At 37.2% G+C, this 144179-nt stretch overlaps 1 long non-coding RNA gene across 2 annotated transcripts; it reads left to right on the top strand.

The window, feature by feature from the left end:
* The first annotated feature begins 24229 nt into the window (after window positions 1-24229).
* LOC141511042 (uncharacterized) lies at window positions 24230-142083 on the top strand. 2 transcript variants are annotated; one of them, XR_012475254.1, is made up of 3 exons: window positions 24230-24292; window positions 105795-105896; window positions 141905-142083. It is a non-coding gene; the product is annotated as an uncharacterized LOC141511042 (long non-coding RNA). The 2 variants fall into 2 exon arrangements; XR_012475253.1 differs by lacking the exon at window positions 24230-24292 and adding an exon at window positions 95004-95078.
* Window positions 142084-144179: the final 2096 nt, after the last annotated feature.

The raw sequence follows: 144179 nt of genomic DNA, 5'->3' as shown, positions 1-144179 counted from the left end.
CAATCTCCATGCTTCACCTGAGTCCTGCATCTGAAGATCAAACCTTCTGTTCAGCTCTGGCCATTCCAAAAGGAACATTTGAAATTCCCCTGGTTCATTGAAAGTCCATTTTTTCCCTGGAAGAGGATATTCAGCCTTGCTGGGTAGTTGATTCTTGGTTGCATTCTAAGCTCTTTTGCCTTCTGGTATATTATATTCCAAGCCCTATGAGCTTCCAATGTAGTTGCTGCTAAGTCCTGTGTGATCCTGACTGCAGCTCCATGATATTTGGACTATGTCCATCTGGCTGCTTGTAATATTTTCTCTTTGACTCAGGAGTTCTGGAACTTGACTATAATATTCCTAGGGGTTGGTTTTTTGGGATCTCTTTCTCTGGGGGATTGGTGGATTCTCTCCATTTCTATTTTGCCCTCTGCTTCTAGAATATCAGGACAATTTTCCTGTAGTAATTCTTTGAAAGTGATGTCAAGGCTCTTTTCCTGATCATGACTTTCAGGTATTCCAATAATTTTTAAATTATCTTTCCTAAGCCTGTTTTCCATATCAGTTGTTTTTTCAATGAGATATTTAACATTTTCTTCTAATTTTTCATTTTTTTGGTTTTGAAGTATTGATTCCTGATTTCTGGTAGATTCATCAATCTCCCTGAATTCTATTCTTTGATTGAAGGATTTGTTTTCCTCAGGTTTTCTTATCTCTTTTTCCATCTGGCCAATTTTGCTTTTTAAGGCATTCTTCTCCTCCATAACTTTTTGAACTGTTTTATCCATTTGACCTAAGCTGGCTTTTAGCATGCTATTTTCTTCAGCACTTTTTTTTTTGGATTTCCTTGATTAAGCTGCTGACTTCATTTTCATGTTTTCCCTGCATCTCTCTCCTTTCTTTTCCCAGTTTTTCTTCCAACGCCCTCATTTGATATTCAAAGTCTTTTTTGAGCTCTGTCATAGCCTGAACCCAATTTCTATTTTACTTGGAGTCTTTAGATACAGGGACTTGTGCTTCCTCATCTTCAGACTGAGTGTTTTGATCCTTCTTGGGCTCATATGCAAAATATTTCTCAATGGTCTTCCTCTTGTTTCTCTGCTTGCTCGTTTTCCCAGCCTGGGCCTGGTTTTGGGGTGCTTCCTGAGCTTTTGGGATACTCCCACAAGGGTCTCAGTGTGTGAGGCTCTGTCCGCCCTCCTGGTCTGTGAATTACCATAAGTGACCCCCCCTGCCATGGGCCTGAGGTGGGGGGGGCTGCTGTTCTATGAGGGGGCCTAGACTGCGATCAGGATCTGAATGTGGTCAGAGCCCCAGAGTCTTGTTCTAGGGGCAGAGGAAAGAGCTCTGCAGTCTCTCTCTCTCTTCACTCCCCTCCCTCTGCTCAATGCGCTCATGCCCTGGAGACTCTTGCTTACCAGCTCCACCTGCTTCTGTTTCCTGGATCTGGGCTGAAAGACCAAGCTGCTGGCTGTGTGCCCTGAGGGCTGGGCTCATGTGCTCACTCTGGCAGAGGTCCCCCAGCTGTTCCCCCACTTTGTGCCCAGTACTCCCCGGGGTGCAGCTCAGGAGACTCCCCCGCTGCTGTGAGCCGCAGCTCCCAGCGCCCTGGGGCTGCCTCCGGGAGGCTGAAGTTCTTTCGCTCTGGCTGGCCACCTCTCTGGCGGCCACCCCTCCGACCCCAGGGAGCAGAGCCTTTCTGCTCTTTTCCAGGTTACCTTGAGTAGGAGAACTGCCTCTCTGGGTCCCTTTGTGGGTTCTGTCTCTGGAAAGTTTAGTTAGAGTCCTTAGTTTCAAGTTTTATCAGAGAACACCTTAGACTGGATCCCTTCTTGTTGCCATCTTGGCTCCGCCCTGCAAATCACTTTAAATCCATTATCTCATTTGAGCCTCACAACAAGTCTGATAGATACAGCCATCTATAATTTTGCAGATGATGAATTTGAGGTATAAAGATGTTAAGTAATTTACCTAGACTAACACAGCTAGTAAGTACCTGACTCCAAGTGACATGCTATCCATCCAGTTGTTTATAGTTAAAGATTAAAGATTTCTAGAAATGAAATAATCAATGAGAATAACACAGTGGGTAAATGCTCAAATACTAAGTTATGTGACCTTAAATGGGGGGGGGGTAGAACTTCAGAGAAAGGAGATATATCTCTGTGGGCTGAAAAAAAATCGAAGGGCCTTCATGGAAAAGATGACCCTTGAGTTGAACCCTGAAAGATGAGAAAGGTTCAAAGAGACAGAAAGAACATAAGGGATTGTACACTGTTTTAAGAATGAAAAAGAAAAAGAAAAAAAAAACTCAACCAACAAAATGAGACCCTGATTATAAAGAAAAAAACAGTCTGAATAAACTGACAACTAGAAATATACAATGAATTAATGTATGGGTTACAAATTGAATGAAGATAAAAATGTAAACAGATGGTCAGGGTTCCTAAATTATCAACCAATTCCTAGATATTGGCATTCTGGACCTCAAAACAAAGGGTTCTCTGAATTAAAATTAACAGCATCCCCCACACACATACTTTTATATAAAAAATAGGACCTCAGAAAAGGGACTTGTTCTAACTCTCTGACTGTAACTTGGTGAAACACTAAAAACACTTGCTATTTCAGAAAATACTAAGCTCTTGGCAAAAGCATTTAAATCCTTAATAAATGCACATTCCTTCATCAAACTTTCTTTACTAGCTATTTTAAATTAAATGTTGCCATGTATCACACTCATTCCATTTCTATTTAGATTAAATACATAAGCCAGCATTTGAATATCTTTAAAAAGTCTACACCATTAAATCTAACAATACCAAGTTCAGAAAATAGTCTTAGGCCTTTAAAAATACAACTCCTATACTTCCTGGGTAGTCTACTCCCCCAATAGTAGCAATACTATTAGAGTCATCCTCTAATCTTTCAATTTACAAGTCTTTCAAAACAGATTTTTTTTTTGCTTCTGCATATTTTACTATAGGGAGTTTGTGTTTACTTTAGATTTGAAGTTATTTAAATTTCCTTATAATTTATTAGTGTTACTGGGGAAAATTATCAAATTGATCAATAGGTTTTTCCTATAGGTATGCAGAAGGCAAAGGTGTTGTGCTCTCTGTTCATATTTAAGATTCTCTCTAATTTTAACTTAAGAAAAAAAAGACATAATTTTTTGTTTTGGTTTTTGTTTTTTAGGTTTTTGCAAGGCAAACGGGGTTAAGTGGCTTGCCCAAGGCCACACAGCTAAAGACATAATTTTTTTAAAAGAAGCATATAATCAATCCACAGGAATTAGCTGTATTAAAATAAATCTATTTTATAGCATTCATCATATTTTTAAAAGCACCAAGATGTCTTGATTTGCATGTGAATTAGATATAAATGAGGCAGGGCTGTGCAAAGTTAACACTCACTCTCTCTCCTCCTGAGCCATTGAGGTCCCGTGGTAGGACCATTTTCAAATCATTGGTGGTACAGTGATCTTGGTGTCTTAAAAGTCTAATCAAACTCTAAGTATTTCCCAGCATCTGCTTCACCTGCCACTCTGGCCACTGGAACAAATTGTTCTCATGTACCCATTCCTTCAAGGGAGGCTTCAAATGCTTGGAGTAGATACCCCATCTTACCAATGGACTGAAGTCATGGTCGTCACTCTTATCCTGCTTTAGCTTGTCTGCGAGACAGTTTTAGAAGCATGTGACTGTTGCTCATGCCACAATGTCTTTGGGCCACATACATATCATGGCATATAAATTGGTACATATTGGTATATAAAATCCTTGATAACAGACACTGTTCTGCCTTACTTTGTATCCCAAGAGTTTCATAAGTTCTTGTTCATGAATTCACTGGATCATGAGAGACTTGAGGAGGAAGTGACCCATGCTGAGATGTGAGGGAAGTAGATAATAAGGGGCAGATGTGAGTAAAGAACATATCTTAAGCAATTAGGGAAAGCCTGAGGAAAGGTATGAATATGGGGGATGCAATGCTACTTATGGAATATAACAGCAGTTTGATTGGAATGTAGACCATAATGAAAGAAACTAAATTTCAGTTAAGTCTGAAAAGGTAAGCTGGAGCCAGAGTATGAAGGCTCCAACCTCCACACCCGTGACCTTAAATGTCAAACACTAATTTGTCATTGATTTTATAGATATATGAAGAAACCACTGGAGTTTCTTGAATATGGAGTGCTATGGTGAGAACTGTACTTTAAGATTATTAATTTGCCATTGGTACAAAGGCTGGATCATAGAAGTGAGAAAGGGACTAGATCCAAGGAAATCAATTAGGAGTCCATTGGAATAGAAATTAGAAGTATATGGTGGCCATACTCATTTGAGTATGGTGAGCTGCAGAAGGAGGTGGATATGAGTGATATGGTGGAAGAAAAACTGGCAAGACTAAATTGACTGGCTACCTGAAAAGATCTGAGAGGGCAAGGAAGCTTTGAGGAGGTGGTTAGACTTTTTTTTAACTTTTCCTTCTATTTTCTTATCAATAAATTCCTAGATATTGGCCACAAAAATATATGCATACATTCTGTGAATCTAGGTATTCATGATGATAAAGAATTGAATTTAAATGTGGGATGATGGCGCTAGTTATATAGACATATTTTTGATATTTTGAGCAATGATCCATGTTCCTACTTGACCAGCATTGATTTTTTTAATCAAAGGTGAATTGATGTGTGGGTTGCAAGTTGAAGGAAGATAAAAATGTGGGATGCAATTCCATGAATCCGAGCTATTCCATGAATCCATGCCATAACAATGAGGATACAACCTAGCATTTCTAGCTGAAGGCCCTCTTTTGAACTTAGAGGGCACTATAGCCTTTTGTGAGGTTGTGCCATACATTTGTGACAGAAAACTCAAGTGCTACAGACCTGGTGGTTCAAGGAAGATCATCAGCTAGGGGACAACTCAGCTATTTCATTCTGGATAATTCATACAGTGACATGCTGTCATCCTGTAAGTTTAAGTATATCGAATACCTGCCAGTTTGACAGCACCCCAAGTTTCATAGTAGGATGCACATGTGACATATTACTATTTATTTAGTTATATTCTTTATTTGGAGTTCTAAATTTTTACTTCATCTTTTTAATTCCAAATCTTTTCTACCTCCTCTACCATTTGAAAAGATAAGCAATGAGACAACAATGATATATATATATATATATATATATATATATATATATATATATATATATGAAGTCATACAAAGTATATTAGTCTTGACTTTTCATTTACTTAGCTGAATCCTTTTAAAAGAATTTAAGCTTTTGACGTTAGAGAATATCTTATTTTTATTTTTCTATACTTATAACCTAGCTATTCCTTGAATCTATGCCATAATTATGATAATTGTTGCACAACATAGACATTTAATGTTTATCAAACAGAATTGAAGCAGGAGCAATGGGTAGAAGTTATAAAAAGGTAAAATTATAGTTGATGTAAAGGAAAATTTCCTAATCACTAGGCTTCTCCAAAAATGGCATGGGAAATGTGACAATAAGAAGCATTTAACAAAAGAGTCAGGTACTATGCTAAGCCCTGGAGATAAAAAAATACAAGGAAAAAGAAATGATCAGATCCAGGAGAAGAATAAAGATTGCCTAGCTTGTAATTTTCCTCAAATCAAGTCTCTGGGGAACTAAGAAATGGCAAAAGAAGTCATCCTGGTTGAGGGATTTTTCAGGGTCATAAGGCAATAGTGGCAGATGAATATTTCACATTGATGAGTCTCAAGGCTCTGAGGGAAATTCTAGGGTGAGAATAGAGTTGAGATGTGGTGGTAAATGAAGGTTAGGATTTCAACAACAAAAATGGGGTTATCCCGGGTATAAGAAATTGAAGCAAAGTCCAATACGGGAATGAAGGGAATAAGCTTTTATATAGTGTTTATTGAGGGCCAGGCACTATAATTACCCCATTTAATCCTCACAACAAATGTACAAGGTAGGTACTATAGGTTGGATTCATGAAATCCCTATGCTGAGCAGTTTAGTTTGTCTATAGTCAAGTGTTCTTGACAGGGATTAATAGGAGAGAAGACTAGAAATATTGTTGGAATCAGATTGTGGAAATTCTTAAATGACATCCTAAGTAATTTGTACCTTATGTGAGAGACAATAGGGAGCCTTTGAAGGATTTTGAGAATAGGTGTAACATAATTAGATCAGTACATAAAAAATTAATATTTCAAGGGCATGAAAGATGGCTGGTGAAGCTAAGAGAGACTGGTTATTGTGTAATTCCTGGAGAATAATAGTGCCTATCTGAATTAGAGTGATTAGAGTGAGAATGGAAAGGATGTGAGATACATTAAAAAGGTAGACTCAATAGGACTTCACAACTAATTGGATCATAGGATCATAGAGCTAGACCTGAAAGGGAGCTCAGAGCACAAAGAGTCTAACTCTCTCGTTTCTTAGATGAGGAAACCAAGGTCAAGAGAGCTTAAGTCACTTTCCCAGGCTAACACAAATAGTTATGGCAAAGGCAGGGTTTGAATCCAGCTTCTCTGATTCTAGAACCACAACTTTTTCTATTGTACTACACTGGAGATGGAAGAAAAGTAATGGTTAAAGGTTTGGGGTTTGGGTGAATGGGGAGTATCTTTCAGTAGCAAGAATCAGTGACAGAAATAGATGAGACAGAAAACAAATCCCAGTTTAAGTCCCACATACTCTGTGCAGACTTCCTCATCTTTCCCAGACCCCAAACATCATTCTCTCCTTCTGTTGTATGTCCTGACTATACTATTCTTTCAAGACTCAGCCTCTTTTACCTTAGGGTTGGTAATCTGTATATGGATAGGTCCTATTTCTTCACCTAAAGAATAAGGTCCTTAATAGATGCTATTATACCATCTATAAAAGTGGGCAGGATACCTGTCTTTATGTATTTTGAGAACTGTCATATGAAAGTGAATTTACACTTGATCTATTCTAGAGGGCAGAAGTAAGAAGAGTGAATGGAGTGGCAAAGGGGCAAGTAGAAGGAAAACTTCCTAACATTTTGCATCATGGAAGTAATGGGTTTCCTCTCATTGCAAATCTTCAAGAAAAGATCAAATAACCACTTGTCAGTCATATGGTAGAGGCAATTAATTTGCAGATACAGATTGGTCCCTTCCAGCTCTGAAATATTATGATTCCCCACAATGCCTTGTATATAATAGCAAGGTGGTGAATGTCTGGGCATAATAAGAGTCCAGATTATGGTTCTTCATCTGGCTCAATGGATCACTCAAAGCTTGGGGCTTCAAATAGCCCAATCCCTAGAAAAAAGCAATAATAAACATTCCCTAGGAAAGTAAAAAGCAGAAAAATAAAAACATCTTTGTTCAAGAATTCAATTGGAAATACTTCTCTTAATACTCTCCAGGAGGTTGAGTCCAGAAACTGCTCCAATGAGTAGTTCTTTTTCTAGGAACACTTTTACTACTCAACCACTCCTTTCTCATCCAATCAAGAAGAGATTAAAGTTGCAACAAAGACCTTTCCAACTCTCATATCTATCAGGTTCACCAGACCTCTTCTGACACTTTCTGGATCATAAGTTCTTGACTTTTTATGAGCCATGAACCCTTTTGGAAGTCTGGTAAAGCTCATGGATTACTTCTCATAAAAATGGTTTAGATGCATAAAACAAAATATATGTTTACAAAGAAAATCAATTATATTGAAATATATTCATCTCTATCTATCTATGTCTATCTATCTCCACAAATGAAAAACTATAGCAGAAAAACCAGGGCCTTTTCTGGTTTTACTTTATTGTCTGGATTGCATGAGCTAAGGTGGGAAGGCCAGGCTTGAGAAAATGATTGTGAGAGAGTAAAGCATTTGTATTTATCTGCAAAGCAGCACTAGGCCAGAGACTCATTTTTATTTGACTATTTGTTTATGAGATCTTTCCACAGCATGAAAAATCATGTTGACGTAATATGGGCTTTGTAGAGGAATATGTCTTCAGTATTCAGTTGTAAAATAAATGTCAGAATAGAATGTTTGGGAAAATAAAGAGCTGTATATGAAATAGCTTCAGACAGAGCTAGAGAATACTGATGAACTATTGTTGGTGTTTTATTATTTAAAGAAAATTTGGTGCATAAAAAAGAAGCTGTCCTACCTAAACTGCTTTTGATGTACAGAAGAGTAGTCACCAAGCGTTGAACAACAGTGAAAATTTTCCACATTGCCCCAGTCACACATTCCAGTCCATTTCACAGGATCATTTACGTTTTGAATTGAGAACATTTCTCTAGTGTCTGTGAATCTGGAAGTCTTTTGTCTGAATCAGAGAATGCCAGAGCTGGAAGGAGCTTTGGAACCCAGACAGTCCAACTTGTCTGTGAACAGTAATCCTCTTTTTGACATATACAATAAATGGTCAATAAACCTTCAATCACTTGATCAATGAACAAACATTCCTTAAGCTTTTCTATATACCAGTGTACTAAATACTGGGGATCAAAAGGCAAAAACGTCCCTACTTTCAAAAAGCTTACTTTCTAATTAGGGAGGCAATTCACAAATAATTAGGTAAAGCAAGATATATTCAAAGCAGATGAAGATAGTCTGAAAGGGCATAGCATTAGCAGCTGGAGAGGCCAAAAATGCCTATTGAGAAATGTAATACTTGAATCGAATCATAGGTGAAGGCATGGAAATTAAAAAGAAAAGATGAGGTGGCAGAGCATTCTAATTTGGAAGGTATATATATATTGAAGGACATTCCCATAGTCATAGAACAAAGGCAGAATTTGAACTCAATTCTTCCTGACTCCAAATCCAGTATTCTATCTGTGCACCTAGGAAGGAAAGAAAAGAGAAATAAACCAAAGAAAAATAAATAAGAGGAAAAACAGAGGAGAGAAAGGAAAATTAGAGGTTCATATAGTAGGCCTAGATAATATGGTGATAAATAAATAAGTGCTCTGAAATTAAGTGATCTCCTCATTATTGGAAACATTTAACATGATTCTGTAGGAATGTAAACTCGCATTCTGATTTAAACACCAATCACACAGAAAGAACTTTATGAAGACTTAAAGAGTATTCTAACACAACAGATAGTATAGAAAGAATAGGTAAAAATGTGAGGTAGGGAGCTCCCTATCACTACAAGTATTTAAGCAGAGGACAGATGGTCTCCTTCCAGGGAGTATGATGTTAGGTTTAGATCCTTGAATACCTGAGTTCAAATCCTATATCCAATATATTCTACCTCTGATACTGTTTTCCAACTTGTAAAATAAGGGGGCTAGATTAGATGAAAACTATTCCATTCCTAAATCTGAGATTCCAAAATAGGGGAGACATAATGAGAAAACAGTTTATTGAGAAAGGATTGAAGATTTTAATGGAGTGAAAGTTCAATTTAAGTCAATGGTGTGAGGATATGATAGTCAAAAGGGCTAACCTAATATGGTCTTGGGCTTTATTGAGAGACATGGCTTCTAGGAAGAAGATGATGAATCTGTCATACTTTTCCCTAGTCAGATCACAACTAGAATCCTGTGTTAAGTGCTGGGGGAGCCAGTTTTAGGTAGGATGATAAATTGAAATACTTCTGGATGAAGGTAACTGGAATAATGGAAGTGCATTAAATTTAAACAATTAAGTGGAATAGTAGATAGAGCGTAGGATCTGAGAAAAAAAAGCTCTGAATTCAAATACTTCCTCAGACAATCACCATTTTTACTATTCTATATTGTAGTTTTTCAGTTTATAAAATGGGGATGACAATAACATCTATATTCTAATATTGTTGTAAAGATAAAATGAGATAATAAAGGGTGTTCAAAAATCTTTGTACAGTTTTAAGTTTTAATAGTTAACCTTAAAAATGGAACTAAAATTAAAAATTTTGACATGTTTAAGTGCTTTGTAAATAATAGTTATTATATATAAGACTGAAGGACCTAAAGAAAAGAAGATTCAGAAGTAAATGGATCAAATCTAAACACTCTTTTGACTTTCAAAACCCTTCATTATCTAGTACCTTCTCTACTTTTCCAGTGTTCTTTGATATTAACTCTCCATCACTTATTCTTCAGTCCAGTGACTAATGCCATGATTGTTCCTCAGCTCCATCTCTCAGCTCTGGGCATACCCTTTGCCTATTCTCCATGTCTGGAATACTCTTTTTCATCAGCTCCAACTACTTATTTCCCTAATTTTTTCAAGTCCCAACTAAAATCCAACCTTCCTTAACCCTTCTTAATCACAGTATCTTTTATCTCTTAATTGTTTCATATATATATATATATATATATATATGTATATATATATATATATATATATAAAACATATGTTTTGTTTATACATATTTGCTCATGTCTTTTCCATTTGAATATGAGTTCCTGGAATGTATGGACTATCTTTTGCCTCTTCTTGTATCCTTGGTGGTACATATAATAGGAACATAATAAATGTCTATTGACTGACAAATGATGGATGTTTCCATCTTCATCTGGAAGAGAGATGAAACTTCTGTTTAGCAAATCTAGAAACAATGGATGGAAGATGTAGAGGTAAATTTAGGTTTCATATCATAGATAAACTTCCTGTCAAATAGAACTATCCAAAAATGATGTACCTGAGAGGTAATGGGTTCTTCCACAAGCACAATCCATAAACAATCATTGATAATTTGGTAGAGATGACTTGGAGGTAGGTGAGTCTGATTAGATGGCCTTTGAGGTCCTTTACAACTCTCAGGCTCAACAATGGCTCTTCAGAGGCACTACTGGCAATATTTAGCTTCTGGTTGTGTAAAATTTGGCAAAACACTTTAAACGAGACATTGCAATATGGCTTTATCTGGAGGAGTGGAAAACTTGGAAATCATCTCCCTGAAGGGCCAGGATGTAGCTGAGGTTAATCTAGAAGTATATTCAGGAGAGGGCTCAGAGGATTCTCCCCCTAGGTTAGTTGCAAACTATCAACTCAAACAGGTATCACAAATAAATAATCAGGAGTTCAGTATTTTGTGTCAGAAAATGAGCATAGAATGTTGAGTAACTAGAGTTGGAGATGGAAAAATACTTAGTCTGAAGAAGGGGGTAGGATTGAGATTAAGAAATACAAACTGAGGGCAAGATTGATGTTCCTGTTGGGAACAACAATATATCTCTATCTCTATCTCTATCTCTATCTCTATCTCTATCTCTATCTCTATCTCTATCTCTATCTCTATCTCTATCTCTATCTCTATCTCTGTATCTATATATGTATATATACACATATACATATATATATACATATATATATGCATATATATATGTATATATATATATGTATATATGGATAAGGCAGCCAGGATAGAAGAAGAGTATAAGTAAGAACTAAAATCAGTTAATAGTGAAACAGATGTGTGCATTGTAAAGAGATCTTGATGGACCTCAGAGAAGTTGAACATGTCACGGCAGAGATTAGATCAAGATCAGTTACAGTTATGAAGGAATGTTACTAGAAGGGTGAGTTTTAACAACACAATTTCCATTGCACAATGTGACCATGTAATGGTTTGGTAAGAACTTCTAGGGCACTCTTGCCCTGGGGCAGTCTATCCAGGTCCCAAAGTTCTTTGTTTTTTCCAGGGGTTCCAGATCCAAGGCAAAGTCTTCATTTTCTGCTCAGGATATTTCCAAACATTTCTATAACTTATGTTCTCAAAGTTGACAAGACAATCTACTGGGATTCAGATGGACTCAGACTCCCCTGAGTATTTTATGTTGTTTGCTGATTGGGGTCAGGGTTCTAATCATAGTCTTTTTCTATAGTCTTTGACTATAATCTTTGTCTAATACTATAGGAGGAAATGATGAAAGAACTGATGGCATTTCTTTCTTCTCCAAGGAGAAGAGACTTGAGAAAGAGGAAAGGGGAGGGAAGCAGAAGGAGGATGACATCACTGTTAGTAAAACTTTGTGATGTAAAACAAAGATTACACAGTTTCTCTCTTGCCATAGAGAGTAACTTGACATTCAGTAGAACAAAGTGGTGGAAGTTAAAAAAGAGGCAATCAACTGATGATAAATGGAATTGGTTGTGTTGTGAAGTAAAGAGCTTCCCATCCCTAGAAACAGTTAAGCAAAATCTGGATGACTACTTGTTGGGAGGTCAAAGAGGAGATTCTTGCATTAAGAAGGAGGGACCCTAAAGTCCCTTTCACATCTAGGATTCCCTGGACTGAAGTTGACTGATTTAATGTACAGATAAACTATGCTCTGACTAAGGCTCAGAAATCACTGCCATGATGCTTAGGATAAAGTGAAGGCTATTGAAATATTAGAAGAAGCCTGGCATAGTTTTAAAAAAAGTATACAAGGAGCCAGGCAGTCAGGATTCTGGTTTCAGCTCTGCCACTAGCAATCTGACCTTTAGTAATTCATATAGCAGAGGTTCTAGTCATACAGCTCATCAACCTTTCAGGGGTCTCAGTTTCTTAATGTACAAAAAGACCCCATTGGCTAAGAGCTCTTCCGGTACTAAAATACTATGATTTCATCAGTAATTGGAATACAACATAATCAATTAAGTGGAGGATAAGAAATTTCATTTACATTTTATAGATATATATATTCAACTGTACTAATTAGAACAAGACCCTGAGGCTAAAAGATATTAAACAACATCTAAAAAAAAGACTATAGACAAGCAAGAATATTGCTAACTTTTGAAAAATAAAAATGGAATGCCTAATTCAATAAACCACAGAAGTCTTTTCAGAGCCATCTGTCCATTTGTAATTACATTATTTTTTGTTCAGTCCTGTGATTTTATCCATATCAGGAATTCTGAGTATGAGAGTGGTATCTATCTATAGTTTTAAAAGGCTGATTAGGGGACAGGCAGGTTACTGCCTATAGTTACATAATATGTGAGAACAGGATTTAAATCCAAGTCTTTCTAACTTTAAGAATGAACTTGCTTGCGTCTCACTATACTGCAAACATCTTTAAAGCTGGTAGCACCACCATGTTTTATGGTATGTAGGACACACAATTTATTGGGACATTGTATTTGCCAGTGGTTAGCTTTCCAGGATTGTATGTCCTTCCCATGAGCTATTTCAGCTCCAGAGGAGGCCTTCCTAGCATCTTTGGACTCTAACTTTGGAGAAAGTCAGAATAGATATTAAACCTTATTACACTAGTCTTATTTCATTATCAGGACCCTAGAGATAAAAAGACAAAAGTGAAACAGATGAATTCCTTTAAAGATTTCATTGGGAAAAACATATACATAAACATTTATAGTCATACAATACATATATGTTCATACACATATAAAGGCATCTGTATACACATTTATATATATATATATATATTTGAAAAACATATAGAGACATACTGATATGTATACACACATGTATGTATCCACATATACCAAGTATATGGAAAGAGTTTGCTTCTAGGTGGTGCAGTGGATAGAGTACTGGCCCTGGAGTCAGGAGGACCTGAGTTCAAATCAAAGTTCAGACACTAATTAACTAGCTGTGTGACTTTGGGCAAGTCACTTAACCCCATTGCCTTACAAAAAGAAATAAAAAATACAAAGAGGAAAGATATAAGAAGGTGGCACTTTAACAGAGATTTCAAGAAAATAAGAGATTCTAGGAGTCCAGGGTAAGATGATTAAATACAGAGCTGAAGTTCAGACCATTGGTTCCCAAATGTATGTGATATGAATATTATTTGTTTTACATGTACTTTTTTCCCCATTAGGAATGCAGTTATGATGAGTAGGACTGTTTCATTCTTTGTACTTGAATTTTCATTGCCTAACACAGTATCTATCTAGCACATAAGAGGCATTTTAATAAATGATTATTGATGGATTGACTGGTTTTGGCCAAGGTATTGCTGAGGGATTGTGAATGGATCAGGGAAAACCATTAAATAAATATATACATACATATATATATATATATATGTATATACATGCATACACACACAAGTATCCAGTTGGTAGGAAAGAGAGAGAGAGGGAGGAGACAGAGACAGACAGAGAGAGAGATGATTGAGAATTGATAGATAATTGCTTAACAGGTAATAAAGATAGAGATAAAGAGATGAGAAAGAGTAAAGAGAGATAAATGGGTGATTGATAGTTTTAGAGAGACCTAGATCAATAGAGGACAAAGAGTAGATAGATTATTGAGTGATGATAGATAATATTAATAAGTAAATCAAGAATATAAGCTTTATAGGAGGTTGAGGGATAGAGAAAAAGAAATGATAAGGGATAGATAGACAGATGATAGATAGATAGATAGATAGATAGATAGATAGATAGATAGATATAGATATAGATATAGATAGAGCAAGCTAGGGCACATTTCCAAGAGAATACATTCAATTTAAATCTATTCAAATCAAATTGATTCAAATTAATTCAGTCAACATATAAAGTACCTATATGTCCTCAGGACTGAGGGTACAAAGGTCAGAAAATCACAGAATTTCTGAAGCATTAGGGACCTTGAAAGTCATCAGATTTAACCTATGCTTAAGAATAAATACCATCTATTTGCAATATTCCTAGTAAGAAATCATCTAGTCTCTCCTTGAAGACTTCCACTGAGGGAGAACCCACACTACCTTCTCTTCTAATTATAATGGAAGTCTTTCTATTCATCAAGCCTAAATTTGTTTCTTTGCAATTTTCATCCTTTGCTCCTTATTCTGTCTTCTGGGATGAAACAGAACCAGGGTGATCCCTTTTCAAGTTGAAAATTCTTCAGATACTTGAAGGAAGGTATGAGATCCCTCAGTAAGTCTTTTCTTCTTTAAAGCAAATATTCCCAGTTCTTTCAGTTCTTCTTCATATGGCTGCCTACTTACTTCTGGAACCTCTCTGTACCTGTCTTTTACTGAAGTTGCTCAGTCACTTCAGTCATGTTCAACTCTTTGTGATCCTATTTGGGGTTTTCTTGGCAGAGATTCTATTTTTTTAAGATTTTACTTATTTTTTATTTACACATTACTAAAATATTCTTGTTTAAGAGTAAACATAATACCCCCTCCCCCATAAAAATATAACATCTCATGAGAAATAAAGTAAAAGAAAGAGAAAACTGTGTGTTTCAGTCTGTATTATGATATCAACAGCTCTGTCTTAGGTGGAACATGTTCTTTATCATAAGTCCATCATAGTCCATATTTTTCCACAGTTGCTTTTGCTGCTTGTAACTCCTTCAATCCATTCCTCCCCAGTACCATCTATTATCTTTTCTCTCTCCTTTCACTCTGTCCCTCTTCAAAAATGTACTGTTGGGCAGCTGAGTGGCAAAGCAGACAGAGCACTAGCCCTAGGGCCAAAAGGCCTCAAGCCCACATCCCACTCCAGAGACCGAGCAACCACTTGGCCCCATGGTCCTGCACAGGCCACCCAATCCCAGAACCATGCAAAAAAGTAAAAAAAAAGAAAATGTGTTATATATGACTACCCTCTCCTATGATCTACCTTCCTCTTTATCACCCACATCCCCCCCTCTCTTTGTCCCCCTTCTCTCCTTTTTCCTCTAGATGTCTACACCCTATTGAGTGTGTATACTGTTTCCTCTTTGAGATATTTCTGATCTCCCTTGCCTTCACCACCTTCCATATAATTGCAAAAAAACTACATGAAATATCTTAGCCTATTCTACCTCTCCTTTCTCTTACTTCCAGTACATTTCCCTTTTAGCCATTGACTCCATTTTTACAATATATCTTCAAATTCAGCTCTCTCCTGTGCTTCAACTATAAAAGCCTTCTACCTGTTCTATTACATGAGAACATTCATATGAGTATTATTAGTATCATCTTTCCATGCAGGAATATACACAGTTCATCATCATTAAGTGCCTCATAATTTACCCTTCTCCACTCTCTATGCTTCATCTGAGTCCTGTATTTGAAGGTAAAACTTTCTGTTCAGCTCAGGTCATTTTAATGGGAACATTTGAAATTCTGCTGTTTCATTGAAAGTCCACCATCTGTGCTTCACCTGAGTCTTGTATTTGAAGGTAAAATTTTCTGTTCAGCTCTGGTCATTTCAATAGGAACATTTGAAATTCCCCTGTTTCACTGAAAGTCCATCTTCTCTGCTGGAAGAGGATGTTCAGTTTTTCTGGGTAGTTGATTCTTGGTTGTATTTCGAGCTCTTTTGCCTTCCAGAATATTATATTCCAAGCCTTATGAGTCCTTAATGTAGTTGCTGCTAAGTCCTGTGTGATCCTGACTGCAGCTCCCTGATATTTGAATTGTGTCCTTCTGGCTGCTTGTAACCTTTTCTCTTTGATTTGGGTGTTCTGAAACTTGGCTATAATATTCCTGGAAGTTGTTTTGTTTTGAACCTCTTTTTTTGGGGGTGGAGATCAGTGGATTCTCTCAATTTCTATTTTACCCGCTGCTTCTAGGATATCAGGGCAATTTCCCTATAGGAATTCTTTTAAAATGTGGTCAAGACTCTTTTCCTGACCATGACTTTCAGGTATCTTAATAATTCTTAAATTATCTTTCCTGAATCTGTTTTCTAGATCAGTTGTTTTTTCAATGAGATATTTCACATTTTCTTCTAATTTTTCATTCTTTTGGTGTTGAAGTATTGTGTCTTGATTTCTTGCAAAGTCATCAGCTTCCTTTCATTCCATTCTACATCTGAAGGATTTATTTTCCTCAGAGAGCTTTATCTCCTTTTCCATCTGACCAATTCTCCTTTTTAAAACATTCTTCTCCTCAATAACTTTTTTGAATTGTTTTATCCATTTGACCTAAACTGGTTTTTAACATGATTTTCTTGAGCATTTTTTGGATCTCCTTGACTAAGCCACTGACTTCGTTTTCAAGTTTTTCATGCATCTTTCTCATTTCTTTTCCCAAGTTTTCTTCTATCTCCCTTATTTGATTTTCAAAATCTTTTTTGAGCTCTGTCATAGCCAGAGTGCAACTTCTATACTTCTTGGAGTCTTTAGTTGCAGAAGCTTGGACTTTCTCATCTTCAGACTGAGTATTTTAGTGCTCCATGGGACCAAAGTAATTGTCTATGGTCAGGTTCCTTTTTCTCCTATTTACTCATTTCCTCAGCCTGTGTTTGATTTGGGGGTGCTTCCTGAGCTTTTGAGTATTTTAGGGACACCCCCACAAGGACGCCAGTGAGTGAGGCTCTGACTGCTCTCCTGGTCTGTGAATGACCACAAGCTCATCCCTCTGTCATGGGGCTGGGGGTGGGAATCCCTGCTGTGTTGTGGGGGAGGGCTAGACTGTGACCAGGATCTGAATGTGGTCAGAGCCCCAGAATCCTGTTCCATGGACAGAGGTCAGACCTCAGAAGTCTCCTCCTTCTACTCCCATACCTTACGAGGGCTGAACACTCATGGTGCTGCTGCCTGGAAATTCCTGCTGGGTGACTCCATGGGCCTACTTCTGTTTCCTGGTTCTGGGCTGCCATGACCATGTTGAGGGCCTGGGCTTTGCACTCACTCTGGCAGAGGTCTCCCTGCTGATCTTCCAAGTTGTGCTTGGTGCTCCCTGGGGTGCAAATCAGGAAACTGCTTCTGCTGCCAGGAGCTGCTGCTCCCAGACACCCTGGCACTGTTCCCAGGAGGCTGAACTTCCTTTGCTCTGGCACAGCCACCCCTCCACTCCTGTGGAACAGAGTTTTTCCAATATTTTCCAGGTTACCTTGGCCTGGAGAATTGCTTGACTGGATCTTTCTGTAGGTTCTGTGTCTCAAAAATTTAGAGTCATAATTTTAATGTTTTTGAAATATTTTGGAGAGAGCACCTAAGAAAGCCTCTTCTCTGGCAGCCATCTTGGACTCCATCCCTAAAAAGCTCCTTGATAGAGATTCTAGAGCCATTTGCCATTTCCTTCTTCCTTTCATTTTATAGATGAGAAGAGACAGAGTTTAGTGACTTGCCCAGGATCATATAACTAATAAATGTCTGAGGTCAGATTTGAATTAAGGAAGATAAGTCTTCCTTATTTTAGTCCTGGTACTCTATCTTGGATGCCATCTGGCCACCTCATATCTGTATTTACAACCTAATAAGTGTTAAGACAAGCATTAATAAGCATAATCCAAAATAATATGTGACAAGAGCAAAGAAGAGGATGCTACAAAGGATGCCAGGAAAATTTGAGGTGGATAATAGAAAGAACAATGGAGTAGTGGGGAGATGACAATTAAGGAAGTCTTCAAGGGAAAGGTGACCTCTAGGTCTTGAAAGAAGAAAAGGAATTCAGCAAAACAGACTAGGAGGAATGCATCTGATGCATAGACTATTATCTGATAGCTTTTGTCAAACTTGCCTGGGTAAAAGTAGCCACTCTTTGCCTTTTCCCTTAATTACTGAATGGGTATTGCCTCAGTCAAACTTTGACCTTTTAAAAACTTTAGCTTAAGCTGTGTGGCCTTGGGCAAGCCACTTAGCCCCATTGCCTTGCAAAGACTAAAAAAATAAAAGACTTTAGCTTAAAAAGACCAAGATCTCCCACTGCATCCAGAGCTATCTCAGTTGTTCTGATCCATATCTGGTTTCTGGACCAGATGGCTCTGGAGGGCAAAGTGAGATCAGTGACTTTGCCCAATCCTGCCTCATTTGCTGTCATCGTATCACCTCCATGATGTCATGATCCTCTTCAAAAAGGGATAAACAATGACAATTGACTGGTGTAGGGAAAAGGTAAGAATTTTTACCAATTCACATTCTAAGATAATCAAATTGTGGTATATTTTGAATATGCTATTCATGAATAAGCTGGTTAGGGATACATCTTGAGAGTGACACAATTTCTTTGGTAATGTTGATAACTTACAGATATTTCACACCTATCATGTGTTTATCTTGAATATATCTAACTATTTGCTGGTTGTCTCCTCCACTAGATGATTCCCTTTCTTTCCATCACCATTGCTTAGTGCAATGTTTGCTATCTTCATAAGCACTTAAAAATGTTTGATGACTTTGGTACTCAGGGTTTACATTTATAGATTCATCTCACTCCAGGTACTTCTTCTATGTTTCCCCTCCTTGTTGTAGGGAAAAGGACCTATTCTGTTCAAATTTCCTCATCTGTGAAATAAGGGAATTTGACTAATATTTAATCCCTAAGGTGTCCTGTACCTTTAAAACCTATAATAATGATGAATTCAAGAGACTATGGGGCAAGAATGGGAAAAACTAAGTAATGAATCCATACTCTAGTGTCTATGAACTAGCCTGAAGGACCAGATGACTGTAAAAGTCATACCAAGTAGAGTGTATTTTATTCTACATGCAATAGGAAACACTGAAGTTTTTGATCAAAGAAATGACATGATTGATCAGTTCTGCACATTAGGAAGATTATTTAGGATCAGAAATGACCTCAGAGATCACCTAGTATAACATTCTATTTTTATAACTTAGGAAACTCATCTGCAAACAATTTCCCAAGATCACAGTATTAGTTAATGAACCTAAAACCTCAGTCCCCCAATTCCCAGACCCATGCTTCCTCTGCCATAATACCATGCTGGAAGGATTTCTTGACTTTTTCCACCTGAAACTTTCAGGAAATTGGTTTTAGAGTTGCATTGCTTCTTGAATTTGTTTGATCTAAGAAGTGTCTATCCATCTGTTTATAGCTACTAAAGGCAGCATCTCTGGCTAGCTAAGGACTTGTAATTTATTGCCAACAACCTTCATCTGACTTGCCAACAAATAACTGTTATCAGCTAAGGAAAAAAACTTCAAAGTCTGGATCCTCAGAAGCAAATAGATGAAACCAGTCTTGATGTACCTAGAGAAGTAAGATCACATGACAACCCCTACCCAGACATACACATAAAAATATATACACATACATACATACATACAAGGAAGTGCTTTGTTGTTGAAACAGACAGATGGTGAAACTGGAGAATTCACTGTACTCTTTTGCCTTCTTCCTTCTTTGGATCCCACTGGGAGTAGCTACCTTGCTGGTAGGGGCAGTCTCTTTTGCAAATCACCTAGCTGCCCACAGGAACATGGGAGAATTTTTGTAGATTAGTGTTTGAATCTTTTTTTTTAGGAACTGTCAGGCTCAAGTTTGCTTCATTGAGCTTTTAATTTTAAGAGTTGCACTAACAGGGTGATGATTTGGAAAGCTAAGGGAAAACTTATTTGCCACTGTCCATAACCACTAACTCATTCCCTCATTTAGTTTTCTCATTGATTTCAAAGAAGAGATCGCTAAGAACAAAGAGTTCTCCTTTCTGGAAGTAAGAATACCCATAGCTCCAAAGGTTATGGAGAAAAGATGTTGATCTCAACTGAAAGCTCTTAGATGACTTTCATTTGGAGTTGACTGGCCTATTCTTTGCCCATGGAAATGGGCATTGCTAGCAGGGGGAAATGACCCAGAGTAAATTATTTCCTTTCCTCATCTTTAAACATTTCAAACCTGGTGAAATCAAGGTTATAATAAAGATAAAGGATAAACTTAAAGAGAAAAAGAAGACTCAAAAGGGCAGCCAAAGTATAATGTGTGGAAGGCAGAAAACTAGTCCATGTCATCCTATTTGCCCACTTGATGGCTGGAGAATATGAATAAGGTATAAGGACAATTATAATGATAATAATTAACATTTATATAGTATTCATTATGTTCCAGGAACTGTGTGAAATGCTTTTAAATTATTCTTATTTGATTCTCCCAACAAACCTGTAAAGGAAGTGTTATTATCACAATTTTACAGTTGAAGAAACTGGGATAAATAGGTTAAGTGACTTGCAAAGGATCAAATAACTAAATATAAGAAGTCAAATTTGAACTCAGGTCTTTCTGACTCCAGACCTAGTACTCTAGCCACTGTACCACATAACTTCCTTTAATAATAATAGCTAACATTTATATAACACTTCCTATTCAGTAAAATATATGGCCTAATAAACCATGCAGTTAACAATCATAAAGTAAAGTCAGTTTCCTTCTCTGTTATGCTAGCTCTTTGAAGACATTTTAGAGGTTTCTAAAAACTAGAAGTGAACATAGAAGTCATTAGGTCTAATCACCTCATTTTACAGATGAGGAAACTGAGACCCAGAGAGATAAATTCTCCACCAGGAGAGTGGCAAAATAGTTTTGAGCAACGACAGTGTAACTTCTAACCTTCTCCCATGAATGCTTTGATGGACTGCAACTTCCCTTATACTAACAGCCTAACCTTTTCTGACTTATTATTATAATACATTGCTCTCTTTAATGCACTCTAGTTGAGAAAACTAGACATAGATGCATGAATCATTTAAGTTCCACAGTAACTTGCCAATTTTCCTTTTTGCTTGAACTGGAAGTTTCTTTTCCTTATTCATGAAGCTTTTTCTGGCCTCTTCCCCAATTTCTTGGTTCTCACTCCCTCTTGAAATTATTTTCTATATACCTTTGACCTATTTATTTTTGTACATGTTCTATAAGAAAAGTGAAATGTGAACTCCTTGAGAGCAAAAACAGTTACCTTCTTGTTGTTTCCCAGATGCTTAGCACAATACCTTGAATACAGTGAATGTTTTAATAAATGATATTTTAAGTCCCTTTTCTACCTGCAAATCATGATCTTCCTCCCCTTCCCCCCAATTCTTGGATGCCTTCTCATCAATCTTCCCCAGCCTCATTGTGCCTACTCCTCCTCTTACCTTAGTGCCTGTTGCTGGAATAGGAACAGAGTATATGGGAGAAGGGCTTAGAGCAAAGCATGAATGGTGGTGAAATATGTGAGGGAAGGGCATAAGAAAGGAGAGAAAACTTGCCCTACTGCTCCTGTGACTAAAATGCCTTCCATTTACCTTTTTGCATGAAGAAACAAGATGATTGAAAAAAGAAGGCAGGGGATCTGATCTAATCTGCCTATAAGGTAAATAAACTTTCCTTCAGCCTCCTCATCATGAAATCATTGAAGTTCAATATCCAAGAGAATATGGAGGCCATCTAAACCAACTAGTACATGAGAAAAAATTTCTATTATACCTCCCTCCCTTTAATATCCAGGAGTGAGTGTTAAATTTCTGATGAAAGGCAGAGTCCTTCTAAGACTTCAGTCGGAAGGAAAGGAGGGAAGGAGAAAGAGAGAAAGAGAGAGGGGGAGGGAGACAGACTGACAGACAGACAGAGACAAAAATAAAGAGAGAGAAACAGAGAGAGAGAGAGAGAGAGAGAGAGAGAGAGAGAGAGAGAGAGAGAGAGAGATTGGTTTTATGGCAAAACTTTTCTCAAGTGCAAAATTGTTTGAGTTCTGGCTAGAGAGAAGAGAGAAATTCAGTGACAGTGCAGAAGAAGTAAAGGAAGTTAATTTTGAGGTCAAGAAGACCTGTGGTTAGGTTCTGCCTTTGTTATATACTGCATGAACTGTGATAAGTCTTTTAGTATATTGTCTGCCCAACCCTAAAAGATCTTAAGGTTTAAAGAGAGCATCAACATATATGGGAAGAGAAATTCTCCTCATATTGGCATTCTCTGTTCCAATGAAATCATTTTGTCCAATACCTTTTCCTACATGCTCTATAGTACTGAAGTCCAGGGGAAAGTTATGGAACAGGCTGACCCGAGAACATTAGGAAGAATTTTTATAGTTGTCTACTAGATTGTGAACTGCTTGAGAGAAAACTTCTATGAAGTGATATAAAGTAAAGTGAGTGGAACCAAGAAAATACTGTGCAAAGTAACAGTGATGTTTGTAAGGATGATCAACTTAGCTACTCTGATCAAGGTCATGATCCAAGAAAATCCTGAAGGGCCCATGATAAAAATGCTATCTGATTCCGAAGAAAGAACTGATAAACTGAGTATAAATATTTTTTTTCTGCAAGATAGTGGGGTTAAGTGACTTGCCTAAGAGCACACAACTAGGTAATTATTAAGTGTCTAAGGCTGGATTTGAACTCAGATCCTACTGACTCCAGGGCCCGTGCTCTATCCACTGTTCCACCTAGCTCCCCTTGAGTGTAGATTGAAGCATACTTTTTTAAACTTTATTTTTTTGGAGGCTATTGTTTCTTTTGAAGTATGGAAATAGGTTTGGTATAACTACACACGTATAATCAATGTCTTATTGCTTGTTTTTTCAAGGGATGAGGAAGGGGAAGGAAGGAGAGAATTTGGAACTCAAATTGTTTCAAATTTTTTATTATTAATTTTTTGCCTTTAATTGGGAAGTAAGGAAATAAGTAGAAACAATTTTTAAAACAAATAAAACTACATATCTGGAGATATCTAGATAAGTTTCTAAGTAGGCAACTTGATCAATATCTGTTTCTTCTAGGAAAGGAAGACCTGAGTTCATATCAAGCCTTAGGTACTAGCTATGTGACCTTGGACAAGTCATATAACCTTTCTCTGGATGTTTCCTATTCTGTAAAATAAAGATAAAAATAACCTCTAATTCCTAGTGTTTGTTGTTCTGTCATTTTGGTTATGTCTGACTCTTCATGACTCCACTTAGGAGTTTCTTGACAAAGACACTAGAGTGGTTTACTATTTCCTTTTCTTGCTCATTTTACAGATACAAATTGAGGCAAACAGGTCTTTTTCAGCTAGTAAGTGCTTGAACTCAGGAAGCTAAGTCTTTCTGATTTCAGGCCTGTCACTCTTTATATTGTGCCATTGGATTGTCCAATTCCCAGCATTGTTGTGAGTATAAAATGAGATGATATTGTTAAAGCATTTTGTGAACCTTAAAGTACTATATAAATGCTAGGTAGTGTTATTTAATGCTTTAAATTTTGCACACACATTCTATCATAAATCTTAAAGAAATCTTCTCCTAACCTGCTCCAATTGAATTTGGAAAAATCTCAGCCTTAGGGCTCCCTTCACCTCTCCATTGATGATTCCCTCCCCAGAAAGTTAGAGGACCTGGGTTGTAATCCTAACATCATGTAACCTTAGTAAAATCATTCAAGCTGTCTGGATCTCAGTTTCTTTGACTCTTAAAATGAGGTACTAAAATCAAATGATCTCTAAGTCCCTTCTACTTATATCTAAAGATCTATGATCTTTTCTTCCTGAATCCTTCATTTGGGCATCAAATATGCCCGCTAACATCTTTCCAGAATGGAAGCTGCATATGTCTTTCATAACTACATGTCCTCAGTTAATGGACTTTCAGGCCAACCACATACAACTACTCATCCTGTCTGTCTAGGGGAAATGTGTCAACAGGTCAAAGATGGATTAGTACATCTGACACAGATTCTCTCTCTCTGCAGGTCCTTCCCATCTGGATGGCAATATGCTGGACTTCTGAATGTGTGTCCTGAAGTTGTATCAGGTTAGTACAACCTATGAGATTTTGCCTTGATTGGTCACTACAAAATTATCTGATCATAGGTAGTATGTGGATTGTTGAATATGGAGGTAGGAGGGCTATATACTGTTTCCTAAATTCAGGCATTTGATCACCATTGGCAATATTCATGAACTGATGAAAAAAAATGAGTAGAGGTGGGGAGCCAGCATAGAAAAGTGTCCACTTTCTCTCAGAGTAATATACTGGAAAAAACCCTAGATTTGAAGTCAGAGGATTTAATCTAGAATTCCCATTCTGTTTCTTACTAATTGTGTGACTTTGGGCTATCTATTCATTATCTCTAGGACTTTTCCTTGCCTATAAATTAAAAGGAACTGAACTAGGTGATCTCTAAGATCCCTTCTAGCCACAAGTGTGCTGGTAAAATGTTTAACTGTCTCTCCAAAAAAAAAAAATATATATATATATATACACACACACACATACAAACATACATGTATGTGTGAATACATATTATATGACTTGTATATGTTTATGTGTATATAAATATTATATATATGCATATATATACATGGCATACTTTTAAATTTAATCTGCATTATTTTTATTTTCTCCTATTACTCAACAATCTACAGAACAATAAATCACACTCTGATATTTAGTGCACTTGGTTCCATCTCTAAATCTATGCTCTGTCTCTAATTAATGTCCACGTATGTTGGAAATTCCAGATTCTTGAGACTAAAGAATGATAGGATATCAGACACCTTCAGATAGTGATGCCATGCTTGAATTATCACTTTGATGACTTATGTCTAAATGATATTGTTATATTCTACCACTGAAATCTCTCCTGAAAAATAAGTTCAAGGTCATTGAGAAGAAGGGAAATGGGAATGGAAAGAAAAAGATTCTGACTCATCACCATGGCACCTAAAGTATCTCTTTTTATTACTAGCAGATCCCAATACATCTGTAAAGTGATAAAGTTCAATGAAGGTTTAAACTCCCTAACTGAAGGCACTATAGCAGGTACCTAGCAGATTTCCTAGGGTAGCTATGTTCAACATACCCAGAGTTGAGGAATAACTTAGAAATGCAAATTTAGAGTAGGAAGAGTCTTTAAGGTCTTGCAGTCTTCTTATTTTACAGATAAGGAAACTAGACTCAAAAAGTACAGGCGATATGCCCAAGGTCCTACAAGTAGGAAATGATAGAGTTGAAAATCTAACCTTTGTCCTCTGACTCCAAATTTAGCACTCTTTCTACCATACCACACTAACTCATAAAGGGAAGAGTAAGGAGGTAAAGCAATGATTAAATTCTACGCACAAGTGCATGGTGGTTGTATCATTTTGGCATTACCATTACATTTTTAGGGAGGACAAGTCTGTACCCTACCTCATCCCTATTTTCAATCTGTCATGTGCTAAAGAGTTTTTTTTCCCCCTCATCTTCCTCAACCTGACATTTCTCTAACTTTGCAAAAAGACAATGTTGTGCAGGATCTGGAAGAATGGTGTACCAAAGTGGTATACTGGCTAAGATCCCAAAAGTAAATTAAAATAATGCTGTTGTAGACTATTCTCCCTTAGGACTCTAGCATAGTACAAACCCTAGGATCGCTTTTAGAGTGTTTGTGCACAAAGATTATTGCATGATACCCAAGTTGTTTCCTTGATTAGTCTGAAATATTTTTTCATACATCCCCATGGCTGTGGTTGAGCCTTAGGTCCCTTGAAGATCAAATTTAGTCAAAAAGCCTTGAAAGAACTGTTTTAAGAGGTTGAAGATAGGAGCTAGAATGAATTGATCCTTTGGATCAGATTCCTGAGCCTAAATTCATTTCATAGCATTGGGTATCCCCTCATTATAGAACATGCGTTCCTCTCACTATTTATCCACAAATGAAGGACAGGGCAGTGGAAGAGATTGAGACCAGTTGAATGTTCGTCCAGGAATTTATTTTCTAAGGAATTCCTGTAACACCTCCTTCCTATCATCTTTGTGGCTAGAGGGGATGAGAGCATTAAGACTGAATTGAATCAGATACACATGAGGGTATACAAAATACAACCATTGGATTGCTAATTTTTAATTGTATCATAGATATACATTGGGGAACAAGTGTAAAGCAGGGAGAAATAAAGGGGAATGTTCAATTGCAGTGGTTTTCATTGCTGTGAATACCTCTGAACCACAGACTTTGCATAATTATGAATGGTACTGCTACTTCTAGTCTTCATGATGACTTCTGGCACCTGAGTCCATCCTTCTCTCACCTATATTTCTAATGATAATCAGCAAATATGATACCTGGCCACCCTGCAATTCAAATATTCAGGTTCTAAACTATAGGGATCATAGCAAAGGTGAAATCAAGCTTGTCCTCCTACCTGAACCCACAGTTGTTTGAGCTTTATGAGTTTTTTTTTTAGGTTTTTGCAAGGCAAATGGGGTTAAGTGGCTTGCCCAAGGCCACACAGATAGGTAATTATTAAGTGTCTGAGACCGGATTTGAACCCAGGTACTCCTGACTCCAAGGCTGGTGCTTTATCCACTACGCCACCTAGCCGCCCCATTTTATGAGTTATTGAGCTCAACTATGGGCATCATTCATAAATACCCTCTGTACTTTCAGGGGTCACCAAAGGTTACAGAAGTAGTCCTGCTATCTATTTTATATTCCAAATTCAGAATGTTTTGCCAAGACCATCATGTTCACACAGGTTTTAACTCAGAGAACATGGCTCCTGGAATATTCAAGGTGGGAGATGGGGATGTGTGATAAGAGATGGAACAAGAGTCTGGAAAGAGGAAAAGAAGAAGGAAGCAGAAGAAGAGAGTGGTTGATTCTAAAAAAGGGCAGTTAGCCTTCTCCTGCCTACTGCATATACCTAGATGGGACCAAATTAATCTCACCGATAGTTGAGATCTGGATGCCTGTTTAATGAGGCCAGGTTTGGACTTCTTCTTACTTCCATTCAGGGTAATTCATCTCTCCCTAGGTGCTGTAGTATTCTGACAAATTGTTTGAGCAACACAGTGTGATTCCAATAAGACCTGATCAAGGACCTTGAACATATTCATATACTTTACCAATTCCCCCTTCCTCCATTCTCCTTGTTGGAAGGAGCAGGTCCTCTGGTTGACTGACATTGCATGAAGTAAGCCATCAGAAAATTTCTGTAGTTAGGGGACTCTTTGAAGTTTCTAAGTGGTAAGTTCTTCCTCAAGAGAAAAATTGTGACCAAATCGTCAACCTGCCAAACTGGGGGATATTGGTAAATTTTGAAAAGGTTTCCTTTGCATTCAAAGGTAAAGAAGACTCACAGATCAATAGAATTGTGGATTATTCTCCAGTCCTAGGCAATTAAGGAATTTTATAATGCCTCCTGATTTTGATAATCAGTAGAAAAGATAAATTGGAATAAAGTTGCTGATTGTTCAATCTGAAGTATAGAGAGAAGTTTGACTATTCAGAGTACTGAGTATTGAGTAAATAGAAAGGATTATTCATCAATGTGACTTACAAACTTGAAAAAGTCTGAATTGTTGTGAGTCATTTTATTTGTTGGGCTCTATTCCAATGGGAATTCTTAGTTGATTTTAAAATTATTTTCAGAATTTGAATATAGATCCTTGGAAGTTTGGAGATACTCCCTCTAGGATGGACATCAATTTTAGGGATTCTGTGAATGATTCAAAATTAAGTCAGCATGTGGTGTTGGTGCCTCTGTTCTTTATCCAACTATGGAAATTGAGTGCAGCTACCATCAAATCACTTAGAGATGGTGATATCAAAACCCTGTCAGATGTAAGATGGATGACTGACACAGTTTTGAGTCCTTGGTATTCTTTGTATCAGAAAATAAAATGTTGAGAAGAAAGAGGCCTAGATGTACTGAATCAGAATTAACATAATATATAGGTTTGTCAATAATGAAAAGTCCCTTGGCACTGTCATGATAGAACTTCCAGTGGTGACCAATCAGAAATTGTTTCAGCTGGGTGATCAACTCAGGGAGACTTGGCAAATTGTTCTAGGAAATTTATCATGGTGGCTGGGAGGGGGTGTGCAGCTAGGTGGTACAGTAAATAGAACACCAGCCCTGGAGTCAGGAGGACTTGAATTCAAATTTGACCTCAGACACAATAAGTACCTAGCTGTGTGACCATAACCTAGCTATGTCACTTAACCTCATTGCCTTGCAAAAATAATTCTTTTAAAAATAAGGTGTCTTAGAAATTTATCATGTGGCCAGATCCATCCATATGAATGACCCCAAACCTAAGAGCTTTTCTCTCACAAGGTAGCAACCTTGCCTTTGAAGGTGTGGTCATATTACTTTGATCATTCATATCTTTTCTTCATTTTTTCAGTGTCTTTCCATTGTTTACAAACTAAAGACCAATCTCATTAGCTTTAGAGTCAAGGTCTTCCATAAATTTTCCTCAGCCTACCTTTCTAACCTTATTTCCTAGTAGTTCCATAAACAAATCCTCCTTTCTAATAAAATCCCATGATTCTGTGATCCCATTGATATGGATATTACCAACAATGAGGCAAATAAATGACTCTTCATCCCATGACATGTCCATGCCCTCCCATACATTTGTCACAAAAATGCACCCAATGTTCTAGGGATCTTTGTTGTGTTCTTTGGAAATTACATAGATGCTATTATCTTAATTGTCTTTTTGAAATTATGCCTTGAGTTTTCTTATCTCCATGAACTTTAACTGATATTATTCCTTGTGCTTAGAATGCCCTTTCCCTGAACCCACAGCTCCATTTCTGAAAATGATATCTATTCTTTAAGACCTAGTTCAGATACTACCTCTTCCATGAAGCTTTAATGCATCCTCCCAGCTTATGGTTATCTCTCCATCCTCTAAACTTTAATAGGATTTATTAGCTATACTTACAGAGCACTTACAAATTATTGCAGTTATTTTTATAGTATTCTCTCTTTTACTAAAGTGTAACCATCTTGAGAGCAGGAAGTAGGTCTTATTCATCTTTTTATTCTCCACAACACCCAGTACTATACTCTACTAGTACTATACGTAGTTGTTTCTGTTTGTGGAATGAATGAAAAAAAGAAAAAAAAAATGATTCTCCTCTTGTTTCCTCACTGAATAAATATAGATCTCCTTGGAAGGATTACAAAAATATGACTGAGGTTATATCTCCAGTCATCTTGATTCATATCTGACCACTGAACCCAGATGTCTCAGGAGGAGGCTGGTGACTTAGCAGAGCTTTCCCCTCCTCCAATCCAGTTCATGTGCTAACCATGGCATCACCTTCTTGATATCATGGTCTTCTTTGAAAACAAAGGACAAACATCATCATCATCATCATCATCATCATCATTATCATCATCAACTTGTGAGGGAGGATATCCTGATACTAGTAACTCTCATTATAGAGGCAGAAGTGTAGTAGACAGAGTTGATTCTGGAGCCAGAAAGAGCTGGGTTCACATCCCACCTCTGACACATTTTGGCAAGATGACTCTGGGCAAATCACTTAACCTCTCAGTTCTCTAGACATTCCTCCACAACTGTAAGTTGAAAAGAAGGTACTGACTTGCATTGAAAGCTTTTCCTTATCTGTAATATCCTTATGCCAATAAAATAAAAAATCAAGTATTGTCCCTTTAAAGTTTGTAAAGTATCATATACATACCATCTCACTTGTTCCTCATAATAACTCTGCATGGTGGGCAATTCAATGTACTTTTAAATCTATTTGACAGATGGGGAAAGTGAGTCACAGGGGAGTGATGTGACTTACATGTTGTCACACAGCTAATAATAATCAGAGTCAGAATTTGGAGCCAAATTTTCCTGATTCCAAGTCTAGCACTCTATAATGTCACATAAGTTGAATGACCTGGGGACTATTTGGTCTTTAAAGGTTAATGCTTCTGTCATGATCAGATATGGGGCATGAGGGCATAAGTGGATATTAAATTGACAACAAGAGGAAGAGTAAAGGGGGCCCTTTGGCAGAAAAGGAAATAATCATTGGGAACACCTACCATGGACAGCTTTTTAGGCTTCCTTTGGTATGGGGACTAGCCTGCAGGTTGTCTCTGGGAACTGAGCATTCCTAATCCTTTCTTCCTCACATTCAGTTACCAGATGACACACTAATTGCCATCCTGGCTCTCATTTAAATTCTTCTCATTGGCAAGTGTGGAGAAGGTGACAAAATCCCGACAGGATTTCCGTTTATTTTAATTTTAGCTCAGCTCCAGGGATCTCCTCATTAAGCCACATCACTAGAGCCATGAAGGGACAGATCCCTTTAGCCAGAATCTGTAAACAGAAGGTGTTAGGCAGCTCATCTCCTCCCTGCTCTATGGAGCCTATTTTTCTCTTTTAGATGCTTTATCCATCTACAGTGCCTGCAGCGGCATATTAATCTTCCTCTATTCTTACTGTATCTCGTCTATCTAGGTAATACTTTCTGTCTATCTGCCGATGTCATTTTCATATTCTATCCATTTGCCTATTTACAATGTTTATATTCTTTGCCTACTCTATTATATGGACCTTCCCTATTGCTACATCCATTCTGTTGATTTTCTTGCCTATTTATATTCCCCATCTATGCCTATCTTCCCTCTTCCTTTTTAATCTGTTTATCAATCGTGTTTACTTTCTCCATCAGTCCTTTCATCTTGCCATTATCTAGTTATCTATCTAGCTAAATCACCTTCCTTCTCCCTCTCTGTCTCCAGCCATCCCCTGAATCCCATACAGGTCCCTTTGACAAGGCTGCTTGCCAGTTCATTTTAACAAGCAGTTAACAAGTAGGTATCTGAGCTCTCTCAGGGTTCCACCTCAGTTACATACACATAGAGATTCCACTGTGCCTCTGCAGTCTTGATCGTCTTGATCATCTGAACAGATACATGACTCATATTGATGTTGATTATCCTCAAGAGTCAAATATTTGATTTGGTGATAGACCGTCTGATACTTGGGGCAGGAAATGCTATGGCTCCTATGTTAATAGTAATGAAGAGGGCATCTTCCTGCCACAGGGGAAACCTATGTGGGAGGTAAGTGTTATTTTTGTCCTTTTGCATCATTAATGTATCAGGGAACTTCAATTCTCATTGTCAGAAGAGGGGGATAGGAGAGGGATTATGGGAGACTATTGGACTGAGTTAGCTGGAATCTGCATTCATATCTCATTTGAGAACTTCCTAGATCTGTGGCCTCGGGTAAATCACTTTAGCTCTCTGAACCTCAGTTTTCTCCTCTATAAAATGGGGTTAATCATACATTTAGTTTCTATCTCATAAGGTTATTAAAAAGATCTAATGAGATAATTAATATTCACAAAGCATTTTGCAAACTCTAAGGTGTCATATAAGTGACCAAAGGAAAAGTCAATCTGAACTTTCATTTTTGCAATAGAAAACTAAGAGTGAGAAAACCCTAACTAAATGGATAGCAAAGAGTTGACTATGAAGGTAAGAGATGATAGTCATGAAGATGATTATGATCATGATGATAGCTAAACATTTTATAGTCCTTAACTATGGGCAGCTAGGTGGCCCAGTGTGTAGAGCACTGACCTTGTAGTCAGGAGTACAGGAATTCAAATCCAACCTCAGACACTTGACTCTTCCTGTCTCTGCGACTTTGTGCAAGTCACTTTACTCTGATTCCACTACATTCAGGGCCATCTCCAGTCATTCTGATTCATATTTGGCCAGTGAATCCAGATGGCTCTGGAGGAGCAGGTGGCACTGAGTACTTAGCATAGGCCCCCTCATTCAAATACAACTCAAGTGCTTGTTATGGAATCATCTTCCTGATATCACAGTCTTTTTTTAGAATGAAAGACAAATATCACAAACATCAAGCACAATTTTTATCTCATTTGATCCTTACAACAACCTGAGAAGTAGATGCTATTTCGAAGCCCATTTTACAGATGAAAAAACTGAGGCAAAGTCATACAACTAGTAAGTGTCTGGGGTGGGATTTGAACTCAGGTCTTCTGGAATCTAGACTGAGCACACTAGCCATTTTGCCATCTGGATGCCTACCTCAGTTCCCTGAAGTTGATTAACACAGGATAAAGAGGCCATTTGTATCCTCTGACTGATTGACCAACAGATCATTTTCTTTTTCAGACTTCGAGTGTTATCTTTAAGTGGATGGCCTGTAAGAGAATAAATGGGAAAAAGTTTCTAAAACATGATTTCCCAGGCAAAGAATGAGGAAGTATTAACTGAACCACATGAATAAAGTTAACTTAAATCTTCAGTGCATCCACACTGCCTACAAAACAAAATCCAAACTCCTTAGATATTCAAGGTTCTTTATTATCTCTTCCTACCTACTTCTCTGCCCTTATTCCGTCCCATCCCCCTACAGAAACCGGTGGTACAAATAATTTGACCTACTCAATATTCCTGTGCACACCTTGAGAATTTTGACCTTCACAACTTTACTCTCATTTTTCCTGTCTTAGATGCCTCCTAGTTTCCTCTCTATTTTTCAGTGTCTTCTTCCTTCCAGGCCCAGATCAAGTTTTTCTTTCCTCTTGAAGTCTCCCCCAACTTTCTCCTGCTTCAGTAATCTCTTTTCCTTCTTCTGAATTTATCATTACTTAATGTCCACTCTACCCTTGGACCAAGTTTCCTGATATTTCTATTATCTTTTATGTTTTATTTATTTCATTCTTAATTTATTGACCAAAACAAGCATTTTATAACATAATACAATAAAAAAGATAATTGGATATGAAACTGCAACTCTATTATATGCAACTTGGTATCCCTGGTATTACTATTTATATATTTGTGGTACCCCTCATGACTCCTCCACTAGGGCAACAGTCCCTCAAGGGCAAGGGTAATGTCTTATATATCTTTGTATCTCTCCTCCCACTCCACATACATACTAGCCACGTCCTAAACATGCACAACCAATGTCAGTAGTATGGTTAGGGTCCTAAGCTGAGCAAGGTGAACACCACCCAATCAGAATAAGATTCACCATACCTAGATGCTAAGGTTCAGATCATGGGCATCTAGAGAACAGGACACTGAAGGAAATTTTATATTTTCTCCTCCCTCCTCTAGCTCTTGAATATTTTTTGACTTGCTACACTTATCAGTCTCTTATAGGAAAAATAGTGAGATGTTGTCCGGTTGTCTAAAGCCCCGCCCCCAGCCCAGGGTATAAGATTCTGTCACAGAAAAGTAATTTCTTTTTAAACTTCTCTCTAGTGAAATCACACCATTGTGTGAAACCTGCCAGCCAGTGCCAGAATTGCCATCTTGCCACCGCAGTGCCGGGGAATAAAGGAAAATGCTTAGCATTAAATTTCATGTAAATCAGACTTTATTTGCTTTGGTGACAGGTTATTACCTTCTGCAGGGAAAGAGGGAAAAAAATTGCTGCTGGCTGGAGATGCAATTTACCCAAATGGGGAAGTAACCAATAACAGCATGAGGCAGCATGGGTATAGGCGGCAGGCTCTGGGTGTTATACATCCCACCTTTCTCTCATCCTTTCTTCTCTTTCATGTAGCACAACAACTAAAATCAGTACCCTTTCCCCTTTACTAGTCCCTCCTTACCTTCTCACTTTAAAATAATCATCTTTTATTCTTGCTACATGGTTTTTTAGTCATGCTTGATTTTTTTGTGACCTCATTAGTTTTCTTGGCAAAGACAGTGGAATGGTTTGCCATTCCTTCTCCAGCTCATTTTACAGATAAGGAAACTGAGGCAAACCTCAGCCAAGTGACTTGCTCAGACAGAGAGTTGGTTAGAGTCTGAGACCAGATTTGAGTTCAAGAGGAGGAATCATTATGACTCTCTCCATCATACTACCTGGCTTCCCATGTCTATACACCCTGAATTAAATTGGGTATCTGTAGTCACACAAAGGATATTTCCATCACATCTCTGTAACTTATTACCTGTGTGAGAAAACAATAAATCGCTGGACCCTGAATCAGGAAGATCTGAGTTCAAATCCTGCCTCAGGACATTATCAATTATGAGATCTTGAGCAAGTCACTTACCTCTGTTTGGTTCAGTTTCCTTAGTAAAGTAAGGAATTGAGCTAAGTTCCTCTATGCTTTTGAATGTCATTTGGACTCTTTCATTTATAGCTTTTTCTTCTATAAAGGGAGAGGATTTGTGGAAGATGATCTATAAGTTCTCCATTCACTCTTTATCTATGATCCCACAAAGCACTGAACATAACTCATGCATTCCTGCCTCCATGCTTTTGCTTATGACATGGCCCACCTTGGAAGTTTTTCCCCTCCTTCATTTATAATTCTCTATGATTCTTGAATCCTCCTCAACCTCAAAGCCTCCTTCATGGCACCTTCCTTGACAAGTCTGGTTTGATACTTGTCTCTTTATGTGGATGTCTCCTTCCTCCCCAACAATATTCTTAGCTAACCTATGGCAAAGACCAAGTCTTATCTTTATGTACTCCCACACATCCCCTCCCAATACTTCTCAGAGAGACACAAATTCTCGTAGTTGAAAAAGCCCTCAGAGGGCAAGTCTATATGAATTTCCCCTAAATCATCCCTAAAACATGTTCATCCAGTCTCTATTTGAACCCTTCTGGCATTGATAAACTCACTACTTAACTGAATAGGACATTCAATTTTAAGGCAGCCTTAATTGTTAGAAAATTTTATCTTATATTGAACCAAGATCTAACTTCTATTTCCATCCCTTGGTCTAATCTTTCCATGGAATTAATCATCAAAAGTGTGTAGATTCAGAGCTGGAAAGGTACCTTCAATGTCATCTAGTCCAACTCCCTAATTTGACAGATGACTAGAAAGGTTGAGTGCTTTGTTTGAAGTCATACAGGTTATGAGTGACTGAACCAGGATTCAACTCTATTTCATCTGACACCAAATTTAATGGTTTTTTCCCAAGCTCGTCACATAGCAAGGATATAGTGCCTATAGTGTTGCTCGGTCATTTTCAGTTGAGAATGACTCTTCATGATCCCATTTGGGGTTTTCTTGCAAAAGACACTGGAATGGTTTACCTATAGTGATGTTTGTCCTTCATTCTTGAAGACTATATTGGTGGGGGGGGATGGCTAGGTGGCGTAGTGGATAAAGCACCAGCCTTGGAGTCAGGAATACCTGGGTTTAAATTTGGTCTCAGGCACTTAATAATTACCTAACTGTGTGGCCTTTGGCAAGCCAAGTAACCCCATTTGCCTTGCAAAAACCTAAAAAAAAAGACTATATGGGGGAGGTAGAGCCATGATATGCTCATGAATTGGATTTGAGTGAGGAGGGCTGTGCTAAATCACCAGCCTCACTTTTTCCTCCAGAGCCATTTGGGTACAGTGAACAGATATGAATCAGGACGAATGACGATGGCCCTGAATGCGAAGCAGAGCTAAGTGACTTGCCCAACAAGGTCACACAGCTAATAAGTGTCAAGAGTCTGAGGCCAAATCTGAACTCAGAGGTCCTGACTTCAGGTCAGAGTGTTTTAACCACTATGCCACTTATATTAAGTACTAGTTGAAAATCTCTTCAGCTAACAAAGCTAGAAAGGACATTAGGGTTCAATTAGTCTAACCTGCAGTCTTATAGTTGAAGAACCTGAGGTCCAAAACGATTGCACAAGCTCTCATAGAAATAGTGAAAGGAGTGAAACTATAATGTACCTCTTCTGATGATGCCTATTCCCTCTCTATTAAAACACACTTATTTTCTGTTAATTCAAGTTTGCTCAAATATGAAGAGTTGAGTAACAAATAGGCATTGTACGCTAAGTACTAAGAAACTGGAGAAAAGACGAAACGTTCATTCAAAAGGAGGGAGAATGATTAAAGTTGGATTGATGATTCATCATCATGGATTCATGTCTGGGGGACAGAACTGAGGTTTGGGGCAATCTGATTAGGCTGGTAGTATGAACGCATAATTGACAGCATGATCAGGGTTTGCGGAATGATACTAGAAAGTGTGGTCAGATTAAAAAACATGGCAAGAGGGGCACAGTCAAAATTTAGGGGGTATCAGAATTGATAATGAATAACATTGGGATTTTAGTCAGGATTTGGAGACTCAGGATATAAGAACTGAGATCAAAGTTTAAGTGAATGGTAAAATTTGAGATTATATGAGAAAGATTTGGTGCCTAGATAAAGTTGAAGGGCTGAGATCAGAATTTAATGGAAAGCTCTAAATCAGATCTGAGGTGGTTAATCAGAATTTGGTGAAGGAGGTCTGTTTTTATATATCTCTAGTATCTTGTACAATGACTTAAATACAGTATGTACTTTGGCATGTTTGTATTGACAAGTCATGTTTTAGGGATGTGAGATTAGGTTTAGGACAAGGTCAAGATTTGAAGAGTGGTAGGAGTTGAGGGAAGGTAGATTAGAGTCTAGGGAGAGGATTCTGTGTTTGAGCAGTATGAAGGATCAGTTTTGGAGCATGATCATGGTTTGGAGAATGAGATTAGGGCTTGTGAGTAGATTAAGATTAGAAACAGCCTTTCTAGATGATATTTCTCCCTTCCCCCCCCCAACTTTCCCTAATATGAATTGAAGATCCTATATGACCCCTAACTCTTCCTTCCTTATGAATTCCTTCCCCAATCTCCTCTATCCTAAAAAGCAAATTATGGGGAGGAGACTCCCTTGGTTTTGCTCTTTAACATTTCCAAGTGAGGCTTTCCCAGTAGCTCAGAGCGAAGACAACGGTTCAGAAAAGGGCCACTCAGTTCAGCCTCATCTCTGCCACTACAATCCCCTGGGCTGGGTGTATGCCAAGTTTACCATCTGTACCCACCGTCCGGTTATTCACACACATTGCCAACTTCTATATCAAAAATTTCCCTTGCCTGAGTTGGGCCCAAGCCAAAGCCACAGACTGTATCATACAATACAACAAACCTTGCCAGGGTTACAGCTAGTAATTTATGGCCTCCTTTATTAACATTTATCAAGTTTTACAGTCGTTAAGCCTAGAGTCTTTGCCCAGTTTGCAGAAAATAACTTGTGGTTCATTACAATGTAGCATTTGCTAAGCCCCCTATTGGCCAGTCACGCTGGATGGGTGCCGCTGCCCACTCACTTGCCAGTTAGCTCCTTCCATCTTACTTTGCTCAGGTCAGCCAGGCCTCCTCCCTTCAGAGGACAGCCAGCCAAGATCTTCATTACTCTGCTGCCCTTCCTTCTTCCCATTTTCTAGCTAGAAGTGTATACTAGGTGCTATGTATGTATTTCACCAAACATGGCTTACCAGTGATAGAGAGCACAGATACTACAGCACCATCAAGGTTAGCACATTTTGTCTCCGGAAAAGGGGAGCATATTTTCCAAATTCTCCTACAACCAAAAAGTGAATCCTGATTCCTCTGAGATTATAGCATCCTTGATAGTGTTGGGAAAGAGGGTAGGAATATAGATTCACAAGGGGGGGGGGATAATTAATTAACTTTTCATTATGAATAATCCAGGGGCGGCTAGGTGGCACAGTGAATAGAGCACTGGTCCTGGAGTCAGGAGGACCTGAGATCAAATCTGGCTTCAGACACGTGGGCAAGTCACTTAACCCCATTGTCTTCCAAAAAAAACACAAATATGAATAATCCAAACTAGTTTCTAAATTTTCAAAAATGTATATCTATTTGACTCCAGAATACATAAATAGGGGATGCTAGGAAGCACAGTAGATAGAATACTGGTCCTGGAATCAGACACTTGATACTTACTAGCTGTGTGACCTTGGGCAAGTCAGTTAACCCCATTGCTCAACAAAAAAAAACAAAAATAAAAACAAAACTGAATGCATATACATACACATATACAACTGACTTTCAACTTTTATAGTGGAAGCAAATTTTGTATTTGGGCTCAGAGGAGTAGGGCTTGAATTCTAGCTCTGTCATTCCCTATGAGACCTTGATTAAGTCATTTAACTTCTGTGGGAATCAGTTTCCTCATATGTAATAGAGGGAACTTTAAGGTGCCTTCCTTCAATGAATCCATGAATTATACATCATTTGAGAAAATAAAACTTTAAAGTTAGCTCATCTTTTTAAAGCACATGTTATCTGAGAGGTTAAGTGAACATGTTCTTAGTAGTGACAGGGAAATCTCACTTAGTATGAAGAATTGTGGAAACCAATAAACCATGAAATAGATAATATGCATGTAGGAACTAATATGCTTATTTTTGAAATATAGGTTCTCAGTAAACAGTTACGGGTGGGTAAATGGATAGGCAGAAGGGACAGACAAAGGCACACACAAAATTGCGGAATCATGAAGCTGAATGGGATCTCAGGAGGTCATTCAATAAACTAATTCTTCTGTCCTTGATCAGCATTCTACTAACATAATGCCCAGAATGACAAATGTTTCCTTTTTCCTTAGGAGAGACATTCAAAGACCTCTTCTAATGATACATTCCTTTAGCAGACAATAACTATGGTAAAGAGATTCCTCTTGTTTTCCAATCCAAAGACATCTTTACAATTCACCTTAAAAGAGAAGTTTGAGACCACTCCAATGTTTTTTCCCCGGAAAGACAAACACCAGTCACAGGAAAGTTAATGACAGTGTTATCACATGGAACCTGATGTCATCACATCAGTAGCAATACTAGCAATGAGCATTGGCCCCTGCCCATATCATTCCTTGGTCCTGAGTGAGAGTGTGATCCACTGCTGATAAAAGGGTGATGATCCATGGAGGTCCCATTGGTAACAGGAAGTAATCTGCTTCCTTCATGCAAATGACCTTCTGGGAATTATTGCATGTTTTTATGAGTGTTTCTCATCAAATTTTTTTGTAAGTCCAATTTGGATCATGATACATTTATTAAATATTGGAGAGAATAAAGGCAAGGTTTAGAATTGGTATTATTCAATGGAATACATGGATGGATTTTCCCTCCTAAACAAGGAGATGGTATAGATACTGGAGAAGTAATGTTATGTCCAGAGTACTAATGGGTCTTGTGCCAACTATTGTCTTCATTATATTATCTCCTATTTAACCCTGTCTGTAGTCTTTGAACTCCCATACATGCAGCATTAAAAGCATCAGATCCCAGCTGAGAACAGCATCTTCCCAGTTTGTAGCATTTAGGGCCATTGTTTCATGTTGCTTCATAGTACTACATGTTTCTTTAGTCTAAATAGCCAGAACTCAGGGTAAGATTTGGTAGACAGCTCTAACTTAGTAAAATTCAGTTAAAAATATAACTGGCATCACGATGTTAATGCCTTTACCTAACATTAAAAGAGCAACAGTTGGAATGCAAAGAGCAGGAAATAAAAGGAAGGTAAAGGAATACGAAATACACTCTGTCATCAACCTCTCACCACATCTTCCCAACCCCTCCAGGGATGGCTGTGACCCAGGCTCTCTGGCAATAATGCTTTCCCATAGTGCTTTAATCTGCCATCTATCTCTTGTATGAACCTAGTTATTAATAAGTATTCTGCCCCAAAGTAATATAAACTCCTGAAGGGCCAAAACTGTTTTGTCTTTCTTTGCAAGGACTTAGTCCAGGGACTGGAACACAGTTGATTCTCAATAAATGTTTGTTGATTTGGCTTGAATTTAATGACTTTATCCTAGACGCCAGAATATCGAAAATATATACTGAAAAGATCACAATTTCAGATTGGTCTTCTGTCTAGGGGATGGTCAGAGATTAGAGAACTAGAGTCAAGGAAGGGAAGTATCTTAACCTAGCTATGTAGAAGTTAAGGATGGAATTCCATTATTTCTTTTTTTTTTTTTGAGTTTTTGCAAGGCAAATAGGGTTAAGTGGCTTGCCCAAGGCCACACAGTTAGGTAATTATTAAGTGTCTGAGACCAGATTTGAACCCAGGTACTCCTGACTCCAGAGCCAGTGCGCTATCCACTGTGCCACCTAGCCACCCCTGAATTTCATATTTCTAGTTCAATTATATATCTATCTCTATCTCTATCTCTATCTATCTATTTCTATATCTATGTAGTGGCATCGTTGTTTAGGAGAAAGCGAGTTAGATTTGTAATTAAAGGGCCTGTCTCTGCTATTTCCTACCTGAATAATAACTAGCTTTGGGCCAAGTTGCTTAAGCTCCCTCAACCACAGTTTATTCATTTGTCAAATGAGGGGTTAGACTCAATGTTTTGCTCTTTCCCTACCATCTTAGGACTATTATCCAAAAAGAATAAAGCTAGCACAAATGTTATGGTTAGCCACACTACATCAAGATTTTAATGTACATAGTAGTTTGAAAAAGATCGAAAAGATTAGAACTGGGTCATTAGTATATTGCAAACCTCTGCAAAAACAAACCCTACACAGAGTAGGTACTTTGAAATTCTTTAAAAAGAATAATTAATGAAGGGACAGATATATGCAAAAGGATCACTTACTGTGTATTTTTAAAGCAATAAACTATTAAGGGTAATGACAAACATTTTATGTGACAAGTATTGCTGACTTTTTTTTGAGTTGTGAATAAATCAACGATTCATCAAATGCTTTTCCATTTTTCAAACAAATCCCAAAGCTCTTATAGTCAGAGTACTTTAATTATAGACTGTCTTGCATTATTCCCTGATTATTTTATATGTATTAATTAGACTTTTCTCTTCAACTAGATGATAGGCTCCTTAAGGACAGGAGGTTCCTTAATTATAAAGTGTCTTACATTATTCCTTCATCATTTCAAATGTCTCCAGCTAGATTATGGACTCCTTGAGGACAGGGACATATCTTCCACATATTTTTGGTCCCATTGTGCCTAGAATAGCTTGGAGGAGGCTTCAAATTATCATCTTTATAGATATGAATATGATAATGGTGGTTTTCTTGTCCTGGTACAGATTCATGTGCATTAATTGGTATAGGAAGATACTGAAGCAAGAGAAACAGAGGAAAGAAGGAGGAAAAGGAAAGCCTGTAAAATATTGTGATAGACACTACCTCAGTTAATTTAATCCCTCACTTGCCTATGATTGCACCTAAAATTAAAATTGGGGGGGAATGAAACATCAGAAACAGTTGAAAGGAACCTGCAAATTTGTCTCAAGTCTTTTGAATGATGTTTCTCTGTCTCCCAAGAGTTTTAATTAGCAACCTTCTTCCTACCCCTGTAATGCTCTTCTCTAGTATCCATATCATTTATTCCTGGATAAGCTGATTGCCCTCATAGACAGTCTCAGACTTGCCTGTGACTTCTATCCTCTCTGCTTCCTGCTGTGACTTCTGCTGAGAGAATAGGTAGTGGGTACTTTGGACTTGAAAAGAGCCTGTTCAAGAAAAAAAAACTGAACAGCTAGGATGGCAAGAAGGAGGGGAAGACTTTTTTTTGCACCATCTTTAAACTAAAAGGCACTTACTCTTTCTACTCAACAAGATCTAACCTCGCCAAGTGGCATCCTTCTCCTCATGTTTCATCTGCCTTCAAGATTTTTGGACTTCTTAGTAGAGCCTTAAGTCCCAAAGAAGAGTTTTCCTCTGAATTTTCCATCTCTGCACATTGCTCTTCTGTATGTTGTATATTCACTTAAGATTTGTTGAAAAAGAAAGGAACTAACCTTCAGTGAAGCCATCCATTGATCTGGGACTCCAGTAGGAGGCCAAGGGCTGGATAAGAGAGATAATGTGCCCAAGGTATCCAAATAGAGAGAAATTAAACCAGACGGACCAATAGGAAGGTAAAGCATGTTAAGTACCATAAATAGACAGAGATAAAGAATATAAACAAGACTGATAGATGGAGAGAGACAGAGACCTATTCAATATTAGCACCTTTTGTAACTCAAAGGAGTAGTCTCTACAAGGAAAGATGGATCTATTAAAAGGATGAATTGATTGCTGAGCAATGCCCACAGAGTCTATTCCGTGTTGTCAAAGCTCTTTAAACAATTACTGGGAACAGGTATGAACTTGCTATTCATGGGAAAAGAGAACCCCGAGGTCAGGTCTGTTTATTTAAAGGAAACCGACAGTGATTCATCATCATACTTCAGACGGCTAAATAAATATTTACTAAATAAGGGGCTACAGACTGTGGAGTGGAAGGAACTGTTAAAGTAGCTATTAAGAAGCTGTCACTTCTACTTCACGGTCTCTACAGTTGGGTAAGACACTTGGTAGCATTTCCCTGGGGGACGTTGCTGCCATTTTGGTGGCACGTGGCCCCAGGAATACTAGTGGTATGGGTATCAAATTCTTATTCAGCACCCCACATGTCTGCCTTGGTATGAAATTTGAAGTTTTACAGATGATTTTATCATATTATTCTCATACAATTAACTTGGTGTGGTATAATGCATTTGAATTAGGAGCTAAAGAATAATCCCCATTCTGTCTCTTGCAACCTGTGAGATCAGGGGCAAGTCCCATGTACTACCTGGATCTTAGTTTCTATTTATAAATAGAATGATATGATGTCCTTTCTTCTAAATTTATGATACTATCTTCCTTGGTAAATAAGAAGAGATAAAAAACAGGGGTAATCTGGGTAAATGAAATCCAAGGGAATCCCTACGTCTCATTTTACCCAAACCTTCTCCTACCAAATATTTTCAACAACTGTTATAAACTTGGACAAAATCTTCAGAGGCCATCTTGTCCAGACTTCTTCCAGCTCTAAAGTTTTATAATTAAATGACTGTATGATCACAGAGTAGTTTTTGCAGAAGTGATGTAGAAAGCCATAATAGAGAATCAGAAACCTCTACCACTTAATATCTATGGAATAGTATACTGGTTATTTAACCTCTTGAGGCCTCAGTTTCCTCATTCATTAAATCAAAATGCTAGACTGTATAATTTCTAAAGGCCTTTGGATTTGGCATTCTATGAGAGGTGAAAAACCAAAAGAAAGTCCTTGAGATACTTTTCTATATTATATACTCTCTTCATTGAAAGAAACCTAATAGATCAAGTTTAATTTGATCTTGAACAAGAATCTCCTCTATAGAGCCTCTGATGAGTAGCCATCCCACCCCTGATCAAAAATCTCAGTGACAGGAAATATACTACTTTGTGTAGAATTATTATTATTTTATTTTGTTGTTATTAAAGGCATGAGCATTTTATATAGTGCTTTAATGATTGCAAAATGCTTTCTAAACATCTCATTCTATCCTCACAACAACCCTTAGAGGCAGATACTATTATGATCCTCATTTTACAGTTGAAGAAACTAAGATAGATAGCAGTTAAATGACTTGCCCTGGGTCAGGTACATGCCTGAGGCTGAATTTGAACTCATGTCTTCCTGACTGTAGGCCCAGTCATTCTAATACTTTATGATACCATGTATCTGCTGTTAGAAATTTCTTCTGTACTTTAAACTTAAACTTGCCCCATTACAGCCCTTTCTACTAGTTCTCTCTTTAGGGTAAGAAGGACATGTCTACCTCTAGAGTCATTTTTTATCATATTTTTCCAAGTATTTCCTTCTCTAGGGTGAATATCTCAAATCTCTTCAGTGGATCCTTCTGTGGCATGATCTTGAGTCCACTTACTATTTTCTGGAGGGCATATTTCAGTTTATTAAAGTTCTTGAAGTGGACTAGCCAGAAGCAAATGTATCATTCCCAATATTTGCATTACCCAGAAGTTTGTAGAATCATGGTGGACCGAGGAGGATTGCTAACAGTGAAGTCCCCACATGAAGCGAGGGTAACAAAGACCAGACTGGAGAGGGCTTCAGCAAACTCCTAAGAGAGAAGTGGTTAATAATCAGAGACCCTGCCAAGAAACCACACCTTGCAGGAGGATCAAGCACTTATTAGTGATGACTCATTAAAAAAAAACCCAAATAATCAATCCCTGAATAATCAAGGAGTCTCTGTATATTGAATTAGGTTAAATGAACAAGGATGCTTCATCAATAGATAAACAATAAATGCTTTATCATATCCCAAACCCTAACTATGCTTCTTGTGCCAATATCCTCAGATGTTAAGATAGGAGTTTCTTGTCCCCATTGTAGAGATGGGATATGTGAATATATACTGATATGATTTTACTTAATAAAAGTCCTCTGAACTCTCTGAGATCCAGGAGACCTAACTAACAAAGACAATGTTGTTCTTCGTTATTTATTTCTTAAAAGAGGCACCTGTATAATGAGATGAGAAGGTCATTGGAGTCAGTCAGGACGCTGGGATCCCATCTAGCTGCTAACTGGTTGTGGTGTTGTTGGACAGTTCCTTTAAATTTAGGAGGCTCTCAATTCCTTCTTCTGTACGTGAAGTGATAAAACATGAGGTTTATCATGACAAGCAAAATTCTACCACCACTGGATGATACTGCACCAGGGGAAAAAGAGAAGAGAGGGAAAGAGTCAGGCTGATGGTGACAGAAAAGCACTTGATCACTAAGATTCACTTGACGTTTTTCTTCTATTTAAGCTGTGTTAGAAGTCAGAATTTACCTCTTAGCTTCTGGAAAAAAACTCTGCATGTGTTCTAAGGCAATTTGTGATCATCCCACAATCCTCAACTAGAATATGATAAGCATATGACTTCACTTACCCAAACCACTTTATTCTGGCCACAGTTTGGAGATAGGAGATGGTAAATATTTCAGGATTTCTCTTCCATGGATTTTAATGCAATACAATATTTTTCTCTCCAAATGCTCTCCTATGGTAGAAGCCCAAACATCTCTCCATCATGATTGACCTGAGACTTCCTATAGGGGACATGTTGTACTAAAGGTAATACTTTATATCAGTTGAGAATATGTATGTCCCCTCCCACTGCACTGCCTCCCCCTATTCCTGGCACAGTGCAGGGTACTCTTAAATGTTTCTTAATTAATTGACTGGCAAAAAGACTAGATAGATATGATTAGATTTTTGAATAAGGTCAATTAAATTACTTTATAGGCTATATAAGATGTTTCATGTCTATGGGTGACCTTCAGGATAAAGGAAAGGCAACTAGATGTTGCCAGACAGAAACATAAAACTGTTTTTTCTCCCACACTTCCTCAATATTTCAGGCTCAGGTTTGAAGAGTGTCTGACTACCAGTTTGTGAGGTCCTGGTGCTAATGAGACCACAGTGAGGGCTTTAGTTCCCATGGGAGACAATCAGTTTTGTAGAGGAAAGAGCTGTTTCATGATCCCTGACTTCATCTCTTGTTTTCATTCACACAACGATGACCTCAGGCTTTGATACATGGTGCTGATCCCAAGAGATAGAGTACAACTCTTCCTGAACCTCCTTCTCTAGAAACAAAATTCAAATTGATACCCTAATTGTTTATATAAAGGGAATGTAAAATGAACTGATCAGTCCTTCACCTCAAAACAAGCAATAAAACAGACAGACCCTTTGTTTTGTCCTTAATCCTTACTAGCCTCAGTTCATTCTGAACTTCAGCAATCCTGATACTGGATGGGTTATATTTATAGTACCTTATTTCCAATTCTTATAGGACCAAATCAGGCATTTGTATACACCTTCCACTGACAGCTTTTTCTGTACTTTTCTGTATCTGTTATGTTTTGTTTTTCTTGTGAGGCACTGGGTTAAGACACTTGCTCAGAGTCACATAGCTAGTGAGTGACAACTGTCTAAAGTTGGATTTGAACTCAGGTCCTAGTGAGTCCAAGATCAGTGCTCTAACCACTGTGCCACCCAATAACAACAACAACAATAATAATGTTTGTCCTTCATTTTTGAAGATCACATCAGGGAGATAATTATATGACAAGCACCTAAAGTGGATTAGAGCGAAGGGTGATGTGCTGAGTCAGCAGCATCACTTTCTCCTCCAGAGTCATCTGGGTCCAGTAGGCAGATATGAATCAGGATGACTAGAGATGGCCCTGGATGCAAGGCAATCAGGGTTAAGTGATTTGCCCAACCAAGGTAACACAGATAGTAAGAGTCAAGTGTCTGAGACTGATTTGGACTACCTATCCTCCAAGGCCAGCTGTACAAACTGTTATTTATTGAGAAATCATTGCCATGTAGAAGTGGGTAGTATTGTTGCTTTATTGCCTTTTCTGTCAGCTGTTGGCTCCCAAGTTGAAATTCTTTCATATTCAGTACTGTATATTTATAAAGGTCAATCTTTGACTTTCATCCTTCACTGCTTTTTCTGACCTTGTTTATATAGACTCCACTGTGCCACCTAGCTACCCCTTGTATCTGCTTTTTCATAATATAAGGTGATTGATGACTTGCCTCTATATCCATACCATATCCATGTCATATACTTAGCCACTCCCTTCTCTACCTTTCCTCTTCATTGGAGTTATGATTTGAGCCATGAATATAAATTCAAAGGTTAAATCTTGAACCAAGATCACTTTTTACTTTGGGTCTTTCCAGACCCATTTACCTCAACACTTGATTTTACATTTCCTGTGAATTCCTTTGCATTAGTCTCTATTGCTGTTAGCTATCTCTGGGAGGAAAAAATGAGTGCCCCAGGTGCTTGAGAAGCCACCTATCTTGGCATTCAAGGATAATAGCACATATAAAAGACATTAGTTATCCTAGGGAAGATGAAAGTAATAAAAGCTAAAGTTGTTAGGGGGTGGCAAAGGTCCTTGGTTCTCATCTTGAGGAAAACCACAATAGCTACTTCAGGGCAAGGTGAAGGTCTCTGGGAAAGAGGGGAGATTTCAGGAGAAGTAGAGGGAGGGCAAAGAATAGCTAGAGTTCTCCCAAAGTAAAAAGAGAAAGGGCCAGCTTCTGACACTATTGAGCAGGGTGGTGGGGGACATGAGAATCGAGGGGAAACATTGCTGGTGCTGTTAAAGTTAATAGTTCCTGGACTGTGATTTAGTGAGAAATCACTGCCCTGTAGAATGGTTGAGTGGTTCTAAGTGGGTGGTATTATTGCTTATTGCCTATTCTGTCAGCTGTTGGCTCCCAAGTTGAGATTCTTTCAAATTCAGTACTGTATATTTATAAAGGTCAATCTTTGGCTTTCATCCTTCACTGGTTTGTCTGACCTTGTTTATATAAACTCACCATTTCCAGGCTACACTGTCGCCTGGGTGGGGGGGGGGGGGAAGGGTGGAATGAGGATGATCACTTCACAATGAGACAATAAATTACTATTCATAACACCAGGAAACAAAATTATAGGTATCCCCAAGCAATTCTATTTTGTTCATTGGGGGGGGGGGGGTTGAAAAAAATCTCTCCTAAGATACAGAATCCTTTATGGAGTAAGAACCATGTAAAATAATTGTCCTCAGAATAGAAAAGTTATCTCAGCTTTTAGCCTTGGGTGTTACATCATAATTTCTGGTTTTATTTCAGTCCCTTGGGTATTGCTGTCTTCAAACTAGTCACAGACAGAGATTAAAAGAGAGACTGAGATAGAACTCAAGTCAGAGATTAAAAGGGGAGGGGGAGAGATATGGAGAGAAAGTAGATGACAGAAAAGGAATACATGAAAGACAGGAGGCCAGAAGAAAGACAGAGAAAAAGGAGAAAACTGGGGAGAACCAGAGAGGAGGTAGAGAAAGGAGACTAGAGGTAGACAAGCAGACTAAAAAAGAAGCCTAATTAGAGCTGGGAGTCTTATAAACTAAATCTGTTTCACCAGGGCAGATTCTGACAGATTGAATTCAGTCTCACTGCCTAGATGAAGGCTTAGAAATCAGCTCGGCATCAAAGGTGAATCAAAAATGACATGAACATAGGCAACTAATATCAAACTTTGTTAAGAATGCTGGGTGGCAAGCTAAAATTTGATATATTAATTGGCCGATTATAGATTAATTGAAATGAAAAAAGAACCATGACTTGTAGGAAGTACTGGGGTGCTTTACTTGATTTTTCTTCTCTTATTTTGGAATCTGAAGAAGCAAGGCTGCTAAATGAGTAGCAGGGTAACCTCTGATATTAAAGACTTTACCCATCAACCAATTTTCTGCATCATCAGATGACTCGGTGAGTTTGGTAAAGAGAGAGAAAGACTAGATAATGTGGTATAGGGTATTTTGTAAAACTTAAATGGAGACTTGTAAATTACAAATTCACATGCATTGAATTTAGGACAAGGAAAATGGAGCTTAGTTTTCTCCTTTTGGCTAGATTAATAGTTACAGGTGATTTCAAGGAACCCTTTAAAAGGTAGTGGATCTTTTTCTATTAATTCCAAAGCTAAAGGGTCTTTAGTTATAAAAGCCTTCTCAGACAGTTGTTCTTTATTCAGCCATTGAGATGAGAAGCAGATTAGAACATACTCATTCCTTCAGCCAGTCTACACTAACTTTTGGTTTTCCTTCCATTTTCCTGTAGACCTATATTCCTACAGAGGAGTATACATTACAGAACTCTTGGGTGCCTTGACTCTATTTCAGGAAGTCTTTTGTTATTTGGGAAATAACTAAATTCCTTTTGTTTTTCAAAGAAGGGTGATGTTTATTTGTTGATTACAAATATTTACATACCTGTTATTTGAAGTATTCATATAGCAGCACTTTTAATTTTTTTTTTCCTCAGGGAAGACTAAATGTTAGGCTCCATATCATTGCAAGGTGTTTCCCTTCTTAAACTTGATGAATTTAGTGCATGTATCAACTATTTGTTCTTTTCTCAACCTAATGACTTGTTTTTAGTTAAGTTATGGTTCCTGTCTTCAATGGGGTCTAAGATTACAGTAAAATGGTGTATTAGAAATTTGTGTTAGTGCTTAGGATTTTAAACCTAAAAGGTAATTATTAGTGTTTCTTTTAATACCTCTCTTATGTGCTAAAATCTCTATTGAGGACAGTAAGATGAATAAGTCATTAGCTTGAGAAGGGAAATATTTTTCCAAGAAGTCTTCCCCTTTACTGATTGCTAATGGATGCTGATCAGACACAAATATCTCTCTGACCTACAAAAACCTTAAAAGAGAGAACATGAAATCTTCTACTAGGAAGAGGGAGGGGGGTTGTTTTTGTTTTTAATTTTTTTGTTTTTACCTATTTGGAAAAATCAGCTTTGGCTTTACAAACTACTATTAGCAATCTTCACCCTTTCCTTCTGTTCTCTGGGTAACCAGCCTAAGAAACACAAGTGTCTCCCATAGCCATTCTCAACTTCAAACACCCACAAATTCATAATCCAAAGTTAAAGGAAGGAGTATTGGGAGGGGAGAAAGCCAAGAGCCCTGGATCTTATTTCCACTTTTATATACTCTCCTGGTTCTTAGCACTACTTCATTTCTTGGTGGCCCACCTTAAGTAGAAATGAAAGACCAATGGAAGAAATCCTTCTTCCTGAGTTGACCAATAAATCAAACAGCTGATTTAAGTAATTTCTTTATAAAACCCTAATAGTGTGACTGAATCCCCCCCCTCAGGCTAGTTGTCTGAATATTGTGTAGACACAGGCATGGTCTCCACCTCTCTTTGGATATTTCCATTCCAGTGTTTTAGGTCTGACAGTCTGAAAGCAAAGTTGACTGTCAGAGACTACAGCCCAAAACAGGCAGCTTTGCATCTCCAGCCAAATTCCCTTGACCTTTGTCAATTCATTTGCTCTAAGAGGGAGAGTTTGGCAGTCTACTCTCTCAAAATGCAAAAATTGCATTCTTTTGTCAACAGTACTGCTCAACAGCATCCCAATCTTACTTCTCTGCAGAGGCCAATTGGAATTTGTATTTCTTCAAGAACTTCTTGGAAATGTTGTGTGTCCCACCCCTCCTTCTAGTCATTCAGCAATCACCTTTCCATTTAGAATCCTTTCATGCTCATGGTTCAGCTCCCTGGCTCAATATTTTACATTCATCTCTATTGAATTTCAGTAGCTTTCTCTAATAAGAAGCATTTAAATTATCTCAGCCTTGTTCCACAGATGCAGAATCCAAGTCCAAGACAAAGCTGCTTAGCACTTTGGGATCATTGGTTGCTAGTATGACTAAGACATCTAATGTTTTTAAATTTGACATCTCTGATAATGGCAAAGGCAGATGGGTGGGAACTATAAAAACATGGTCATCAGTCTTCAGCACTGGTGTTGCATATGCTAGGGGAAACAATGTGTATAGCCAGAAGAAAACATATCAATTTTGTCTTGTAATAAATAACACTTAGTAGCCTCAAGTTCCATAATCACACAGACTAGGTCAGATCTCAGGGGCTACCTTCAACTATCTTGAACTTAGTAAACCCATCTTCCTCCTCATCCCAATTTTTTTCCAGGAAATCACTGGTTTATTCTTGTCCTTTGTTATCAAAGAAGACCAAAATGACATCACTATGTTTGAGACAAATTACAATGTTTCTGACTGTGACAGATCAGTCCAATATGAGCTTAGAATGCTCTACCACAGGTCAGACACAAATAGTCCAAGTGAACACCTAGAGTGGTACTCTAAACATATGTGTATATATATATATATATATATATATATGAGCTACTTCAATTTTGTCCTTCCCAGAGAGTGCAGCACCCTCACTGATGAGGACATGCCATGCCCTCTTTTTTTCTCTTAGTCATTGCTGGTAAGATTCTTGCCAAAGTCCTTCTCAACAAGCTGATCCTTCACCTGGAAGATGGTCACCTCCCTGAGAGCCAGTGTGGCTTCAGAAAGGGTCAAGGAACAGTAGATAAGGTGTTTGCTGCCTGACAATTCCAGGAAAAATGCCAGGAAGAGAACAGAGGTCTATATACAACATTTGTCAATACCATCAGTTCTGAGGGTTTAATGGAAAATTATGTCAAAATTTGGTTGCCCAGAGAAGCTCATCAGTATTGTATGCCAGCTTCATGACAGCATGCATGTCTGGGTTCTGGATAGTGGATGATGCTGTCAAGATTTCCCAGTCACCAATGGAATGAAATAGGATGTATCCTTACTCCCATACTTTTTAGCATAATGTTCTCAGCCATGTTATCAAACACTTTCACTGAAGATGCACAAGGCCTCAAGGTCAGCTACCGCCCTGATGGCAAGTTCTTCAACTTCAAAAGGCTACCAAGACCAAAGTAGAAGGAGTGTTGGTGCATGATCTTCTATTTGCAGATGATGGTGCCCTCAATGCAGCCTCTGAAGCTGAGATGCAACAAAGTATGGATGATTCTCTGCTTGTGCTCCTTTTAGTTTAATGATTAACACCAAGAAAACACAGGTGCTCCATCAGCCAGCACCAGTTTCCATCTATATGTGGAACCATCAATTACAGAAAATGGAGAAGATTTGAGGAACAGTGGATAAATTCACTTCACTTGGCAATGTCCTTTCCAAAGAGGTGCAAATTGACAATGAGGTTGACGCTCACATTGCCAGAACTAGCTCAATATTTGGGGGGCTCCGAAGGAAAGTATGGGAGAGAAGAGATCATAGACTAATTACCAAACTGAAGGTCTATGAAGCTGTTGTGCTGACCTCATTGCTATGTGCCTGTGAAACCTGGACAGTCTTCTAGAAACACAATAGGAAACTAAATCACTGCCATTTAAATTGTCTTAGGAAGATTCTGAAGATCACCTGTCAGGAGAAGCTACCAGATACTGAGGTCCTGTCTTGAGCTGAACTACCTAACATTCCAATATTACTACAGAGAATGCAACTATGATAGACTGGACATATTCTTAGAATGTCAGATGTTCAGTTGCCATAAAAAATTATTTTAAGGAGAACTCACACAGGGCAAAAGCTCACAAGGGGGTCAGAAGAAGCAATACTGAGACACCTTGAAGATCTCATTGAAAGACTTTAGAACTGATTATACAACTTTGGGAGACATTGGAACAGTACTGTCTAGAATAGGAACTCTCTGAACATGACTTATAGATACCTCATATCTAGACATGTATAAATGTGGCCCCGGTTCTCATTTAAGCCCTCAAGTTTGGTATAGGATGCCCAAGAAAAGAGGCAAATGACTCAGTTAAGTCCATAAACAAATATAGCAAATACATTTAGGCAGTTGCAATAACCTGTAAACAATCAATACACATCTCTATTTCAGGAGAATCCTTTTCTTTCACATAGTCCTACACACTTCTCCCAAAAAAAGGAGTGTATTTCCAAGCTATGATTTGGATTCTTCTTGGAAAGACATTGAATTTGGAGCTGGCATCAAGGCAATGTCTTGGTATTCTAGTGATTTCCTGTCTCTCATAAGGTTCTGTACAACCCCCAAGATTTGTAGAGTAATTTTATGATTTGGAATCCCTCCAGAAGATAAACAAATTTTAGGGCTGCTGCAGCCAATTCCTTTCTCATTGTCCCTCTTTGAATAATTTAGGGAATTTGAATTTTAAAAAAGTACAAATCTTCTCCTTCCCCATGTTATAACTTTAGTCCTTTACTAATTCTTCAGCTTTAGGAGAATCATGAATGAGTTACTTTTTCTAAGAGGCATAGTGATAAGAATCCCCCACCTTCTTTCCCAGAAGGCCAAATCTCTTTATTTTTCAACTTGAGGTTACTCTTAAACTAAGTGTTTCCAAAATTGTCTCTTCCCCATATATCTCCCTTTTGTGTATAGGAGACTAGATTTTAGAATCATATTTGCCTTCCCTTCCTGTGACTAGGAAGTATGGGTCCAGGAATAATACTATACATGGTCAGCCCTCTTGGGCCATGTGAGCAGACCCATGGAGCTTCTGTGGACTTTTATAGACATTACACCATTATCCCAGTTACTTTCTTCTCTTAGTCTAGGAAAGTGATCTCTCAGGAATCTGTCCTATGCTTAGAAAGGAAAAAACAAACAAGGAATCCTCTTCTTAAGTTTTATGGTCAAACTCTTGTACTTCTTGTATATTTCTACACAAATGTAAACACAATGACTCATCTCCACGCCCCCCATATGCTACATTCTAGAAGATAGGCAGAAAAGTCAATTTTAAATGAGAGTTTTCTATTCAATGAATCATTCGTTCATCTACTTTCTCTGTCCCTATTTATAGAATACACAGCATTCAAGAAAGGCCTCAACTTAAACAGGTACATATGAGGTAGAGCTGAGTTCTATTCTAGAAATAGGGATGAGCATGATAAAGATCAGGAGGTAGACAATACAAAGGAATATCTGGGGGAAAAGGAATAGTCCAATTTGTCAAGAATATAGATTGTATAAATTGTATGAGTTGAGGTTAGAAGGAGAGAATAGAACCAGATTAAGAAAGACGTTATCATACTAAGAAGTTTAGACTCTATTTGTTAGACAATAGGGAATTTCTAAAGTATTTGAATAATGAAGTGCTGTTGAAAGTTCTGTGCTTTGGAAAAATTAATATGACAGAAATATGGAGGATGGATTAGCAAGTAGGCACATTTGAGAAGAAAATTGCCATAGTCCTGACATGTAAACAATGACCTGAACTACCAAAGAGTAGACAGATAGAAAAAATGAAATTGATGGCTCCTCTTTCTCCTTTTTCCATGTAGTCAGTCAAAGATAATAGCAAAATTTTGAATAGGGTGACTTAAAGAAGCATTATATAATTAACAAAATAGTAATATAGTGAATAAATTCTCTTCTCCTGCTCCTTCCCTCTTAGGCTGGCTTTCCTATGGTAGCTGGTTGGCAATTGTGGATAGCTGACTTGGTTCCCTAGATGATAGTTCTAGGAGTTGGCCTCAAAGCAGGACCAGTCTAAGAGAGGTTACCATTCCCAGAATTATTCTGTCTGTGTGTTTATCTGTTGATGAAATTGTCTCTGACTATTGCTGAAGGTGATAAGGTTCAGAGAAATCATTCCCAAGGCTATTGGGTTCAAGCTCCTAGACTGTCCCCAGCAGCCTCTGAGGACAAATGATGGTCAAAATGGTTATAGTCTTACATGCCTGGCACTTCTTGCCTCCCGTTTCTCACCCAGGATACCCTGTGGATTTTGAATGATGATTATTAGTAGTAGTTTTATAAAAATATAAAAGAATCAAGAAGAAGAGTAAGAGTTTTTTTGGAACAAAGGTGATCAATTCAATTTTTGACATTTGGAATTTGAGAAATCAGTATAATAGCCAACGTCTAAAAGCTAATGAGAAAAGGAACCAAGAGTTCAGGAGAGAAATCTGAAATGAGGCTATATATATTTTGAAGTCTTTGACATTGAGGTGATCGTTGAAGTCACATGAGTTCACTTAAAGAGAAGAAATGGATAGAAGAGGAAGGGAAGAGAGAAAAAAGGAGAAAGGAAGGACAGAAAAAAAGGGAATAGGGGAGAAAGGAAAGAAAGGAAGAAATGAGGGGAGAGAGCCAATAAGAGCTAATAGACTTTAGGGAAGGCTTATGAGAAGAATACAGGGAAAGAGGAGCAAATAAGAGAAATGAAAGGAACAGTTGGTGAGGTATGAAGAGAATCAGGATGCTGTGTTACCCTGGAAGCAAAGGAGGAGAGGATCAAAGGAGTCAAAGTTAAGGCAGGTGAAGACTAAGGAAAAACTATTAGGCTATGTTGCTTTACCATTGGTGACCTTGGATATGTCAGATTTAGTTGAGTGGTGAAGAGAAAAGTCCAAGTTGCATGGGAGAAATGAGTTCATAGCATCATAAAACCTAAAACATCATTGTCTTTTATCACTCTCACAATGAGTCTGCTCTCACAAATACATCATAATTTTAGTGTTTTATGCCTTCCTGATACTCATTCTTTCCTTCCAGAGAACATAGGGAACACCATAATGTGCCTTTCATGTAGACTACAGGATTTGACCAGCCTACTCATCATGGCTTCCCAGTCTGATTTCACTAAGTACCAACCACACTGTTGAGCATCCAGCTCCAAATACACTAACTCAAAGTCTCTGTGCTTCCATTCCTGCTAGAAATCTCACACAAAACAAGTCCCTAATACAGACTGCTTCTCTAGAACACAAGCTGATTTTCTTACACAAAATTCTTTGGAATTCCAATTCTTGGCACTCCTCCATGTAATAATGTGGTAGATTACAGACTGGACTTGAAGTCATAAAGACCTCTATTCAAATTATGCTTCTGATGCTTAATGGCTGTGTGGCCTTAAGCAAGCCTTTCAATTTCTCTGAATTTCAGTTTCATTATCTTTAAATTTAAGATTATAATATACCTGAAGGACTTCTCTCCCAGGATCCTTTGATAGCTCTGATAATGGCAAAGGTGGATGGGTAGAAACCATAGCCTTTATAATATATATATATATATATATATATATATATATATATATATATATAAAACACTTTGCAAGCTTTAAAGTGCCATATAAATCTTAGTTGATAATTATAATGCTAGGGGAGAATAAGTATCCCTTAGCTGAATATGAGGGAACCTATGAAAACTGACATACAAGTATACTGCAGTCAAAGCAAAGGGCCAGGACATCTGCTAGTCCACCACAAATGCTCAGGTATCTAGAGGGTTAGTCCTGGGCATACTACTGAAATTATGCTAAAATAAAAGGCCAGGTGGTCTGGCCACATCAGGGTCCCTGGGCTGCTGTTTTATAATGCCAGCAAGTCACTGTGCATCCCATAACACACATGGCCCCCTGTCTCTTGGCAAACACAGTTCCCCATGAGGAGGCACAATGTACCAAGCTGCAGGAGAAATAATTACCAAATTGCCTGAAATAATTACAATTTCCAAACAAATAAAAGCCCCATGCTATCTGTCAATTTGCTGAAACAACAAATTGGGAGGGGGGGGATTATGACAGAGTACTCTTTGCCTGAATTTGAATATAAGTAAAGCAGTGTTGATTGGATGCCTCTCTTTTTAAAATAAATAAATAAATAGAATTTTTAAAAATCAAGAAAGATTTTTTTTTCATGGGCAAGGGAAACCCATTTTTGTTCATCACATATACATGTGAACATGCACATGGGAACACATGCTGATATTCAAGAGTCTTAGCTGGAAAATGGAAATTATAGAGCTGTTACTAACTTGACCCAACTGGCAATGTCAAGTTTGTCTAGAAACATTCAGGGCTAATTCTCCTTCCTGTTGAGTCAAGGCCAACCTGAAGTGAATAATATATATAGTTGGTCGTGGACTTCTCTTGGAATGCCAAGGTACCAACTCTGATGAAAGAGGGAAAAATGCTCATTTCCAAGGTAGTTCCTTAGAAGTGACCTTTTTTCTCCAGGTCTCTCACCATGGAGAGAGCATTCATTCTGAGGGATCTTGGGTATTTAAGACAGTATATTATTTCTACTCTCAGAACTGCACCAGTTCCCTCACTGAATTTTGCACTGCATTACATTCAAAGGAAAGTGTTTGCTCTCTGTCTGTGGTGTCGTGTTGTATTGTGTGTTTTTTAAGGTGCCAACATATCAAGTACAATCAAACCAGCTAACAGGGTCTTTCTTGGATTTATTTCATAGTGGTATGCATTTTTTCCCCTCCTGGATCTAAGCTGTCTGGGCACTACAGAGCTGCTCCTGTCTTAATTACCATAGAAAGAGCACTAATTAGAAACAAGGGGAAGGGTTGTTAGGGATTTGCTTCAGGATCAAAGACAACATAATTTTCCAATGGATATGAAAAGATTTGCATAGGAGAGGAGACAATGAAGAGACTAATGATAGAGCTATTAAGAAAAAGTAAAAAACACCACCAACAACAAAACTCCAGTCTTTTCTACCTCTATTGTAAACCATCTGGAAGAGGGAAATTAATGACTGGGCAAAAGATGTGGTCAGATTTTGGAAATTTGCCTTCAATGAAACCATTGGATGATGCAATTCCATGTTCTCCAAACACACAACTGGATTAAGAATTCTCAAGGGAAATCTGAATCTGAATCTGAACCTGGAAAAAGAGGTAGTGACTTAAATAAGAATATTCATTGATCTGTGCATGTAATGAGCTAAGAAACCAGTTTAGCTGGTACAATGCATAATGACTTGAAGTTAGGAGAAAATTAAGTTTATATCTGATCTCAGACATTTGCTAGCTTTTTAACCTTAGGTAAATCCCTTTAACCTTTTTGTGACTAAAATTTTCTTCTTTGTAAAAGGAAATGAGACTTTAATGGCCTCTAAAGTCTCTTCTAAATCCATGATCCAATCAATGGTAGCATGACTCTTTAGGAAATGATCATTCAAGGGATTTGAAAAGAAGAGTACTCAGATTTTTCTTGCCAGTGACCTAGGTTCATATCCTTTTGCTGACTCTTGCTACCTGTTTGGTCTTGGAAAGCTCTCTTAATTTCTCTAAATCTCAGATTTTCAATAATAAAATGAATTGGTTGGACTAAATGGTCTTTGGGATGTCTTCTATGATGATAGTATAATCCTAACCCATAAAAAGAATTTGGGTAAGGAGTCAAAAAAGTAAAGCAATAATGGCAAACCCACAGATTTCATTTCACTTTATTGAGATCTTCAGTGCTGTTTATGTCTCCCTATGTAACAGGGATTCGAAAATTTTTAGGATCAGTTGATTTGAAGGGACTGGTGCTCAAATTTCCATTCATTTAATTCATATAGTGCTGAAATTTAACTTACATTTGCAAAAGTCTATGTTTATGGGGGCAGCTAGGTGGTGAATAGAGCACCAGCCCTGGAGACAGGAGGAGCTAGTTTAAATTCAGCCTCAGACACTTACTACTTAGCTGTGTTGACCTTGAGCAAGTCACTTGACCCCATTGCCTTGCAAAAGACAAACACAAAAACAAAAGTCTATCTATGTTGGCCATTTTAAACCTACAGAAGAGGGGCGGCCAGGTGGCATAGTGGATAAAGCACCGGCCCTGGAGTCAGGAGTACCTGGGTTCAAATCCGGTGTCAAACACTTAATAATTACCTAGCCGTGTGGCCTTGGGCAAGCCGCTTAACCCCATTTGCCTTGCTAAAAAAAAAAAAAAAAACATACAGAAGAGACCTGAGTAGGGTTCACCTAATAACCATCAACATCTTTAAAAATGTTTCCCAGAATGAAATTTGAAGGGTTTTTGAGGTTAAAAAAAAAAAAGTTATGGTAATTAACTAATTAATTTGGGGCAAATCACTTTCTCTGAATCTCAGTTTCTTCATTTGTAAAATAGGGATAATACCAACCTCAGAGAGGTTGCCTGGTATCTTTTCTTCCAAATACTAGCTCTTTAGTCAAATCCAACTCTTTGTGTCCTCTTTTCGGGTTTTCTTGTTAAAGATACTGATTGCAGTTTGCCATTTCCTTATTACCTTATTTTTAAAGATGAGGAAACTGAAGCAAGCAAGGTGAAGTAATTTTCTCAGATTCACCCAAATTATAAATATCTAAGAACATATTTGAACTTAGGAAGAAGAGTCTTCCTGACCTCAAGCCCAGCATTCTATTCACTGTGGTACCCGGTTGCCACAAAGTAACTTTGGAAGGGAGTAGGCTAACCCTCCCTCCAACAAATGAGTTGTGTTTTTGGCAGAGTAGCAAAAACAAAGCTCTGTATGGGGACCCCCTTCCTCAGTTCTTTATCTGCAGCAGTATATTTACCAGAACACTTAAATGAGAGCATTACTACCTGTGACTTTGTCCTTATACTCACTGGTCCAAGTCAGAAAAACTATCAGAACCCCTTATTTTTGGCACTTCTAGACACTTACAGCTGATGCTATCACAATTCTACGAGGCAACATGAAGACATTGCCACTGAAAGACAGCACCTTGGCATGGGCATGCAAGGATTTTCCCCCTTGTCTGGCGGATCCTATGAGTAGCTGTTGTGCTCAGTGATGAATTACTAATTTCTGGAAACCTTGACTGGAGCCTGAAGGCAAGAGATAAATGTGAGTTTGGGGGTGTTGCAATGAGCACTCCCATAGATAAATGGCCAGTCAGGGCTGAAAGATGGTTTTACATTTTCTGAGTGTAATCAAGCAAGATGTAGCCAATATTCTGTAGTTCATTAGACTCACGTCTCTACTAACCTTTACTGTCAGAGGTTTCCCCAATGAGAAGTTTTCCTGCCTGCCCTGTCTGTTTCCAACATTGTAGCTTAGAGGAAATCAGGAGAGAGCCCACGATAACAGAAGGCGGGGGGGGGGGGTGCTCCACAGAGAGGAAAAGGTCAGGAAAGATTGGGTCAAGGAATGAAAAGGAGAGAAGAGAGAAATGGGCTCTACAGCAGGAACAGCAAGATAGATTGAAAGAGAAAAATACCCAGCCGAGCTCCACCGGCTTTGGAATACAACAGTTCTCAAAATTCCATTTTAGTGACTTTTTGATGTTAGTACATTCTCCGTTACTGCCAGTGGGGCACCAGTCTGCCAACAGGAACTGTGCAAGGCCATATAAATTTACTAAGAAGCTATTCACAAAAGAGTCTCTTCTCTCAGCTAGAGGAGCGTCAGAAAATGGCTGGCTCTATAAAAACAAAACTCTCAGTCTACGGAGTTGCATAATCATTGACTATGCAAAAAGGGGTCCTCGAACTCTTTCAGAACTTCTCCTCCTCCCTACTTCTTCCCAACTTCCCAGTGATAAAGGAAGGTAGAGGCAAAATGAAAGGAGAGAAATGTTAGTGATGCTTGACTAGAAACTATACCTGTCTGGTCATGCCCTGAAGAAAATACCCTTGACCTATAGTGGTTTGTAGACAGGAGGGATATGGGCAGCCACTGCCCCTCAATGAACTGGCTTCACCTTGATGAATGACTAGAAAAGAGTTAAAGGAAAACAGGGGCAGCTATGTGACCTAGTGGATTGAATGTTGGACTTGAAGACAGAGAGACTTTAGACACTTATTAGCCATGTGTGTCCGTGCTCCAGCTATTTAGCCTTACTTCTGCACATATAAAAAACAGTACCTACCTCACAAGATTGTTGTTAGACTCAAATAAGAAAATATGAGTATATAAATGTTAAAGTACACTATAAAATGCAAGTTTTTGTCGTTGAGTCATTTTGGCCATGTTCAAAATAAAAATCTCTGGAGTGGCTTGCTATTTCCTTCAGTTCATTTTACAGATGAGGGAAGCCGGCTGAAGTGACTTGCCTAGGGTCACATAATTTGTCTGAGGCTAGATTTAAACTCAGGAAGATGAATCTGATTGTTGTTATTAAAAACCTAATAAAGCTCGGAAAAATCTTTGAGACCAATTAGGGAGTCATCTCTACCAAAATTTCACTATGCTTTCAGAACTGAGTAAGATTTACTTAAAGTTGTTTGGGGGAGGATTTGGAACCTCACAGTTAGGACTACAATGGTCAAATTTATGAAATAAAAAGATTAATCTGGTTAAAATGATAAAAAGAAAAAAGAAGTCATTGCCATGAACAATTCAGAGTAAGCTCTGAGGTATGCTTGCTTGGATAAGAGTATCTCTTAAATGTACCAAATGTTGGTCTTTAGAAGAAAAATAAAAGAAAAGGGAAGATGAAGAGGGAAAGCTAATAATAGCACATATCCCATAGGTTTATTGTGAAACTCAATTGAGGTAATTTGTTAAAGTATTTTGCAAGCTTAAAACACTATGTAAATATTAATTTTTTTATAAACTGTTCACTTCAACCAAGTATATTAATCAGATTAGAGCTGGAAAGAATTTTGGAGATTCTCCAGTTGATCCCTCCTTTATCATACAGATGATAGATCAGGGGCTCAGATAGCTACAGTGGCTGGCCCTTGATCATACCAATCATAAATGGCATATCTTGAGATTTCAATTGACTCTAAACTATGTATTCTTTTATACCCACGTGCCATACTTCCTCCCCCAAAGTGAAGAAAGTTCACAGTGAAAGTCCACTTAGCTCTAGGTCAAGATTGAAGTCCTTTATTATGATCCTGGATTGGTTCCTCATGCCTATCTGCTTTTCTATGCATTCTTTGACCTTTCTAGACCCAAGTATCCTTAGCTGCAAGATGGAGATAAGAACCATCGAATGCATTAAAAAGCATTTTATATTTAAATACAATCTTCCCCATCTTGAAGCAGCCTTCACACACCATGAAAACACAAGTGTGACCCAATATACCCAAAGCTTATGCCTTCTGACTTAAAAGAGGCAACAGTGCTAGAAGCTCTTTCAGAATTTTAAGTATTTCCTTGAAGGTTGGTTGCTTTGAATTGAAGGAATACTTAGAAACGTCTCTGACTTTTCCCTTGCTAATGGCAATTCTCTTCTATGTTTGATTCAGGTTGAAGGCAGAGCTATATCTTAATCTGTATGTGGTACCTGAGTCCTATCTTCCATTTGGGAGGAGGGTTGTAACTGATAATTTTGATTTCCAGGGCAAGGAAGATGAACTCTATTTACTGATCTGCCTTTTACAACAAAAATTAGTTAAAGTTGGAGAGAGAACCCTGTATCCTGGTCTCTGATGCAAAGGACTAGGGAGTTAAAAAGTCCACTTCTTGAGAGAACCAGTCTGGAGAGAGGAGTGGGGTCAGGTAGGAAAAAATCAGGGTGAAGTAGGGGTGGAAGGTGTTGTCTGGCAGTGAGAAATGTGCTATCTGGCTGTCTCCTACGATCAATACCGAGGTGCTAAGCACAATTATTCCTGAGCTGATAAAGGATTCCAGGTGTTATGGGTAACCTCAGCCCCCTGGCAGCTGAATCAGATTTAATTGTAATTTGGGAAATATATAACCAAATAAATAAAAATACAATAATCCATAGATAATATTAATATATAGTTGACATATAACCTCAGGGATCTTTATGTGCTATTTAGTGGCCCCAATTTGAGTTTGACAACATCAACTTAGAGCAAAACCTCATTTATCCCACTCCACTTACAGTTCTGGAAAACGGTCAAAAGATAAATTGCACTTAGGATGAGATTGGTGTCAAGTACTCATCTCCCAAACAAGAGGACAAGTACTAATTATGGACACCCATGTCCCTCACACCCTACATATCACCAACCCTTATCTATTTGATCCCTTTATGGGATTTTTCCAGCTACTTCCTACCCTGTTGTATGTGTTCCTTCCATATGGTTGTGATAGATGTGCCTTCCTCTCCTAATCCTTTATTTCATCTCTCCCCTTCCCATCTCCCTCCATCACACACACTCGTTCTACCTTAGGGAATTCATTCTATATATGGGTCCTCACTTCATCAATCATCTACCAACTGTTGAATAATCCCTAGGTATGATGTGGCCTTTAGAGCTAGGTCCATGTGATGGAGAAGAAGAGTCCCATCTATTTGGCAGTAGCTGGCTTGACATGGAAGAAATATTGGCATGCTGGTAGTGTTAATAATTAAGCATATATACATTTACAACTACATCTATATCTGTGATATGTATTTATATGTGCACATATAAACACCTAAATGTATCACCCCAGGCACATGTGATATAATACATGCTTTTATGTAATGTGTATGCATGACTATGACATGCGTGACATTTGTGTGTATGTGTGTATCCAGCATTCTACATTGGACAGAGAACTGGCCCTGGAGTTAAGAAGAATTGGGTTCAAGTTCTATTTCTGATACCTCCTGAAGATGTGACCCTGAACAAGTCAAATGTGTAAATGCATATGTGTTCACTTTAGCAGGTCACTGTGGCATGGAGGTGACCTAAAGCCCAAGCTCTAGCCATTCCCACCACCTAACTGGAAAAGACTTTGGGGACAGGCCTGGAGTTGGTCTTTGATTTCAGGGCCAATCTATTTTATTTGGGAAATACGCATCCTCCATGTTGTCCCCAGGGTGATGCGTTTTCAAACTTAGCACCTCATGAAAATTATCCACCAAGCTGGATTAGGACATGTTAGGAACCATGTTAATAGAAGGAGTCTTCCTACTAATGAAAACTAATGAAAGTAGATCTGAGAAGTATTAATGGATGGTTTTTAGTTGTTTTCACTCATACCCAACTCTTCATGACCCATTTTGGTGTTTTCTTGAGAGAGATACTGAAGTGGTTTGCCATTTCCTTTTCCAGCTCATTTTACAAATGAGAAAACTGAGACAAGTGATTTGCCTACGGTTGCATAACTAATAAGTTGTCTGAGGTCAATTGTGAACTCAAGTCTTCTTTATTCCAGGACCAGCATTCTCTCTACTCTTCCACCCAGTTGCCCCCTGTTGATGGGTACCTTAAGCAACTTAAGATATATAAAGAACTCTCCTTAAAATTAATTCAGGTGGAATAAGACTGTACTGGGGAAACTTGTAAGTGATGATTGTTAAATTTTCAGTGGTAGCATTCTTTTAAGTTGCAAGTTTATTTTATTTATTTGTTTGTTTGCTTGTTTAAGGCAATGAGGTTAAGTGATTTGCCCAAGGTCACACAGCTAGGTAATTATTAAGTGCCTGAGGTCACATTTGAACTCAGGTCCTCTTGACTCCAGGGTTGGTGCTCTGTCCACTGTACCACCTGGCTGCCCCCAGTGGTAGCATTCTTACTTGGAAATTGGAAAATGCCACATATCAGGACTTGATTTACTGTTTTGTTGATTTCTAGACTTGAGAAAGTGATGGAACAAATATTAATAATGCAAACTGACCTAAAAAAGTATGTTGTGTGCACTTATTTTTCCTCCTATAAAGTTGGCTTTTACTGCTAGGTGGTGCAATTGATAGAGTTATAGACCTGTAGTCAGAAAGAGCTGAGTTCAAATCTGAATTCAGCTTCTTACTAGCTCTGTGACCCTGGACAAGTCACTTAACCTCTATTTACCTCAGTTTCCTCATCTGTAAAGTGGGATACCTCTTGGGATAATTGTGAGAACCAAATGCAACATTTTCAAAATATTTAACACAGCATCTAACATATAGTAAGAACTATATCAATGATAATTTAATACCACTACTGCTACTACTATTACTACTACTACTATCACCACCGCTACTACTGCTACTACTCCTACTCCTACTCCTTCTACTACCACTACCACCACCACTACCATTACCACTACTACCACCACTTCTGCTACCATTACCACTATCATTACCTCTACTACCACTACCATCCCTACTACAAGTACCACTACCACTACTTATCCTTAGCACTACTACCACTATCCACTACTACTATTATTATCACTACTACTACTACTACTTCTACTACTACTACTACTATCACTATTATTTATGATTGTATGATTGTATGATTTTATGTAGTTATGATTGTATCCTGAGGAGGAATTTCATAAGTAGCCCAAATTTAAGAAGATATTAGTATATAAATTATAGGCAAATAAACAAATAGGTACAGCATGGTGGGATAGAAGGAGTCCCACCACGGCAACCAGACAAACTGAATTATAGCCCTGACAGCATCAGTACCTGAGTGACCTTGGGTTTTTACATTGTTTGTCTAGGTCTCAGTTTCTCATAATTCTTATTTTTAAATAGCTCTTATGGGTTTTGTAGAGTACTTTACATATGCTCTCTGTTTTACATTCCTCAGTAAAATTTGTGAGTTAAGAATTATTCTTGCCTCCATTTTACTGATGAGTGTCAGAGAGGAAGAATAATATACTCAAAAAGTCACAAAGCTGGCAAGTTAAGAGATGGGACTTAAACACAGATATTTCTGACCCCAAGTCCCAAGAACTCAATCCTCTAAATCATATTACCTCTTCCATGTTATTTTCATGCTCAAAGAGGAACAGAATTACATCACTAAGTCTGGGCCAATGAACAGTGTGCCCAACTGGACTGATTCAACTAATATGATCTCAGAAGTCTCTATCACAGATTGGGCACAAATAAATTCATATGAACATTTGGAGTGGAGATGTCTCTAAATCTGTGAATCTCAAATTTCCTTTGAACTATGACAATTCAACTTTGCTCACAGAGTACAGAACCTTTTTCGATGCAGGCTTGCGATACTGGATGGTCCTGTGCCAGTGTCTCATGTTCAATACTTTTTCCATAAGATGATTGGAATGGACCATCTCTAAAATCCTTACCAGTTCAAAAAAGTCTATGATTCCTAAGTTATATTTGGAGAGTCAGATGACTTAAACAAGCCTAACATGTTTAATACAGTTTGTCTTTGTTCTATGCTCAGGCAGACCATCACACTTTTCCCACTGACCCTGGGGAATATTATTCTTTCTTTATTGACAAAAGTTATGTCATTGGTCTCAGAAAATATTTATAGAGATGTCTACCCTCCTATAAGCTCTTCTCCTTGAATAGGAGGGAGAAATGGGCTATATTAGAATCTAATATAAGACCTTTCATTGACCTGGTATGTCAGTGGATGAGCAGGTCAAAGATCTACCTGAAACCTTTCCTGCAGGGGCTGCTGTGCTTCATCAGACATGTTCCCAAGTCTCCAGTTTAGCAAGTTTCCTTTCCCTAAGGGGGGGGTGGGGTGTCTCTTCCATGCTCTTTTCTGCTCATAAGAGTTTTCCAACAAATGGGCTCCTTTCTGGAGAGCTCTGAAGCTCCTTTTATTTGAATTCCATTGTTACTCTTATCCTGACTCAGGTAATAACAGAATTATGGCATCTGAAGCACATTCAATTGTGGGAAGAAAGACCTTAGAGCATAAGGACCAGAGACTTTCTCCTTGATGGGGAAAACAGAGAACTCAGACTTCTGCACCTTGACTGGAATGAACATCATAGACACCCCAAATCCTGTGTGTTGTTAGTCCCCAGGGTAGTCCCCCCAATAGGCCTAATTGGACTCATATCCCACATAGGATAGGACCTGTGCCACTGTCTTGTGACTGATGGCCAATGAATAAGTTTTCAACTCTTAGAAGGAGGCAAAATTCAAATATAGCAGCTTAGAAGCAGACAGGCCCAGAAGAGGGGTACAATGTGATATTACAGAGTGGTAATCATAGGCCAGGTAATAGAGATAGGACAATGAAGAATGCCACAAATAGGACATAATACAGCATAGGCACAGTAGAGGAAGTTTACCCCACCCCATATCAGCACCCTAAGGACAAGGTGCTGATGGCCCCATCTTAGTTATAGTTCTGTCTGAATCTCCACCCCGATCTCTAACTATATATTTGCCCTATGTTGAGTATAGAGCCAAAGTTGAAAGTGAAGAGGGAAAGGAAGTACTGATAAGAGTTCTAATCATAAAAATTAGGGGGGTTGTCTGATAAAGTTAAGCAAAGTTCCTGGCATATTTATTCATTCATTAGTCATTCACAAGTATCTATTAGACACTTGCTTTGTGCAGGAGGAGCTACACAGAAGTAGAACCAATATTTTATAAATATTTGTTGAAATAAATTTAAACCAGATCACAGGGCATAGCTGCAATAGAATGTTGGAGTCAGAAGACTGGAGGAGGGCAATAGAATGAGTTAAGGACAACAGAGAATCCTATATGGAGGAAATGGCATAGGCCAATGGAGGAAGTTCATTCCTACTCCTGGGGCAAGACCCTGTAATACCTATCCTAATGACAACTCTGGCCCCATTTTTTTCCAAATTCTAGAATTTTTTTCATGAACAAAATTCAGTAGTCTTACTTGTCTCCCACTTAGTATCCTAAGTTCAATACAACATCAGTTTTGACAGTAAGAATGGAACCATATTAATACTGGACAGCTGCAGATTGTATAACTATTCTCAGGTCTTTTGGTGAACAATCACAGATGGCTTTCATCCTGAAACCAAAGATGTCTTATTAGCTTCAAATGGCTCCTTTGCAAGCATATTGAAGAATTAGTCAGTCAACTTGCATCATGAGGACTTTAAAAGAGAGAAACTGCGAATCACAGAATCATTGAATGTCCTTGAAGCTAAGACACAGAATCATAGGCTGCCTGGGTTAAATAGAAAACTTGAAATCAATGAGTCCAAGAAGGCTACCAGAAATACTTTTATTCAGCATCCCAGACCAATGATCATCTAGGCTTCACTTGAAAGAACACTCTACTTTGACTAACTCTAATTATTAGGGAGCTTTCCTTGAACAAATACCTGTCTCTGCAACTTCCAACTATGGCAGCTAAGTTTAATTCCCTTTCCCTATAACCATTTCCCTTGTCCCACTTCCTGTTCTTCTACAGGGCATAATATCTCCAATTTCTTCAGTAGCTCCTTCACTGTCTTTGTAGCCTCAAAATAATCAGGATGCCTGCTGGTTGTCCTCAAGCTTGTGACTATCCTTCCCAAAAATGTGAAACTGAATGATAGTATTTCAGATGTGACCTGATGGAGCAGAGCATATTGGCACTATCCTTGACCTTGCTCCAAACACCATACCTCTACATACAACCTCAAAATAAACTAAAAAAGAAAAAGGGAATGTGCAATTATATATTGCCTACTGCACAGGCAATATTTTGTCATTTGATCCTCATACCAACCCTGTGAAGTAGATACTGCTATTATTTCACTTTTACATTTGGGGAATCTGAGGCAAACAGAAATTAAATGATTTGACTAGGGTCACGCAGTTAAGTATCTGAGGACAAATTTGAACTTCCTGACTCCAGGACCAGCACCCAATGTCCCCTAACTACTCTAGCTTTACACTAGTCAAACTGTTGTTTGAGACACTGCTTTCATTGTCTTAAAACCCCTAAATCTTTTCATATGAACTTCGACTCATATGAACTTTCTCCATTCTCTGCTGTGCAACTAATCATTTGACTGAAACAGAGGACATTCCATTCATCCTGATTAAATTCCATTTTATCAGAGTTCATTGTTCCAGTCTATGCAGATCTGACTTGGTCATTCAGTTTATCTGCAATTTTGTTGATCATATCATCTATATCCTCATTCAAATTTTTGATAAAAAGACCAAGTTACTCAAAACCTTACAAAAATGATTGTTAAAACTATCTTTGCATGTAAATACAGTATTAAAAGCACCAATTTAAATTGAATAGAATTAAGTTTAGATTCCGAAAATGAGAAGATCTGGGTAATTGATAAGATCTGGGTAAAATGAATTTAGCCTTGGATGGAGGTAACACTGAGTCTGCTTGCTGAGAATATGGAAAGAATTTTATTTATCCTATTTCTGTATTTCCTTCTACTTGCATTTGGAACTCTGCCCAAAGAGCTATAAAACTGTGTATACCCCCTTGATGCAGCAATTCCATTACTAGGTTTGCATCCCAAAGAAGTTTTTAAAAATAGAAAAGGACCTATTTGTAAAGAAACATTCTTAGCAGCTCTTTTTGTGATAGCAAAAGATTAGAATTTGAGAGAATGTCCATCAGTTGGGGAATGGCTGAAGAAGTTGTTTATAATTGTAATGGATTATTATTGTGCTATAAAACATGGTGAGCAAATGATTTCAGAAAAACCTGGAAAGACTTACATGAACCGATGCAATGTGAAGTGAGGAGATCCTGGAGAACATTGTATGTAGTAACAGCAATATTGTATGATGATTGACTACAAATGACTTATCTATTCTCAGAAATATAATGACCCAAGACAATTCCAAAGGACTCATGATGAAAAATATTATCCACCATCAGAAAAAATATCTGATAGAGTTTGAATGCAGATGAAAGTATCCTATTTTTCACTTTCTGTATTTATGTGTTTTTCCTTTGAGTCTGTCTTCTTTCACAACATGATTAACATGATAATATGTTTTACATGATTGAACATGTAGGATCTATATCAAATTGTTTACTATCTCAGGGAGGGGAGAGGTAAAGAAAGAAGTGAGAAAATTTGAAACTCAAAAAATTTTTAAATGAATGCTAAAAAAATTGTCTTTGCATGTAACTGGGAAAAAATAATTTTTAAGAAGAATTGAGGAGCTGGAAGGGAAAAGATGACAGGAAGCATAGAATCTGAAATTGAATAAAACATATTAAAAAAATGTCTTGTACCTTGCACAAAGCAAGCCTATAATGTGCTTTTTCACCTCTGTGATTTGGATCACAAAGTACTTTCCACCTAGAATATCCTCCCTTTCCTTCCTAGATCCCCTGTCTCCACACTTTCTAACTGGTGTAGACGTTCTATTCTAGGTGTTGGGAATATAAAAGATAGTTCCTGTTCTCCAGGCCCTCACACTCCTTCGAGGAGGAGACAACATGCAAACTATGTACAGATGTGAAAATAATCAGCAGAGTTGGTGGCAGAAAATATTGAGTGAAATCTCGACTTTTGAAGGCCCTTCTCAATCTGTCTACATCCTCATCTCACACATATTCTATACCGCAGACAAACTGGGCTACTACCCAACTTTAGAACATGACTCATGCCTCTCTACTTTAGTGTTCCGTCTGTCTGAAATACATTGCCATTCAGATTTAACTACTGGTAACTTCCCTATCCTTCAAGAACTGGCTAAAATGTGTCTCTTCCATAAAATCATTTAAGTTCATCTTTCTAACTAGAAATTTTCCATTATGTGTTTACATAACCCTTCACCCTCTTCTCATGCCCTTATTATATATTGTAATTCCTTTAGATACATGTCTCATTGTCTTCGAAGGATGCCAGCTGAATGTTTCTAAATCTTTTGACCATATGTCTGTATCATCCATCTATCAAAAAACAAATATTTATTAAGCATTTACTATGTTCGTGGCATTGTGCTAAGGACTAGGTGGAGGAGGGAAATGGTCTCTACTTTCAATTCATTTGCATTCTAATGGAGGCCGCCATATGTATATAATTAAGTACTGCTATAAAAGATACTAGGTAGATGAAGGTAGTTTTAGAATGGAAGGCAACAGCTGCTGAGGAAGTTGGGGGATATAGGGAAGATTGAGTTTTGAAGGAAGTCAGGAATTTTAAGGAGTAGAGGGAAGGAAGGAAAGAATTCATGACATGGGGAACAGCCAGCACAAAATTGGAAATGGGAAAAGGAGTATCATGTGTGAAGAACAGCAAACAGACTGGACCAAATAGTCCAGGGGGGAAGTTATGTATAAGAATGGAATAATGGAAAGATGAAACTAGAGCAGCTTCATAGAGAATTTCAAATGCAAAAATAGAGGAGTTTATATTTGATTCTAGTAATACAAGGAAACCTTTGAAACTTGAGGAAGGATGGGGGCTGCAGTCAAAGGAATCTGCAATTCTAAAATCTATCTTTTCAACTGATGACTCTTCTATATTCTACTATGGCACATACAAACTATAAATAGGCAAGGCATCCATTTCTCTGTAGGTTATATGATAGGGCAAAAGGTACTATTTCCCTCCATTTTTTTCCAATACTTAGCCCCGCATCTAACTTTGAAAGTACCTGGGGCAAAAAAGTAGAATGAGTGAGATACTAAAAATGTTTAAGAGCTGCCAGCCTCCGACATTGCCAAGAAATGGTTTGATGGGCAGCATCCCCATCTCCTAATGGCGTATATAAGCTTTCTAGAGATCACAATCAGTAGTATTAGAGTTTGCTGCCTCTAAATCCAATGAGTAGTGACCCACAATCTCATGGGCTCTATCTTATTTCTAGCACTGAATTTGGTAATGACTCTCTGTACAAACTCATTCATTTTTAATCAGTTGACTGTAATGATTTGTTACAAATGATCTTTAATTCTGAATGGTAGTTAATGAGTGCTGAAAGGCACTTTTCTTGCTGTTTTATTTGGTGAAGTCTTTTTGTGAAATACTTGCCTTCCATTACTTAATTATATGTTTGTTTTTCTTATGCACACAATTTCTAACAGAATCTATAGAGGCCAATATTGGCACTTTGTCTTAGAAACATAGAATTGTGTGGCTGGGGGCAAGGGCTCTAGAAAACATTTATTCTTATTCTGCCATTTTACAGAAGGAAAAACTAAGATGTCAATAGTGAAATGATTGGCCCAGGGACATACAGAACTAAATCCACAGTAGCCTGACTATCTTGTCCAGGGTTTTCCCTAACCATTGAGTCTAAGGAACTAGGTTCAAATCTTGCCTCTATGCCTACCATTTTCTACCTATATGGCCTTGGGCAAATCACTTTAACTCATAAGGGAGTTTCTCCCTTCCATCTCTAAATCTATGATTTGTTGATCCTGAAAGATTTCATTTACTACTACCTTCTACTTTTATAGATGAGAAAAAGGAGACTCAGAAAAGGTTTGGATGACATCCACAAATCACACAGATAGTTAAGTGGCTTAATCAAGATTTAAACTCAAATTCAACACTCTTTTAGGGTGTACTGGAATCAGCTTATCTATATTCTGGATAACCTACTGTTAAATTGTCAGAGTGATGTTTTATACTTTGAAAATCAACAAAGACTACAAGTAGGGCTTGATTTATTGTTTTGTTGATTGTCTAGACCTACGAAAGTGATGTAAAAAATGTTAATCACAGATTAGACTTAAATTGTTACCGGCATACTTTTTTTTATTTTATTTTTTCTGGAGTCTATTGTTAAACATTTTCCAAACACATCTCTTGTTTTACACTATCTTGATGCTACAAGAATACCTCGAAGACTCTTTAGACTAGGGTATTAATAAATAGAACAATGGGGAGTGGTGGAATTGAAATATAGGGTTTCCCCCCCCACTAATTTAGTGTTCCTTCCATTCCTGTGACTTTACTGTCACCATGCCAGTAGAGCAGTTGCATTTAATGAGGGCACAACAAAGCTTAACACAAAGAAATGAATGACCAATGATGAAATTTAATATATTAGGAACAAATCAGTAAGGGAAAAATCTTTGGGTTGGAGGTCCACTCGCATACCTTTTAAATTGTATCATGTAGGTGGGCAGTCAAGGTTAGATTTGCCCTGCTATGGGCACATTCTCAGCCAGAACTGGGAGGTATCTCTGGTCTTCTGATAGTTTCTACCTAGGAATAAGATGGTAAATGTGTAACAATAGACCCCCCCCCAAAAAAAGAAATCTATACATATTTTTAGGTTTAATATTCATTATTGACACTATTTAAAATTCTGGAAAATCAACAAAAAAGGTAGTCCTAATTAGTATTTCTGAGGTATAAATAGACTGAAAATTTGAAAACTTACTTTCTTGAGCAGTTTAAAGCTCAATAAAGACCTTCTAGTTTTATCCAGCCCAGTAGGTACTTAAAGACATAGTTCCTGCTTAGTTGTAAAACTGAGCAAGGGCCTTTCCTTCTCACCCTGCACCTTCAGGCTCATTAAAGATCCAAGTTTAGGATTAGAAAAATGCCACCATGAACAGAGGAAAAGAAATCCTATCAATGATAAAGGTGGGAACCTGGAGGGGCTTGGGTCTAACTGAAAGGAGAGGAAATGTGATCCAGGAAGCAGAATTGAATTATGACCTGATTATTAACCTGAGCTTGAATACTAAGAATGTCTTGGATAGGGTGCTTGACGTGAAGTTAGGGAGACCTGAGTTTAAATCTTATCAGATGCTAAGAGTGTGACTCTGGCTAAGTCATTTAACTTTCTATGTCTCAATTTTTCTTTGATGAAAAATAAAGATTTTGGTTCAATTGCCTCTATATTTCCTTTAAGTCTAAGTCAACGATCCTATAATGATTTTCCCAAGACATACTGCACTAAGCTGTCTGACCGAGTCACGTTTACCTAGAAGTGGCCCTAGAATAGCCTTTTCTTGATTCATTTCAATGGTATTTCATTTTCTTTTCTTTTTCCCAATTCCATGCAAAGAGGTTTCAACATTCATCTTTTTGTAAGCTTTTGAGTTCCACATTTTCCTACCACTCTCCCTTCCATCCCCCCTCCTCATGATAGCAAGTAATCTGATATAGGTTGGAAATGTACAATCATATTTTACATATTTCCATATTAGTCATGTTGTAAAAGAAGAAACAGAACTAAAGGAGAAAAATATGAGAAAAAAAAGTTTTAAAAAGTGAGCATAGTATGCTTTGTTCTGCACTGAGACATCATAATTTTTTTCCCTGGATATGGTTGGCGTTTTCCATCTTGATGCATTTGGGAGAGGGGGAGATGGAATGGCAGGACCCATCAGCTGAGCGTGTCTCTGGGTGTCTTATGTGGAATCCCAGGCCTTTGTATTGGCGACAAGATCTAACACAGCTGCTGTTTAAATCTAAATCAATGAGGAGAGTCTGATAGCATCCAAAACTAGATAAAACTGTCAAGGTAAAAAAAAGTTCTAATAAAGCACAAATTAGGCCTTGGGTAGAATCAGAGACCAAGAGGAAACAAACAAACAAACAAATGCAGTGAGCAAACAGACACTCTATATCTATATATTAATATCTGTATTATATCTATATCTATATCTATTATAAACATATATGCCTATTTGTCTGCATGTGTAATGTGTGCCTATGTACATGCAGGCACATAGACATATGCATGCATATTTATGAGAATGTATTATTTTATACATTTTTCCTTTTAGAATTTTGAGATCTTAACTTTCTTTCCCTTTCACTCCTCCCTTAGCCACTAAGAAGGCAAACAATATGATATCAGTTAAACATGTGAAATCATGCAAAACATATCTTCATATTAGTCATTTTCAAAAAAAAGCAAAAAAAACCAAAGTGAAAATTATATTTCAATTTCCACTTAGAACTCATCATTTCTCTCTCTAGAGATAGCATTTTTTCATCATGAGTCCTTTGGAATTGTCTTAGATCCTTGTATTGAATAGAGTATCCAAGTCAATATTTTTGAGATAAGCTAAGCCCACCTGTTATCAAGGAAAACTGGAAAATGGACAATCTCGGGACTTTCTAGGGCTCTGATGTTTCAGAACTCTGGAGAGCTTTTTGACTTTTAAGCATCCAAATGTCAATTAAACCAAATAAACTCTCACCTTCTAAGGAAGGAACATTTTATGTTCCTGTAAATGAGCCATAATTTGCATGATCAGCTCTCTCCTCATTTTAGAAAGGGCTAATTGGGAGAATAGTATTTGGTATCTCTTTCCCGGAGAAGGTCCCCATGTCAATGATTTGAAGGTCCCCTTGGGACCAAGAACTCCTTTACATGGGTTACAACCAGGGGCATCCTGGTTAATGTTTAACAAGAGAGCCTTCAATTTTTTTTTTTTAGGAAAAAATATTTTTTTCCCAATTACCTGTTAAACAGTTTTTAGCATTTGTTGTTTTTTGAGTTCCAAATTCTATCCCTTCCTCCCTTCCTCCCTCTTTGAGACAGTAAACATTCTGTTATAGGTTAACATGTGCAATCATGTAAAACAGTTTCATATTAGATGGGCTCTTGATTTTTTTAAATGTACACACAACACACTTTTCATTTTAATCTCACATTAACATTTTCTCCATCACTTTCTTAATTCAAGCCAATCAACAAAACACAACATCAAGCCTAATGTGTGGCTTTTGCCTATTTTGTGAAGTGTCAACATTCCCTCTGAAAATTTAACAATCAGTGTTAGCACACTCCCCTGGAAATGCATCCTTAGCTTTTATAGCCTTCACCCACGCACCCCCCCATGTCATTCACCCCACAAAGCACCAGGCTTTGGGCTCTGTCTTCTGCCTTCCATCAAAGTGGTCTAAGTGGCTGAGTCCTCTCAGCCCAGGGCTAATGGATACACAGTAGTGTTCTGGCTCACAGACCAACCTAGCTAACAGGAGAACACTTTATTCAATGTGTCCAACTGTTGCAGAAAATTGATCTTTTGTAACACAAACAGCTGGACCCCCTATATTTGGAGATCTCAGGGAGTTGCTGATGGCAAACACATTAAAATCAAACCTTCCAAGAAAGCAGACTTTTCAGGCCTTCTGGAGAATCACCCCACATGGGTCAATCTCTTTGAGAGAAAGTGAGTTATTTAGTGTAGGATCTTAAAGGTAATACAGAAAACTGAGTTTGTCAATTAACTAATCAATCAACAAGTATTCTCTTGGCACCCACTATTATCTACAAAGATTAAAATGAAGATGTCCCTACTTTCATTCTAACTGGGGAGACAAGGCAGGTGTGTATAGAGGTGTAATTAAATACAGTAATCCCTTCCCCATTGCAGGGATTGGGAGAATGGTACCCACCCCCACAATTAGGAAAATCAGCCTAAAATTTTTTTATCTTTCCTTTGTATCAGAGAAGTCCTAATTTTTCTTTATCTTTTTTCTTATTTTTTTATTGATATTTTGTTTAATTTTTCCAATTATAGACTATGGTAGTTTTGCAACATTCATCCAATTGCAAATTTTTCTACCACCCTCCCATCTCTCCCCCCTCCCCTTGGTGACATTCTGGAAAAAGTTCTACATGTACATTTATGTTTAATGTATTTACATATTAGTCATTTTATGTAAGAGGAATTAGGAAGCCAGATTTGAGCTCAAGGTCTCCTGAGTACAGGACCAGTAGCTCTATCCACTGGACCACTAGCTTCCTCCTTTATCTTTAATAGGGTGTCTCCTTTTTGTGTTAAGTTTTTGGTCATAGGCTATATGTAGGTCAGTGGTGAGTAAAAATAATTTTTCTGTGTTGTCTGCTGCCTTTTGAGTGTCTACAAAAGTTCCAAAAATTCCTATTTAATTTCTTATAACAACTCACAATATATTAAAACTGTGGTACATCAAAACCTCTATGGGGAAAGTCGCCATGTAGAAAGAATAACTAGATAAGTCAAATAAATAAGTTAATTATTCAGTGAAGGAACCAGGAAAGGCTTCATATAGAAGGCTATTCTCAGGCTGAGTTCTTGAAGGAAACAGGGATTCTTACAGGCTAAGATGAGATAGATGTTCACTTCTAATATGGACATGAATGACAATACAATTGTATGGAAATGGGAAATTATCATGTATGAAGAATAGCAAGAAGAATCATTTATTTGAGCCATAGAGTAGGGGAAAGATAGCAATGAATAAGAGAGGAAAGGTAGGTTAGAGGTGAGCTTGTGAAGCACTCTAAATGCCAAACAGAGGAATTCGTATGTTTTCCAAGAGAAACTTGATATAGTTACTTATTGAGTATATGATCCTTAGGAGTCACCCTTGGGCTGTAAAAAGAGAGGACTGGACTCTTTGGCCTGTAAGTTGTCTTGGAGTCCTAATATTTTATGCTAAGTATATTCCAGTAAAATTTTATTGATTACAATTACTCATTAAGTCACTGGACTCATCTCTTATTTGTCTTATACAAAGTACTTAGAAAGAATACAGAAACAAGTTACTTTTCCAGCCAACCCAAGAAGAGGATGACGCTGTACTCATGGGATAGCCTTGAAAAGTTTTTCTCTATTTTACTCATCTAAGCCCACCACTATCAATTTTGGGCTTTTTTTTCAGTGAGCACAGTACCGAAATTAAGACAGAAAATTACTGCTATGATTGATGTGTAGCTAATGCAATTAGGCTAAAGTTAAGTGCTCTCAAAGGCATACCTTTCCAGTGTGGCATTACAGATTTGGTTATCTCGTAACTGCTATACCCTGAAGGCTTTTTGGTAATGAAACATCTGTCTCCATCACATCCCAGAAACCAGAACTTTCAATTTGCTCCAGATGAAGGGAAACAGTACAGAAGGGGGTGGGCAGGGAGAGAGAGAGAGAGAGAGAGAGAGAGAGAGAGAGAGAGAGAGAGAGAGAGAGAGAGAGGAAGAGGAGAAGAGGAGGCATAGGAGAGATGATGCCAGGTGATTATCTCTTTTCAGGAAAACAAAATTGATGCCCCTTTGGCCAAAACTCAAGGATGATTAAAAAAAGCCAAGAAATTAGTATCAGTTTGAGTAAATTGAGAGTCTCCTTCAGTGGTTGAATTTCTGTCACTATTATTGACAATTCATTGAATTTCAGCCATTTACATTTCATTCATTCACTCACAAATTTTTTTAAAAGAATATTTAACTGCTGTACATGAGACTGTATCGGCTGCATTGATTGGGTATGCAGGTCAGTCATTTCTATCTTCTCTTCTGGTAGCCTCTATCTGCTTAGAACACATGGCATCAGCTCCCTTAGGAGCTGATGATGATGCTTTCCCTTCAATCTCAAAGAAGGCCATGTCATCAGAGAGGTGATTCAGTGAGGGTTGCTGTGCTAAGTCACTAGTCTCTCACTCTCTCCTCCAGAGCCATCTGGGTCTAGTGACCAGATATGAATCAGAATGACTGGAGATAGTCCTGGATACAAGAAGCCAATCAGGGTTAAGTGACTTGCTGAAGGTCACATAAAGTGTTTGATCAAAATTTGAACTCAGGTCCTCCTGACTTGAGGGCTGGCCCTCTACCCATTGCACCATCGAGCTGTCCATATATCATCTCATTATCAACAACAGCTATGTTTATTGAATCCAAGTTCTCTCCCCTGAGCTTGCATCCTACAAATATAATTTTGTTTGCTGTTCAATCATTTGAATCATGTCCAACTCCTAGTGACCTCATTTGGGGTTTTCTTGGAAGAAATACTGGAATGCTTTGTCATTTCTTTCAATATCTCAGATGAGAAAATGGAGACATTGGTTAAGTGACTCTGTCAGGGTCACAAAGCTAATGTCTTAGGTTAAATTTTAACTCAGAAAATCAGCTTCAGTTGATTGACACTCTATGCACAGTACCACCTAATTCCCCATCCTGTGAGTGTTTACATACATGTGTGCACACTCACAAACACACATATATACACAAATATGCACAAATAATTGTATACATGATTATGGGTGTATATGTGGAGAGAGAAAGAGTCTGTTTTATATTTCAAACTGAATGTCCTTATAGCTTCTTAAACTTATCCTGTCCAAAATTGAAGGCATTATCCTTCATCCTCAACCTTGTCCTTTTCCAAACTTCCCAATTTCTAGGGCACCATTATCTTTACAATCTCTCAGATTCTTGAGAGTCTTTACTCTTACCCCTCATATATAATCAAATGCTAAATCTTTCCATCTCTACCTTCATAACATCTTTCAAACAGGAAGAACTCTTCTTCTCTACTCATACAATTTTTATCTTATTTTGGGCACTTATTTTTATATCTAGATTATTGTGATAGTCACCAATTGAACTCCTTGTCTTGGCTCTCTTACTTCCTATTTATCCTGTGCATAGCTATTAAAATGATTTTCCTTAAGCACAGATCTAACCATGTAACTCTCCTACTCAAGCAACTCTGCAAACTCCTTATATAAGATGAGAAAAGAGTCTCTTATGGCTGGTTTTAAAACCCTGTGCAATCTGACCACAACCTACCTTTCCACTCTCACTGAATATTTTTTCCTATTTTTTTCCTATTCTGTATGTTATGGTCTAGCCAACCTGGCTTCTAGCTGCTTAAATGGTTCTCCATCTCCTGATTCCACAGAATCAGAATCAGAATCAACTTCCATCATATAATAGTTTCTCCCTTTAAGAAGCAGAAACATGAGGCAACTCATCCTCATACCTTCAACATATGCAATATTAAGCCCTATTTTGTCTCATTTAGCATATTTTAACCATTGCTTACTACTCACTCTTCATCTTTCTCCATCACATTCTTTCCTACCCAATCTGATCTATTATCCTAGGATTATTAATTCTGACATATCCATTCCAGTTTCCCTGGATTGGCATCCTCTACAAGTCCCTGGTTTCCACTTTGACTTGAAATTAGATTTCATTTCATCTCCTCTTCTGATTGTGGTCTACTGGCTTCTACCTTCAGACTAAGAGCAACTGTTGACTTCTGAGTATGGACAAGCCCTATCCCTTTCTAGAACCTATTTCTTATCTCTGCCCTTGAAGCCTTCCCCCTTTTATCTACTGGGGAAACTTTCTTCCTGTCAATTGTTCCCATCTCTTTTATCTTTAATTTCTCTTTCTACTAATTCCTTCTCTGCTTACAAATGTATTCAGCTTTCTATTATTCTTTAAAAATATAAAAGTTCAACAAACAAATAATCCTTCCTTTGATCTTGCTACTTCCTCAAGATATTCCCCTCTCTCCTCCACTTCACTGCTGTTTCTAGAAAGAAAAGTTTACCGAGTCCCTCCATTTTTCATCACCTACTGACACCAGCAGTCCCTAGAAATGGACTTCCATCCTCATTTCTATAAACTACTGCTCTCCTTTCTTTTTAATACCTTCCTCATCTATGTAAACCCATCCCAATTAAAGTGAACACATGAGGCCCAAATACCTCAATTAATTAATCAATCAATCAATCAGGATTCTTAAAGAAGTTTTAAATTGTCAAACAAGATGGCCTCTCATTCCTTGTGAGACATGAACTCCTTTGACTGGATCAAGAAAGGAACAGATAAGATTGTCTAATCAAAGAAACTGGCTATAACTTCTGGATGTTTGAAATTTCTAGAGAAATTTCAGGAGTTACGCAGTCAAACAGAGTACTAACCCAATGTTGATGGACTCCAAGGAGATGGCCATACAGAGAAAGGGTTTAAATGCTCAGTGGCAGATACTGTGTTAAATGCTGAGTATATAAATACAAGGAAGAAGCAAGTTCCTACCTTCAAGAAGGCATTGATGGAAGATAATATATAAAGGGAAGCTAGAGGTAGAGGAGGGGGATACAAATACTTCTTAGTGGCATAGAGAAGATCAGAAAGGGGATCAGAAAGAGTCCTACTTCCTGGAAAGATATGAAGAAACCTCATTTTTCAGAAGCAAGGTAGAAGGCAAGATTGGGGTTTGGGTTAGGACGTGAAGCAAGCCAGATTATAGCTGAAATCTGTCAGTATCAAGATGAGTATATATTAGATGGGGGAAACTGAGGAATCTAGCCAGTACCCTGAGCGTGAATCATGTTTGAAGAACGAGTTTCTCCCTTCCCTCCCTCTGTCTAGAATAAAAGACTGTGGATTTAGATGCACAAAGATAATTGTTTAAGGAAGGAAGCAGTTTCAAGGAGCTTCATACTTATACCAGAGAAGAATGTAGTCTCATGTTCTCTAGGACATTATGTCAATTTAAATCCTAGAAGCCTTGGGTACTTTTTGTAACTCTTGTATCTTACACATGTATCTCATTATCAATTGCTAGGCCTAAGTCCACTCTTCCCATGGACCTGTGGATATTTTTTGGAAGAGTATGGCCCAGTTTTTTAGGGGGGATGTTTACACCAAATGATTTTACTAAAAGTTAAATAAGTCTATGATGGGGGTGCAGCTAGGTGGCACAGTTGTGAGAGTGTCTGGGAAAGTCATTAATCCCTGTTTTCCTCAGTTTTCTCATCTGTAAAATGAGCTGGAAAAGCTTCCTCTCATCTCTCTTGAGAAAATCTCTAAAGAGTTCGTGAAGAGGTGGACAAACTACCCAACAATAACAACAAAATCTATGGTGTGTTTGTTAATAGTGAAGCACGTTGTATAGGATGACAGCACTGAAATGTAATATCTCTAGGCTACTCTTGGAATCCTGGAGGGAGAAGACCAACTGAACAAAGTCAATGAGAGATAGGGAAGTAACTCTCAAGGGTTCGCAACCTCTCCAAATTCTATGCCTTTGTCATGACAGCCAAGTGGCACAAGGAATAGAATTCTGGAATTGGGAAGACCTGAATTCAAATCCTATCTCAAACACTTTCTGGTTGTGTGACCCAGGGCAAATAACCCAACGTCTGTCTACCTCAGCATTCTCATCTATAGAATGGGAATAATAATAATAGCATCTGCCTCAGGTTTAATGTGAGGGAGATACGAGAGAATATTGATCACTTTGCAAATTCATCCAAAATAGATTAGTAAAGAGAGAGCAGGGATGTCATGGACACCAATGAGGAAACTATTGTAATAATCTAGGTGAGAGGAGATAAGGGTCTGACCTAAAATAAAGAACTTAGTGATAGGAGAGAAGTTAAGAGAAAAAAGATCTCTTCTACTATTCCTTTTTGTTCTCTTCCACTCTTCCAGTTACTTATAGAATAAGATATATATATATATATATATATATATATATATATATATATATATATATATATATGAAATGATAGTTTTTTTTTATAATTTGTCCCTTTTAGATTTTAATCTCAAGGGCAAGGATTCTATAGAATTGTTTTTGTTTTGTTTTTATGTAGGGTCTTATATATAGTAGAAAATGCTGAATCAACGTTTAGTCATGGAACTTCCTAAGCCTTACTAGTAGAATACAGAAAGTTGAGTCTGAATATGACTCTAAGAAGCAAGTATAATCACAAAATTTCAGTTAGAAGAGACTAATCACAGAAGTCAACCTGTTTATCCTTTATCAACACCAAAACTTCTACAGCATAATCATGCAGACTTTGTTTGAAGACCTTCAACATGGGGGAACCAGCACTTCCTATGGTAATCCATTTCCTTTTTGGCTGCCTCTAGATTTTAGAGAATAATCACAAAGCTTCATGTAGAGCCCTATGGTCACCTCAAGAGCGGGAAGGGACATTAAAGATCATTTGGTCACTCATAATAAAATTCACTTGTCAACTACCTTCCCAAAAGGAAGAAACCCCTCCCTGAGACCCTATGTCTTAATTGGTGGTTCCATTTCTGGGCTAACTATTTCAGGAAGATTTTCATAATTTTTTCAACCTTCATTTCTCTTACACCTGGACCCAGCACTCAGATTATTCCCCTTTTCCAACCACCTTGATCCCATGTTGGCAATCTTCCTCCTCCACCTTCATGTCTAGTTCCACTTTATTTGTTGTCTTCCCTCATCACAATCTAAATTATTTGAGAATAGGGATTATGTAAAGTGTTTGTATCTCCTGTCCTTAGCACATTATCATCATTGAGTAATTAATAAATACTGGATCTATCTATCCATCTATCCATTTATCTCTATTTCTATTTATGCATTTATCATCTATCTAGGCAGTTAGGTAGTATAGTGAATAATGCCTGGAGTCAGAAAGACTTATCTTCTCAAAGTTCAATTCTGGCCTCAGTCCCTTAGTGGCTATCTACCTCTGGGCAAGTCATTTAACCCTGCTTGCCTCAATTTGATCATCTGTAAAATAAACTGGAGAAAAATTTTGCAAACCCCTCTAGTATCTTTCCCATGAAAAGACAAAATGGAGACAGGAGGAATTAGACATGACTAAAAATGGCTGAATAAAGTCATCTACCCATCCTCTCATCTGTATCAACTCTCTTTCTCTAACACACACACACACACACACACACACACACACACACACACACACACACATATATATATTATATATATAATATCTATCTATATAGCTATCTTTAATTTTAAGATGAAGAAACAGAGAGGGGCAGCTAGGTAGCGTAGTGGATAAAGCACCAGCCCTGGAGTCAGGAGTACCTGGGTTCAAATCTGGTCTCAGACACTTAATAATTACCTAGCTGTGTGGCCTTGGGCAAGCCATTTAACCCCGTTTGCCTTACAAAAAATAAAAAAAATAAAAAATAAAGATGAAGAAACAGAGACCTTAAGAACTGAAGGGTCTTACCCAGTTCATACAAACAACAAACAATAGAGTCAGAATTAAAATTCAAATCTTAAAACTCCAAAATCCAGTACTCTTTGCCCCTATTTCTTAACAAGACTAATAATAAATTCAAGATAATTGAGATTAGCAAACTATTATACCAAGAAATGACAAACATATTTTTGCTTATTTTTTATATAAAACAGAAAGTCCCTGAAGCCTAAATGGAAATGACCGCATGCTTCTGCCATCCTTGCTGTCTGGTAGCCCCATGTCTTTGTAATGAAAGTTGCAGCTGGACTCTTCAATATCCAAAGCTAATTGTTAACCAAGTCTCTATGCATCCAATAAGCTCAATTGGTGTGCTCTAGGAATTGCTGTGTTACTCAGAATTCATGTAGATGCAAGAGGGTACAATGATTAGTAACCTGATGTAGGGGTCCACAGTGGAGGGCCAACTCAAAAGGATGCATGAGGTACATGACCCAAATTTATATAAAAGAAGTCACTGCCTCTTCAGATCTATGTGACGAAGGAGACTGCATGGGCAGCCTCGACCTTCTCAGGCCAAGTGTGCAGGGAACAGAATGAAGACTGGCCCAGTAGCCCAGAAGGTAAGACCCAATCTGCCAAGCCAATGAACAGGAGCTGTTGCACTGATCTCAAATCCCTCGTTAGACCCCAGCCAGACGGTGATGAATTATTTGAAGTCTGGAATGATTTGTGAATAATGAAAATCGCCCACTTGATGAAGGCCAGCAATTGGTGCTATTCAAAACCTGCCAGATATTCAGATCAGATCCCTGACATATGTAGGCAGAGTGTGAGAACTCATCCAAATAATTCATTTGGAAATAATGATAATGTGATAGCAATAAGAGTAGGAGAGATTATATGCATGTGTGCTTGAGTGCACACATACATATATGCATGTATGAAAAATAATCAATAAGGATAATATACATCCAACTACAGAACCCTTTATTTCGGAAACATGAGCATAGATATTTCTAATTTTTTGTTGCTGAAATCATTAATACAAAGTGTTCATACATTGTAATGTAGACTTTCAGTCACATATACAGCATGTCAATAATGTTCATTAATAGACAAATCTATCAGTGAACTTGTCATATGATTGATATAAAGCCTCCTTCAGTGGATGGAAAAAAGTAGCCTCTTCATCCCTACCTAAATAATTCTTGTATAAATTGCTTCTTTCTTGGCACTTGGATCCCCAGTATGTTACTTAGTAACTGGCACATAGCAGGTGCTTAATATATACCTGTTGATATGTCCATAGATCTTTCATACAGATTTTATCAAATATTACAGCCCTACAGGAGCTAAAAATTCTCTGGGGTGACCAAGAATAATATAGATAAATAAAGCCTATGAAAAATAAAGCCCACATTAATTACTGACCCTCTGTCAAATAACCTTATTCTTCCCCAATGGGTCCTGAGTAGACTACATAGTACATCTGTTGCTAGGATGGAGGAAAGGAAGTTTAACATCTGTTTAGCTGCCTGAAGTCAACTCTGGAAGATGGAAGGCTTGAACGGCTTATGTAGTCATCGTTAAACAACATCTGTGGAACATCAACATTATGTGAGTTCAGATTACAAGGAAGACAAAGTCTCTGCTGATGGGCTTAGAATTTAGATAACTCCAAATGGAACTGGAGATGGGCAGAAAATATTATAGCCTATTTGAAAGTACATTCATCTAGCTTTGTACCACTGAGTGAATGAGATCTGTCTCCTAAGCAATTTCATTTGGCCCCTTTCCCAAATACCTCTTGCACCTTCTTCTGGGGAGTCTATGTGCATTATGTTGTTCAAAATGCAGTTCATTTATCTCTGCTCCTAAACCTACTCCTCCTTCTAAGTTTCCTCCTTCTGTTCAGGAAACCATCATTCTTCCAGTCATACAAATTCACAATCTCCTAATTATCCTAGAATGCTGGACTTAGAGTAAAATAATTTTTTGTCCTTCATTTTTGAAAAAGATCATGACATCAGGGAAGTGATGTCATGACAATCACATGATTTGGATTTGAGTGAGGGGATGCTGTGCTAAGTCACCAGCCTCACTTTTTCCTTCAGAGCCATTTGGGTCCAGTGGCCAGATATGGATTAGGACAACTGGAGACGGTCCTGGGTACAAGGCAATAAGGGTTAAGTGACTTGCCCAAGGTCACATAACTAGTAAGTGGCAGGTGCCTGAGGCTAGATTTGAACTCCTGTTCTCCTGGCTTCAAGGCTAGTGCTCTATCCACTGTGCTACCTAGCTCCCCACTTAGAGTAAAAAAAAAAAGATACTTTCAAATACTGTCTCAGATTCTTACTGAATGTGTGATCCCACAAAAGTCATGCAATCATCCTCAGTTTCAGTTTCCTCATCTGGATAGTAATAATATCTACCTTACATGGTTGTTGTGAAGATCAAAGGTTATATAAAGCATATTGCAAGATTTAAAACATTTTAGATATTATTATCTTTGCTTTCATTCATTTCTCAAATCCAATCAATTGCAAAGTTTTATATGGATTGTCTCTTTGTCACATCTCTCTACCTCTTTCTCATCACACACAAAGCCACCACCCCATTGAGATCCTCATGTCCTCCAACTTGGACGATTGCTATAGGTTCATAATATCACTCTCTTCTTTCATCGTTTTCCCTCTCCAGGCCATCTTCCACATAACTTCCAAAGTGAGAAATTAAATGTATACTTCTGTCTGTGCCATTTTCCTGATAAGGAGATTCAGTGAATATTCTCTCTACTTACTGATAAAGAGGCGTTGGAGTTAAGATGCCCAATGAGACAAATGTCTTTTATAAATAACCAATGTAAAAATTTGTTTTTTTTTCAATAGGAGTTTTGAATTGGGTTTTTTTTGCTTTTTAATAGGAGGAGATAGGAGATAGAGAAAAATTTTTGTTAACTGAAAAAATAGAAACACTTTAAGTTTCAATGATTTCCTATTGCCTCTTTAATAAAATACAAACTGTTATAAAGCATTGTCTTTTAAAAAGAAAAAGAGCTTGTTTTTGAAAGCTCTCTATGTTCTACTCCAACCTATCTTTTTAGACTGATTGCACATTTCTCCCCCTCCTGAACTCTCTGTTCCATCTAAATTAGCCTGCTTGTTGTTCCCTGTTCATGACAGGGAACATGACAATCTAACTCCCATTTCTATAATTTTTTTGTAGGCTGGAAGCTCTCACTCCTCATTTTTGCCTCTTAAAACTCCTTATTTCTAGGTTAAGTGTTTCCTTCTTCAATGGACTTTTCCTGATTGTTCCTCTTTCACCTCCCACATTCCTACAAAATAACAACCAAGAAAATTATGTATTTATTTTCTATGGATATATCTTTATACATAATATTTCCTCTAGAAAAAAAATATGTTGGTGATAGGAACTATTTATTTTTTTGCCTTTGTATCCCAATGAATCTATTCTGATCTTATCAATTTTGAGTGTTCTACTAGAGACAGATCTTCTCTCTTTCCTAAACAGCTCTTTCCCACGCTATCCTACTAGTTCATCATTTTTTGTTCATTAAATGTCTTCGGTGATTTCTCTGGACATTAGAAGGATACCAGGCCAGCGTTAAGACTGACTACCTTTCACCCCTTGACTTTCTTTTTTTTTTTTAGATTTTTCAAGGCAATGGGGTTAAGTGGCTTGCCCAAGGCCACACGGCTAGGTAATTATTAAGTGTCTGAAGCTGGATTTGAACCCAGGTACTCCTGACTCCAAGGCCAGTGCTCTAACCACTGCACCACCTAAGCCGCCCCCTTTCCCTTGACTTTCAACATGTAATCAACCCATTGTTTTCCTAGCGTAAGTTTCCCTAATAGAATATTTCATTTCCTTTCTTATGAGTACCTTTTTTTCCTAGATTTGCAAGCTGTCTGTTCATATCATATGTCTTTTCATTGCCCTCCTTGTGATAATTATTTTCAATTCTTCGGAAACTGTGAAATTCCAAATCTTGTTTTCATGAAACTAAAATGGAAGAGTATTAGTTTTTAAAATAGAGGCCTTTGTTTTCCTGGAGAAGTTAGGGTCATTAAAGGAACCTGCAATTTCTGGAAGGCATTTCAGGACACATTCCTTCTCTCTCTAACTCTGGGTCCAACTCATTTCTATTTGTACTGTCTGTTTCAGATATTAATGCTGAGAGATAAGCTCTATGAGTTTCCCATCGAACATAATTTTATAACCTGTGTACTGTACAGGTAATATACCTGCACAATAAACCTGTACAATAAATCTTCTTCTTCCACTTTTTCTTTACTCTGTGGATAAGCAGATCAACTCTTTTGACTGGTTATAATAATCAATACATAAGGGTTTTACAGTGTCATAAGGTTTGATGCAATTATCAAAATGTCATCCACAAACAGAGCATCTGGAGGACTTTACCATCCACAGCAAATCCCTCTTCTATTTTTCCCTGGATCTCCTTATCCTCCATAGTGATGAAATGCCTCTGACAAGCATACATCTTCCTGTCCTATGCCTCACTAATATTTTATGATCAATGAGTCACTAAATAAATCTGTTGTTATGTCTTTCAAGGAATCTTGAAATAATCTTGCTGAATGAATGGAAAATACTTTATTTATTGGAAGAGAATGCTATATTAATCAAATTCTTTTTTCATAATCAATAGTACAAGTTGGTTCTTGTATTCCTTACATGATTCTAAAGGTGAAGTTAGCTGTAAAAATATTTCCTATTAATACCCTTAATTAGCATAGAATCTCATACTCTAGGCAAATAGAAAAGTAAGCATATAGGTTAGTATTTCATGTAGCAATGAACAGAGAATTAGGTCTGGAGTCAGGAGGATCTGAATTCAAATCTCATTTTAGACTTAACTGCTGTCTGCCTTAGTTGTGTCAGTTATAAAATATGGATAATAATCACAGCTGCCCTCCCAGAGTGGTTGTGAATATGAAATAACACTTGTAAAGCACTTAGGACAGTGCTTTATACATAGTAGATATCTTTTTCCTTCCTAAGATTTTTTTTCATGCCTTGATACCTTTGCATCTTACAGATTCCTTATATAGAGATTATTCAAAGCTCTTCCTTATTTCACCTCTAGGATCACTCTCTTTATATAGACTTGGTCCAGACTGCTTTCCCAACTCAGTTCTCTTTATTTCTATTTCTCTCTCCCACATAAATTTAGAGTCAATGTTCATTCTTGATAGTGAAAAGTTTGTTTTAATTATTTTTTAGGTCTTTTTCAATTTTTTTTCTATTTCTTTTCCTCCTATTTTTATCTTTGAATGTACTCTGCTTAATTAGACCTCTTGTCAAGCTTCGCCTTAAACTGGCTTTATCTTCCATTGTTTCCTTCTATTCTGAAACAGAACATTGATAATCATCTATCATCCTTCTTCAAAATATTTGCAAAATAATGTATTCTCAAAACCAATATTGTTTTGGTTGTCTTTATTATCTTTCTCCACTTGGAAGATAAATCAAATGTTTACCGACAAAGGTACTTTTGGAGATCTTTTTCTTGTGGCTACTGATCTACATCAGTTAAATTTTATTATTGATGACTAATATATTTAGCAAATATAATATACATGTCATGTATATTCTATATGATATGTTACATAGTAGATATATTTATACATATATACTTTTGGAGATCTTTTTGTTGTGGCAATTGATTTATCTCAGTCAAACATTCATTATATAAAAACATATATTATATATAAAATGTATTTTACATAGCATGCATATACATATATATTTAAGGTACTTTGGGGGATCTTTTTGTTATGACAACTGTTTTATATCAGTTGAATTTTTATTATACATAATAGAACATTTATAATATATAGTACCCATGTTATGCACACACATATTTATATGATAGATTGTATCTTATATATTATCATTGACACCTATATTGTAAACAGCAAGATCATTTTTGCTATGAATTATCCTTTTCATTATTGATTATTTGTTTGAAATGATCAGGATTGAGTTGCTTTAATCATGTTACACATCTTTTTCTTATTCCTATTCTATTATTATTTTACTAATTACAATCTTTGTTCTGCCTCATTGGTGGTTTGACTGCACATAGACAGCTAATTCAGGGATAACTCCCATTTTCAATAGTGAATCTTGTCTGTCACTTGAAATTTAACCCAGTGCCTCATTTTTCTTGAATATTTGAGATGTAAAGGCATGAGGCGTCTGTGCATTATATATATACTCACAAATAGCTATATTTAAGCATTTTTATTCCTTCTTCCTTTTCCATGCTTTCATATGCTTTGCTCAGTATTCTTACCTATCCCTTTGCAATGAACTTGCCATGTATCAAAATACATCAATTTCTTCATATGATTTTTTTCTCTTTTATTCTTCACAACCTGTATCAGTGTAAAAGTAGCATGTATTTTCATAATGATCTTTTTTGCAAAGACAACATGAGTTCTGTAATACAAGATGACTATTCTTCCAAATAATATTTCTTGATGTCTTGTGCATAGTACAATATTTCATCTTATCTCATTTATAGCAAGGATGATTATTAGATAAGAAGCCCCATTTAGAGAATCAACAACCAAATTAAAATATACTGATGGTCTAAAACTGTATTGTTAGCAACTATTCCCCATTTCTTCCTTGTTGTTCTTCGATCCTTTCAGACATGTATGAATCTACATGACCCCATTTTGATTTTTTATTGGGGAAAGGAAAAAATATTGAAGTGTTTTGCCATTTTCTTCTCCTGTTCGTTTTAGAGATGAAGAAACTGAGGTTAATAAGGTTAAATGATTTGCTCAGGGACACACAACTTGTAAGTATTCTGAGGCCAGATTTGAACTGAGAAAGATGAGTCTTCTGGTCTTCAATTTCTGGATGACAATTATTTTATACCAGTTAAATTTTTATTATAGACATAATACAGGACATATATAATATATAGTATACATGTCATGCACATACATATTTAAATGATAGATTACATAATTTACATATCTTCTTTGACACCTGTATTATAAACAATAAGATTATTTTTTGCTATGAATTTCAGGTCAAGTACTATTTCTGGTGCACCACCTTTCTACTCCTAGAAATGCATGTGGTCAGACAAAAGAAATCCCTCCATCAGCCATATTTTAATATAATATAATATTAATAATATAATATAATAAAATATAATAATTTTTTTTAAAAATCTCAATCTGCATTCTGAGTTCATCACCTCTCTAAAGAGATGGTAACTTGTTTCAGTATAAGTACTTTGAAATTGTAGTTGATCATTGTGTTAATTCCACTAAGCCTTTTAAAGTTGTTTGTCTTTAAGAAATTGTTATATGCATAAAAATTTTATTCTGGTTTTTTCCTCACTTTTCTTTGATTGAAGTCTTGCCAGGATTCTCTGAAACCATTGCCTTCATTTCCTATGGAATAATAATATTCCATCACATTCATATACCATAACTTGTTTAGCCATTACCCAATTTATGGGCATCCTCTAAGTTCTCAATTTTTTGCTACCATAAAAAGTGTTGTTATAAATATTTTCCTTGTTCTTTGATATTTGGGAGGTTTAGTCCCCATAGCATTATTAGTAACTCAAAAGATACATGCAATTTAATAATTTAGAGGAATAGCTCCAAATTCCTTTCCAGAATGATTAGACCAGTTATCAGTTCCACCAACAATGAATGCGCTGAAGTGCCAGATTTTTCCACTTACTCCAACATTTGTTACTTTTTTCCTTTGTCATTTTTTCCAGCCAGATAGGTAAGAAGTGGTAACTCAGAGAGAAACAATTATTTATTAAGACCTTATTATGTTCTAAGAACTATAAGTGCTAGGGATTCAGTTGCTGCTAGAAATACAAGCAAAGAGAATCCTACCTCCAAAACGTTTAACTTACATTCTTTTATTTTTGTATTGAGGTAAGGTAATCAGGGTTAAGTGAATTGCCCAGGGTCACACAGCTTATAAATATCAACTCTGAGGGTGGCATTTGAACTCAGGTCCTCCTGACTCCAGGGTCAGCAGCGCCACCTAGGTGCCCTGAGTTTAGCTTATATTCTAATAGAATTATATATATTCTAGTGGGAAAGATCACGCTTAAAAAAAAAATGAGGTGAAAAATGGAAAAGAACAGAATAAAGGCTGGTTTTGGCCCCTGAATAAAATAGAAGCCCTAGCAGGACATCACCAAAGGGATAAAAAGAATGGACCTTGCAGAGGGATATTCCAAATCAAGAAAACTGTTACATTCATTGAAAATTTAGGCCAAGGTGGCTCCCAGAATCTGAGGAAATATAAAAAATAAGGCAACCAGAAAAAATGGTTTTAAAGTCTACATATTAGAGATAGGACAATGGAAGAGGGGAAATGGAGGCTGATTTGGCCCCTCAACAAGAGGGAGACAAACAGAGTGATAAAGGAGAGTACCATTAAAGTACTAGCTTCCAAGTCTTACCATGGTGGGGGGACTACATGTTTTTCCTGGAGAATCTGCTTCTCAAGATGATAGCCCAGCATTCTGCAGTCTCTACAACTAGTTAAAGGTCATAGCCCTAGAGAACAGGCTTACTTTTTGCTTGTAGTCTGATCCTTTACTGTGTGTATTGAACTCCTGGGTATAAGACACCATCAAATTTCAAAATATTTTTAATAAAACTCTGTAGAAAGGGCAGCCTGTTCATTTTGATTCTCTACTGGGTCATTCAATTAAAGTCCATATTCGGGAAAGCCTCAGTCATCCTGACCATATTTTCTATTAGTAATAATAATAAAAGATAATTATGAGCCTGTCTGTCAGATAGTTGAGGCACCAGTACCTCAAGTTAATTAATTGCTAATTAAGATTTGAAGGGATGACAGTGGTTCTGATTTCATAATGCCTCTGAAAAATCTTACTTGGTAAAAGTGAATTTAAATGTCCATGTCTTTAAACACTCCTATGATTTGAAAACTGATAGGAAGGCTGAACAGTCTCCAGCACTGATCACACTTGGATGATGTGGCCTGGGGTGCTACAAAAAATGACAGCCCACCGTCTTCTTTCTTGGGTTTGTTATTAGCAAGTTGGAAACGGAGATTAATGGAGTATTCATATGATTTGTACTCCCTGCTGAATCAGGAAGTCCTGTCCAATAAAGTTAAAGGAATCAAAGAATCTTAAACCCCTAAATAACTTCAAAGTCTCTTCTTTATTCAATGAAAATCTTACCTGGTATTTTCCTAGTTCTTATGTGCTTATATGATACACACTAGCTAGAGAAAACATGATAAATGGATTAAGCTGTCCAGTCTTACTTGTTGCCCTTTGATGTAGAAGGAGACCCTGCTGAAGTGAGAAATAGCAGATTGTGCTTGCCTGAAGTCAATGCAAAAGGGTCTGTAGAGTTATATTATACTCCAAAGAGCATATACAGACCTGTTTAAATTCATGCCTGGCCTAAACCAGCATTCCTAGCTCTCTGGGATTCAGACTTCTTAAGAGGCTTCTGTGTGCCAGGGGATGGTTCCCATTCCAAAATAACATCTTTCAGTCATTTAGAAGATAAAATGACAAATTATAATGGGTTGATCCATTTTTTTTTCCTTTATCGAATGAGTCAAAAATCGAACTAGTCAAAATCAAACTAATCAAACATTTTGCTTGACTTTGAAGATACTTGAAATCCAAGAGACTTGCATGATGACCCATGTCTCATTCTCCAGTCCAGAGCAGTGAGTAACTCTTCCAGCAATGGAAAGGGTCAAGATCCCAGATATCTGAAGACCTACAGTTAGAACTGAAAAATTCTAAGGCTTGAATCAATTATCTCACACCCATCAAAAAGATCAAATCCCCTGGTTTAAAAGATGAAATAGGGAATCTCTTCTTGTGAGTCCCTTGCTTCCCTATAACCCTCTCCTTGGCACTCAAGGGGAGATAGTGGTGATTACTAAAATGATGTTTCTATGTAAATACTTCAGGGTTTACACAATTTATCAATATGAGAACTCTCTCCACCATGATTTCCCATCATCTTCTATCAAAGTAATAAGAAAAATCATTATTTCTATTTGCCTCAGTTTTCTCATTTGTAAAATAAAGATAAGGACAGCATCTTCCTCATAAGAATTGTTGTGAAGATCAGATAAGATAACATTTGTAAATCATTTATCACAATGTTCATCACACAATAGGTGCTTATTCTTATAAACTCATAATCTGTATAAACTTAAATGCTTATTTTCCCCTCTCTCTCTTCATGCCCTTCTGTGCAGACAGCATGACATAGTAGAGATAGTGTTAGATTTGGATTCAGGAAGACTTGAGTTTAAATTTTGATTCAATCACCAAGCAGCTGTGTGCCTCTGGGGAAGCCACTTATCTGCAGAATGGGGGTCATAGCAATACTTCCCCCCATAAGATTGTTTTGAAGCTCCAAGTGCTTTGCAAACCCTAAAATATTCTATAAATGCAAGTAAGAGTACTGGAATATCTTCATGCATTGCTGTGCCTAAAAGTACATTTTGGTTGGTCGTGTCTCATATACCCAGATAATTTCTCACCAGCCTTATAAAAGGGCTTTGATAGCCCACTTTTCTTTTCATTTTGCAATCTCTCTTTGCTTGGCAAAATAAGTCAGGATGGGATCAAGAAAGGAAGAAATATGGTCAATTTAAGTGAAAGGAGACAAGCAAACTTCTTAGCTTTCAGACCTTGTCTGACCCAGAAGGCCCAGCAAGGAGTGACCAAAGCTGGGGCTACTGAAGCAGGCCCTCCACCAAATAGTCAATTCTTCCTAAAGCCAATGACAGGTAGCCTACGCTGCATATTCAGAGTTGAGTCTTACAGACTGCTGAACATGCAACCAGTAGAATGGGGGTAGAGAGGTCAGGCTGTCAACATTTACTCAGGAAAGAAGAATAGGATATACCTTTTTTTTTCCTGGGCATATTTCAAATAATATTATCTTAAAAGCAACTCAACCATGAAATGTTACAAAGTGGTGCAAGTAAATGGATGTTGTTAAAATGTTGGGCATCCTTGAGAAGGGGGAATGCAAGCCAATCAACAGAATGAGGGAAATGTTCAGAAAGAACACAGTGATTTGCTGAAGTTAACCAAAGGACCAGGTCACCATGCTCCTTGAGTTTGCTTTTGCCTCTCACTATGACGTGGTTTATTATTTATTTTTTCTTTCCTTTAGCATCTGCCAGTTCCTTGTCTAAAATCATTTGGGAATGTGAACTCTATGCTCCGTTCTTTATGCCAGCTTTCAATCTTGACACAGATAGCTGTAGCTGCAAGAATGGCTGCCTGCTTGAGAAAACAGCCCCAATTTCAGTGATAATCCTCCTTTATCACGAAACCTGTTTAACAAGAGCCTTCCATATGATAAGGCCTTTGTTCAGTATCTATGGGACTGCATGGTTTGTTAGTCAAACTAAATCGATTTATTGGTGTAGGAATACCAATTGAATCACATGGAGTGATAGAACAAGTTCATTATGGGAGTTATAACTTCTCAAGAATCATCATCTTGACTTCAGGAATGTTGAGAAATGGAGAGATGGGGGGGTAAGAAAGGAAGAGAGGCAAACAGAGAAATGAAGAGAAATAAAGCAAGAGGGAGGGAAGGAAGGAAGGAAGGAAGGAAGGAAGGAAGGAAGGAAGGAAGGAAGGAGAGATAGACAGAAGATGGGAAGAAAAGAGGAAGGGAGAGAGGCAGATGCAGAGAGATGGAGAGAAACAAAGAGAAGGGGAGGAAAGGAAGAAGTGAGAGAGTGAGGGAAGGAAGTAAGAAAGGAAAGAGAGACAGACACAGAAATGAAGAGAACACAAGAGAGGAAGGAAGAAGGAAGAGACACAAAATTAAGGAAGGGAGGAAGAAGGGAGAGAGAAGAAGAGATGGAGAGAGGGATAGAATGAAGAAAGAAGATAGACAGATGAAGAGAGACAAAGAGGAGGCAAAAAGGAGGGAGAAAGAGAGAGGGAGAAAGGAAGGGTAAGATTAAAAGATGGAGAGACAGCTAGAGAGATGGATAGAAGGAAAGAGGAAAGTGAGGAGATGAGAGAACAACAAAACTGATAGGTAGGTGCTATTGTTATTCCCATTTTTATATTTGAAAAAACTGAGGAAAATAGAAATGAAGTGACTTGTTTAACATCACACAGCTACTTAGTGTCTAAGGCATGATTTGAACTCACTCCTCTGACAACTTTAGTTTTCTAATCTATAATAGTACACCCCCCCCACATCAAATGATATATTTATAGAATGTTTTACAAATGTAAAAGAACTACATAAATATTATTATTGTTATTGTTGTTATTCTTCACATATAAGACTCCATTTCCCACCTCCATGACTTTGAATTGACTGAATTCAATTCACCCTCATTTGTTCAGAATTCAGCACATTTGCATGTGATGTCTTACCTGACCCCACAATTACTGGGGCCTGTCTTCCCTCAACCTGAGCACTTAAGGTTGGTTTTCTATTTTATTTTTATTTTATACATAGATCTCAACATCCCTTGAGTTGATAGAAGTTGTATGAGAGTTGGAAATATTTTCCTTCTTTGTTGTTGTTTATCCTATTGCCTAGTGACTGGATACAGAGGAGATGCTCATGGATAGAGAGTTTAATTTATATCCCAAGTTTTATATGGATTTAATATAGACTTAGAGACGGATTGGACAGTCCCATGATTGAATGTAACTTCCTTGACAGCAGGGATTGTTTCTTTTTTTTTTGTCTTTGTAGTATCCTTATGCAAGGTACTTGATTAAATCTCAGTGTTTTGGTGACTCTGAATCAACAAATCCAGGTCTTGACCTGATGTTCCTCCTACTGCATCCTGTTTATAAAGTTCTTAGCAGAGTATCCTCCCTTCCTCCCTTCTTCCCTTCTTCCCTCCCTCCTTCCCTTTCCTTCTTTCTTTCCTTCCTTCCCTCTTCATTTTTCCTTCTTTTCTTCTTTCTTTCCCTTCATACATCCTTCCTTCCTTCTTTCCATCCTTCTTTCTTTCCTTCTTTCATCCTTTTCTCCCATCCTTCTTTCCTTTCTTCCTCCCACATTTTTGAAAGCCAAAATAATTCATAAAATTAATCTGTAAAAGCATAAGGAAAAAATTCTAGTCCGCATTGATGGCAAGCTAGTATTTGTATGGGTTTTTTTTAGGTTTATGGAACACTTTATATATTTAAATTATCTCTATTTTAGTGATGAGGATACTGGGGGTGGGAGAAGTTTCAAGTCACTTGTTGTAGGTTTCATGTATGAGGCTAGATTTGATCTCAAATTTTTCTAATTACAGGCTCAGTGTTCTATCCATAGAGCTATCAGCTTTTATTCAAAGACCTCCAAGGAAAAGGAACCCATTACCTGCTGATTTAACTCATTCCCATTGCATTTTAGGATAGCTCCAATGACTAGGAAACAAAACATCATCATCACCATCCCTCCTTTGACATATCACTTAGCATATTGGCATTTTAAGAAAGAAGCAGGTGAAAGGGGAAAATGTAGAACCCACAGACAAGGCATGGTAGGAGTTAATATTTTACCAGGAGGATTTTAGTTCCATAAATCAACTGAGCTTTGAGCACCCACTTCAGTGTCTGAAGAATTATTGTGGGGTAGGAAAGAGTGTCAAGATGTATGCAAGATAGGGGCAACCAGGTGGTTGGATAGAGCAATTCACCTAAGAGTCAAGAGGACCTGAGTTCAAATTTGACATCGAACACTTACTAGCTTTGCAACCTTGGGCAAGTCACATAACTCCAATAGCCTTCTCCCTTCTCCCCACCCCCTAAAATAATATATACGTGACTGTCTTTGCCTTCTAGAATTATTGCTTAGCAAGGAGGAAAATATGCAAAGAAAGCATACTAAATATGGAATTAAAGGACCTACCCTTTAATTCATAGCAATCCTGGGACTACTTGTCAATACGATGTGAATAATGAATCCCCTTAAGTGGTCCCATGGATTTGAGTTAGCATTATTCGGGATTGTAACTGTGTAAAATATGGTAATAACTTCTAACCAAATAGAAATATGCTACATGAATTCAAATAATGTGATCACTTCAAAAAATTCATTATTTGCACTAATCAGGATGTGGGCATAACTGCCAATGATATGCATTCTTTTAAGGTCAGCAAACTCCTTGATAGGTTATTCATTGTTGCCTATATGCCTGTAGTATATGTACTAAGGGTTTCATCATCCTCATTTTATACCTAAAGAAACCTTTTGCAACAAGAAGCTAAGCCCATGGTCCAACAGTTCATGAATTCCAGAGATAGGACTTGAACTGGTCTGTATATAGTCATTGGACCACTAAAGATTCAAAATCAGGCCCCCAAAGTCCCCAAAGCTGTCCTTAATGTAGCATTCTGCCTCCCTCTTACTACCTGGGAGTTTTGAGACATTTTATGTCATCTCTCAGCCTCATTTATTAAATGAGAGTATTTAAATAGATGATCTCTAAGGTTCTTATCGGTTCTAAATACTCCCCCCACCCCTTTCCCCTCAGGAGCAATCTCCACTTTAGAACAGAATTTCCTGTAAGGTATAAATTGTTTCATTGTTTTTGCTGTTTAAATGGGAAGTTGTTGGGAATAGAGTATAGGAAATGCATGCTAGAAAGGAAGCTAGCAAGAAGGTGGCCAACAGGATGGATGGTAGGTGAAGCATGATTGAGATCTGCCTAAAATAATGGATGAGAAAAGATCCCACTGTCCTATTGAAAATTCTCTGATGAAAGGGTATCTAAGATAGTGCCTTGCACATAGACAATATTAAAATATGTCTTTGGGTTGAATAATAAAAATAATAGGCTATAGGAGGTATGGCTTAGTGGATGAAAAATCATTCACAAAGTTTGGAAACTCTTGGTTCAAGCTTCACCTCTGATACATAGTTGTGGTGTGTCCCTGATGACATCCGTTGACAATGTACTGGTAAATGTTTAATAATCACCACTTCCCTTACCCCCATAACAAAGTACAATGTCCTTATAAGCAATATCTGCATTATTAGCATATTCTCTGTCGCTTTCTTAAGTCTAGAAAATCAAAACAATAATTTGTAGTGTTTGCCTATTTTTCCTGAAATCTCAGTATTTGTTTTTCAGTTTTGGTCCACTCTTCATGACCCCAATTTGGGTTTCCTTGACATAGATATTAGAATGGTTTGACAGGCTCTTCTCCAGCTCATTTTACAAATGAGAAAACTGAGCCAAATAGAGTTAAATAACCAGCCTAGGGACACACAGAGCTAATTAGTGCCTGAGGCCATTTTGAATTCAGAAAGCTGAATCTTCCTGACTTTAATCCTAGTATTCTATCCACCTTGGAGCTAGATGGTATAGTAGATAAAGCACTGCCTTGGGGTCAAGAGGACTCTAAGAGGACAGGAGTTCGAATTTGACCTCAGTCATTGACTAGCTTGGGCAAGTCAATTAACTCTGATTACCTTGCATCCAGGGTCATTTTCAGTCAAAAAGTGCTTAAATCCTCATCCCCTCTCTCAAAGCCAATTCACATGCTTGCTGTGTTAAAACCTCCCTGATGTCATAACGTTCTTCAAGAATGAAGGACAAGCATCATCTATCCCTATTCCTAGGCAACTTGAAAGTTTGAAAGTTTTAAAATAGAGGCCAGCCTTTGCTGATAGAATAAGTTAATTTATCTGGGAATTGCCTATCCCAATAAAGTCACAGGCCACAGTCCCTAGATGGATCTTTTCAAAGCATACACTACCATATTTTATCTTTATCTATTACATAATCTGCAGACAATATGAATATTATTACCATTTTACAAAGAGTCAACCAAACCAGAAAGTATTGCCTGTGGTCACATAGTCCACGAATTCCAGAGATAGGACTTGAAATGATCTGCCTCCAAACCCATTGCTCATTACATTATAATCAAGAGAATGAACTAATTGACTGTAACTGGTTCTGCAGGGAAATTGAGGGAAGCAAAAGGGGGATAACTGATATATACAGAAATATTTATTTATATAAGTGTCTTTGACTATTTGATTTCACAAACCTCAAAGGTTTAGATGGTAAATGAATATAAATAATTTAGGGCAAATATTTTCAGTGGAAGAGAATGCACTTATTGACATATTCAACTCTAGCTTCATAACATTTTCCAGCAAGTTATTCAAAATGTTTTATTAATCACATGTCTAAGACTTTTAACAGTCCCACTGGGCATCTCATGTTTTTGATTTCCCCAGCTGAAAATGAAACAGGCCAAATCCCATTATGACAAATTCAATAAAAATTCCAACATTTTTGGTTGCCTTAAACATTTTTATATAATTAATATATTGTTAGAAATCCAACCCCCAGTCTGCAGAACATAATATAATGAATTTTCTTTAGTGATAAAGAAATGAGGAAACATGAAAGAGTGGAATGTTCTTCTAAAGTGTCTACTATGACATAATGGAAATCCACATATTGAAAATGGAATCTGTGAGAAAAAGCCATTTTTTCTTATCATTCATTTTATGATAAAGAAAAAACAAAAAGTATCTTATACAAAAACTTTATCTAAAGTTTTTTCATCCAAAATTTTTTTATCTAAAATTTTATCTAAACCTTTTTATATTCTGTCTTTATTGTCTCTGCTTCTCTACTTTGAACAAATATATACCTTTTGTTATCCCCTTCCTAGGACCTTCACTATTTGATTGTTTTCCCATTACTCAAAATTAACTTCCTTTGGGTGATCTTTTTATATATTTATGGTAGTTACCATTGCATATTGTTCTCTTGGTTCTTGTTCAATGTTGCCTACATCAGTAGACACAATGCTTTCCCCATTCTTCTGAATATACTTTAAGATTTTTGTTTTGTTTTGATTTGATTTTGTCCATGGCCTGTGACATCCTTGGTATAATGATCTGCCAGTGAGTAAACTCCTTCCTTCAATCATAATGTACCCCTACTCTACCACTTATAGTCTTAGAAAGTTGCCTCAAACCTAGAAAAGTTAGGGTACTTGCTCAGTCACACAGCCAATATATGTCTGAAGTAAATCTTGAAGCCAGGTCTTTTAACTATGTGGCCATTTCCCCAACTGCTTGGTCATTGTGTGGAACTCCAGGAGAAATGGGGGTCACTAAACTGTACAAAAGTATCACTGAGGGCATTAACATTATCTTTACTTAGTTGTATTTTTTTTGTAAAATATTCCCACTGACTTTTTAATAGGTTTCAAGCTGCACTATGGAGTGTTACAGTGTTCCATGTTTGACATCTCTGCACTGCCTCTTAACAATTCTTAATGAACAATAACATTTTGATTCTTATATCAGAGAATTGGGAGGTTTTGCCATCACCCCAATCAATGTACAGTCACCTTGTTTTTCTCTTTGACCCCTTAAGATATGCCTAGTAATAGGTTGGAAGGACCAAAGCAGTACCAGTTTAATCACTTTTTGTTCAAATTTAAATCCAGAATAATTAGATTATTGTATAGATCCACCCATAAGAATTAATGTGTCTATCCATTTAATTTTGGATTGGAGACCTGAGGTTCAAATTGAGCCTCTGATTTCTACTTCCTGTGTACCTATGACTTTGGCAAGTCATTTGACTTGTAAAATGAGGTACATGGATTACATAACCTTTGAGGTCTCTTTCAGTCAGTGTTCAGATACCATCAACCATCGGCTCTGTCTCTGGGATGGATTGCATTCTTTATCATAAGTTTATCAGAGAAATTGATTCAATATTTTTTCCCACAGTTCCTATTGTTAACTGTATTTCCCTCCATTCTATTTCTTCCCACTTCCATCTATTCTATTCTCTCTCTCCCATCACCTTGTCCCTCCTCAGATGTGTGTTGTATCTGACTATTGTCTCCCATGATCTTCCCTCTCTTCTATCACCTACAACTCTCCTCCCCTTCCCCTGTCCACTTTCTCCCATCCCCTTCCTCTCCTTTTTCCCAAAGGGTAAGACAGATTTCTATAACATATTGAGAATGTATGCTATTTTTCTCTTTGAGTCATTTCTGATGAGAATGAAAGCTCACTCGTTCCTCTCACTTTACTCCCATTCCACTCTATAGCAAAAGCTTTTCCTTGAACTCTTTTATGAGAAATATCTTAACCCATTCTACCTCTTCTTTCCCTTTCTCCCAGTTCATTTCTTTTTCACCAATTGACTCCATCTTTATATTATACCATTATCTTCAGCTCCCTCCTGTGCCTTGTCTATATATGCTCCTTCTAACTGCTCTTATAAATAAGAAAGTTCATATGATTTATCAGTATTTTCTTCCCATGCAGGAATATGTGCAGTTCAACATCATTAAATCCCTCATAATTAGCTCTTCCCATACTCCCTCTCTATGATTCACCTGAGTTCTGTAGTTGAAGATCAAATTTTCTGTTCAGCTTTGGTTGTTTCAACAGGAAAGTTTGGAAGTCCCTTATCTCATCAAAAATTCATCTTTTCCCCTAAAAGTTGATATTCAGCTTTGCTGGGTAGTTGATTCTTGGTTGTAAACCAAGCTCGTTTGTTTTCTGGAATATCATATTCCGAATTGTATAAGCCCTTAATGTAGACACTGCCAGATCCTGTGTAATCCTGATTGTGGTGCCATAGTAATTGTTTTTTTTTTCTGATTGCTTGTAGTATTTTCTCTTTGACTTGGGAGTTTGGGAATTTGGCTTTAATATTCCTCGGAATTGTTGGGGGGGAGTCTCTTTCAGGAGGTGATCAGTGGAATCCCCTACATTTCTATTCTATTCTCTGCTTCTAGGATATCAGGGCATTTTTACTGAATTATTTCTTGAAAAAATGAAGTCTAGGCTCTTTTCCTGGTTTTGACTTTTAGGTAGCCTAATAATTTGTAAATTATCATTCTGGGTCAGTTGTTTTTCCAAATGTATTTCACATTTTCTTCTAGTTTTTTTTTCATTCTTTTGGTTTTCTTTTATTGTTTTTCGATTTCTCACAAAGTCAACAGTTTCCCTTAGCTCCATTCTACATTTAAAGGAGATATTTTCTTCAGAGAACTGTCTTATATCCTTTCCAACAGAACAATTCTACTTTATTAAGTGTTCTTCTCCTCATTAACTTTGCGAACTGTTTTTTCGATCTGACCTAAACTGGTCTTTAACATATTATTTTCTTCAGTATTTTTAGTATCTCCTTCACCAAACTACTGACTTGGCCTTTTGTGATTTTCCTGCATTGCTTTCATTTCTCTATCCAATTTTTCCTCTACCTCCTTTATTTGCTTTTCAAAGTCTTTTTGGGCTCTTCCAGAGTCTGAGAACAATTCCTATTTTTCTTGGAACCTTTGGATAGAGAAGCTTTGACTTTGTCATCTTCTGAGTATATGTTTTGATCCTCCATGGGTCCGAAGTAATTTTCTATGGTCAGATTTTTTTTTCTTGTTGTTTGCTCATTTCTCTAGCTTATGACCTAATTTTATTATGCTTCCAAAACTTTTGGGAGCTTTTGGGACACCCCCCTGTGGGGACCTAAATGTCATATGAGAGGCTGTGACTGCTCTCCTGACCTGAGTTCTGGTCTATAGTTTATCCCTAGGCATTCCCCTCTGCCTTGGAGCTGTTAATGAGTTGTCCCTGCTCCTCTATGGTAGTATGGGGTCCATACTGCAACCTGGATCTGAGTATGGGCAAAGCAGCAGAGTCCTGCCCCTGAGATGATAGAGAAAACAAGTCTCTCCCCATACCCTTACCATCTCTGGACTGAGTAATCTGGAAGCAGCTCCTGGTTGACTCCACAGGTTCCCAGGGTGGGTCTGCCCTGAGACTGGTGCTGGCCTGGGTTCCATACTCACTCTGGTATAGTAGAGTTTTCCTGCCAACCTTCTAAGCTGTCCAGGGTGAACCCTGGGCTAAGAGATCTGCAAACTGCTCCAGTTGCCATGGAGTCAGGTGCCCCCAGGGATCCAGGTACCCTGCAGGCTATTCCTGGAAGATTGGGACTGGTTTACTCTGGCCAGTATGCACTGTGGCTCGTTTCAACCCTGATCCTGGTGGAATAGACCTTGCCCTCAGATTTACCAAGTTGTCTTTGCTTGGAAAATTGTTTCACTCAGACTTTCTGTGGGTTCTGTTGCTCTAGAATTTGGTTTGAATCATAATTTTACAGTATTTGGGGTCTTCTGGAGAAGAGTTTCTGGGAATTCCTGCCTGCATGCCACCATCTTCTAAAGGCTCTTTCAGTCCTAAATCATTAAACCTATGATTTTTTGACCAACTGAATGGTATCAAATGAAGCCACATTTACCTTCATTTGCTTTTTCCCTTATTTTTAGTGCTTTGAAGCATATTTTCATGAGGTCACTTGTAGATTGCAAATCTTTGAAAAAAACTGAGGTATACTTTGTCTGGAGACATTATTTTTATATTTAAAATATAAATACAAAATTGTATATAGACAAAAAATACTATATAATCTTCTATCATCTTTCCATATAAGATTCTGCAGATGATTTTACATCCTAAAGTAGGGTTGCCCTTGGCTACCAACAGAAGTGATTAAGTTTTTGATGCCTGAAAGAGCTGCTTGACTCTGCATCATCTGGAAAAAACCATCACCTCTCACCCCCTGGATTTACAGATAAGGAAACAGAGGCAAAGAGAAGTCAATCATTTTCCCAAAGCCAAACATCTTCATAAATTTCTGAGGTGGAATTTCAATTCAAATCTTCCTGAGTCCAAGCTCTAACCTCTCTCCACTTTGCCTCTTTATCAATGAAATTGTGTCAAAGCAGTTAAACTTCTTTTGAAAATTGAAAAAGCCATGGGGCAGCTAGGTTGCCAGTGAATAGAGTACTGGCCCTGGAATCAGGAGGACTTGAGTTCAAATCCAGCTTCAGTCACTTTGTAATTACCTAGCTCTGTGACCCTGGGCAAGTCATATAATCCCATTGCCTTGCAAAAAATCCTAAAACAGACAAAAAAAAAGAAAATGGTAATAATCTGCATTGTTTTCTGTCATTCATGTCCCCCTTTTCTCATAGATATTTTATCTAAATAGATAACATTGGTACTGTTTGAATTATATAGCAAGTTAAATTTATTTTTTATTGTCTTTCTGTTGTGTCCAACTCTTTGTGACCCTATTTAGTCTTTACTTGGAGGGTTTTACTGGAGCAGTTTGCCATTTCTTTTTGTAGCTCATTTTAAATATGAGGAGACTGAGGCAAGCAAGGTTATGTGACTTGCCTAGAGTCACACAACTAGTGAGTGTCTGAAGCTGAATTTGAACTTGGAAATATTAGTCTTTCTGACGTCAGGTCAAGCACTCTGTCCACTGTACCAGGATGGTGGTATATTACAAGTAAATAATTGTGAACAAGAAGCCATATATAAAAATCATTAATTATATGTATGACCAGGACAGTCAATATTGTATGCCTTAAACCCCTACTATGTAACAGACATGCATCCTAAGTATAGAGTGAATCAAGGGATAATGGATAACAAAACAGCTTGAAGGCTCCCAGGGCTATACTGGAGCTTGCTTCAACTTGCTCAGGAGAAAACTGTTAAATTTCTAGTGTTAAATTCCTGAAATCAGCAAGCAATAAATTGGGGCTTAATGTTAATTATAAAGACTTAAGAAAGTGTTAATAATGCGGTTAGAATTAAAAGTATGTCATGTATACATTTTTCTCCCAGAAAGCTCATAGTTAAAGATTTATTGAATCTGAGAAATATCTAAAGATCTAAAGGAAGATCCCATGAAGGATTTATGGGAAAAGGTAGATAAGAGTTGCTCAGGATGTAAAGAGCTGGATTATTTGCAATTTTCACCATTGAAGAGAATACCCAAAATGATGAAGTAACAAATGCAATGATATCAAAGCAGACTAAAAATCAGTATCTTTGCTCTGAAAATTTCTCCAACGCTCTGATCTCTTGGAACATTCCAAACTCTCAGACTTTTCACTCTAGCACTGATAGTCTCTCTTGATATTTTTTGATTCCAAAATTCTCTGAAGACAAATTAATCTGGGTTGTTATTAAGAAAAATATTGGGTTAGGAAATTAGCAAAAGGAAAAATAATTTCAATCCAGAAAAGGGAAAAAGGAGATTCATATTCTCATCAATTCTACCACCACCATCAGGACCCTCTTTCCCCCACTTCCCCCACTCTCCCCCTCCACCAGCTCTTAGATGCTGTTCATATTGTGTAACTTCAGTTGCTTTGGGTATGGAGTGTATGGAGAAGACTGGTGGGCACACTCTGGGTAGAGAGAGGGGAAAAGAATTAAAAATGTAATTCATCATGTGATGATAAGGGAAAAGACCCTCAAAGTGCTCAAAAAAAAATCCTACCCTGCCTTCACAAACAAGCAACTCAGAAGGGAACTCTTTGACTACAGAGTGATAAGGACCAATAGGAGTGGGGACTGATATGCACATTTGCTAAACAAAATTATTCTTTTTAGAAAATTTTTTTCATAGGTAGGTGAAAAATATATGGTTTCTATGGGTCTTTCCTCAGGTCACAGAAACAACCTGGTCAAACAGAAGCCTAATCTGAATTGTTGTATATTATGTAGGAATAGATACTACTTTGCTTAGAGTGCCATTATCAGAATTAAAAATAAGAACTATAAGCCCAAAGAAAAAGTAGGGAGCCAGGTAAAAAGTAGGAAGAGAAAAGAATATTGGACTGAGAATTATAATACCTTAACTTTAATCTCAACTCTCCTACTAATCAGATATATAATTTGGGCAAAACCATCAGGGACTGAGTTTCCTCATCAGTTTCCCTTTAGAATGTAGTCTCTTTAAAAGAAAGAATTCCTTTCATTTCTGTCTTTATATACCCAGAATCTAGCAGCATCCAACACATGGAAAATAATAAAAATCATAACAATAATAGTAAGAATAGTGATGATGGTGATAATGAAAGTATTTAATCTTCATGGTTTCCAAAACTTCATTTCTATTCCCTTCCATTACCAAAATTATATTTATTTTATCTTCATAATAATTCTTCAAAGATAAGTGCTTTTATCATTCCCATTTTTAGAAGTGTGGAAACTGAGGCAGATAGTATCTAATTGACTGTTCAAGATTGCATAGCTAGAGTCCAAGGCTGGATTTGAACTCAAATCTTCTTGATTCTCGCTCCAGAGCTTTATCCACTGAATTGTTTAAGCTGATATTTCACAGATGCTCATTCAATTTTATTCATTTGAATTGAATTGAATTCTCTAAAATTGAATTGGTGTCTCCTAGACCCCTTTCTTCACTATGATTCTAAAATTATAATTTTGCTTGCTTTATAAACTTAGACTATGTTTGTACAAATCCATATGAAAGGGGATTATTTTTGTTGTGGATTTCTAATTTTTAATAAAGTATTTATCCATTTCTTCCCTCTATCTTTCCTTTCTAGGAAGTTACTGCTTCTGAACCTGAGACTGGGACAAGTTTCCTTTGGAGATAGAAATAAAGAATTACCAGGAGGAGTGGAGAATTAAAGGGGTGATTACCAAAGGTACTGTATCACATTCTGTATTTTTATTTATCATGTATCAAGTAAATCTTCCAGAGTTCCTTCTGATGTTTTGACTGGTTAGTTGCATCTTGCCAATACTTTAGGGGGCAGGCACTCAGTCCTAAATCAAGAGTCAGGGAAATATATCTCTCTAATAGAGTACACTAATATCAGTGTATTTAAAGCTTTCATACAACCACTGAGTCAGGGGCCCAGCAACCTGACTTGTTGGAAGGTAATATAGAGATGACTGTCAAGGCTGTGACTTTTCATTTAAAAAAATCTGAAAATCACTCAGTAGAGTAGTTGGCAATAAAATAATATTACTGTGTTCAGTCACTCCAAGGAGCCCACCTTTATTCCTGGTTCACCTAAGTCTGCATTGGGCCCAAGTAAATCAACAATGAATTATTCACTAGACTGACTTAAACATTTCTGGAGTTTCAAAACCCATAATAAAGTATGCTCTCAGTATTATGAAAAAATATCCATCTCTTTATCTCCATCCATAACTATTTATATGACTAGAGGAAAAACCTGTCTTTTTCTTTTAATTTTAAAGCTTTCCTAATTCCTTTTTCATATGGTGCATATATATTTCAGGAGAAATTGCAGGTTGAAATAATAATTTCTTAAAATGGTCCAATGGTTGAGGTTTAGAGGAGTCATATTTGACAGGTAACCATAACCACTCAGATGCCCTAAATCCAATCTTGCAAATGCCTAATGAGGAAGAAAAAAAAGTCACATTGAAGTAAACCCCTGTTGCAGAAAAACCATGGCAACCTACATCTACCTCTCTTCCTCCCCCAAATCTCACTGCCCTTTTGCAAACTTTGGCCCTTAGCTAAAGTATGTTAGGAAAAAAAATCCACCTGCTTCCTAAGACTTAAAGTTTTCTACTTTAGCCTGTTGTCTTTATATTCCTCAGTTAATGCCTGAGGCATGTTTCCTCAAACCATAAGCCTTGGTCTCCGACCAAGGTACTGAATACCTTCAGAGAGAAATGTCCTCATAGCCAGTTGCTTACAAAGAGAAAAGTGAGAATCATAGTCAGCGATGTGCTGGAGCCAGTTCAGACCAATCAATGATAGCAGATTGTTTTCTGTGGGAGCATTTACACCTAGAAAATCAGCAAAAGCTGCAAATTGGCACTTTTTTATAGTTTTGTTGATTGTTTGGCCTTTAAAAAGTGATGGAGAAGATGTTAAGATTCCAGATTAAATTTTTAAATGCCAAACCCTCCAGAACACTGGTTGCTAAATATTTATCAGCACCCCACTGAGTCCAGATCTCTATTCAACATTGTCTCTGGTCAATTTAACTCCAAAGGCCAGAAATTTCTAGCTCTTTTTAAAATGTAGAGGTCCCTTTATGACACCAAAAACCACAGATCTCTCATGATCATCACTTTGAGTGGTATTCACTGATGGAGCAAAAATAAAGTGACAGAAAGGTAATATGAATTTAGAAGAATATTAAATGCATTTGTAGGTTATCAATCATAATACAACAAAAGTTTATATTTCATTCAACAGGGCAGAATTTTTTTTGCCTATTAGAAGCAGATGAAATGTTGACAAAATAGTGATGAAGGGTATATCCACACTTACAGAACTAGTCTGGCAATGACTTTTTGCACCCATATGAGACCCCACCTCTCAGGGTTGGAAAACATTTCTCTAGACTAAAACGCTATCTCTTCAAAGAACACAGCTTCTTGGGGAGTTAAATTAAACTGGCTAACAAGGAACATAAGCCAAATTCATTTTATCTGATACTTTGTTCCTCCTCACTAACTGAGATGATAATAACATGAGATTTGAGAGAGAAGAGACTAAGGATGGAGAAGTAATTTGGGACACTATCTAAGGATAGTCTCTTGTAGTGAAGCACCATAATGGAGAGCTCAAGGTACCCAAGAGGAAGTATGAAGTCACTGAGAGATGTAAGGATTCTGATGTAACTATTAGAAAAATTCCCCCAAAGTGAAGATGTTTTGACCTTAAGGAAGAGCAGAAACCAAATTGGCTAAAAACACATTATTGATTGTTCACTAAGTCAAGACCTTCAACTAGCCAGAGTGGGGAAGCCTGGCCTGAGGGCCTGCCCTCCCTCGGATAGGTTTTACTCTTGACTTAAATACCACTACCCATTGGGAGCCATGATCCAAAACATCACCATTGACTTGTCCAAGAAAGGGTATAGTTTCCAACATAGGATGGGGTGGAACTAAGATGCAGAAGAGGCAGAGGTAAACCAGGAAAAGGTGAAGGAGGAGGGTGGGGAGGAAAAGGGAGGAGACATTCTATAAAGAAAGGCTAAAAAAGACCTTCTATGCAAATACATACCTTGAAAGCATAGCTGTCTCAAGGCTATCTAAAGTTATAATGTCCACTTTTTTACACCACTATTCTGGTGAAAATCTCTTTTCCAGACATAGCAGTAAGAAGTTTATTGTAGATAGCATTGTTCTCTCCCTTGAACTCAAACATGAGAATGTATTAAGCCTTGTTAGGTAGATGTGGCTTGACCTTTCGTTTACTTCTAAGATGAGTAAAAAAAAAACCAGCTAGATGGTACAGTAGATAGAGCACTGGCCTTGGAGTCAAGAGGACAGGAATTGGAATCGAGCCTCAGACACTTGAAACTCACTAACTCTGGGATCTTGGGTAAGTCATTTAACCTTCGTTGCCTCTCACCCAGGGTCATCTCCAAATGACCTGCTTAAGATCTGACCATGGGATTCAGATGGCTTTAGAGGAGAAAGTGAGGCTGGTGACTTAGCATATCATCCCCTCACTCAAATCTAATAGTAGTGCTATCCTTGGATAAGTTCCCAGTTGCTATGATCTTCCAGTGAAGAGCCAACATCATCTTCATCATACTTTGAGGGCCTACAGATGGCACTGGAAGGCAAGTCTTTTGTTATGTGAGTCATCTGGAAGCGCCCTTTTCAAATGCTAATTGGCTTCTTGACTGGATCTCACTCTTCATTCTGAGATTTGATTAAAAGAAGGTTTTGATGAAATAGGGAAATTTTCATTGACTTATTATAGACACATAAGTGTAAAACTCACTCACCATTGACAATTTCAAGAGTAAACTTCTACTTCAATTTTGCTAAAACTGTCATTACCTAAAGAAAATCACATTGAGGCCTCACTTTCATTTGTGGTTGTTCAGAATAAGCTGGGGGGGGGGGTGATCCAGATATTTAAATATTGGCCTAGAATACTATCAGATCAATCCAGAGTCCACCTTTCTTTTTAGCAAAGATTAGGTAGACCCAGGCAAATTGAAGTCTCCTTGGAGTCCTCTGGACTAAATTCTATGGGCCAACAGTGGGATCCTTACAGGAAAACCCAAACAGTACAGGGAAAATCAATCCAGGCTTAAATGCCTGCATAGGAGAATGAATTTTATTAAAGTATTCTCTTTGTCATACTCACTGTTAGACTTCATAGGATTCAATGGAGAATCTGTGAATAGCACAAGCCACTGTTTTGACTAGCCTTAAAAGTAAACTAAAGGTCAGCCCACATCCACCTGACAACTCTTTATACATTCTCATGTTCGAGTTCAAGGGAGAGAGCAATGCTGTCTATAATAGACTCCCTACTGGTATGTCTGGAAAAGAGGGTTTTCACAGAATAGTTGCATGAAGAAGTGTATATTTATAACTTCAGCTAGCCCTGAGATAGTTATTCAGCTTCTCTTGAGGACTCAGTTTTCAAATCTTTGAAATGGGGGAAAGAATGAATGAAACAAAAACATTTATCAAATACTTGCTTTTGGTCAAGGATGTTATATCACAGGGATTCAAATAAAAAAGACAAAAAGCTTGTAAATAATTAAGAAAGACAATACATGTGATAGAATGGTGACCAGAAAGGATTAGTTTGGTTTATAAACTTGTAAGGAAGGTGAGTGGGACGAAAGGGAAGCAAATTGACATAGTCCATCCAAGAACAATAAAAGAGTTTTAAAAAGAACGAAATGTTAAGGCTGTGGAGGAAGTTACTGGGGTATAAGGAGAATGAGTTGCATAAAGACGATATGAAGGGGGAAAAAAGGATTTCTAATTCCAGGAGTTATGAACTGCCCCTTTACCACATTGTTTCCAAGAATGTACTAACTTATTATATCTTATTGTAAAATTTTAGAGGGAGCATTTGCTTGTCAGGAAATTGATAAATGCCATAATCAAGACTTGATTTGTTATTTCTCTGATTAAACTTAAGAAAGCAATGAAGAAAATGTTAATAGTACAGACTAACTTAATGTTGTGTAGGACTGTCCAAAATGAAACCAATGAATTTAGTAAACTACCACAGAGCTCTCACTAAAATAGCAAATCAAAATATATTGTCTATTCTTTCAATAAAACCTTTTAAAAGTAAGATTGGATAGCTTTGGTGTAGATCATACTTTTTTTTGAAGCCAGTTATAAAATATTTACCAGACTATCAGTGATTATGTTGTGATATACACTAACATAAACTAAGTTTGAACTCACTCTTCCCATGGACACTGTTGTATTTCTGAGAATATATATTCCAAGATTTTTGGAAATAGGGACAGAAAGAAAAGACTGTTTAATAATAATAAATATTATTATCTCAGTAAAGTAAAAGACTAAAAGCTAATTAAGTCCACTGGCTGATTGTTAATAAGAAACATACTGGTGAGGGCACTGCAATGCTAAAAGCAAATTGTGTATAGTAGATTAGCAATATCATATAAGATCATCTTGTACCCTTCTGAGAATAAAAACTATAAAGGTTAATGGACCTAAGGTAAATACTATAGTGATAGGGTAATAAGAGCTTTTATCTCTCAGAATAGTTATGAGATATGATACATAAAACACTTTACAAACTTCTATGTGAGCTACTATCCATTTTTTGTTTAATTTATATTATTTATGATCTCAAGATAAGTGTTTCCTCCAATAATACAGATTGTAAATCATCTGTACCTTCTCATCCTGCATTACTATATCTAACTTCTCTGATAAATCCTCCATTGGGATAACCCCTAAAATGCTATTGGCTTACATATTCATCCAGTAAGAATAATTCCTCATTCTTTCTCCATGAATGGCTCATGGTTTTTGATCACACATTTTTGCCTTCCTTACTAAGTTCTTACTAAGATGTTTGTTGACTGACTGGATATCAAGATGTATTTGATCTCCATTGAAGTTCCTGTTTAGTAATACATAGCCAATTTTTGTACCCTGTGCATCTTTCCCATTTCCCTTTGGATGTTGCACAGCTTTATTTATAGGATCATAGAGAGCCAGAGGAAATTGAGAGGTCATTTAAACCAGTTCCCTCTTTTTGCATATAAGATAGTCACAGCATGGGGGGGATGCATAATTTAACTAAGGTCTCAAAAAGAGTAAATAACAGAATAAAGATTTGAACCTGGGTCAGATAGAATGTCTTGTTTGAGGAACAGCTGGAAAGATAGAGTCACTAGATGGTGAAATATGTGAAGATAAATAAGAAATAAGCAACAAGTATTGACCAACTGTCACCAACCATCAAATAGTGGTAGGGACACTGGGAATGGCCGCACCCCATTTCCAGGCCATGATTCCCATTTCTAACTTGGCCCTCACAGCTGTGAAGAAGTGAATATCCATCCACACCAATTGCCACCCACAGGGCAGGCAAACTAAAGTAGTAATGTACCATCCGGAATAAAAAGGAAGAAGCATGTACCAGGTAAATCATGTCACCATCATCCACCATCTCTCCTCAGACCATGATAGAGACAGCCAAGGCAGGACCCTCTTCCCAAGAACTTTGGGAATAGCATCAGCCTATTAACCTGTGGAGATTCAGTATGGCCATTCCTCATGTAAGTTCCATAACCACAGCTACTAAAGACCTGAAAAAGAAAGTTCTTAGAACCAAAGTCCCTGTCACTGTCAAGTAACTCAGCAACAGAAACTAATTTTTTTCAGTGGAAATTACATCAAAGAAAATGTTTTGCTTCTATCTTCTGCTTTGCCATTATATCCACAAGAACCTTCCCATCTGACTTACAGGTGAAAACTTCTGTATGTGTCATGTCCCTCATAAGAGTATGAGCTCCTTGAGAGCTAGGACTCTTATTTATTTATCTGTATCTAAAGCACTTAGTATAATATTCATAGAAAACACTAAAATTGCTTGTTTTATTCATTCATTCATTCACTCAGATCCTCTGACTCCAAATTGAAGGCTTTTCTCACTACACTATGGGGCCCTCATCAATTCTTCAGAAATTATGACATTCTATAGTACACAGTCCCAAGCATCACTGGGCGAATATTAACATTTAAAAGATAGGTCTTTGTTCAGAATGATACTTGAGGTATTTCAGAACAGAAGACAATTTGCCTAGTATAGTCCAGACCATTATGTTTTTCTATTCAATTTTGCATAGTATTCTGCAGAGTCAGTCCAAGATATATTTATGTATGGATGCAGTAACTCTGTGAGATGTCTATTCAGCTGACTGTCATAAACTGGACAATAGGCATTCTTCTTCTTGGCTTTTCCTGTGTGAAGACATAAGACAAGCATTTTGACTGCATAAGGCTCTGTCTTGGGAAGTGTTGCAGTGGAAAGTTGAAATCTATGAAGAACCACAAAGAAGTTCCCTCTCAGAGCTGGTAACTCTTCTGAGATGCCCAAAACTCATCTGATCCAATTTCATTATTTTATAGCTGTAAAAGCAGGCAACTGAAATATCTTCTGCAAAGTCACCAAGGTATTAAATTGCAGAGGCAGTATTTAAGCCCATGTACTCTTACTATAGTTGTAGAGCCCTTTCTATAATACTACATCACACTCTTTCTTTTTGAATGCCCCCAAACTGAGCTTTATTTTAATCAGGATAGTCTAAATGGTATATTCAGACTATCTGTATCATGCCTCCGTACACCATGCTTTTGAAGTTGGCTTTTTTTCTTGCCTGTCTGGATGAGCCCTTAATAACATTTGAATTTAAATGGTCCCAGATAGACCTTCAGCTTCTTGCCAAATTGAGATAAATGTGATATTGGGGAGTTGAGTTCCCAGTTTCATTGCTGTACTTAGAATACAGACAGGTTTCCAAGCAATTCCTTTTTGTGTGTGTGTGTTTCTTCTGAAATGTAAATCTTGATTTCTATGCGTATGTGTAATTACTTATGACTCTAATATTCCGTATCTACCTATGTAAGCATACATATGCAAACATAATGAAATGTGACCAGGGAAAGGAGCAAGAAATAATTGGGGAAATCATCAACAAAATTCTCCAAACCTTGCCTCTCTCATTCATCAGCAAGAATTTTCATGGCTGCCCATTGCTGTGAAAATAAATGGCCTGGGGAACTAAGGATTCCTTCTGATAAATGCATTTTCCATTTTCTATATGAATATTTTATAGGATTCCCTGAAAAGAAACTTAGAGATTAGCTCGTCCAACAACAATTTTATTTTATTTTATTTTATCTTTTTGCAGATGAAGAAACTGAAACCAAAAGAGCTAACTTGGCCAAAAGTGTCATGGTTCATTTCATTATACTATATTGCATCTTTTGAAAGGATATAACTGTATTACACTATAATTCATATGAATTATTTATAATTTATATATAATAATTTATTATATGACTATACATATTAATAGAGGGTGCATTAAGCGGTTGCCATAGCCTAAGATGAATCATATCCTTGACTTTGCAGTCCCTTTAAGTCTTCAGGAGATGTTGCCAAAACATCCATTCCAAATTGCTCTAGAGGAGATATTTATATTGGTTCTACTATTATCACATCTCCTTCCATAGATAATGAAGTGGGTTTCTTAGTGGACAGCATACTAAGCTTGGAGTCAGAAGGACCTGAATTCAAAATTGACCTCAAACCCTTCCTAGCTGTGCAATCCTAGACTAATCACTTAACCTTTGGCTACCTCAGATTTCTCATCTGTAACATAAGGAGAAAAGTAAGACTTAATTTCCTTGTGAGAATGAAATAAGGTACAATTTGTAAAATACTTAATAGACTTTAAGTTGCTATATAAATGCTAACTATTCCAATAATGATAATTATTTCTAATACCATTAATAATACTACAACTACTAATAATAAAACAATATCACACATCAATCTGTCTCTACTGCTATATTTTAAATGACCAAGATCAAATAACCTTAATTATAGTAGCAGCAAGTCACTTTGGCTCAATTTCATAACAAATATATACTACTCTGTAGAACATTAGAAAAACATAGAAAATATAGAAAAATCATATAGCCAAGGAGGATTTCAAAGAATAATAGTAAAAGAAATCACTGGGGAGATGTATAATATGAAAAGCACATGAGATAATCATGTGGCAGATATAATGGAGGACAGTATATAGTCAGAGTGTTCCACTAATAGTCCTATCATTTCAAGAAAAACTAGAAAAAAAGCTCCAGGATATTGGAATTTCAAATAATAGAAATGCTTTCATTTTTTTAGCAGTCTTTGTGTATTGGTTGTGATATTTGCCCTTCATTTTCAAAGGAGACCATTACATCAGGTGTCCATGTAACATGCATGTGACATGCATGTGAACTGGATTTGAGTGAGAGGAGTGCTATGCAAAGTCATCAGTCTCACTTTCTCCATCAGAGCTACCTGGATCCAGTGGCCAAATATGGATCAGGATGCTTGGAGATGGTCCTGGATACAAGGTAGTCAGGACTAAGTGACTTGCCCCAGGTCAAACAGCTAGTAAATGTCTGAGGCTAGATTTGAACTCAGATCCTCCTGACTTCAGGACTTGTACTCTTTGAGACAAAGTTGTGATCATTGAGATAGGGAATTAAAATGGAACACAGTAGACTTTAAGCAAATTTAAAGAGTCTTCCACAATTGACAAGTCATTTCTCTGGCAAGGGTGACCCAAAATCAATATGAAATTTTGATATAACCCTCAACTTTTTATTTACTTACTTTAAAAAAATGGGAGATTTTTGGCAAGTCATGCTAAGTCAACTGACATGAACTCTATTCCTTTAAAGACTTTTCAATATCAAAAACAATGGTTTCATGTGAACAATACCAATATATCCTGCAGGTATTTTGAACAAATAATTTGACAACCTTCTTCTTGAAAAAAAACACACTTATCAATTAAACATAACTTATTTGGGAAATAATCAATGTTGAAGGGGATGTGGGAAACCTGGAACACTAATTCACCACTGATGGAGTGGTGAACTAATCCAACCATTCTGGAGAACAACTTGGAATTATGCTCCAAGAACAATAAAAGTCTATTATACCCTTTGATCCAGCAATACCACTAGTAGGTCTGTACCCAAAGAGATCATAAAAATGGGAAAAAGATTCACATGCCTAAAAATATTACCAGCAGTTCTTTCTGTAGAGGCAAAGAATTAGAAATTGAGGAGATGCTCATCAATTGGAACACGAATGAACAAATTAGGGTATATAAATGTGATGGAGTACTATTGTTCTGTAAGAAATCATGAGTGGGCAGACTGGAAAAGCCTGGAAAGAACTGCACAAAGTGATGCTGAGTAAAGTGAACATAACCAGAAGAACATTGTGTATACTAACAACAAAAATGTGTAATGATCAACTATGATGCACTTAACTCCTCTCAGTAGTTCAGTGAGGAAGGACAATTCTAAAAAACTTGTGCTGAAAAATACTATTCACATCCACAGAAAAACCTATGGAGTCTGATACAGATTTAGTTGGTGTAAACCAAGAGTTTAGCTGGGCTCAGAGCCACACCAACCAAATCCAGTCCTTTCACCTTTTCATTTATAATTTAATTTCTTTTTGATCAGGGTCTTCCCTCATGGAAGACTCAGGAACCTCAGAATTTTAAAAAAGATGTTCAGGTCCCTTGCAGGCACTAAAGCTAACACATCATTGTATAAAAAAGAGGTTTTATTTATCTGAACCACTACAACAAAAAAAGCAAATCATTACAATTCTTTCCTCTCCAGTGTACCTCCACCTCCACAGGGTCCTATTCTGTCCTCCAAACTTATAGTACCACCCTTAGGTTTAGGTCCTCTTCAGGGGAAAGCCTTTAAAATTAGAGACTTTCCCTCAGTTTTTCTCCTTTACATCATGAATTTGTCCTTGATGATCTTTGCTCTGGTTTTTAATAAGTCTCTCTAACCCTGATTGCCTCACATCCAGGGCCATCTCTGGGCATTCTGGTTCATATCTGGCCACTGGATTCAGATGACTCTGGAGGAGAAAGTGAGGCTGGTGATTTAGCACAGTACCCCCTCACCTAAATCTAATTCATATGCTTGTATTTGCATCACCTCCCTGATGTCATGGTCTTCTTCTAGAATAAAGGACAAACATCATAATCATCATCATTGTCAACTGCTGCTTAGAAATCCTTCTGTTTTTCTCAATTGACTCTGTCACACAAGGATAAAAATGTCTTTATCAAATTCTTTCCTCAGGTCACTTGCAACACTTTATTCATTCTTCCTTTCAATGAAGGACCTTGCTTCATACTTCATGAAACAATAAACTGTCATAAACTCTCTCTCTCTCTCTCTCTCTCTCTCTCTCTCTCTCTCTCTCTCTCTCTCTCTCTCTCTCTCTCCCTCTCTCTCTCTCCCTTATTCTCTTTTTCTTTCCTCCTGAATTCTACCCTTCAAATGTCCTTAAGATCATACCCCATTCTCTTCTTTCAAAGGGAAAATTAGTACTTCTTGCTAAGACGAATCTCTCTGCACCTTTAGTTATATCCCCTCTGATCTTTTCTGGTAGGTTGCTCTTTACTCATCTCTACTTCTTTTTAATTTCCAAACCTTTGATTACTGTTCCATCTCTGCTAAATACATACATACATAAATACATACATATAATCTATATATAGAAATAGACATATCTATCTGTTTATATATCTATATCTTATCATTAAGAAGAAACAAAAATCTTCTCACTTGACATTGGCCTCAAGCCATCAGTTTATATAGGTCCTCCCTTTCACATACAAACTCCTTTACAAAGATACCATTTTTGCTCTCATTTCTCTTTTCCCATTCCCTTCTTAATTCTTTGCAATCTGATTTGCATTCCCACCACTTAAATGAAACACCTTTGGGTTCAATGATTAGAACTTTTATGTGACTTTCAAAACGTCTTTCTCTAGAGATCCAGTATTATGTATCCATCTGATTGTTGAACATTTTCTTCTGATGTCCCAAAGACATGTCAATATTTCCAAAACAAAATTAATTTTCTACAAATATATTTTTATATGATCTTTTCTTCTAAGTTTGCTCCTCTTCCTAAATTTCCTATTTCTATTGCAGGTATCACCATCATCCACCCAATCATCCAAATTCACAAGCTTGGAGTCATTTTTGTTTCTTCCCTCTATTTAATCCTCATAGCCAATAAATTGCCAAATAATGTTCATTCTTCCTTCATAACATTTCTCACATTTCTTTTCACAGTCATTGGTTCAGTTTCTCATCACTCTGACCTGCATTAATCTAGTATATTTCTAATTTGTTTTCCTGCTTTCAATCTCTCCCATCTCCAATCTGTCCTCCATAGAGAGTAGTCATTAACACAATGATGATGATACCTTCATTTACTGTCATTAATATCCAAAGCTTAGGTTCAAGTACTTTTAGAGGACTGTTCAATGTAACTTGGCTTATAAAACAAATTATCTCGGGGTGGGGGGGAATGAAGATTATCTTAGACTGAATTCGTAAAAGTAAATTGTTCAGAAATAAGCCTACTGTAGTTTACTTTAGCCTCTCACACCTGGAATACCATATGTAGTTCTATGTGTGAGAAAGGATAATGAGGGGAAAAACAATACACACAGACACATAAACAAATAGATATGACATACAAGATTATGGACAAAGTAATTGGGGGCATCTCAAATGACTTGAGGAATCAGGGGAAAAGTCTTGTAAGAGAGATAGCAATTTGGTCTAGTCTTGAATAAAGCTAAGAACTCCTAGAAAGTAGAGGGAAGAAGAAGAAATTCTAGTCTGAGGGAAGAAGCAGTGCAGAGGAATGGAAGTATGAGATGAAACATTATGGCTGAAAAAGCGGCTTAGTTGGAATAGAGTATATAGGAACATACATCTGGAATAAGTCACGAAAAAGCCATTGGAACCAGAACACGAGAACCTTTATATACCAAGTAGGGGAGTCTATACTTTATCGTAGTGATTTCCTAGGCCTTGAGCATGGGAGTGCTATGGTTGGGCCAGTGAAAAACATGGAGGAGTCAAAGAGGATTCTGGAATATCAGTCCTGGGTGAGCAAGAACATGATGATGCTATTCCCAAAACAAGATTGGGGGGATGGACGATTGTAAATGATTAATTCAGTTTTTGTATACATTCAATTTGAGATGATGACTTCATGGTCAAGTGGAGATGCTCCCCAAAAGACAGAAGCATGATGCCATTACAATTAAAAAAGACAGATTTGGGGAGCCACCTAGGTGGCACAGTGGATAGAGCACTGGCCCTGGAGTCAGGAGGACCTGAGTTCAAATCTGGTCTCAGACATATAATAATTTCTTAGCTGTGTGAACTTGAGCAAGTCATGTAACCTCACTGCCTTGTAAAAAAAAGTGATAGATTTGGACTCAGGGTACCAGATTTTAAATTCCACCCTTCTATTTACTCTGTGAGTGACCTTGGACAGCCTCTGGACATTTTAAAGACTCAGTTTCTTTAACAATTAGGGAGTTGGTCCAAATGTCCTCCAGCATTTATTCCAACTCTAAATTTATAATCCTATCAGCTGGGAGGGGTGCTCCTGGTATCTGTCCTTGGCCCTGTTCTAGTAAACATTTTTATCACTGACAGAGCTGAGGGCATAGCTGGCTTATCAAATTTGTAGATAGTACAAAGCTGAGAGGGACACTGCTTGTGACAAGGTCCAAATCCAGACAGACCTTGGCAGCCTAGAATGATGGGTCTAATCTAATAAGATGGAATTTAATATTAATAAATGTAAAGCCTTATACTGTCATCTAAGCATCTCCTGCCCAAGGACTTGATGGTGAGGCTTGACTAAGCAGCATTTCTTGAGGAAGAAAGAAAATAAACAAAACATTGGATTTTAGTGGTTTGTAAGCTCAGTATGGCTCAATAGAGTAATATGATAGCTGCAAAAATGCTTAGTTCTCATTAAGAAACAGAATGCCTGGAATAAGGGTAGTGATCACCCTTCTATAGTCTAGACTGCCCAGACCATGGCTGAAGGATCATATTCAGTTCTGGTTAGTGCATTTTAGGAAGAATATTGACAAGATGAGAATTGTCCAGTCAAAGTGATCAGAATGAAGGGGATTGAAATCTCCAAAGAATAGAAAGCTAATGTTTTTAATGTTTTCAAGTACCTTAAGAATTATCATGGAGAAGAAGAATAGATTTCTTCTACTTATTCTTCAGAGGGCAGAACTAAGAACCACCTATGAAAGGTTCAAAGTTAGGTTTCTATTCAATTTTAAAAGTTTAAACTGAATAAGAACCCTTACATCACAAAGTTGTTTTGAGTATCAAATGTGATCATAAATATAAAATTCTTTCTAGATCCTAAATCACTATGTAAAAACTACTTATTTTTCAATAAAAGCTATTTTTGTTTTTATTTATTTGGTTTTTTATTTTGTTTTATTTAAAGAAATTAATAACTTACTAAATAAAGCATCCACCAGAGGAATATGTACCCAATGATGGGGTAGCACTAACCTTAGATGGAGTGCTTTTCCTTTCAAGCAACAGCAGAATGACCACTAGTCTGGTAAGTGATAAGGGGAAGAGAATAAACATTTATAAAGTGTTTATACCATAACCCAGAAAAGTAGTTGCTGTTATTACCTCCATTTTACAGTTAAAGAGATTGAGGGGAAATAGAGGTTAAATGACTTTCCTCGAGTCACACAGCCAGTAATTATTTGAGTCTGGATTTCAACTCAGATCTTCTTGGTTCTGGGCCCAGCACTCAGTCTACTACAACTACCTAGCTGGTAGTAGGAATTCTTGTTTATTTAGGTATGCATTGGCCTCGATGACTCTTGGAGCCTTCTATGATTCTCTTCGCTTGAACATAGAAATTCTTTCTTCTCAAGTGAATTTCACAAAACAGTCTGACTGACAGCACACTCTTCAACATACCCTCAAAGGAGCCGTTTTAAGCATAGAGTCTACTCCAGTTTCAGGATGGAAGCTGCCTGCTGTTGTTCGCTGGAAGGATTGAGAGGCTGGTTACATTGCCTGCGGCTGTCCAATTTTAACAAGATCTCATCCTCCTTGCCAAAATGGGCATTGCCTTGGGTTTAAATAAACAAGCAAGGGACAAGCAGAGCATTGGACAGGACTGAATTTTATTGCTGAAAAACTCCTATGGAAATCATTCTAGCATACAACTGTGAGAACCAAAGGAACACAACAAATAGGAACTCATAAATAGTCATTCCACAGTGTCATTCCACAGTGTCATTCCACAGGGCCCCCAACCTACAAAAAATATATCAATTCCACTGTGCTACAGCTGTGGCTTGTCATTGGTACTGCCTCTTTTTTTCCTATGTATTAGAGAAAAATAGGAAGAAAACAAGAGAGAAGTAGACAAGTAGACAAACTAATACTGCCATAGAGAAGGTCAATGAGGACAAAACTTTTCCTCTGGGTCTCTTTTTTCCACTGAGGCTAGGGAAAAAAAGATTTAAAAAATGGAAGACCTAAGTTTAGTCTTGCCTTGATCACTTATCATGACACTGTAAGCAATTGTAGTAGATAGAAGTCTGGACCTAGAGTTAGGAAGAACTGAGTTCAAATTTCAGTTTCAGACTCTTACAAACCCTGTACAAGTGACCTTGGACAAATTAACATCTCTGAACCTCAGTTTCTTCAACTATAAAGTAGAGATAATAATAGCACTTACCTCCAAGGTTGTGAAGATCAAATGAGATAATGTGTGTAAAGTGCTTGTTATACTTTACAAATATTATATAGATATTATATTGAGTCAATAGCTTTTTCACTATGGTCCTAAGTTTCCTCATCTTTAAAATGGGGATAATACTTAGATCATTTAGTTTCCTCATCTCTAAAATCAGGGGATCAGACAATCTGGTAACCTTTAAGATCCCTTCCAGCTCTATTTCTGCTATTCTCACAGGGTTGCTGGGGGGGGGGGGGGGGAAGGGGGGTAAAGAGAAGAGTTTTTAAATATGATTTCTTTATTTTTAAAAAAAAAAAGAATCAGACTAGGAGAGAGAATCCAGATAATATGAGGGTGGAAGTGATTTAAGTCGCCATCTAGTTGAACCTTAAAAGGAATCCCCACTATAACATATCCAGCCTGTGAACATTCAGCTCACAATCAGCGCAGGGTAGGCCATTTGATTTTCGGACAATACTAAACGTTAAGACGTTTTCCCCTAACATCAAACTCAAATTAGTCTCTGTAATTTCCATATATCACACCTGGTTCTGCTCTCTGGGGTCAAGCAGAACCAGTCTAATCCTGTTTACATATGCTACCCTTCAAATGATTGACCATAGCTTTCATATTCTTAACCCTATCCCCTGCTCAATCTTCTCCAAAATAAACATCTCTGATGCCTTCAATAGCTCTTCTTAAGACCAGAATTGAAAAACCTTTCATCAGTTTGATCTCCTTTCACCTCTCCATTTTTCTCACATATTACTCCTTCCATCCTATAGTCTCCAATCTATAGAGTGACAGTGGCCTTCGTGCTATATTATCACACATGAACTTCTGATTCCAGGAATTTTTACTATCTGCCCATCATAGCAGAATTCTCTCTCTTATCTCTGTCTCTTTCTTCCTTCAGATCCCAGCTAAAGCCTCACCTTGAGCTTTTCTCAATTCCCCGTCATTCTAGTCCTCCTTTCTGTCAAATGGCTTCCATCTATTCTGTCTATATCTAATTTGTACATAGCTGTTGGCCTACTGTCTCCCTCATAAGACTGTGAGCCCCTTGAGAGCAGGAACTTTATATTGTCTTTCTTTGCATTGCCAGTGCTAAATTCAGTGCCTTGATTTCACTTTGCCACATTGGTGGCCCTCTTTTCATTGAAACTGTGGTGCATCAAAATTAAAAAATCATTATGTGAGTTCTAATTTAGAGTCTGATATTATTAAGCTATATGACTTTAGGCAAGTGTCTACTTCCATAGATCTCAGATTCCTTACCTATAAATTAGGAAAATGATGCCTGTGAATATATTTTGAAAATGGTTAAGTTCTGTAGAGAGTTTTATTCATAATAAGAATATGTTAAAACATACCAAAATACACCCAAGAAAATAATAAGTTTTTCTGATTTATACCTAAATGAATTTAATTTCTCTTTGGTGTTGGAGGTCACTTTGAAACATCTCTGCTTTGTGCTATTTGATTCATTGATACCATATTTTCTGGGCTCTGAGATATAGGTGAGATTTTTTCAAACAAAGTCAATCCTTTTGAGTATAGATCATGTTTAAAATGGATCCTTTGTGATGACAATTCACAGGAAGATTGATAGGAGGACCAAAGAGGACCAAAAAGGGAGGATAAATCTGAAAACAAAAGTCAGAACATAGTATATGGTCTTCAAAACTGACATAGGAATGACTTCTTCTGGTTCATCCCTAAATATGTATGCAAGTTTCCCCTTCTCAAGTCTTCCTTTATCCTCAACTTTCAGGACGCAGTTCTTGAGAACACAGCAGGCTTGAATCAGAAGATTCAGGTACCTCAAAAAATGGGGGGTTTATGGTTTTCCAAGAGCAGTGATATGAGTAAAGAAACTCAATATTTGATTGTTATTCAAATCAAAATTTCCAATCAGTCTTTACAAATGCAGTGATTACCCAATGCCAAATCAACTATCCTACATGGACTCAGGGAATGAGAGAGGGATTTCAGATGGCCATAGACAAGTTTCTTCTCTTTGGGACTGTTTCCTCTTCTAATGTCATGGAGAAAAATTCAATAAGGAATCAAAAGATTTAGCACAATCATAGTGGAACAGACCTGATGATATACTAAGGGCATTTTCTAGTACAATAAAATGAGTATTAGCTCAAGACCTAGATGACCAGAATTCAAATCTCATATTTTTGTGGACCTGGCAAAGTCACTTAACTTTCCTGAACTTCAGTTTTCTCAATTATAAATTGAAGGAATCAGACCTGATGATCTTTAACATATCTGGTCATATTTCCAGAATCCTTTGAACTTCTAGTATTATCTCCACAATTCAAGAAATGAGTCCATTCACAAGGTCCTTTTATAGTTCCAAGTATAGTGATGTCTTCATGTATTATAGGAAAGTGAAAAAATATCCAAAACATTTCTCCTAACTTCATGAATCTAAAAGTCTTATCAAAGTTTGAAAAAAAAAACTTTTCCAACAAATTAGGCAAGAAATTCTTTTTGTCCGTTGAGGTACTTGTAGAGTAGGTATATTTCCTTAAAATCTAGAAATTTTTATGAGAATGTTTCACAGTTGTTGACAGTTGATTCATTCCTACTGTTTCAAACTTTCCTAAAAGAGAAGTAATGGAGACTCGACTCTCTACATTTACTTATCTTTTGAATACTCAGCATAATTATAACAGATCAAATGTAAGTTTGACTTTTCTACTTTTCTCCATTATGTAATTCTCTTTCCTCGTTTCTGATTTGGTTGTGGAGGAAGAGGAAAAGTAAACAAATATCCTCTGATAGAAACACTGGGGTGTTTCTCACCTCTCTGGAAAAAGAAGGAATTGAAAAAAGGGACCAGATAATTGTATTGATTGAACATGAAATCTATGTACAGATTGAGAACTACATGGTATCTAAGGGAGGCACTATAGAACCCATTGCATGATGGGATGTGCTAGTGGAATCTCTGAAGGTCAGTGTGCAGATGCAAATTGATTAAGTTAAGTATTTACTGAAATTGCTTTTCAACAACCAAATGAGAATTGATCATGAGCAAGATATAGAAGTACGTGAAAAGTTACCTTTTGTTATTAAGTTAAAACAATTAGAATCATCCCAATTTCTAGCTAGATGAATTTCACTTTAGTGAAGGCATAGCTACACCATAGTTAACAATGATACAATAAAATATTCTAGTACATATATAGCAGGGAGTACAATATTATTTTTTAAGTATGGAACCAGATTAATCTCATGATGCTTTTGTCAGCATTTATTTAAAATCAGAATGCTTTGTCCCTCAGAGGGGCTATCACAACCCACTTTCTTCACTGGCTATCAATTATTTGTACCCAGTGAGGTCCCCAGTTTGTCCCATTCTTCATAAAACATACCTCTGCTTTGCAAAGACAAGAGATTAGGAAAATCTTTAAATCTAAGTACCATAAGTAAAATCATTTAGGCCACTGGCCCAGGATATATAGGCAAGGTACAGTATTTTTTAAAAGAGAAAGTAAAGGAAAAAGAAAAGAAGAGGAAGGTGAGTACAGAGAAGGGAAGACAGCAGGCAGAGCTGTCAATAAAGCAATATATATTTAAGTCCATATGATTCTCATTGTACTTCATACCTTAGGGGAATACAAGAAAAGTACAAAGTATGGCCCCTGGATTCAAGGATATTGCAGTCTAGTTATAAAGGTGAAAGCACAGGAATATAAAAATACTCAAGGGATCTGTGATTTTTGTGATCCTTGGTGAGGTCCCTCTTTCAAGGCAGATCACAAATATATGTTCTCAAGATATATAAATTACAGATAGGTTAAGACACTTGTTGAGCAAGGGTTGCACAGCTGGGATTATCAAAGGTAGGATTGAACCCCCTCTTCCTGAATCCAAACATTATCCATTACAGTAGGCTAGGAACAATATGAAAAATACAAGACAGTATATGATCAAGGGCATAATTAGGTCATGTCAAAGTTAGTGTTGTGAGAATTCTCAGAAGGAAAAAATCATTATGTACTGAGTTAAGCAAAGAGAGCTTCATGAAGTAGGCAACCATACCTTCCCTATCTTTGTCCCTGACTTTTTTTTTTAGGTTTTTGATAGGCAATGGGGTTAAGTGGCTTGCCCAAGGCCACACCACTAGGTAATTATTAAATGTCTGAGGTCGGATTTGAACCCAGGTACTCCTGACTCCAGGGCCAGTTCTCTATCCACTGAGCCACCTAGCCGCCCCATTGTCCCTGACTTCTTGTACTTTTCTATCCAACCACTATCCTCCTTAGCTAAAGCTAATCTCCTTAGCCCTGTTATCTCTTTATATTAGGAGTTATTAAGTTGGAGACCATTAGAAGATCCATGGATAGATTTAAGGAGATCTTTGAGTCTGAATGTAATTAATTTTTTCTTACTAACTTCTAATCAAAGGTTAGCTTTTCATTAAATCATTTAAAATTTAAAATTAAAAAAAAAAACAAATATTCTGAGAAAGGGTTCATGAGTTTCACCAGGATACAAAAAGAGTCAATGATATGCAAAAAAATTAAGAATCCATTCCTGTCTTGATAAAATGTACTCTCATAACTGACCAGAAATCAGGACAAAGATGGGGAAGGTATAATTTCCTCCTTCATGAAGTTTTCTCTGCTCAGTTCCAACATCATCCACGTGGACTCTGAAGGAGAAGTTTTAAAAAATAGATAAAAGCAGAGAGGATATTCTAACATGAGCAAAAACAAGAAGACAGGTATGAGTATAATATAGAACAATATTCTCCAATATGGGAACCAGGACCTATGGGGATAAATTACCTGACTCAAAGCGGGTCATGACCAGTCCCCAAGGGATGTGTGGTAGGAAGTGTAGGAAGATGGATTACAATTCACCCTTTCTGTAATGGTCAAATATGAGACTTCTTTCTAGCTCGTCCAAATCTAACCTTACCCTCCTTGTTGCAAGTTTCTCCATGTTCCAAGTCTCCTGTCTCTATTCATAAATCAGGCTCATTGTTGAGGGATTATATTCTAATTATGATCAGGTACCCAGAACAACAGCTGAAAGGGTACCATTTGAAATATTGCCCTAAGGATGCATAAACCTTGTCTCTCACCTTACCTCACAACTGCAACGAAGTCCTTTTGGAGGATAGGTTTTGTCTCCTAGGCACTGACCAATGGGTAAATATCTGCCTCACCTCTTTTCATTTTGGGTGGAACAGAGTGAGTCTCATAAGATGATTGTATTTATCCCAAAACCCACTTCTCTTCTGATTTTCCCCTATTTCTATTATGAGCACTGCCATTATTATTTTCCATGTATCTTTGGTATCACTTTTTATTTTATATTGTGTTTTATCCCATATCTACAACTGGACATGTGCTCTATCCACTGTGCCACCTAGTTGTTCCTAATATCAAATACTATTTCATGTTTTTACTATCCTTTAAAATGTCTACTTTTATATGTTTTATAATGTACCCATAAATGTACATAATTCTTATAGTACAATAGTATATAAGTGAGTAAAGTAATATTTGCTGTATTTTCAAAAGATATTTTTTATTTTTAGAAGAATCTCAAAAACATTTGGGAACCATTCATGAGAAGACAATAAGGAAGAGAGAAAGAACAAAGACATAAGAAAACGATGCATATGGTTAGGAAAGTTAGAGGGGCCACTAACTCTGAAATTATGCCATATGTTATTTACTGTTCCTCAATACCAACAATGGAAAGTAACAGAACAATGCCTAGGACTCAACACAGGTTGCACAGAGGCTCAGTTAAATGAAAGTCATCCAAAAGCCAGAAAATGATGCATCTTTTTACAACTTTACTTGTTTTGAAGAAGTGTTATTCATATGATGTAACCCTCCACCTCCAACCTGATACTTGGTGACAGAATCTGGATAATCCAGAAAGCTCAGTATAAATCATCTAGAGATGTTTAACGATTATAGAACTAACCAACCCTGCTGAGGAGTGTAGTGTCCTCACTTAGAGAAGAGTTTATCTAGAGTGCCAAGAAGTTAAATGACTAGCTTAGTGTCATACAGCCAGTATGTGTCAGATGTGGCACTTGAATGCCAGTCTTTCTGTCAAGATTCTCAATTCAATATAATGCTGAGCACTAGAAAATATAAAGGTAACTATGCTGAAAACTTCTTTTTTAAAAAAATCAATTTTATTTTATTTTCAATTCCAAATTCTCTCCCTTATTTTTTCCCTTCCCCCATCCATTGAGAAGGTAAGAAAAATAAGTTCCATTACTTACATATATGTATAGTCATACAATACAAATTCTTGAATTATTCATGTCAAAAAGAAAAAAGTAGGGGTGGCTAGGTGGCGCAGTGGATAGAGCACCAGCCTTGGAGTCAGGAGTACCTGGGTTCAAATCCAGTCTCAGACAATAATTACCTAGATGCGTGGCCTTGGGCAAGCCACTTAACCCCATTGCCTTGAAAAAATCTAAAAAGACAAAACAAAAAAAAAAAACAAAACAAAAAGAAAAATGAAGAGAGAGAAAGAAAAGTAGGGAAGGAAGGAAAGAAAAGAGAAGGAAAGGAAAATAAAAGATGAAAAAACCACAAAAGAAAGAAGGAAGGAAAAGAACAGAAGGAAAGAAGAAAGGTAGGAAACAAATCAAGATGGAAGGAAGAAAAGAAACAAGGAACAAAGGGAGGGAGGATGAATTAATGAATGAACACTTCACTTTGAAGAGGGATAGCATGTTTAAAATCATAGCTTATCATTCTTAGAGTAATTAGAGTTCCTAAGACTTTCAAAGTTGATTATCTTCACACTGTAGCATTTACTGCATAAATTATTCTACTGGTTCTGCTTGCTTCTCTCTATATCAGTTTATATAAATCTTTATTTAAAGTTTTTAATTATCATGAAATATTAGATTCAAGAACTCCTGAAATGTTAGTGATGAAAAGGACTTGAGGTATCTAGTTAAATTTTTATTTTATAGAAGCAACCAAGTTTCAAAAGGAAATAAGAAGATTGTGTCGGGATTTGTTGGCAAAGCCAAAGCTAGAATTCATATCTACTTATCAAATGAATTCCCAGTTAGTTTGCATGATTTGGCCAAGACCATAAGGTTTGAATTCATGTCTCTGAATTCTAGGTCTAGTAGTAATTGCTTAGAACAGGAGCAGGGAATGTGCAGCCTATGGACCTCATCATTTGGTCTGGTACTACCACAGCAACCACAAACAGACTTGAAATTCAATAAATCTAGCTTTTTAGGCATGAATTAATTAAATGTTTGACAAAATATAGCAGGTTAATTTTTAGGTTGGTTATTTTGTATGACTATCCAATAATGTTATAGACATCCAAAATGACCCTTGGAGGAAAAAAGATTCCCATCCCCAGCCTAGATCTTTTTGTTATCTCTAGTCAAAGTGGTAAAGCAGAAAGAGCTTCAAAGGCAAGGATTCCTAATCTAAGATCCATGTTGATATGAGTAAATCTACTTTTTGTTCAACATTTTTGAGCCACTTTCATTATCTACTTAATATGGCCAATATCACATGCACTACCTGTCCACCTCACAGGATTTTTGTGAAGAAAGGACTTGTATAAAATACAAAGCTTTACATAGTTCCATCAGACTCAGCATATTTTGATGAGGAAGTTACAAGTGCCAGTAACTGCCCCAAATACAATGGGAATACAAAGACAGAAATGAGGATTCTCTTGCCTTGGGCAACTTATATTCTTCTGAACTCTGAGGGATGAGTAAATATAGAGTAATTTGAGGAAGAAGTGTAGTGGATCATGAAAATCTTCTCTCAAGACTTGGTTCTGGGATTTGAACCATGAGAAACAGAAAAGGATTATGGAGGGGAAGGATATTCTCTGAGAGGGAGGAAATTGTGCCAAAATTCAGATATGGGAAATGGCATAGTGAGTTTAGGACTCAGATATACAATTTGTTTAGAATGCCCCCATTTATATCATCTGCCCCTCTCCTTTTAACCCCTTTTCATGTGTTATCTTTTTTTCACTAGAATATAAGTTCCCTGAAGGCAAGAACTGTCTTAATTGATGATATTAGAATCCCCAATCTTTAGTACAATATCTGATGCATAATAAGGTTATAATAAGTGTTTATTCATTTATTGATTCATTCATTCTGGCAAAGCTACAAGCTCTCATTAATTGTCCTAAGAGAAATAAAATGTAGAGTCCAAACCATCAAGTAAGTTGTCCTTTTCCACAGAACTTGTTTCAGAGAACTATTGTTTAGATTGAATACCTTCATACTGTAAATCTCCTCATTTACACAATGCTGAATGTCTGTTTAGGGAGAGTTTACAAAAGATTTAGTGTAGGATGCTGAGAACTATTATGGATGCAATGCCTTCTTGTAGAAGGACTCCTATCTCTAATCAAGGAGAGGTAATGTAGTTGTAATAGAGGCACTCACTGCAATTGGAGCAGTGATAATTACTGAGATAATAGCCCTATAATGGAACAAGAGATATGTGTCTTCTGGAGAAAGACAAGGAGAAGCTTGGCTTAGAGAAAGTAAAAATGATGTGTGGATGATGGCCCTGAATATTAGTCCTCTGTGATGTTTAAAAAGTTTGAGAGACATAATTTCTGGATAATTAGTCATTTTACTAATAATGCTAGCACTTTAATAAAGAGGTCAGTGGCACTCTCAATTGCCAAAGATCTTTGAGGCAATGGGGTGGATTCATTGCTTATATGCACATTGAAAATGGCTGCTCCGAAGGGTAGCATCACTTCTGATTGGTCAACCATTAATGGAAGAGTGAATGTTACAATGAGAAGTGGGCTCACTCCAATGAGGGGATAAGACAGTGACATCATGTCACTATTGGACTAAGAGACTTTTTACACCCATACCACTCTCAGCTTTAAGTAATCTAATCAAAGAATTTAACCTCACACAAACCTGAGCAGAATAAAAAGTGTTTCTCTTCCTTAGATTAATTTCTTTTAAGGCGGGTGTAGTGTGATCAAGATTGAGGAGAGTTAATTCAATCTTATTATCAGTAATGTCCTTCAAGAGACTGAACTTTGAAGTGAGGACCAGAGAAAAAGGGGGAACTCTGACTCTCCCCAAATCATTGGTTATTAATAATCATTTCTCTCACTTCGTATTGATCAATGCAATAGTAATAGACCATGCATATAAAGATGACAAGAGATGTGACTGCCTTGACAACAGCACTAATTAAGAGCTACTCTTGAACACTAAGAATTATTGGAAGTTCTTTTCCCCACCAATATCCCAAAAAAGGAGATACTATTGTCAATATCGAATAGTTAGAAAGACTAGCCCAAATGAAAATGCATGAAAGCAAGAATAGGAAAAATAGGATATCCCAAAAAGCCTTGGCTCAGTTAAAGTTTTAATCAACTTAAACTGCACTGAGACTTTTGGGATACCATTAGATTATAGTGGAGTGCATTGATTTTTACATCAATGACCTCACTTTGCATCCTGGCCCTTTTGCTTACTATTTGTGCAGTCTTGGGCAAGTCACTTAAACGTTCCTAAACTCAGGTTCCAGCCTCCTCATTTTATACATGAGGAAAATGAGGGTCTGAGAAGGGTTAAATGTATTGTGAAGACCACATAGAGTAAATGGCTGAGGATTCAAACTCAAAACCTGTGTCTACAAATTCCACATTCTTACCCCAGTGTTTCATATCTAAGACCCTTTTAGACTAAGGGCCTAAATAAGTTTAATAAAACTTATTAAATATTTGGGGCAGCTAGAGGACAGTGAATAGAATGCTTCCAGGACTAGAGACAGAAAGACTGGAAGCCAAATCTGACCTCAGATACTTCCTAACTGTGTAATCCCTGACAAGTCACATAATCCTGTTTGCCTCAGTTTCCTCATCTGAAAAATGAAAAGGCAAACTGCTCCAGTATCTTTGCAAAGAAAACCTCAAATGGAGACACAAAGAATTGGACACAAAGGAAATAACGGAACAACTATTAATAAAAACTCATAGTACAGAGTTTTCCAGGTACCATATAAGAGAGGAAAAAAAAAGATCAGGGTGTGGAAATATATTTTACATGATCTCACATATATAGCCTTTATCATATTGCTTATCATCTCAGGAAGTAGGGGAAGAGAAGGAAGGATTGACTATGGAACTCAAAACTTTAAATAAAACTGGAATGTTTAAAATTGTTTTTTTACATCTAATTTGGGGTGAAATATTATTTTAAAAAAGGATTAGAACCTGGAAGACTTAGGTTCCAGTCTTGGCCCTGAAACTTAATATCTATTTGATTTTGGGCAAATCACTTTTCCTCTCTGGACCTCAACGATCTCATCTGTAAAACGGGAATACTAATACTTGAATTAATTCAACTTCTCTCTTAGGGCCAAAGTTTCTCAACTGATGCATGAAGAGAGGAGCTGAACTAGATTCCAAGTCTTCTAATCCTATTCACATTCTCGGATACTTATAGACAGACATTATACATTGAATAATAACACTAAGTAATTAACTGCTGAAATGGAGAGTTGTGTTGGTTATTGTTAGAGTGATGGTGTTGGTAATGGTCCCATAGTGAAAATCATAAGTGTCCGATACTGAGGAAAGAGGGATGTATGGAACTGCTAAAATTTGTCAGGAAGAAGAATGACAGTTCCATCGATGAAATTGCCATGGAACGTGACAGTGATGTCAAAATTCTACTGATTACAGGTGACTCTATGAAGAAAATTGGCTTCCAGCATTAATGGAGATGTTGTGTTTCAATGTCTCATGAGTAATGGGGTGCCCGTGACTTTAGCAAAGGTGGCCAAGGTCTTGCAATGTAGAGGTGTAGGTGAAGACATTGACACTGTTATGGGCACAATTATAGCCATAACAGAAATAGTAATAATAAAGTTAATGGACTTGTAATTGAAAAGGTGGCAGCTGCTAATGAGATGAGGACAACTGAAATGCTGAGAGTCTGATAAGGGCCATAATAGTGATGACGTTAGAGGTAATGGGATTATAATGTAGATGATGCTAAAAAGTAATGCAGGTATAATGAGACAATTGCTACAGAGTGGTAATAGATGATCATTTTAATGGGACTGATTGGGCTTAAAAAATCAGGTGAGAGCTATATGTAGAACACCATCAGAGCAGCTAGAGGTGAATGCAGATGATCAGGAAAATAATGAGCAGACACTCCAAAGGTTCTCATTATAGCAAGAATGCTCCAGGCCCTAGAAATGAGATCACAGTGCTAATGGAAGAGATGATGCCCATCATGACCATCAGGAGCCTTGCCACAGCATTTAGAACTAGGGAATGGTCATAGCCAGATCTAGCCCAGAGTATTTTGCCATTTCTGTGTTGCACATGGGAATCTGATTCCTAACGTTCCCATGTGTTACTTGGCTTGTAACTGATACTACTTTTAACACAAAACACCAGTTATTTTTTCCCAGTCTCCTGGCATGTACTTCATAATCCTGAATGAACAGATGTAACTATAACAATGATCAAGGTTTACAGCTTAATTCAGTTCTTAAACCAGGTGTGGCATCATTCAGTCTCAGATGTTATTATTGTTTGTCCTTCATTCTCAAAGAAGACTGTGACATCGGGGAGATGATACCATAACATGCAAATGAATTGGATTTAAGAGAGAGAAGAAGGACTGTGCACAATCACTAGCCTCACTTTCTTCTCAGGAGCCATCTGGATCCAGTGGCAAGATTTAAATCAGAATGACTGAAGGTGGACCTGATGCAGTCTCAAATGTAGTATTTTATATGGCAGAGAGATCCTGGAAATCCAAGCATGTCTCATGAGAGAAAAAGAGGACAGACAGAAGGAGAGGCAGAAAGTATGGAGCGGGGTTTAATTTTTTTTTCTTTAAACATCAACACCTCTTCCAAGTTGTGAGGTATGAGCCAAATCCTTCAGCACACAGCACTTTAATTCAGAGATCCCTTGCTGGGAAGATTATCCATGACAGACGGGGCTGGGAGTGTGATCAGAAAGGATGGTATTGTGTTCTGGGCATGTTGCAACTAATGGGAAGCTTAAGCCTGAAGGCTGGCTAATATTGTACCTAGTCAAGGACGCAAAATTCTTACACAAAACTATAGGTAGGTTTTCTGGTGTTTGGTTTTATATTGAAAATTTAATATGATCCAACCCCATGGTTTAATCTTATTGAAGTTAAGTCATAACAGATAAACCAAACAGGGAAGAGATCATATGTTCACCTCCCTCTAGAGGAAAAGACCAAATCCAAAGCCTTTCTTGGATGTATACAACAGAAAAGCATGGATTAACTATTTCAGGAGAAAAAAAACATGTAAAATGATTGCTAGCATTTATGGAAAGCTTGAAGGTTTGGAAAAATGCTTTGCTGACATCTTCTTTGAGTGCCAGGATAACCCTGAGATAGCTGCTGGGGGGATTCATTATCCTCAGTTTACAAATGGAGAAACTTGAGATTGAGAGAGAATCATAGAATAACCAGTTTATAGATTTAATGTCATCTAATCCAATCCCTTCATTTTATAGATGAGGAAATTGTGTCTGGTAAGGTTAGTTGAATTGTCCAAGGTCATGTAACAAGTTAGATATCTGAGTTCATAGTCAAACTTGATGTTCTTCTCATTACATCCATTTGATGAGGGATTAAGGACAAAATCTCATATCTGTACTTGTTTCTGGAAAATGAAGACACAATGGCTATTTGATTTGTCCCTCGGGGATATTTACACTAAGAGCTGTTACTCTGATGAAAGGAAGTAAGTGTATCCCTTTCCCTCCGTAATGTTCCATATTGAGAAGGAACAGGGTATTTAAGGGAAAAATGAGTAAGGACAGGTGCCCCATAAGTTCCTTTATTACTAGTTTCTATACGCTCCCATTCTCTCTTCCTCCTGACTAATGCACACACCACACACACACACACACACACACACACACACACACACACACGCATGTGTGTGCGTGCACATTTATACTCATGCCATCTATTTTACTTATTTCATTTTTTTAAATTTTAATTTTTTTCCAATTGCATGCAATGATAGTTTTCACCATTCATCCTTTTGCAAGCTTTTGAGTTCCACATTTTCATGCCATCTATTTTATCTGCAATCAAAGCTAATTCGCAAAAGTCAGTTTCATCAGAAACTTAACAAAGCAGATAACTTTTCCCTGGGGGGAAATCAGCTAAATAGCCTGGATTTGATTCATTTTGGGTTTGGTTTGTTTCTTCAGGTTTTTCCTTCTTTTACTTCTCATTAAAGCTTTCGCTAAGTCACGGTCATGTTCTTCATCTTGGGATGTAAGACTGAGGCAAAAAGGATTATTGGTCATCCTGAATGCATCCTTTTGGATATAACTTACAGGCAGTCTATCTGGACAGGTACAAGTCACTCAAAGGATGCTCTCTTTCTATTCAGTCAGGGTTGCATGCCTGTTTACTTATGCTTACAGACAGCTATTCAAACAAAAATTTGTGAATATCTTATGAATTCAGGCTCTATGGGATATATGGATGGATAATAGCCAGTCTTTGCCTACAAGAAGATTATAATCTAGTTAATGAAATGACATAAAATTAAGAGTGCTATTTATACAAATGACTAACAGTATCAGGGGAATGGTAAAAAGCAGGAATTCTTAAAGATGTGAAAAAAGGAGGAACAGAAAGGGATCCTGAGAATACTGGTACCTTAATGTGACTGAATGCATACATGATCAGATATAAAGAACACCTCTCTTTTCTTTGACTCTTCACCATTTCAAAGTGTTTTAATCTACTCTTAATCTCAACAAGTCAGCCCCATGAGGTGCAAGATGTGTCCAGCATGGCCCAATTTGCAGATGTCCAGAGGAGCACTTCTCTGTTCACCCTCCATGCCTGCCTAAGCTTTATGCATATCTGACTGATTGCTGGCTCCTCTCCTGGTTCTTGGCTTATTCTCATTTATGTTGCTGCTTGTTTGTTCATCCTGCTTCAACCTGGCCTCTGCATCAGTATTTGCCCATGGCTTTGGCATTCACAGTCCCATTGTCTGCTCTGGACCCCCAAGCTGTCAATAGAACCCAGCCTGTGACTGAGCCCAAGTTTGATCAATCTCCAGGGCCCTGAAGATGTCTACTAAATCAATGTGGCTAGGTAGCACAGTGGATAGAGCACTGGCCCTGGAGTTAGGAGTACCTGAGTTCAAATGTGACTTCAGACACTTAATAATTAACTAGCTGTGTGGCCTTGGGCAAGTCGCTTAACCCCATTGCCTTGCAAAAAAAATAAGATGTCTACTAAATCATGATCTCTTGAAAAAAAAAGTTCAGGATGACTTTTATTTGAACTATCTCTAGATTTTCCCAACAACTCTGTAAGATTAGCATGGCAGCTACAATTATTTCCATTTTATAAATTTTTAAAAAGCAACTGAGCCCTAGAGAGAGGAAAAAGTCTATGCTCAAGGTCATTGAATCTTAGAGTTAGAGATCTCAGTAGCCACATTGTCCAACTCTATCACCAAATCAATCTCTCTACCATTTTCTCAAGTAGTCATGGTCATACAGCCTTTCCCTGAAAACAAAAGATGATAACCCATTTTTCCTTTGATGTGGTCTATTATACTTTTATAAAACTCTATAAAGTTGGGGGTTTGTTTGTTTTCTGACATCGAGTCTAAATTCTCCCCATAATCCCAATTCCATCTACTGAAGTCAAGTAGAGCAAATCTGATTTCTGTTCCATGGGACTGATAATTACATTTCTAAAGACAGCAATCATGTCCTTCTCAGATAGAAAAATTTTTCACCAGGCTGGACATTCCCAGTCCTTTCAATAGACCTTCACATGAAATAAGGTCTTTCATGATACCCTCTGGAGATACTACATCTGTCAGTATCTTCCCTCTAGAATTAAATACAGTACTCCCAGTGTGGTCCAACTGGTTCTGAATAAAATAAGACTTTTAGCTTTAGAACCTTAGAAATGATGCCCTTTCATATAGCACTGATCAACTTGGCTTTCTAGATAATTACTTCGATTCTTTAAACAAATAGCAACCATAAAATGGCATTGGTGTTTTAGAATTGGGGTGGGCAAAACTTTCGAGGCAATTTTTTCAAAATGTAGAAATCTCTTGTGTTCACAAATCTCTCAAGAGTGAAACTTCAGTTATGTACTACTGCTAAGTGCTCACTGTTTTTTAATGAACTTGGCTTCCTGATTTTAATGGAAACAGTGTAATCATTAAACAAAAATTGGGCTCCAATGCCCATTCTCCTGAAAGTTAGAGCCTTAGGGAGGTAAGATCAGTGGATCAAATTCATTATGGGGGGAGAGGAGGTTGTTGGCCAATGTAGAATACTCAACCCCATCAGATACTTGTTTAGGTGAATTGCTCTGCAGTAATGCTTCCTTCATCTTGTACTTGTGGAGTGTTTTGGGAATCCAACTAAGGATTTCATTGATATTAAGAATTCCATTTATATTTATTCAGTGCAAACCAACATTCCAGTCTATCAACAACTTTTTTTAACCTTGACTTTCTCATTCAGTGAATTAGCAATTCTTTCAAATTTTTTTGTTTGCAAGTTTGAGTTTATCTAAATATGATTTTACCTAAAGCAGCAGTGCTTAACCAAGGATGCACAAACTTATTTATTGTAAAAAATATTTTGATAACTATATTTCAGTATGATTGGTTTCCTTTGCAATCATGTTTTGCATGCATTGCTAATATGTTGCATTGATGCATGTGTTTAATGCATTAAATATGCATTTAAAATATTATTCTGAGAAAGGATATTTAGGTTTTACTGAATTGTTGGGTCAATTATACTAAAAAAGATATAGAACTACTGATATAAATTATTGATTGTAAGGAAACCTCAGTTCTCCAATTCTTGACAATATCATGGTCATAATTGAATCTTAGGCTTTTGGAATTATCATAACAATAATATTTATATAGGCCTTTGAGCTTTGCAAAGTGCTTTTTTATTTTCTCACTTGACATTTTATATAACCACTTTGTGATTTCGATGTTAACATTATCCTCATTTTACAGAGGGGGGAATTGAACTTGATAAAGGTTAAAGGATTTGCCCTGGGTCTCATGATATTATGTGTCTAAGGCAGGATTTGAACTTTTACTGGGTTCCAATTTTAGGAGATAACTAACTCCAAGGAAGCTAAGGTTATTTTGTTTCAGAACTGTGGAGTCCATTGTATCAAATGTCCTGGAATGAGAAAGTAACATTCTGTTCATTATCTGGGAATGACCTTCCTTAAATTCAAAAAAAGATTCCCAAGAATCAGAGTTTTAAATATCGCTAAGATTCTTATTCTTGGGACTATTATATTTGACCAGCTATAGTTAGGATGGTTTCAGACAGATTTGCTGGAGTTTTTATTCTTGTTCTTGCTTCCTCTCACACTCTTCATTAAGACAGATCATGACTAATAAGGAAATATGTTAAATGTGATAGTACCTATAATATCTGTATCTGAATATTTGCTTTTGGAGTGAATAGAGGGAAAGGAGGAAGTAGAAAAATGTGGAATTCAAAAGCTTACAAAAATATTAATGATTATAACTACCTTTGCATGTAATTGAAAAATGATATAAAATAACATTTTTAAAAAACTGGTCATGAGAGAAATAACCACCAGTCTCACTTTGCTCCTACTCCTCTCTCCTTTTTACTCCTTTTCCCATTCTTTTTCCCTTTGGGTTGAGTAGAATAGTAAAAGTTTGAGTCTGCTCTTATATTCCTCCTTTTTCCTCCTCTGACCCTCTGTTAGAATTTGGAAAATAAACACACTCTTATCTCCAGACAAGCCTTGCTGGGTCAAACTCAAGTAGAAACTGTTAATCAATCAAATGCCATTCACTCCCTAGGAATAATTGCATGTCTTATATTCTTATGATGTTGCTCAAGATTCCATTTTTATTCTATGGAAGACATTATTGATAGATTTGTGTTTTTATACTGAGCCAGGAATTTTCCTCTGGTGGTTTATTGCTTGGTAGTTCAACATATGCTAGATTTGTATTTTCATTATTGATCTGATGATTTCTCAAACAGTTGTAATGGATAGGACATATTAAATCTTTCTGGAACAAAATTGTGCAGTTAATATTTATATGGGGGCAGGACCTGTGATATTATTAGTAGATGGAATTTATATTGAGGAAACTTCCACCAACATGGGTCATCTTAAGCTATTTATTGTACAGTCTTAGAATGTTTCCTAAGAACATTAAGAGGTCACATAACTTGGTCAGTCACACAGCCATTATGTGTCTCAAGTGATGATGGTCTGTTTCTTTTGCTTAATCTTTTTTGAGATTTTATTCATTTTGAACTTGAAAAATAAAGAAGAAAAAATACATTTCCATGGACATAGCAGAACATAAGAAAAGTATTCAATATAAAATTGTAAATTTCCATTTCATATTGTTTACTTTATTTGAAAAACTTCATAATAAATACTACACATCATTTTCAAAGCTACCCTGCTTTTCTGTGGCTTCCTTCTAATTTTTCTTTTGTTCTCTGCTGTACTTTACCCCCTTTGGCCTACTTCTTAATGCCTCTCAAGTCACTATATTTAGATAACCTGTTCTTCAGCAGGAACAAGAGCATTTAGCATCTAGTTAGCAAGGAAAAAAAAACCTCTTGAAAAAGAAAGTCATCATGACTGCATATGTATAACCCATATCAAATTGCTTTTACCTTCTTTCTGAAGGACTTGGAATGGAAGAGAGGGAGAGAATTTGGAGCTCAAAATTTTTAAAAATGAATGTTAAGGGGTAGCTAGGTGGTGCAGTGGATAGAGCACCGGCCCTGGAGTCAGGAGTAACTGAGTTCAAATCCAGTCTCAGACACTTAATAATTACCTAGCTGTGTGGCCTTGGGTAAGCCACTTAACCCCAGTGCCTTGCAAAAACCTAAAAAAAATGAATGTTAAGAATTGTTTTTACATGTAATTGAGGAAAAATAAAATATTTAAAAAACTACAACCTAAAAAGAAACAAAAAGAATGAAGATATCAGATAATCCCTTTCTTCCTCTTGTTCCCCAAAAGTCAGTAGCCTATCACCTTCTTGCTTCTCTATTTCCCCTTGGTCATCCTATACACAGTCATCCACCTCCACCTCCAGAAGTGACTTTGTGGAGCTCCTGGACCTTCATTCATTGGGGGAGGCATGGTATTCATTTTATATTGTTTGTCTCATGTGGTCAGTACTTTCCCAGAAATGAAACTTTCTTGCTATATGACCTTGTCTAGTCCAGTCCAGACCTCAGAGAATCTCTACTACTATATATCTGAAAAGTGAAATCCCAGTCTTTTCTTGAAGAACTTCAATGAAAGGTGGTCTACAATGACCATTGTAGGGAATATTCAGATCCCTATCATTGAGAACATAGAAAGTACAATGGATAAAATGCTAAACTTGGAGTCAGGAAGACCCGAGTTCAAATCTCGCCTTAGATAATCACTAGCTGAGTGAAGTAAGACAAATCATTAAATCTCTGTCTACTTTGTATTTCTTGTCAGCAAAATAAAAATTATAATAGCATCTACCTCTGAGAGGTTGTTATAAAGATAAAATGAGGTATTTGTAAAGTGCTTTGCAAACCTTAAAATGCTACATAAATTCTGTTATTATTGTTTTATTAATGTTATTATGGCTCAACATCAAAATCAATACCACACCTCTACCCTGGCAGCAGAGCAAAAGAAACACTTTCCAGATTATTTGAAATATTTGTATACCCTGACCTGATGATACTACCACCAGGGTATTACCAACAATAAGGAAAAGCTATCTAGGTTTCTAATTTGGGGACACAAAAGAGTTCATCAGATTTTTTTTTAAATCTAACTTTTCAAATTAGAATAAAAATTAATCTCATCTTGTAAAAAAAACCAATGTTTTTATGATGAAGAAAGCTTGTGAAATAAACTAACTCTCAAGACCCCAGGTTTAAAGGACTGACTAGAGCTTTTATTCATAGAAGAGAATTATAATGTCTAAGAATGGAACAATCCAAGAACATGAGGGTAAATAGTGTTTCCTCATCTGTAATGTAATGTGGGCAATGTACTGAATCATTTCAGGTACCATCCATCTCTGAAGTTTTGGTATTCTATTTTTAAAAATGCATTTGTTAAAATAGTGCACAGCAATAACCATTGATCAGTGTTTCTTATCTTTTCTTGAGTCTCCCTATGAAATGGAGTTCCATAGGTCTCCCAACGTAGCAATAACAGCAGGCAGATTCTATAATCAAAAAAGAAGGTCCCAGAATCCCCTTAGGAACAAACCCCCAACATAGTTAGCTCCAGTCTATAGGGAATCTTTCTTCTGAGAGAAATGAATTAGGAAGGCTGCTCTCATTCCTTATTTGGGCAGGTGTTACTGATCTCAGACATATTCAGATATAAATGAGCCAATCAAATTAAAATCCCTGTTGTGAGCTCCGGGACTGGGGGAAGTAAGGGCTAAAGATACAAAGAAAAAGCTATAGCAGAAGACAATCAAACGCAATCCTTTTACACTTAAAGAAATTGGTGCCTAAACTTGCCCAAGGTCTCATGGGCAAGGAAAGCAGGGCTTAGAGTCTTGAGTTTAGATCTTTTTATTCCAAGATTTGTGTTCTTAGCACTCAAATGCATCCTGCCCCACCTTTAAAGTCCTGCCTATCCCAGCTGCAACTACTGCATGGAGAGGGCCAATGCTTTAGAAAATTTCCATAACTCACCCACCAAGAGTGGTCCATGCCCACACAACCTGGGGAGCACTGCCTCTCTCTAGCTCTGCCCATCATTGTGCGGTACTGCTAATCACCCATTAACTGCCACCTGATGGCTGTCAGAATCTCTCCTCTCCTCACTTCTTACAATGGATCTTCCCTTAACAAAATTACAATTTCAGGAAACCAATCGTTTTTATCAAATACAAGCCCTTGTCTACCTCTTATGTTTATCATTTCAGGCAGCTGTTATTAGGTAATTCAATCACTGGCAAGAGAAAACTGCCACTGAATTAATGAGGAATGAGTTTTAGTTCCAAAAAAAAAAAAAATTCTAAAAGGGCCTTGAATAAGGAATTGAGAGACAAGGACTATAATCACAGCAGATGACAACAATACAAAGATGCATATTAAACAGTTGCCTTGGAGCCAAGATCAAGAAATGTTCTAAGTTCCTGCATTGTTTTGGAAGCCTCAAAGGCCACCACAGCCACAGTTTACAGTCTGTCCACAATCACTTGGCAGCTCTTACAAGATGTGTTTAAGAGACAGACAAGAGAAGCCAGGAGGGCATGTCCCTGAGGATGAAGAGGGGGAAAAAAGTGACAAAATCCTATAAGAATGGGATGGGAAGACAAAAGCTTAGTATGATGAGCCTGGCAGTAAATTTTGAAAAGATGGAGGTACAGGGAGGATGAAAGAAAGGTGTCAACCCTAAAATAGTAATAAACCTTAAAAACAAAGGGTTACAATAAAATGGTGCTTTAAGACATTATCTCTAAACCTTAAGATGGAATTGATTTATTCAAGATGATCACTCCAAACTGAAAAAAAATGGACGTTATACAGAGAATAGGGAAAACCATTTACCTCCTTAGCAGCCTTATCATAGATGTTGCACAAAATCTCTGCCCAAAACTGCTTCTCAAAGATTATCATCTTTTTTTCAATATTATATGAAACTCTTTTTGTCTCTTCCCAGCAGGACAATCCCAGCATCCTGCTCATTGTCTTTCCCAGTTTATAATTAACATAGGGAGAGATATACCTTAGAGTCTTAATTTCTAACTTATTAACTGTTACATGAAGACTGAGTATTCTCTAAAGAAACTTACCTTTTACCAGTATATATAAAGCTATGAGAATGTATCATTGCTTAACGAGAGATAGGATCCTAGCCTAAGATAAGACTATATCAAACAAAAAAAAAAAAAAGGTAGAACTGCTCATCTCCTACTTTTTATTCTTGATTTGTCTTTTTTCCCCCAACAGGAAGAACATATTTCAGATTGGGAAGGGCAGAACAAAACTAATAAACAGTGGAATTGAAACCAAAATAAAAAATGGAAATGTTAACAGAACACTTCAATGTTCTTATAGTGCAAAGAGCAGGATGCATTCTACATTTAGAGAAATTAAGTTCAAATCAGTCCTTACTATCTATGTGACAATCGGACAGCTACTCAGCTTTTCTCAATCAAAGATAAAGTAAGTGTTCATTAATTGGGAAATGGCAAAACAAAGTATGGCATATATATATATATATATATATATATATACATATACATATATTTATATATATATATAATTGAATGTTATTATAAGCAACAACAAAGGTGAAGAATTCAGAGAATCTTTGAAAGACTTGTATGAATTGAAATAAAGTAGTGATATACAAGTAATATTAACAGGAGAGAATGCAAATACAACAAAAAAAATTGTATCTAATTATAAAAGCACACTTGGACCCCGAGAAGAGATGAAAATGCATATTCTTTCATGGTAGAGGATTATGAAAATACTAGATATACCATGAGGCTATGGAAATTTTGCCTACTATCTGACATGGATTTTGTTGTTTGGTTTGACTAAAAAAACTTTTAAAATTTGCCTTTGTGCTTTTGTTTGTTTTTCAAAGGAAAATATACTAGGAGATGGAGAAATATATTCAGAGATTATTAGTAGAGAAAAACAAAAGGAATAACAGCAATAATAGTTAACATTTATATAGTGCTTTATTGCTTGGAAAATACTTTGCAATAGTAAACCATTTTATCCTCGTCACAATCCTAGGTGACAGGCACTATTATCACCCTATTTTATAGCTAAGGAAATGAAGGCAGAAAAAAGGTTGTGACTTACCAGAATGATACATAACTAGGAAGTTTCTGGACTTGAACTCAAGTCTTCCAACCTTCAGGTTCAGCATACTATCTACTATATGAATTTATTTTCTATAAATGAATAAAAGTATGTGTGTGTATCTCTAAATGAATGAACAAATTAATTAAAAATCAGATTAGATAATTTCTAAGATGTTTCTCTTATCTAAATCAATGACTTTGCAATCTTATGATCAGAAGCCATTGGTCTACCACATTTATGTGATCAACACAAAGAGAATAATTCTGCTATGTTGAACCCTGGATATTAAACATGAGAATTCTGTCTCTGTGTCTGGTGATAGCATCTTGCTGTGCTATCATTTCATATTCTTCCTCATTAGGAATTAAATCTGAAGGAGAAAAAAATCAACACCATAACACCAGTGGGATCCCACAATTACATCAAGACCAGTGGTGACAGCTCCAGCTTTTCCCCAATGCCAGCTCTTTCAGCCCAGCAGGAAAATCCCCCCACTTTGTATATTGGATTTGGTTTTTCATACAACTCTGGTCTCTTGGTATTTATCATGCTGTGCTTCATCAAAGGTTTAATCAGCGTTGAATTTTTAACAACACGTTCGTCATGCTCACTTAACTTAAAACATCAAGCCTGTGTGGGCAATGGTCAGTCCCATGTATCTCAGCCAGTCCAGTTTCCTTTGAGTTTCTTATCAAAGAAAATAGGAAGTGTTTACAAAGCTTCCATTTGTACAGAAATCCCATAGCACTTTGTCCATTGAAATACTAGCCTTTCTGAGTCTAATTTAAGAATGAAAAGCTTGGTACTCTTAAGTGTCTGGAAGAAAACATCCAGAGGTAATCTAGTCTACTCCTCTGCCTGTAGAAAAGTTAGTAATTAATCCACCATAAAAAGCTGGCTATTTTTGTTATAGTACAGTTTTCTTTGAAAAGCCCCATAAACATGGGTCCTGGAGTCAGGAGAACCTGAGTTCAAATTTGTATTCAGACACTTAATACTTACTTAGCTTTGTGACCTTGGGTAAATCACTTAATCCCATTGCCTTGCCAAAACAACAACAACAAAGAGCCATAGAGATAGAAGGGGGAAGTAAATAGAAAGCTTGGTCTCAGATGACCTGGATTCCAAAATCTGCTCCCTAACATGCTTACTCTAGACAAACTAACAACCTTGGAAGCTCTTTGCTAGGTGGCGCAGTGGGTAGAGCACTGGCTTGGAGTCAGGAGTGCCTGGGTTCAAATCCAGTCTCAGACACTTAATAATTACCTAGCTTGTGTGGCCTTGGGTTAAGCCACTTAACCCCATTGCCTTGAAAAAAATAAAAAAATATATAATATACTGAATTGTTTGTCAGCATCAAGCATATACTTATCTTGAGTTTTTTTTTACACCACTTAAATTC

This window comes from Macrotis lagotis, chromosome 2, assembly GCF_037893015.1.
Source record: "Macrotis lagotis isolate mMagLag1 chromosome 2, bilby.v1.9.chrom.fasta, whole genome shotgun sequence".
Lineage (NCBI taxonomy): Eukaryota > Metazoa > Chordata > Mammalia > Peramelemorphia > Peramelidae > Macrotis > Macrotis lagotis.
This window is presented reverse-complemented; position numbering and strand designations above follow the sequence as displayed.